Source organism: Vidua macroura, chromosome 22 (genome assembly GCF_024509145.1).
Source record: "Vidua macroura isolate BioBank_ID:100142 chromosome 22, ASM2450914v1, whole genome shotgun sequence".
Classification (NCBI taxonomy): Eukaryota; Metazoa; Chordata; class Aves; order Passeriformes; family Viduidae; genus Vidua; species Vidua macroura.
Genome location: NC_071592.1, coordinates 3,695,503 through 3,836,842, shown reverse-complemented (window position 1 = coordinate 3,836,842; position 141,340 = coordinate 3,695,503). Strand labels below are relative to the sequence as shown.

Below are 141,340 nucleotides of genomic sequence, written 5' to 3'. Positions count from 1 at the left end.
AGCCCCGAGCTGGCTCATCTTTGACACAGTAATTCTATTTCTGGCACTGTTGAAGTGTTCCATTAACAGCTTTTATCTTTTACTCCACCTGCTTCTCTAATTCACTTTATAACCCCTGAGATAGCTCCTATCTTCACGTGATGGACCCTGGCCCAGCACTCACAGACCTGTTGATTCATCAGTCCTGCTGATTTGCTGTGCTGAGCACTCGGATATCTACCACAATTAGAAACGTGTGTAAAACTGTAAAACCCATAGATAAACCTTACTTCCTCAAGGCTTCTCCTGAAAAAATAAAACAGGCTATAAAACCTCATTATCAAGGGCAGAGATTTTCTCTCTGCACCACCCAGGGGCTCATTGATCTCAGAAATACTCACAAGCAATTTTAAAGTCGCAGCACTTGGTTTTATGCAGCTTTTTTTGTTGCTGTAAATATTCTGAATTGAACAAAAACATGACCAAAATGTATTTTTTCACTGTGGTACCCAAAGAAGCAAAGGGCTGTTGGGATTTCCCAGTAATACCCATGTGCTGGTGGTCACAGAGTGAGAATTCCCTGTGTTTATGTGAAAATTACGTGAGAATCTTGGAAGTTTTTAGCTGTTCATGTCCTGGGAAATTGGCGTCCATATTTTGTACAAGGAGAAGAAATTAAGCAGGACAAAATCTTGTCTTAAAATAAATCAGGTTTCCAGTCCAGTCATTAAAAGAACTGGAAGAAACACCAACTAAGGAAGAGGAAACTTGGTTTTCCTTGTTGCCTTGTGCTGTTTGGGAGCATTAGACCCTGAAAAAGAGAGACCTGGAAATTCCACTTTTATCCACCACAAGCAACAGGCCTCGACTCCCAATCTCCCCCTCAGCCATCTGCCAGGCAGTGCAAGTTCTGACAAATCAAAGCCCAAAAATACCTCCAAATCTGCCCTGCTCCCTGGGAGGAATCTGCTGCAGCCACAGAGCGAAGAGCCCTTCCTCCCATCCTTCCCAACCCACACCTGCGGGAGCCAGACGGGCAGAAAAGCTGCCCATAAAGCCATTTCTTGGCAAGGCAAACACAGATAAGGTGCAGAAGGTTCTCCCTGTGCCCAGCTCTTCCTGAATTCCCCTGGAGAGCCCAAAGTGTTGGGGCTGACCTTTGCCAGCGGCGCCAGCGAGGTGCGAGCTGATAACGGGGCTGTGGTCAACAAGGAAGTCAACGTGTGGTGTGTGGGTCAAAGGCCTCCAGGAGCCCAGGTCAGGCCCTTTGTTTTCCCAAATCCTGGAGCACCAAACTGTCCAGGATGGATTTCTTGGGTAGATTTTTTTGTAGGAGAAGCTGGTCCTTACCTGTCCTTAAGGAGGATGTACTCTGGTGGGATGTGGGGCTCCCCCAGGCTCCTCCATCGTGGCTTCCAGCTCTTCAGGGGGCTGATTTTGGGGCCAGCAGGCTGGAACACGATGGCCAGGGTGGTCAGCAGCAGCACGAGGAAGCCCAGGATGAAGAGGATCGCTGGGGAAGACAGGAGAAAGGGAGAGAAGTGAGAAACACAAAAAAAACATTCAGCACCTTTCCTGCTCAGTTCATTTCTGCTTCTGGGAGAAGCTGGGGCAGGTGGGTGAGGAGCAAAGTGTTTCCAGGACTGAAGGATCCAGTTTATCAATTTTATAATAAAATATATATTATTATATATTACTATTATATATTTTATAGATAAAATATATATTATTTTATATTACTATTATATATATTTTATAGATTAAATAAATAAAAATAGATATAAATACGTATTAAAAATATGTCCAGGATGCAGGTGTGAGGTGAAGGGCAGGAAGGGTGAGTGGCCACAGCCCTCGATAGCCTGGGCTGACAGAGGGGAATGTGCTCAGCAAAGATATCCAGGGAGGGATCACAGGGAAAAGGGGCAGGAGGTCGGAATTGGAGCTAAAAATAGACATGGCTCTCTCTTAGGGTTAGGTTTGGGTTAGGGTTAAGTTTGGTTTGGGGTTAAGTTTGGGTTAGAGTTAGGTTTGGTTTAGGGTTAGGGTTAGGTTTGCTTTATGGTTAGGGTTAGTTTCGGGTTAGGGTTAGGGTTAGTTTTGGGTTCGGGTTAAGTTTGGTTTGGGTTTAAGTTTGGGTTAGGGTTAGGTTTGGTTTACGGTTAGGGTTAGTTTCGGGTTAGGGTTAGGGTTAGGTTCGGGTTAGGGTTAAGTTTGGTTTGGTGTTAAGTTTGAGTTAGAGTTAGGTTTGGTTTAGGGTTAGGGTTAAGTTTGGTTTGGGGTTAAGTTTGGGTTAGGGTTAGGTTTGGTTTAGAGTTAGGGTTAGGTTTGGTTTAGGGTTAGGGTTAGGTTCGGGTTAGGGTTAGTTTCGGGTTAGGGTTAGGGTTAGGTTTGGGTTAGGGTTAAGTTTGGTTTGGGGTTACAGTTAGGGTTAGGGTTATATTTGGGTTAGGGTCAGGTTTGGGTTATGGTTAATGTTAGGTTTAAATGCCCAGGGAGGGATCACAGGGCAAAGTGGCAGAGTTTGGGAATTCAAGCTTAAAGTAGACATGGCTCTCCCTTAGGCTTAGGTTTATGTTCAGAAGTCCGTGTAGGGATCAGAGGCAAAAAGGACAGAATTTGTAAATTTGTACTAAAAACCATGGTTCTCTCTTATTTAGTGCTGCTGGGCAGTTGGGTTTGTTCCACGTTCATGAAACTTCTATACAATTTGTTATAAAGTTCCTGACCTGTTCGGGGTTTTCGGGTCCCTTCAGAGGAGGCAGAGTTTATTTTTTGTCCTGTAGCCAAAGGAGGGTTGCGTGCTCCTTAAACAGTCCTTGACCTCGTTCCTGGGCTAATAATTTGAAATTTAAGATGTAAATGTTATTTGCATCGAGATTTAGTCCATCAGCAAATGTCTCCCATCAATGATTTACCACCCTACAGAGTTTTCCTGCAGCGCATTTACCTGGGTTTTGTAGATCAGCAGTAAGTAAGAACAAGCAAGACTTTGTAGTGTCATAAATCCTTTGCTTACCTTGGCTTCTTCACCTGCTCTTAGCAAACTGCAGTTTCAAACCCCTTAGCCAAGCTCAGAAATAAAGTGTTTGGGCAGGGAATCCTCTCTTGTGTTTTATTCTTTTGTACTTTTTTTTTTTTTTTTCTTCCTGACACATTCACCTTCTGCACTGGGAGGAAATTTGAGGCTGGCTGGAGGAGATCCTGCACTCAAGGAGAAATTCACCTTGTGGAGGGATTTAATCTCAGAACAAGCTGGACCCAGCAGCTCCTTCCCCTCTGAGTTATTCTTCAACCTCCCTGGGTGGTGCTGGGGGGAAGGAAAGAGCACTGACAAGAAATCCCAGTTGCAGCTGGGCACTGGGAGGTTGGTCTTGGGAATGTTCTGTGTGCTCAGGGGGGAATGAACTTTCCTCCAAAGCAGCTCAGACCTGACAGAAACACGGGGTAATTTAAACCTAACCTGGAAGAGCTGGTTTGGACCCTTGGGAATTTAGTGCAAAATTCCTTTCAGCCACGATGAAGGGACTGGTTCTGGCCAGGGCTGTGCTGCTCCCAGCTTGGCAAAGATTTAAAGCACAGAGAGCTCCCCAACTTTCCTGGAATGATTGAGCTGGACACCTGAAATTAAATAATATTTTAACAACATTGCACTTCTGACCTCACCCCTGCACCTGAGCAGAGGGAAGCTGCTCCAAGCTGCTGCTCTCCCTGGTTCTGCTGCTCGAGCTGTCCATGTTTGTGCTATGGGACCCTCTGGAACTGGTGAAAATTGGTGATGCCTAAAAACAGAGCCTAGACAAAATTAGGAGAATAAAAAATATTTATTGAAGGGCCTTCAAGGGCATTTAGGGCAGACAAAACCCACCCAAAAATGAAAAACTGGTCACAGGTTTCACACTTCTATAAGTTTGGTCCATTTGCATATTGGGGGTGAATCTGCCAATTACAGCTTCAGCTAATGAAGTCATTTACCCCAAGTTTGCTCCCCCAACTCACTTTTGTTTCCATCTCTGGCCTGAGGCAGTGAGGTGTCCTTGATTGCCAGGCCTGGAGAGGAATTGTTGTGTCTGCCCCAAGTGGGGAAGCAGCAGCTCACACTGGGTGTGGAGTTTGGAGTTCTACACTAAAGAACTGCAGGTTACAAATAGATGGAAAACAGAAAATCTGAAATCCTAAGGCACCAGCCTCACTGCAGGACCTGCACCTGGGGGCAGGGAAGCTGCTCCTGGCAGCTGCTCTCTCTGGTTCTGCTGCTAAAGCTGTCCATGTTCGTGCTGTGGAAGCATCTGGAGCTGGTGGGAAATTGGAGCTGAGGTTGCTTGGGCTGTTGGCACAGGTTCACACCTGGTTTTGAGGTGAATGGAGCCAGGTTTACAGCATTACGTCACTGTGGCTCCAAGCCTGGACTGGGCAGGGATGCAGCTGGAGCTGCTCAGATGAAAGGCTCTGTGCAGTGGATCCCTCAGTCATCACCATCTCTGCCAGCACACCCAGTGAACTCTGTCTTTGTGTGACAGCACTGGAACTCATAAAAAAAAGCTGTTTTAGCCCTTCAGGTCACAGGCACCTCCTTTATCTACCAGGCAGACACACATCAATTTTCCTGCTATAAAATCCCAGTCTGGAATTCAGTTATCACCTGTTCCAATCCCATAGGAAATGACACTTAAAGTGTACTTTGCTCTTAAGTCACTCGTTCGGGATGACTTCATTTGTGGGGGAAAAATAAAACACTGCATGGGGGAAAAGATGGTTTTACTGGAAAGATTTGGGTTGCTAGGGGCAGTGAAAATGGTGGAAATGATCAATTTAGATCTATGGGAAGCTCCTAAATGGCTGCAATTTAGGAATTGGCAGTTTTAGACTTGAATAATCTGAAAGGATTCCACTGCACTGTCATTTTTGTGCTTAGTGTTTTTTGGTTAAAGCAATGACCCGGCTCTCGTGCTCCTTGTGACCAGGGGAGTCTGCAAAAGCTTTTGCCATCTCCAATTTGCTTTTGCAAGGTTTTGATGTGATCTCTGCATTCTGGTGCCCTGCTCCTCCTGGCCCAGCCTGCTTTGGCTTTACCCTGGTCAGTGTTGTGTTCACATTTCTCATCTCACACACTGAAATTCTCACGGAGCAGCCTCTTCTGTAAAAAAAAAAAAAAAACAAAAAAAAAAAAAAAAAAAAAAAAAAAAAAAAAAAAAAAAAAACAAAGGAGAAGGCTGCAGGGATCCAGTGCTGCAGGCATCTTCAAAAATAGCTCTCTGTGTGGTTTTGTTCCTCGTTCTGCCACAGAAGCAGAGCTGCTGCCAGCCCTCCCTGCAGGCAGAGCAGAACCCAACTCAGGCCAAGCTGCAAAGCTCTGCTGGGAGTTTAACTCAGCTTTAACTCTCCTCTCCCCTCCTCTCTGGCTGCACTTTTTCCCTGCAGGAGAAGGAAGGGCAGCTCCTGGAGGCCATTGGGTTTTCTGCTTTGGGGGAATTCCCTGCTGTGGATCTGAGTTACTCCCTCAAAATATTCTGGTTTTGATTTGTGCAGCACTTCTGCTGAGCTGCTCCACAAACATTTGCTCCCATCCCTCTGGAATCCTCCCTCTGTCCCCCTTTCTCCCATCCCTACAGCTGCCAGGACCCTGCTAAATCAATTTTAGACTTTATGTAGGATTCACACTTCAGGACTGTTGCTGTGTAAGTGCTCACTCTGATTTACAAACCTCTCAGAAAACCATTGAGATTTTGAGTTTACACCTGGGTAAGTTTCACTGCTCCACCAGAAATCCTGCTCTGGGAGAGGGGAGCAGCCTCACAGGGCTTCAGGCCTGGCCAGGGTAGGAATTTCTGCTTTAGAAGCAAGACTTGCACAGAACAATGTGGTTTTTCCTGTCATTTCTCAGTTGCACAGCCCCAAAAGTTGTCCCTTTTTTCCAGTTTTACAAGAGTGGTGGCTGGAGAAGCATGGAGAATATGCAGGGTTGGAATGGCTGAAGAAATCAGAGCTTGGAAAAATAAATAATGCAACCATTTCCAATATTTTTATTGTCAAGATAAGGAGGTTAGGACATTTCTTGCCTGCTGGCAGCAGGTGACTGATAAAATACTTTTTATTTTATCCCCCTGAGCCTGGAATGAGACTGGCTTATTGTTGTACCAGAGGGGTTCCACCATAATGTACAAAAGGGCAGTTACAGGGTTTGTTGGGGTGAAATTTTCAGGGAAAGGCCCTGCTATTTCTCTCAGAGCTATTTCCAAATCTGTTTTTTTTGGTGCTATAAAAGGCCCAGTTCAGCTGGACTGACCCCAGGTGTGGTGCCAGCGCCTGGGTTTGGTGCCTGGCAGGGCAGAGATTTCACAGCTGCCCAAGCCACTTCCTTTGGCAGAGAAATCTGGTACCATTTTTAGAATTTTTTTATTTTTTCTGCTCATTTTGCACCTCACTACACATTCCTTGTCCTGAAGACTATTTATTCCATTCCCCTTGGCATCAGGAAAAACTTCTCCTTTAGGGCTGGTGAGTCTTGCTGGTGCAAGAATTCTGATTTTGGCCTTGCAGGCAGCTCCGGGGAGCCGTGTTCTTGCAGGGAGTTAAAGAGAATTAGAGGTGAATTTGCTCATTGCCCATCTCCCTGCTGCTCTTTGGGAATGGCTCTGGTGTCCTGCCCCCTCCTCCGGGGAGGTTTTTGTGTCTTTTATAAAATTCCCAGTTAACCTGGAAGGTTTAGGAGGATAAATACTGAAATATATCTGCTCCAAAGGGTGTTTATTTAGGGAAACGGGGCACAGGAGCCTTTCAGAGTGAGGGGATGGAAGACACAGGCATGTCCAGGCTGGGATGGGCAGGACAGGCCACTCAAACTGGGCACAGCCTCTTAAACCTGCAGCAGTTGTGCTCCTAAAGTCCCTCTCATAGATACCTGGCTGTTTTTCAAGATCCTTCTGGGTTTTTTTCAGGAAAAAAAAAAAAAAAAAGAAATAAGAAAAATTATTTTTCTTATTCATTTTAGATTTTTGCTTAGAGTTTTCATGAAACCGAAGAAATCAGTCTTCCAAATCTTTGCCAAAAAAAAAAAAAAAAAAAAAAAAAAAAAAGTCATCACCTGCTGCAATTCATTTTCCAGTGAAAAGGGTGTTAGTTCAAAACCACAGTGGTGTTTTAGAGTAGCTTGTTAAATAAAAGACACAGTTCTAGACTGGTTTTTTCTATGGGTCTTCTAGAAAAAAAATCATCTTTGTCCTTAAGTGCAACTTATTGTATTGCTCTCCTGGGCATTCTCCTTGAAATTCCTAGGAAAACATCCCAAGGGTTTTTAGCAGCACCAAACCAGCTGAAGTTGATTCCAGCTGAGCTCTATTTCCTAAACAGCATTTGAGAAATGTGAGCATTTAAATGAGCCTTGAAGATAGCATCTCTCAGCTTACAGAAGGAAACTGCTGCTGTGGGGACTGGGGCTCATCCAGGGCATCTGCTGGGGGTCAATATCTGCAATTTCTGTGTTCTTTTGGGTTTCATTCATACTTTGCACCTTCAGAGTGAAATTCATTTTCGAGCTGGAAGAAGATTTTTCTGTTGAGGAGTTGAAGGCAGCTCAGTGGTGCTGTGAGCAAGGAATTGAGTGTTATTACAAATGCAAACTTGCTGCTGCCTGGAATTCGATGGCTTGGGTGATTAGGGGGTGTGCAGAGCTGCCAGAAAATACCTGTTCCCAGGGAGGTCCTTCCTGCTGGTGGGTCTGGGCCAGTTTTTCACTAATTGCAAAAGAATATTTTGGGAAAAGTTCATGAACAAACCTAGCTTGAACAGGTGAAAGGACTTCTTAATTATAAACAACGACAGCAACAGAATTTTGAGATTTTCAGTCCTTCCAGCTGTTGTTTCAGTAAACCGTAACAAAGAGCAGTAATTTTAACTCTTACATTCAGTATTCCTATAGTAATTCAACCAAAACCTATCTAGGCCAAGCCTAAAACTCAAGCTGTTGCTTCACGTCCTTGCTTGCTGGTTTTTGTAACTTTTTCTACCTTCAGACTTTGCAGCTGATTCTAATTTCTCTGCTCTTTCTGTTTCTAAGGCCTGCTTTCCCAGCTTTCTGAAAATCTGCTTACCTTTATTTCCCACAGCACAGGGCATGACTGAGGAGGGGTTTTCCCTCGGAGAAAGGCTCTGGAATCAGGAGAAATTAGTGGAGCCAGTTTGGGGGGAGCTGTCAGAGGACAGGGCTGGAGCAGCTCAGTGGGGTCTCTGTAATGCAGGATGTAATGCTAAAGAAATTCCTGACAAGACGTGAAGGCCCTAGAGTGGCAAAATAATCCTGTTTTTTCCGTGGAATATTGTCTCTCTCCTCACAGTTTGGTGTGAGTTGACTTTGCTGCACCATGGCCCCTCAGGAGTGGCCATCCCAGTGACCTCTGGAATTGCAGGAATAAATCCAGGCTGGGAGCTGGGTGTGACTTTTCAGCATCCCCATGACCAGTTCTATTTCCAGTGGCTGTTGACACCGTAGTGAGAACAGCTGTCTGCAAATGTTTGCATGACAATGTGAATTTCTGTGTTTTCCTTCCTCTCCTGGCAGAGATAAACACGGGCCAGGAGTGGCCTGGTGTCTGCCAAAGAGATTTCTTGCACTGGAGGTGATGCATCAGGAAAAAAAAGAAGAGTTTTCCATGTGTAATTTGGCTGCAGTTTTTCTTTGGAAAGGTGAACTCCTCCCCACAGGTTCATGATGCTGAAGACACTCTCACTTTACAGAACACAAATCCTCGCTGTGCTCCTGTAGCCCTTGCTGAAGTCTCAACATCACAAATTCTCCCAGTCCTTCATCTCTTGAATCCTACCCCGTGGTTAAAAGTGCAACCCAGGGAATTCCCAGTTTCCAGGCATTTTCAGTGTCCCACAGGAGGATGATTTCCAGGGAAGGGAATGTGCTCTGCAGATGCCACTGGGAAGTCTCCACACCACACTGAGACACCTCACATGGCTCTGCTGCTGCTGCTGCCAAAATCAGCCTGGGGTTTGATCACAGGGGAAATGCAGCCCTGGCACACACAGGAATTCACCCCTCACACAGCTCTGACAGAACAGGAATTACTCTCTTGGAGCTTACCTCACTCAGGATAAACAGCTCTGCCTCGTTCAGAATCCCTGTGTTAGGAGGAGGATCTAAATTCCCACTAACTCCAGCATGAAGTCTTGCTATCAATGGGTTCCTGAGGGTCAAGAGACAGAGCAGCCAGCACAATTCACCACCCTACACAGAATTTTACAGCTGCACTGCACAAAGCTTTGGCCTCAAATTCTCCCTGTCCCTGTTGTAGTTGAGATGGAGACAACACAAAGCAACACTCCATTTTCAGAAGACTTCAAACCTGTTTTTTTTACAGCATGCACACTTTTTATACATTCTTACAAAACTCTTCAGTTTACTCATTGGTCAGGAGAGACAAACAAAGCGCTCATTGGAACAGGCAGTTGCAGGTTTCTCTTATTTATCTCTTATTTATCCTTCTTTTGTTCTTGGTTTCTGTGTCAACTTTCTATTCTTGGTAGAGAATTCTTTCAGGGCTAAACGTGGATCCTCTTCTCAAACTTCTCTCTGGCTCACAGAAGTGGCTGTAAAACCTCTCCCACATTTCCCCTTTTATCTAAGCCAGCTCTCCCTTTTCCCCTGGCTGCAGGGATTGTCAGTGACACCCAGGTGAAAGGGGAAAGTGCTGGGATTTTTTTGGAGCTGGGAGGGGGAGAGGGTGAGAGCTGGTTCAGACTGGAGGAAACTGTGCCAGGAAAATGTTGTTCAGCAAAAGGAGGTGAAGGGAAGCTGTGAAGCTCAGGGCAATCAGCAGGGACATCAGACCTGCCCAGTCTGGCTGAGGCTGGAGCAAGAAAGGGTTTTGTGCTCAGCAGAGATTTCTCAGTTTATGAGGTAGGGAGTTAACTCTTGGTTTGCTTGGAGTGCAATTGTAGCAGAAAAAAAAAACAAAAAACAAAAAACAAACAAACAAAAAAAAACACCTCCACTCTGCTTAAAGGGTTCAAAATCTGCTGCACTTCATTGTACTTCTTAAAAGTAAATTCTTGCTTTTACCTGGCTGAGAGCAATGTCTGCTCCTGCTGAGGCTGCAGAACTGATCTGAGGAATTTACAAGTGAGAGATGAGTGGAGGAATTGCATTTCCTGTTTGTTATTTAGCACAGAAGTATTCCTCATGATTCATGTGTTCATATAAGTTTTCCCATCCTTCAAATTATGATGATAATAATAGTAATAAAAATAATAATAAAATGTATCTAGTAGTAAAAAAAAATAACTCATCTAAGGTTGAATGTTCTGTGTGAGGCTGAATGAAAAAGCCAAACATAAATCTGACCTGGAAAACAAATTCTCTTCCTTCCCAGCTATCATATAAGGACCTTGCCAGCTCAGTTATTCAGAATTTGGATTATAATGTGTTTATTCTGCCCAGATTTGGAATTTAACTAAACCTCTCTAAGATTTCTGACCTGGGAGCCACCAGGATGTGAAGATGCCACGGTGAGCATCTTTAACCTGCTCACAAATGGGAGGCAAAGAGGATTAAAGGGAATAAATGATGCAGCACTAAGTGTGAGAATTGATTTGTGATTCTGCTACTTAAAATCCCCTTCCTGGGGGGAAGGTGCCTTTGTACCCTCCCTTGTTCTTTGTATTTGAGTTTGCAGCTGGATTTTATCATCTCTGCACTTCTCCTCATTTAACCTGAACGTTGCAGCGCTCCCTGAGTTTATGGGGTTAAAATTGGGTTCTTGCATCAGGTCCCACAACCTCCTGCCCTAATCAGGTGTCAACACTGGGCAGGGAGGTCCTGCTGCTGCTCCCTGTTTGTGCTCTCATGCAATGACCTGTCCTGTCCTGGCCTGTAATTCCCAGCCCTGCTGGTTCCAGCAAGCCCATGGGCAAGTGCAGGGTTCATTCTTCCCCTGCCTCTGCTCTGGTTTCCTTCTGGAAAGTTCCTTTCTTTCCATTTTCCCTCTGTAACTCTGGAAAGTTCCTTTCTGTCCATTTTCCTTCTGTAACTCTGGAAAGTTCCTTTCTGTCCATTTTCCCTCTGTAACTCTGGAAAGTTCCTTTCTGTCCATTTTCCCTCTGTAACTCTGGGAAGTTCCTTTCTGTCCAGCCTCCTTTCGTAACTCTGGAAAGTCTCAGATTTAGAAACAGCCAATCTGTCTTTAGGCGTTCACGGGCTCTGCCCTTGTTGAAAATGATGTAAATATTCTGATTTCTTTGCAAACCTCTGATCTGGGCTTTCTGCTCAGGTGTGGATAGGGTAAAACAGATGGCAAAGAACATTTTGTCATCTCGGGGAGATATGGGTGTGATTGAGCCACAGGCACAGAGCTCTGGAGCTCTCGGGGAGCATTCAGAGCTCTCAGGGTGAACAAAGATCTCTCTCAGCCTTTGAAGAGAGCTGTGACAAAGAAACGTTTGAAACACAAAGGAGCATCTGTTGTCAATCCTTGTTAAAAACAAAACTGACCCTAAGCTACAAACTATTCCAGGAGCATTTGCTGGGTTGGAGGTGTTTGCTCCAGATAATAAGCTGCCTTTGGTTCCTATTTTTGTTTTTTGTTTTTTGTTTTTTAGCTGTTACTGATCTTCTAAGTGGCTTTTCCCCCTGGAATGGTTACAGGTGTGGGAAATGTGAGTTCCTCCCCATCACCCTTGCACAGAGGGGACATGGACACCCTCATTTGGCAGCTCCCAGTTGCCATGACAGGAGGCAGAATTCCTTTGCTCTCCTCTCAGGAGCATATGTTGGTCTTTAAATGGATTGATCCCATCTGGCTTTTAAGTTTTCCTCTCAAAATTTCCTTTTTTTTCCCCCCTCTTCTGCTGCTGTGTTTTTTTCCAGCTTGCATTGCTTTGTTTCTTCCTGTTTCTTTATTTGATTTTTCTTCAAGCCCAGAGCAGCCAAATTTCCCTCTGATGTTGCATTTCCCAGGGACTGAATGGTTTGTGGCATTTAAAAGAATATTCCTGGAAACACAACCATGAAGCCAGATTATTTCCAGAGTTACAGCTGCAGCTCTGTCCCTTGGCCCTGAAATCCTGGGAAATCCCTTTCCTGTGGCTTTGTGGTTTTCTCCTGCCGTGTTGGGAGATCCTGAGGACAGAACCTTCTGAATATTTTGGGTATTTTTTTTTTAGTTTTGGCAGCAAAATCTGTTGGCTGTTGGTGCAGCCAGCAGTGCTGAGGTTTTATCCAGGTGACAACAGGAATAAACCAGGAGCCAAAACCCTCCTGTCCTTGCCCAGGGATGTGTTTATGAGGTGGTAGCTGCCAGCTAGCTCTATGAGATAGAGCACTACACCAAAAAGTCCTTTTTGTACAAATTCTTTGTAGATTTGGTCTTCAGCCAGCAGGAAAAAAACCAGATTTTTACTCTAGAAATGATTTTGCAGAGAAGCCACTGTGCTTTTAATCTTGGATATTCCACAAAACCTTTCCAAGGGTATTCCACAAAACCTCTCCAGGCACCTTTCCCACGGGTTATTTCAAGGAAACATGGGGGTTTTTTTGTTTTGTTTTAGAAATAAATAATATAAATAAATAATATATAAAATATAATAATATATAATAAAAATTTAAAATACTATATATTATCATATATTCTTGTTGTTCTTGTTGTTCTTGTTGTTCTTGTTGTTCTTGTTGTTCTTGTTGTTGTTCTTCTTCTTTTTCTTCTTGTTCTTCTTCTTCTTGTTCTTCTTCTTCTTCTTGTTCTTCTTCTTCTTCTTGTTCTTCTTATTATTATTTATTATATTTGGTTTTAAAAATAAACCAAAAGCAGCTGCATTCTCTCCTGGCTCTGAGCAGCAAATTCTCCCCTCACACCGAATTTCCTCTTCTCCTTTCCTCTTCCTGCCTCTGTTGGGGCAGGAATTTTGGCCAAGCCACAAGTGCTGGGAATCAGCTGGTGTCGCAGCTTCTCTCCTATCTCTGCTATCATTCAAACAAGATAAAATAAATCAGTGCTGGCTGCTGGCGGGTGCCAAGGTGTGAAATGAGTCAGGCTGGCACCTGTGCCCTGCTGCTGCTGCTGCCCCAGGGTTGCATCACCAGCGATAAAAGCACATTTACCTGGAATTTGGGCCCGCCCCGTGTTTACCGCTTCATTTTCTGCCGCTCTTCCTCCTCCCTTGGCAATTCCTCTTCCTCGTGTCTCTCTGGGAAAAGCGCTGATCCCCGGGATAATTAATACTCGGAGTAATTAACGCCCAGCCAGGCGCTATGCGGGGGAAAGAAGGTCACAAAATGCAAAGTGGCTCCTAGCAGGGAAGGGAACAGCTTTAGATTGGAAATTTAAATTCAAAATTTCCATTTTATCTAAGCTTGAATTTATTAAATTTTAGATTTTATTTTAAGCGCCGTAAATGTAAATTTAGATTGATGGGGACAGCTTTAGATTGGAAAACATTCCTCATTTTCCCCTCCCTCAGCTCTTCCCTTGTTTTTTCTCTCTCTTTGCTGCAACAGGAGCTCTCCTTCTGCCCCGTTTCTTCTGTAAAACTTGTCTAAACTTGTATTTAAAAGTGAAAAAGCAACACAACTTTTTTGTTTGTTTTTGCTTTAAAATTGGGAAATCGTTTGTCTAAACAAGAACCTACAGGTTCTTGCTGAAGTGACCTTTTGAAAAGCACTTTACCTGTACATAACTAATCCTAAAATCAACTCTAATATCTATTTTGCCCTGGAGATTGCCACCTTTGGGAAGTGAGCATTGAATTTGGGGTCTCAAAGTGTTCAAATCTGGTTGTGGCTCGATTTTCAAGACACCTCTATCAGAATGGGGTCAAGTGTTTGGTCTGTTAATGGGGGTAAAAAATGGGAGTTAATGGGGTTTTTTCCTCTGTGATCCACTCGGTTTCTCTCAGTCTTTATGAAAAAAAATAAGGCAGAGAACAGTTTTCTGGAAAAAAAAAAATGTTTTATTATCAAATTATTCCTATACAGCACAATTACCCGTGGCAAGGTAAAACAGATCTAGGTGTGCACTCCCTTGGAATTCAGTTCCACCAGCACAAAAATCAACAAACAACTCCTTCAGTGCAAATTAATGCCTTGGATTGTGTGGAATTCCTGTCTTTGGGTTGTTTTCCTCTCACACTTCTCTCCAACTCCATCTTTGAAGGAGGGAAAATCGTAGCAGTTACAAAAATAGGTAGTATTTCAATTTCTAGGCTTTACAGTACAGTGGGAGGTAATTTCTCAGCCTCTAAAGTCCTTATTTCTTCATAGAATTCATGAAATCTCTTCACCCCAGCACGGGATGGATCCATGCTCGATATTGCACAGACAGGACTCGAAAGCAGCAGAGGCTGGGCCAGGTGGGGAAGGAGCTCTCCTGTGTCAGACTCTTCAGTAATACATGTTCTTGTCCCACCAACCTGCAGGAGAAGGGAGGGGGTAATAATTTTTTATTTAAAACAAATTGGTTATTTTTCCTCAAAAAGGAAAAGTGATCATTGGAGAAAAATGGTTCATTTTTCAGCAGTCACCTGCGAGTGGCAGCTGAGGTGGGGGCGGGAGTGAAAGGGTGGGAAAAGACACGTGAAATCAAAATATTCCATTAAAATTCAATTAGAACAGTGCACTCACTTCCTGGGTGTCTCCTGATGAGCAGCTTTCGGACCTCGTCGTAGACCCAAATCAGGATGGCAAAAGGAACAGCCACAAACCAGTACTGGAACCTGGGAGTGGGGGCAAAAGGTCTCACTCAGAAACTCCTGAAAACATCTCAGCTGCAGTTCTGGGGTCCCTGTGCTGTTCCATGCCACTAAAACAAATCTGCCCCCTTGGGCCTCTCCTTTTTCCTAATTAATCTCACAAATTGATGATGAGCGTGTAAAGCCTCGCAGTTTTAAGTTGTCACTGGATTAATTAATTCCAGGTCCTATTCAGAAGGAAATTTTGCCTGGTGTTATCACAGCAATAAATCACCTGACTGATCTATTTAAAAGAAAAGTTAAATGCTGGCTGTGCTCATCAAAACCTTGGAGATGCTGGAAGAAATATTTAAATGTTGAAACCTACACAAGTAGGTTTTTGGATGCTCAGTAGGAAATCCAGTAGGAGAATGTGGAAATTATGGCAATAATGGCCTTTTTGGCCAAGAAATGGTGATGAATATAATGAATTTTTAAAAATATTTATCCTGCAGTGGTGCTGCACAGGCTCCTGCTCCCATTTTGTGCCCATGAGGAGGGCAGGGGAGCTCAGTGGCACCAGAGCTCACCTGAGTGGAGTGAAGTTCAGGGCTGTAACGTGTCCAAGGCCATAGGTGAGAATCAAAGCAATTCCTATCTGGGAAAATATCCCCACCCAGATGACTTTGTTCCTGCAGGAAAAGCAGAGAGGAAGAGTTAAACTCCTGTGAGAGAGCTGAGTTAACCCCAGAGTTAAACCCCTGTGAGAGTTAAGTTAACCCCAGGGTTAAACCCCTGTGAGAGTTAAATTAACCCCAGAGTTAAACCCCTGTGAGAGTTAAGTTAACCCCAGAGTTAAACCCCTCTGACAAAGTGACAAAGCAGAGTTAAGCCCCTGTGAGAGAGTTGAAGTAACCTCAGAGTTAAACTCCTGTGAGAGTTTAATTTAACCCCAGAGTTAACCCCCTGTGAGAGGGTTAAATTATAAATAATATTATATAATAATAAATTAAACCCGTGTAAGAGAGTTAATCCCAGAGTTAAACTCCTGTGGCAGAGCTGAGTTAACCCCCTGTGAGAGAGTTGAATTAACCCCAGAGTTAAACCCCTGAACCCCTGTGGGAGAGTTGACGTAACCCCTGTGAGAGTTAAATTAACCCCAGAGTTAACCCCCTGTGTGCCTGCAGGAACCTTCTGGATCCCTGCAATCCCTGCTCCGGGTGAGCTCTGCAGGCCCAGGGCTGGGCTGGGCACCTCTGTCCTGTACCCCAGGTGCTGCTGCCTCTCCTGGCAGCATTCCCAGCCCAAATCCAGCTGTGGGAGACACCCAGAGCAGCTCCTCAAGGCTCGTGCTGCTCTGGGACTGCGCTCAGGGTGACTCAGGTGTTAATGCAAGGAGGAAGCACACATAGGTGTAGGCTGCAGATAAAGGATGGAAAATAAATTGCTCTGCTATCAGAAACCCCGGGAGGCAATGCCAGCTCTGCTGCTGGCCTCTGTCCCAGCTGATATTTGGAATTCTCCTGGGACTGGAGGTTTGCAGAGGGCGGCCAGCACTGTCTGGGGGAGTTTGGCCAGCTGGTATCTCCCTTCCCAGAGCCTAAAGTTATCTCAGGGAGTCCAGACTTGCTATCTCTTGATAAGGAGTTCAGAAAGTAATCTGGAAGAGAAACTCCCATTTTCTTCCAGTAAACATTTTAATGAATGGAAAGTTGGTTTTAAGCTGGTGCATTTTCAGAATAACCAGCACAATGTCTTTAAAGAAAATCCCTACCCTGAAGTAGAAAAGGGGCTGAGGGGAGGTGTAATAAAATATTTGTCTGAGATTTGTGATTGTTTAAGGCCAAGCTTAATCTTTGGCAAAGACTGAAAGTGAGAGGGCCAAATCACTGAGCTCACCTGCTTCTGAAGGGAGCAGGAGGCTAACTTGAACTGCAGGTTTAGATTAGATAGGAAAAAATCCTTCCCTCAGAGGGAATTCTCCCCAGGTGAGGCCCTGGCACAGGTTCCCTGAGAAGCTGTGGCTGCCCCTGGATCCCTGGCAGTGCCCAAGGCCAGGCTGGAGCAGCCTGGGTTGGTGGAAGGTGTCCCTGCCCATGGCAGGGCTGGGATGAGATGAGCCGAGCTTTAAGGTCTCTTCCAACCCAAACCATCCTGGGACTGTGCCTCTGCAAAACCCACCTGAAGAGGCCCTGGCGGAAAATGGAATTCCTGCGAGTTTTCCTGATGATCAGATCAGCCACCTGCTGGATGGTGATGCTGACAAAGAAGGCTGTGTAGCCAGTCCACTGCAGGTACATGCGCTGGTAATGGGTCTGCAGAGCCAAGGAAACACCAAAACCTTTTAAAATCAGACCCTCCCACCTCCCCCAGGCTGCTGCAAACCTCCGTGGGAGGCTTCATTTCAGTGCCCAAGGTGTGAGTGCGGGGTTACTCCAGATTTAGAGACAGAATGATCAGATTTGGGCCCGGCTTTATTCCGGGACTGAGTCACGAGGCTGCAGCACGAGCTGGGGGTGAGGGGTGTTTGTATGGATTTATCAACGCCTCCTGCGCCTTGTGATTCTGCAGGGGAGGGAGGGGGAGGCTGCACAGGACCTGGCAGAGGTGCTGCTCACCAGCAGGGCTGGGAGAGGATGGTGAGGACTGATTTTTAACCATCACAACCAGAGAGGAAGGTGCATCTGCAGAGGCTGTGAGTGAGTGAGAAGGTGGCAAATTGTGGAAGAATGAATGAAAGAGAAGAGGCTGAATGAAAGAGCTGTGTGGCAGGAAGCCCTAAAGAGTCTCTCCTGCAGGAACACGAGATGAAAAACTAATTCTATTTGCATTTAAGCCTGATTTGCATTTCCTATGCCTTTATTTTGGGGGAATTTTTAAGCAAGCAGGTGGGCAGGGAAATTTTCAGGGCTGCTTTACCCATTGCTGCCCGTAGGAATCCTCAAAGTCGTTGATGGCATTGCTCTCCCAGTTCACTCTCACTCCCAGCAGCGTGAAGGGGAGGAACCCTTGCTCAGCATAGACGGTGAAATAGGTGACAAAGGCCCCCACCGACTGCATGATTCCTGCAGAAACAAAGGGGCAGGAATGAGGAAAAACCAAAATTAAGGAGCACTGGGGGATGTGCTGGATGCCTGAAACATGCTAAAGGTAATTTGAGAGTTTTGGTGCTGTGAATTTCTTGCCCTCTCTAGATAAAACCTCATTTTATTGCTGAATAACGAGCAACAGGAGGGGGCTGGTGAGTTTGCAGAGGAAGGGGTTGAGTTTCATCTCCTAAATTTAGAGGTTTTTTTAAATGAATCAGCCCGAGTCTTGCTTTGGTGACACAAGAGAGTGTTTGGGAGGCCAACCCACCAATCTGCAGGTAGGAGTACACAGCCAGCTGCTGGTTCACCAGCCGGTCTTTCCTCTTGTTCCGAGGTCTCCTGTTCATGATGTCACTCTCAGCTTTCTCGTAAGCCAATGCCACCGAGGGGATCTGCAAGAGAAACAAACCCTCAGGGGCTGGGGGGCCGCATTTCCCTGATTCCCGGGGGTTTAGCAGCAATTTGCAGCTCCCAAGTTCTGCTGAATGTTGGCAGGACTGGAGGAAAGGAGAGGAGGATCTGTGTGGATTCCTAATAATTAATTCATTCCTATTCATTCATTCATTCATTCCTATTAATGTGTAAAGGGTTTGGGGGAAGTCTGAAACTTGCATGGATCTGGTGATCAATACAAAAGGCTGGAGGAGGTTAACAATAATTGAATATTAAAATTAAAGGGTGTTCCAGGTCCCTTGGGCTGGGCTGGATGCAATGTGAGGCGTAACTGCAGAAATCCCTCTGATCTCTTGATTAAAACACAATATTTATATTGTATTTATATTGTATTTATATTGTATTTATAATATTTATATTGTATTTATAATATATGTTATATATTATATTGTATTGTAATTTATATTATATTATATTGTTATTATAATTATATATATAATTATATTATTGTATTAACATTATATATAATTGTTCACTGCTGATTTTAGCCTGCATCAGATGTCTTTGCTTTCTGCTCCCCCCTCGCAGGTTGTTCTTGTTTTCTACTCTTCTTTCCCTCTGCCTGGCTGCTTTTAATCCCTTTTTTCCGCTGCCTTTCTCAGCTGTAGGATAAAGCCACAAAATCCCCTGGATTTCGTCCTGGATGTGCCTCCACGCCCAGCCCCTCTCCCTGGCAGGATATTCCAGCAGGAAATGACTTTGAAGCTCCCAACTCACGATGTCCGTGCCCAGGTCGATGAAGAGGATGGTGATGGTGCCAATGGGCATTGGGATGCTGGCAATGATGTAGATGAGGAAGGGGCAGAGCTCAGCAATGTTCTTGGTCAGGGTGTAGGCAATGGTTTTCTTCAGGTTGTCAAAGATCAGGCGGCCTGGGGGAAGAGAAAATTCTTCTGTCAAAGGGAATTTTTATCAGGGAAGAAAAAGTTCAAATTTAACTAAATGAGGCGGAAACATTTACTGCTTATTTCTACTTTCCTCATGTGCTTCCTCATGCATTTTGTAATTTGGTTTTGTTGGGTTTTTTCAAGCTCCCCTCCCTTAGAGCCTTCTGAAAACTCAAGTGTAATAAAACATTTCTTTTGATGAGGCAGTTTGAGGGGGACAGTCCCATTGACCAAAACGCTGTGGTTGTGATGGAAACCACAAGCTCTTCACAGTGTGGGATGAGTGCTCCTGTCTTAGGTGGAGAACAGTGAAGGTGATGCGTGAGAAAATAATAGAGGGAAAATATGGAGAAAATAATTTATAACTTTGTGAAGCTTGAGACTGCATTGGAACGAGTCAGGAAGTGCTTTTATCTGAAGCTTGATCAAATAGAGACAGCAAATCTTTATTATGTGTGAGACAAGGAGATAATTTCCTTATTCTCTGATTGTCATGAGTAGAAATAGAATTCATTCCCAGCTTTCCCAAATATCAAATCCACAAATCCAGAAAGAGAAGAGAGGAGGGAAGGATCAGGGAGCCCTGCCAGCAGCTTCCAGCTCAACAAGTGGGAAACAACATTATCTTTACCTTCCTCCACTCCTGTGACAATGGAAGCAAAGTTATCATCCAGCAGGACCATATCAGCTGCATTTTTGGCTGCATCGGAGCCAGCAATCCCCATAGCAATCCCAATATCTGCTTTTTTTAGGGCAGGGGAGTCATTGACTCCATCTCCAGTCACGGCAACCACAGCTCCCTGGAACACACAAAAGCATCCACGTGTGGGTTTGGGAGGAGAGGTGAGTCCTGCCATCATCAATCCTTACATTTCTAACAGGAAAATGCTGATAGGAAGTTGTGAATCCTCCCTGTGCCAAACACAGCCAGGGATCAGGAGGGTGGTGGGCAGGGCTAGGAGAGAAACCTCAGAGTTTTGTGTGCTTCCCTTTACAGTAGAGACCTGGAAAATTCAGGGATGTCCTGAAGAGTGGACATCTCAATTAGATGCATTTCAAATGCAATTAATCTGATGGTTTGGTATAAAGAGGATTTAAGATTTGGATGTCTGCTCTATGTACGTGTTCCATCCCTGTCTGAGCAGAGCCAGGTTCTCCTCTGACATCTGGGGGAGGTTTGATTAACACAAAATGTCCTGTTTTTTTTTTTTTTAATGAAGTGCTACAGAAACAGCCAGGCTTCATCTGATTCACAAATTATGTAACTGTTGAGTTAGAGCCCATCCTCATCCTATCCCCACAGCTTCTGGCCAGCCTCAGTCTGTGCTAGAATTTCTCTACTAATCCAAAAGATGGAAAGCTCTGATTATCCAACTCAGCTTCTTTGTTCTCTTTCTGAACATCTCCTGCAGCTCCAGGCTCTGCTCTGGCTGATGCAGAAGTTTCTGGCTTGGTTCAAGGCAGGGTGTTCAGAGTGGGGGCAAAGCCTGGCAAACTGATGAATAAAATGCTGAATTTCCTGTCCCTGGGGGGATTGAGCACAGTGTCACTACCTATAAATAATGCCATGTACAGAAAGGCTTATAAGCTCTAAGTACTAAACATAGCTGGAGACTGGCTGGGGGAGGGTGTTCCTTTTCATCCCTGAAGAGCCAAATCTGCCAGGAGTGTGGGAGTCTGAGCAGTGCAGAACACGTTTACCCACCGTGTGCCTAACAGAGACCATTCAAAAAATAAAAAACGCATCAAATTGAAAAGTTTTATCTCTTTTTTACTCTCTGGAGAGCCCTCCAGGCTTAAACCCAAAGAGCTGATAATGCTGATTGGGAAGCTCAGTGCTGGCACGACTGCAAAAATAAAATAATATCTTGTGACACATCTTTTTCTCTACAAAGTCCAGGCACAGCACTAGTGTGGCTTTAATTCACAAAATCTACTTGGAAGATGTCATTTTTGAGTGGAGAGTCTTTTGATGGCAATTTTCATCTTTTCTAGAGCTCTGTAATTTTTTTTTTTTTTTTTTTTTTTTTTCTCCTGTGCTGGCTGCACTCCAGGCTGCTTTACATAATATTGCCCATGGATGGGACAAACTCTCTTTAAGTCCTGCTGCCTGATTTACAGCCCTGGGAAGTAACACAGATAAGACTTGGTGGTACATAAATCATGCTCTGGAGTTCTGTGGAGTTCATACCTCAGAATCACAAATAATCTAGGCTGGAAAAGAGCTGTGAGTTCACCTGTTCAGCCAGCACTGCCAATAACCTGTTCCACTCCCAAACATTCCTGTGGGCAGGAGGACATGGCTCTGAGTGGCCACAAGAGATAAGAGGAGAGGATGTGGCAGCAGCATTGCTTTTATCTGGGTTTAAAGAATTCCTGAGGGAATTCACCTTCCCAGACAGGGCACAGGAGGCTTTTTGTGCTTCTCAGAGTGACGGGGACAATCCATGCTCTGGCTACAGCTCCAAACCCAGGGAAAGCTCATTTTGTCACCAGGAGCTGTGTCTGCAGCAGGAATTTGAGCGCCTTGGATTGAGTCCAGGCAGCGTTTGTGGCAATCTGTTAGATAATGTTCTGGCACGGGGGAAAAGAGCATAAACAGAGCTTAGGGAGCACTGGGAATTGGCTCCCAGCCTCTCAGCCCTGGGCTGGTGTCTGTGTGGGACCTTTGCCACGCCTGCCTCACCTGCCTCTGACAGCCCTCCACGATGATCAGCTTCTGCTGGGGCGAGGTGCGCGCGAAGACGATCTCGGAGTGCTCGCGCAGGATCGCGTCCAGCTGCTCCGAGCTCATGTCCTTCAGCTCCATCCCGTTCACCACGGCTGCCGTGGCTTCCCTGCAAGAGCCACGGGCAAGGCGGAGGGGGGGGTTCAGACTGGAAGGTTGAAAATGGATGGGCGTGCAGCTGGATGGCAGGAAAGCGGCACACTGAGTTAATTGCAGAGGCGTTTGTTGTTAATCAGCAGGAGCTGAATGAAAGGCAGAAATCCAGAGTGGATCACAGTCGCCTCTGGATACAGAGGGGTCTCATTAAAGCTTCAGAAAATGGATTTTGAAGAGGCCTCTCACTGGGAGGAGCAGGGGAAGACATCACTTCTGCAAAGAGCTTTTATCCTTCCCTTGTGATGTTATTTTTTCCCCATTTAAAGAGTGAAGCAGGAATTTGGGCTGATGGTCCAAACTGGGTCGTGTGGTGCTGAATTTTGCTCTGTGTGTGTGTGTGTTTAGTCAAACAGGCAGTGACAGTGACTTCCACATGATCTGCACAGTATAATTCGCCAGATTTTCTTCACGGGCAACAAAGATGAAAACCACTGAGTGGACACATTTAGGTGGAGATGACTCAAGAGTGGGAATGTGTCACAAAAAAAGCAGAAAGCAGCGGGGATGTAGAATAAAAACACTGAGGAGGGAGCAGGGAAATGAAGCCCTGGGTGCTGCCAGGCTCTGCTGGCTCTCACCTCCTGTTGACCTGCTCCACGGGGATGTTGAGGCGCTTGGCAATGTCCTCCACGGTCTCGCTGGTGGCTGAAATGATGCCCACGCTCTTGGCGATGGCCTTGGCCGTGATGGGATGGTCGCCAGTGACCATAATGACCTGAGCAAGGGACAAGTGAGTGCCAAATGGCCAAACGGTGGCGGGAGGTAAGGGGCAATGTCCGGTTTTGAGGAGCAGGAAGCACTTTGGGATCAGAGCAGCGCTGTGTACACAGCAAGGGCAGATTAGGGGCGGTAATTGCCCAGCTCTGTATCAACATCTGGGCTCTGCCTCTCTTTCTGAGCTGCTTTATCAGGGCTCTGAAGGAAGAACTCGTCACAAGCAGCCAGATTAGAATAATGCAGAATAAAGAAGCCCTTATATAAGGATCTATATTAGGTATGTTCAGTGGGGAGGGTTTGTTAGAATATTGCATCTTAAAATGGATCCTTGTGACTGAGGTGTCCTGACAGATAAGGCACAGCCTTTTCTTGCTTTTCTTGAAGAAAATTTGCCAGATCTGTCTTCAGGCTATGGAAAAATTCATCAGGGTTGGGGTTTGGGATTCATCTCATCTGGGATCTGTAATTTCAAATATTATTTTCCTTGATTTAGATAGATTTCACCTCTGCTTAGGGCTGAAAGTTTACTTGTGGGTCCCCAGGGAGTGAAATGAGGGGAATTACTGCTTCAGGTTCCACTTGAATAATGTTGAGATTAGTGATTCCTTTGGAAAAATGTTCACAGCAGTATCCTGATGCCTTCTCTAGAATTGTTTCTATCACCTTACTCTGTTTCCCAGCAAGTAATTCCAGCTGGTGTGGGTTCTGTATTCTAGGAATGGATCTGATGAGAGAGTCTCTGAGCTTTTGCAAATTTGGATTTCCAGGTTTGAGGGTTTTGTGCAGTTCCCATAGTCCGATTCCCACTTAAATGAAAATGTTTTGTCTCTGGGGACTTTCTAAATTGAAATTATAGGGCGGTCTTAACTAAAGTTAATATTTTTTGGTAGTTGTTGCTAGAAAGATAATTAGCGACGATGTGGCAGAAGATCTTAAATTTTAAATACTTTAAATAATACCTAAAATAATCATAATGAATCTTTCTGTAGTGGACCCACTGTGGTTTTTCTCTGTAAAATCCTTACCTTGATGCCAGCACTGCGGCACTTGGAGACAGCGTCAGGCACCGTGGAACGAGGTGGGTCAATCATGGACAGGAGCCCCACAAAGCACAGGTTGGAGCTCGGGAAGTTCATGGAATCTGTGTCAAACTGGAAGGTCTCCGGAAACTCCTTCTCAGGCAGGTACAAGTGGCAGAAACCTGAAAAGATTTTTAGGTTGGTGTGATGGGCAGGACAATGTGGGAGAAAGAGGAGAGGCTTTGCTCTTGCCCATGGAACTTCGGGATTTAACCATTTCTCCAGGCATGCTGGATGTGCCAAGACTTTAAACACCATTTCACAGGTTTTAAGCTGGATTTTACCCCATTTTCATTTTTTACCCTGTTTTCCCAGGCACTCACCCAGCACTCTCTCCCCCATGCCCCCCAGCTCCATGTAGGCTGTCTGGAAAGCTTCTGCCTTCTCGCTGTCCAGAGGCTCTTCCTTGCCGTTGATCATGATGGTGCTGCACCTCTCCAAAATCCTCTCCGGGGCACCTTTCATCACCAGCAGGAAGCGTTTGTCCTGGGGGTCGTCGGTCTCGTGGATGGAGAGCTGTGCCACAAACAGGAGATGGGTTGGAAGAGCTCAAATTGTGCTCATTTGCTTCTAGTTTTCCATGGGATTAATGTTCTTTTCCATGAAGAAATCATGATTTCCATCAAATGGAATGAACTGTATCTATTATAACTTGAATTTCCTCTGTTCTTACCCCATTAAGGCTTCCATTAATTTCCAGAATTTCCTCTGTTGTTACCCCATTAAGGCTTCCATTAATTTCCAGATTTTCCTCTGTTGTTACCCCATTAAGGCTTCCATTAATTTCCAGAATTTCCTCAGTTGTTACCCCATTAAGGCTTCCAGGTCACCCATTGTTGCATCAGGCCCAGTGATAGAAACAATCTGGCACGATTTCCAAAAAAAAAAAAAAAATTAAACACACCTGGAATTTGTTGGTAGAGTTGAAAGGGATTTCAGCCACTTTCTTGTTCTGTGCTCTAATGCTCATCACGTCCCCCAGAATGACCTCAGAGAATTTCAGCAGAGCTGTCTCAGAGGCATCTCCAGCCACGACCCTCTGTGGGCACAAAGGAAGAAAACATTTTACTTTTCTGTTTCCACAATTCCATGACTTGCCGCACACTTCAATAACAAGGAATCTACATTTTTATGTTCAAGTGATCCTGGAAAAATATTAAAATAGAATTTGGGGATGTCTGCTTTACTCTTAGAGTTAGAGCTGAGCCACAGCAAACACAGGCAAAGAGCATTTGCTGCTGTTTGGGGTCACACTCAGGTCACTACAGGTGAGCTGAGGCACAAACCCAAATTAATTTGGAGATGGTGTTGATGAGTAAACAGCAGGTTTGTCCTGGTAGTCCAGTCAGTAGAATTTACTACCTCCAAGCAGTCATGTGGAAAAGCATCAATTAAGGTATGTTTACCTTTGCTGTAATAAATTAACAGTGCAGTAATTGCTGTTCCTGCTAGTTGTCTTGCCCTTGTCCTGGCAGGCACAGGGTTTGGACAATGCACAGGGGTTTTTGGGGCTGTCCTGTGCAGGGCCAGGAGCTGGGATTGTGGATCTCCTCCAATTCAGGATAATCTGCATTTCTATGCTCTTGACTATGTGGGGTTTTTATCCTGTGTTAAATTTTGTGAGTGTGCAGCAGTAAAACCACTGTCAGTAGGAACTTAGGAGGCTGGCACGGTAAAATGGAGATTGCTAAAGCCAAACAGAGAAAATGGCTTTTTCAGAGGAAGGGAAAGAAGCTGGTGTGAAGTCAGCAGTACCTTCATGATGGGGAGATTTTCCTGTCCTGGCCGGAATTCCGCCCGGTTGCAGAGGGTGACAATTTTTGATAATGCTGTCCATGAGGGGGAACTTTGATCAAAGGGCTGGGCTGAGAGAAGCAAAGCACACATTGCATCCTTTAGCACGTTGCATGACACAAGTAAAATCTTAACAGTGAAAAAACAGAACTGACTTATTTGCAGAAAAAAATTCTTCTTTTGACTGCTCCCTTTATGGAAAAAAAAATGATATAACTTTTCCCTCTAGCAGTGCTGGCAAAGGGGTTTGGATGATTTGTGTTTGCTTAATTCCCTGCTAAATGTACTCTTGGCAAAAGGTTCTGGAGTAGAATCTCCTTCAGGTTTACTTCCTGTGAGTGGAATTCAATATTAATTCTTCTTTTCACATCTCCACATGGCTAGGGAGGGATTTCCATGTGTAGAAGGAAGATTTGTCTGATTGAGCCACCAAAAGTGAGCATCCTAGGATGGATCCCGGTATCTGCCCCTTCCCACACCCCCATTTTCCCATTTACTTGTTTGATCTTCACTGGTGTCGGCCGAGTAGATCTGGTTGTCAAACCAGAGGTGGGCAACAGTCATCCTGTTCTGGGTGAGGGTGCCTGTCTTGTCGGAGCAGATGATGGAGGTGGAGCCGAGGGTTTCCACGGCCTCCAGGTTCTTCACCAAGCAGTTCTTCTTGGCCATGCGCTTGGCCGTGAGGGACAGGCTCACCTGGCAGGAGGGGAGGGGTCCAGCTGTCACCAAGGTGTGGTGACACACAGGTGTAGCGAGATTGCGTTCTCCTGGTAGATCTTTTGTGGGGTTTGTTGTGTGTTTGGTTGGGGTTTTTAAGGGAATATTTAAAAATTTGTCGTTTTTGTTGGCTGCAGTGCATTTTTTTTTCTCCCTTTTTAAATTTAGAATCTGAGATTTGGCTGTAACAAGCACAGGTAGATTTGCTGCTGATAGGAACCTGCTGCCTGTCCCTAGAGATAAGGATGTCTTATCAGTTAAGAGGTTATTTGAGACTGAAGAACCTGCAATGGGAAGGGAGCTGCTGGTCACCAGCTCCATGAGTCCTGCAATGATTCCCTTCATTGTTTGCTGCTGGGGTGCTTTGGAGCCAGCAGGGCTTATCAGGTGTGCTGCTCCTCAGGCAGGGATTTTAGTGCTGGACAATTGGTAATAAGTGGAGTTTTCATGTGACTTTCAGGGTACAATGTCCCCACTACCAAGTGGGAGCGGGTGGTGGGGAAATGAGTCACGTCATTGTACTCGGCAGCCGTCGAGGCAGAGCAGCACTTGAACTTAAACCCCAGCTGGGTTTAAGATGAATGACTCAGTTACACCAGAATTCCCAATGAAGGGTTTATCCCTGGAATAAAAACCCCCACCCCTCTTCAAACTCAACCCAGCCCAGAGCTGGAGAGGCAAGCAGAGAACCCCAGCACAGACTCACCGTCACCGTGGCCAGCAGCCCCTCGGGCACGTTCGCCACGATGATGCCGATGAGGAAGATGATGGAGTCCAGGATCTTGTAGTGCATGGAAACGGAGATGATGAAGAAGAGGACCCCGATGGAGATGGCCACTCCTGCCACCAGGTACACGAAGTGCTCGATCTCGATGGCGATGGGCGTCTTCTCGTTGCCCACGCCCGAGGCGAGGGAGGCGATGCGGCCAATGATGGTGCGGTCCCCGGTGTTGATGACAATGCCGGTGGCAGTGCCTGCAGGGACAAAAACTGTCACCTCCAGGGCACACAAACACTCAGAGGCAGTTGCAGCCTGACATTCCAACAGGTATTGATGGAAAAACTGGAAGGAAACCACCGCCAAATCAATCCATCGATTGGTGCAGCCATAACCACGCTGCGTGTTGGAACAAACGCTAAGTGTGACCACCTCCAAGGTCACGCTTTAATCTGCTCAGGTCAAAATTCATGTGGGCAATTAAACCTCTCTGAAGTTCCTCAAAGCAGAATGGCTCAAATGGGTTAGCAGGACCAAGCAGCACCTCTGCAGGTGCCTTTTTGGGGGCCCTTCTCTCTGTACACTGATAAATAATAAAAATTAGAAATGTTCGGTTCACCTGAAGTTGCTGAATAGAGGTCAAAGACTAACTAGAAAAAAAGAGAACAGGATGTAAAGGTGTGCACACAGGATGATAAACGTGGCTGGAGCCAGTGGAGAAACAGATAAAGAGGATGAAATGGGATTTCCGTGCCCAGTTTCAGGACCAGCTCACCTTCCACACAGGTGGTGGAGTAGAAAGCAATGTTCCTGGTCTCCAGGGGGTTCTCGTGGGTGAAGTCACAGGAGCGGGACTGCGGCTCTGACTCCCCTGTGAGTGAAGAATTGTCCACCTTTAATGAAACGGAGACATGCCCAGATTAAAGTCAGCAGTACACAGCGGTGTCCAGCCCAGGAGGTGAGGTGGCAGCTTCATTCATAATCAGTGGCATCAACATCTCCCAGTGCTTCTTCTGTGAGCTGCTGCTGTCCCTGACAGAACCTATTTCTGTGGGAATTCAGGCCAGCCAATGCTGTGTGTCTGCCAGCAGGACTTTAACAGCAGCCTGAGAAAACCCCACAATTTTGAGGCTCTGCCTCCAGTGGAAACTCTCAGTCGTGTATTGATGCATCTGGCAAAGAGCAGAGCCAGAACATGGCATGGACTTCTTGGATGTCCAGGGAGGGAGATGTCAGTCCTAGAGGAGCTCAGCATCACATTCAGGCTTCTGCTCTCTGACTTCATTAATTATGTCCAATCAAAGCTCTAATAACCCATATTGGCTGTGTAGAAATTCTTCCTATGTAATAAACCTCTCCAAACTCTGTTTTCCCTCTTTCCTTTGCTCTTCCAAGCCCTGTTTACCTTGCAACCCTGAGTGAAGATGAGGCGAATGTCTGCAGGGATCCTGTCCCCACCCTTGATCTCCACGATGTCCCCAACCACCAGCTGGTCTGCTGGCAGCTCCTTCTTCTCAGCATCCCTGAGGACAACAGCTTGCTGGAAGAGAGAAATGGGACAAAAATTAGGTTTGTGCCACTTTCTACACTGAGATCCTCCCCTCTGTTCTGGGAAAGAGCCAGAGCAGGGTGATGGAGAGGAAATGGGAGCGTATTTGACATCCAGCTGGACTGCTCAGGCTGGAATTTGGGGGATCCGAGATGGGAAGTGGCCTTGGAGATGGGGGATTGCCTTCCAGGGAAGTGCTCACATGACATCAGGTCTGTGGGTAAAAGCAGTGAGCTGCAAAATGTGGAACCCAGCACATTTCACCCTTTGACAGGTTTTAACTGGGCACGGAGATCTCTAACCCAGTGCTAGAGGGAAAACAAGGATGTGCATCCTACAATTCACAGGTCCAGGGAAGCAACCACCGTGTGCTTTTTAGCAATGGTTTGTGATTCAGGACATTTATCTGGGTCATTTGCTGAGAGATAAATTCAGGATGGACTCGCTGGGCTTCCCTCATGCTTTATTTGGATTAATTTTTGCCTCAGTTGAAAGGCAGTGGTGGTTCTCACCTGTGGGATCATCTTGCTGAAGCTGGCCATGATGTTTGTGCTTTTGGCTTCTTGATAATAAGCAAAGATGCCAGTGAGGATGACAACCAGAGCCAGGACAACTCCGAGGTAGAGCTGATCAACAAAAGATATAATTGGGTTAATTTAAGACAAGCCTTCAGCAGTTCCTCTGTTAGAATGAATCAGTTCTGTGTTGTTTCAAAATGAGGTGTTGGCCAGGTTAAAAGACAGGTTAAGAAAAGTACTTCAAGTGTTGGCCTGTAAATGTTCAATTAAAGCTTTTTTTTTGTGTGTGTATAAAGAAAGGTTTTAATAGCTTTAATAATCTAAAATCCTTCTCTAAAGTGACACAATCCTGAGCAAATTACAGTGTAAGAAACAAATTTTAAAAAAAAGCAGAGTATCACTCAAAGGGGAATTAGTCAGAGACTCTTTAGTCCCTGACTGAAGTCAGAGTCTAAAGTCTTTAGACTTTTTTACTGCTCTCAGAATTCTCAAGAATTGTGATTATGCCCAGAGGTTATCAAACCTTTGCCCAGGCACTCTTGAAGCGAGTGGTGTGCGTGGTGTTTGAGTTTTTATCAGAAGTGGCTGGCAGCGGGACAGTCTGGAGAGAACAAGAGGGCTCCTTGCAGTTACTGAGTAACTGTGCAGCATTTAGATCAGCCCGAGCGCGGCGGGATCCAGCGCTCGCGGGGTGGGCACTCATCCACTCACGTTGTCAAAGGCTGAATCCACCCCCTGCGCCAGCTGGATGCCGAAGGAGATCCAGGAGAAGCCAGCCCCGATCCACAGGAGGATGGAGAAGCCCCCGATCATCTGCTTGAGGAACTTCACGATTTCGGGGGTGGCTTTGGGAGGAGTGAGCGCGTTGGGGCCGTCCCGAGCCAAAATCTCCGCTGCTCTTGCACTCGAGAGACCCTGCAGAAGGAGGTGACACGTTTACAATGACATCACACACAGATTTTTACCCCAGCTCGGAACAAAATGCCCCTGCTGCTGCTTCTTTCAGGGTTGTTTGTGTCACAAACCAGCTGCAACTCTGATTTCCAAATCTCCTGATTTCAGAGCAGCTGCTATTAATTATCTGCTATGGAGGAACAGCTACTTCTTTCTTCTGGAGCACTGAATTTGGGGCCACATCCATCAGGAGTTTCCATTCCGTTGGTTATCAATCAAATAAACCTGGACTAATTGTTTGGAAAGCCAGGGGAAAACTGACATTCTTTTGCTGCTGTTTCTGCATTTCCACAAGGTGTTTGTAGCTCAGGAGGTTCTTGAAATTCTTGTCTGGGCTCTGGCCACGTTCAGTGCTTTGATATTCAAATGTCAGGTGTCAAAGGTGTAGTTTTTCAAATCTAGATTCTCCTTCAAAATCAGCTCAATCCATGCAGTGTTTGGCAAAAAAATTGAAAAGTGAATTGTGGTGAAATCAAAAGATAACAGCTTTAGAAAAAATGAGGTCCTGCTGCAAAACCCTGAGGTCCCATTTTTGATTTCAAAGCAGCAGCTTTCTTCAGACTCGAGAGGAACTCCACTTGAAATCCAGGGCAGTGCTCGTTGGCTTGCTGGTTTAGGCTTTAGTGGGAGCATCAATGCAGGCACCCACACACATCTAATAACGAAATTCCTGCTCCTGGGGAGCTCGGGGGAGGCCAGAGGCACTGAGTGAGGCAGCTCCTTAAGGAAGCCCTATGCACTTACTTTGTCAATGCTGGTACCGTACTTCATCTCCAGCTCCGAGGTGCTGAGCCTGTGGTCATCCTGCATCCCAAGAGAGACAGAAAATTACAGCGAGCAGGGCATCAGACTGCTGGAATTTTTAGTTCCAAACTGCCTGGATCTGGGAACATGGATGAGGTTGCTTGTATGACACCTCACTTTCATTAATCAGACAAATCTGCATATTGATAAGCAAAATATCTTCCACTGGAAGATGAGATTTTTTTTCCTTTTGATTTGCAGAGTGTTTTTGTAAATAGCTCCCTCCTCCAGCAAATCTGTCACAAGAACAGGGTGGTGTGTTCATGTTTCTGCTGCTTGCCACGAGGGGCTGTGCTTCTTTTGGATAAATCATTTCTGACTGCATGCTGCAGGGCTCAGAGTGTGTGTGACAACAACCTCTGCCCTTGATTGCCAGGGCAGGGAATGTGAATTATCCTCCTCAGTCTGGTGGAAAGAGGCAACAGGTTCTAAGCACAGTTAAAAAGGGTGTGGGAGAGGGAAATCTCAAAGCTCTTCTCCTTGGCCTGCAGTGACACCTCTGTGGTATCATTGGCCTAATTATATCTTGTGCTGAACTGGGATTTAGAAGCCAAGAATTTGAGAGATCTCCCAATTGTTTTCTCAGAGTGATTCATGGGTACTTGGGTGAGTCAATTCTCCTGTCTGTGCTTTGGTTTCTCTTTAGAAACACGGGAGTGGAGTTACATCCCCCGGTGGCAAAGACAACACAGACAGAAATATTTACCTTTACCTGCTGCTGGGCAGATCTTGGAAACGTGCTGGGTGAATGGATGAGAGAATCATGGAATCAATATCGTATTTTGGTGTTCTTTGAGCTTTGAAATGCCATCCAGCCCGTAAATAGCCTCTCCTCTGAGCTGCTCTCACAGCAATCCCAAAAAGAGGTCAGCATAATTACCCTCATGTTCCAGATTGGGAAACTGGAATGCACGGAGAGGAAGCAACATTTCCAAGAGCAGCCAGCAGGTCAGTGGAGAGCCAGGAGGAAAACCCAGATTTCTTGAAGGCCAGAGCAGTTGGTTTGGGTAAAAACCCTCTGTGTTTCAGGCTGAGACTTGCTCTCAGCTCTGGAATCTCTGGAGCACAATGCCGTGGTTCTGCCTCTCCCTCTGACTCCTGGCTGGCTGTGCAAGTTGTCAGGAATTACTGATGGCAGTGATTCCATCTGGGGAATGGCTCCTTTTTGGGCAGATAATGCTCTGTACCATTGGTGGCTTAATTATACCAGATCCATCCTCTCATTTTAGGTATTAATCTTGCACAGGGCTTTGCTGGCACACTCCAGGAGTGTGAGGAAGCAAATCCTTCCCTGTGCCAGGATTTTCAGTGCAGGACAATCCCTGGCTTTCACAGAACGTGTAATGGAAGCTCAGCAACACTCACCAGGTCCAGTTCTTTCTTAAGATCTTCTGCCTTCTTTTTCCTCTTGTTGCCTTTTTGGTCTTTGTGCTTCTCCTCTTCATCTTCAATCTCTGTTTTATGCAGATCTTTTGTCCCATAGATCTCAACCGAGTAGACATCAGACCTTTTCTGTAAAAGACCACAAAAAAGTCAAAATTTTGCAGATCTACTTTTTTAGACAACTTATAAATTTCTACTCTCACTTTCTCCTGGCTACTTAAGGTGTTTTTTCCTGTCTTATCCAGAGATGCATGACGTTTGTGTTACTGGGATTGTGGTCAGGACTTCATCAGGTGCAAATTACAGGGATTGCTTTAGAGATGTGCAACACTTCCAGCAGTTCATTATCTGCCCAGTACCTCAGCAGTGAAAATTATTAATTCATTTATCAGCTCCAGAAGAGATCAGTGGAAAAGCAAAATATTCGTGAAAGGAAAGGGGAGGGGAAAATTATCCATTGAGAACTTGCTTGTTCCTGGAGCTTTTCAGATCCATAACTTCACAATTCAAATTTTAATTACAATCAACACTTACAAATATGTATTTGCACTGAATCAAAGTGAGGAATGGAGGCAAACACCAGACTGAATGCCAAGGAGGAGCCGCTCTGTTTCTGCTCACACGGAGCTCAGACCTGGCAGGGATTTAGCCAACAATTCACGTATTTTTGGCAGGGAATATTGGGCACAGGGAGCTGTTGACCCAGGGAGGCTGCTGCACCTCAGGGAATGTTTTGCTTTCAGTGATAACTCTGGAGTTGTGCTGTTTCCAAAGCCTGGGTTAACTCTGCAGTGTGCAGGGCAAACTTCCCTCCCGTGCCACTGATTAATCATAACGTTCCAGCTCCCAGGTTATCCTGGAAACTGCATGCCAGGCCTTGGGAGAGCCATTGGGTGACCCCATTCCAGAGGTTTCCTTATGGATTAAACCCCAGAAGTTCAGGAGAGCCCCCCTGGATGTTCCCTGATGGGACAAAGCACAAAGGGGCTCTGCCAGTGCTTGGCTTCCTGAGAGATCTCACAGCAATGAAGGAAGATCCCTCCATAACACAACGAAAGCTCAAATAATGGAAGCAAAAAGAAAAAACAATCATAATTGGGGTGTCTTATTATTTAACACTGTTCTGAACTCAAAACTGGCATCTTATCCTGAGCTGTCCCATTACTAAAGGAGTATTTAAATCTTGACATTGTCTCTTGATAAGGGGAAAGCAAAGAGCTGCTGAGCAGTTTGAGGACTTTAAAGACTGAAATATTATTCCTAAACACTTGATTTTGCTTGGTGATGCACATCCCAGAGACAGGGCATGCCTGTTATAAGTTCTGATTTTTTTCTGCCATGCTGAAGATTCACGATCTGTTTTATCTATTGGGATTTTTTTCTCTTCACCTTCCTCCTCCTCCTCCTCCTCTCTTTAACTCTCCAGCCCAAAAAAATCTGTTCAGCTTTTCAAATCCCCATAGAGCACAGAAACCAGGAGAGAAAGGCAACAGCTCTCTGCTGGGAGAATTTAGCAGATGGAAGAGAAAAATAAAGAAAAGGGATGAAGTTAATAAAATCTATTGCTCACTTCTAAACATGACCTATGTTAACCTTTAACCTTCAGAGTTTCATAAAATCTCGGATTTTGGCTCAGATTTTCGGCTCAGCCAGTCCAAGAATTCTTCCCAAAAATGCAAACCATTAATGCCCAAGAGTGTCTGGTATTGATTCAATTTCTCACTTAGCCTGTACTTAAAGTATAGATTCACAAAATAAAACTTAAGAAGAAACCCAAGGGGCAGTTCCTTGGGCACTGTACCCACCTTGACCATCCTGGTGAGTTTATTCCTTTCCTGATGGAGGGAAGCAGCCAAGCCAAAGCCTCTGGATCAAAAGCCAAAATTTCTGGATGAAAAGCCCAAGCCCAGCTGGGGAGTGTGGTGGCTCAGAGCAGTCCTGGAGTGCAGAAGCTCCCCGAGGTGGTGGGTCCCTCTCCTGTGGCCAGCAGGTGTTAGCTGGAATGCTGCTCCCACCTCGGCATCCTTCAGGCAGGACCAGCTCCCTGTCCCAAGGCTGTGGAGAAAGAGCTCTGCTTGCTGCTGCTTTATAAATCAGCATCTTGGGCTGCCACTCCACCCCTCCCCTTCCAGGTCCAGCCCATCTTCTGTTTCACCTGGAGTAGGTGGAAAAATACCACAGTAATGGGCATGTGGGTTTCAGGTCAGATAGGTTCTAATTATTCCTTTGTAGTGTTTGCTCACAAGTAGGGAACAGGTGTATTATTCATCTTGCTGGAAGCAAAGAGTTTCCTCCAGAGACTTTCCAGCTCCGGGCTCCCCTCAGGATCCTGGGCTAAAGGAGGGCTCTGCACATTCTGTCTCACCTGCCCAGGTGATGTTCTCTTTGCCTGAGGCCCCTCCAAGTTGAATTTCTTCTTCATTTGGCTGCTGGCAGGGATTTAGTGGAGTGGTGCCCTTTGAAGCTTCATAGCTTGGACTTCACTCTGAATCCTTGCCTTGTATTTCATGTGTTTTCCACCTTCATGCTGAGCTGGGAGAAGTGAACTTCCTGGTGCTTGTCCAGCAGGGCACTGACCCGAACAGTTCTTGGTTTGTCTTGCACCAATTACCAGCTTCCAGGTAGGAGTGACAATGACATTTGGGACACTTTTGGAACCTGCCTGGTCTCATCACTTAGGAGTAAAGCTGCTTCTTCATCTCTGAGGCTGAACTGATGAAAAGCTGAGTGAAACACGGGGAATGCTCTTCTGTAGTTTAACATTATTTGGGGAAAACTTTTCTGTCATCCCTCTAAACGTGCTGATCAACAGTATTTGGTCTTTAATATTATAATGTTTACTCTTCACTGTTATAGTCTTTAATTCTATGTAATCCATAAACTTTAAATCCACTGGAGATACTGTGTGGTGCCACTGGTGAATGACTCAAATTGTGGTCAGAGATATGACGTGTTGATGGAGATAATCAATGCCAACTTTATCAAATCACAGATAGAGGTGATGGGGAAAATCCAAAGGACTAATTTATACTCAAATGAAGTTCACAGGAAATTGAGTTCACAGACCTCCTCAAGCTACTCCCACTTCACAGCTGATGTGTGTTTGTGTTGGTCTTTTTCCACGGAATTCCTTAAGCCTGGAGCTTGCGCAAGGTGCAGGAGTGGGTCTGGAAAGGTTTCGTGTTCAGTTTCTGCTGCTTGATGTACTCAGAGCTGGGTTTTGTCCTGGAATATCAACCTTTCCCTAGGTCTGAGAGTGCTGGAGGTTTCCCAATGTGAGCAAGAGCAGGGATGAATTGGCTGTATCCAAGGAATGTGTGTTGTGTGATACCCAGCACTGAGATCCTCCCCTCTGTTCTGGGAAAGAGCCAGAGCAGGGTGATGGAGAGGAAATGGGAGCGTATTTGACATCCAGCTGGACTGCTCAGGCTGGAATTTGGGGGATCCGAGATGGGAAGTGGCCTTGGAGATGGGGAATTGCCTTCCAGGGAAGTGCTCACATGACATCAGGTCTGTGGGTAAAAGCAGCGGGCTGCAAAATGTGGAACCCAGCACATTTCACCCTTTGACAGGTTTTAACTGGGCACGGAGATCTCTAACCCAGTGCTAGAGGGAAAACAAGGATGTGCATCCTACAATTCACAGGTCCAGGGAAGCAACCACCGTGTGCTTTTTAGCAATGGTTTGTGATTCAGGACATTTATCTGGGTCATTTGGGCAGTTTTTGCATTTGCCTTCTATAAACCGTGAAGGCTTTTGCCCGGGGGCGAACGTTAGGAATGCAAATGAGAGAAGGGTTTGGCAACAGAGCACGGGGTAACGCTGCTCCTCACGGGTACTTACCCTGACACATCTGCCTGCCAAGGATGTGCTCTGAGGCCAAGCAGCTGAGCTGGGAAAGTCTCTGTGGGCACTTCTGTGGCTCAGGATTTGCAGAGGGTTTGCTGCTGGCAAAGCACCTGAGTGGAGCTGCCAAGTTCAAAGGGCAAATTTGAAGTGCTGTGGCCAAAATTCTATTAAGTCTGTCAGCTGTAGGGCTTTTTCTTGGCCAGTTACAAAGCAAGGATGAGGAGCACTGTAAAAAAGACAAATCTCTTGTTTTTCATGAGCCAACATAAGGTGGTTGGATAGCTGGAATCTTCCTTGTTAGCTGGGGTCACTTGTCATGACAGAATTTGTGTTTTGTCACTTGGCTGTGCTGAAAAGATCCCAGGAACAGAGCCCAGATGTGAACCCAGGCTGAATTTCTGAGCAAGGGCTGCTCCAAAACCAAATCCTGCTCCGTGCCCTGCAAGACGTGGCATGTCCTGAGAGGAACATACCTGAGGGCTGGGATTGTCACGTGTGCTCCTGGTGTGTCACAACAATCACAGCTGGGCCCTGCTCAGGGGGGAAACGAGTGAGTGTTGTGCTGGTTCCTAAAGATCAGTCCAGAAAAAAAACGTGGCCTTTCTGGATTATTATGTCTCATATTTATTCACTGGAATTAAGACCTATTTGGACCCTATGTGAAAAAAGACAGCCAGGAGAATGGTTGGATGTTATTTAGCACAGAGAGGCCACATTTCTTAACTCGTAGGGGCTGATCCCAGTGCTCAGATTGTCAAATTCCTTCGGGTTTCGAAGCAAAAGTGTGAATGCTTGCAAAGCATTTTGGGGTAAGGAGAATGCACTGCCTCTGCCTGATGAGCTTTACTGTGTTGTTTACGTCTTGGATGAAGCAGGACGAGCATGAGCGGTGGAAGAACCTGAAGCCGCAGAGAGGGAGGTAAATCGATGCCAAATTTTGCTAAAGTTTGCTTAAATTCGCTCAAGTTTGTTTAAATTTGCTTTAATTTGCTTTTCTCGGGGGTGGTGCGCGCTGGGTGCACTTCCCGGGCAGGCCGGCAGAGGGCGCACGACTCTCTGCGCTCAGCGCTTCCCTGGCTAATTCGTGAAAAAATTCCCCAAATTCCCCAGAAATGAGCCCGGATCTGCCTCGGTGTCCCGGCACATCCCTGCCACCTCCCCTGCAGTGTCTCCCCAGCACGGGAGGCACGTGGAGCTGTGGCAGCGAGGCCACAGGAGGCTGCAAGATGATGAGAAATTGAAGATTATTCAGCCTTTTCCTGCAGGGGTGACCTCATTGTGACCTTCCCCGTGCATGAAGTGAGCCAGCGAGAGAATCTCTGCAATGGTCTGGAGTGACAGGACAAGGGGGAGTGGCTTCAAACTGATACAGAGAAGGTTTAGATGGGATATTGGGAAGAAATTCTTCCCTGGGAGGGTGACACAGAGAAGCCGTGGCTGCCCCTGGATCCCTGGAAGTGTCCAAGGTTGGGTGGGTTTTGGAGCACCCTGGCACGGTGTCCCTGCCATGGCAGGGTGGGACTGGATGGGATTTAAGGTTCCTTCCAACCCAAACCATCCTGGGGTTCTGTGATTCTACACAGAAAGGAATTGTTGGGTTTGTTTGGGGTTGGTTTGTTTGTTTGTTTTCCCTCCCTCAAGGCCAAGGGTAAAACTGACCCTGAACTCTCCAGAGTCAGACAAGTGGAAGGGGCTGAGAATTTATTCTGGGTCCATCCACTACCCAGGAAAGAATTTCTGAGAGTTCCCTGTTTTTCTGGAGAGCAGAAACCCCCTTCCTTCTAAGTGCCAAGTGCTAAATCTTCCCTGTTTTTTCTCCTTAATTTAAACCAATGATGTTAAACCGCAACTCAGAGGCCACAAGTAATGAGCCAAGCACCCGTAAAAAACCTCCCAGGAGCCAAATTAAGACAAAGCTTAAGTGGTATTTGGACAGTGGTAATTTGGGCATTGGCTGTAAACCGCTCCTTGTCTGAGCATTCACCTCCCGACAGGGGGAATTGCACATTCTGCTTTACGTGGTGCCCATGAAAACCTCAATTTCTCTGCTTTTTTCCCCTCCTCATTTCTCCATTCTTGTTAATCAAAGATGAGCAGGAAATGCTGAGAAGCGAAGGGTTTAACTCCCAGCTTTCAGGCTGGCATTTTAAATGCTGAACTATGCTATAAGCTCTCTGCAAATGCCAGGGTGACTTGGTGTCCCTGCAGACCTGGCACAGCCACCACAGCTTTCGGTCATTTCGGGGCAAGGTTTGGATTTCCCAGAAGGATTTGCCTTTTCCCTCATCCTTTTGAAGCTGAGCTGGGTTCTGAACACCCACAAAGAGATGGCACGGGTGGAATTCAGCGTTTCATGTCTTTATTTCTTCCCACCCCCTGAAGAAGAGCTGGTGAATCCCGGGGAAAGTGACTGGATTTTCACCTCTAGCCCTTGTTTGCTCAGGGTTTTTGAGTTTCTACAGCGATATTTCCACTTTTTGACGTTGAAAGCTGCTCATTTCAAACATTTCCATCAAAAATTCACGGCTGTCTTTAATTTCTAGATCAGAGCGTGCTGAGCTCGCTGCTGCCTGCCCAAAGAGAGTGCAAAAATCAGAATTTGCACATTTGTTGTTGGAGGGAATATCACTGAAAATCAATTTTCCGTCGATGTTTTCTGTCTGTGAGGAAGAAAAAAAAATCACAAGCGAGTCACAGCATCCAGGACTATTTTACTCCTCTTAATATTTTCTCTTCCTGCTTCCTCATGCTCCTAAATATGAACCATTACTGGATTCATATTACTTTAAAAAACAGTAAAGAAAATTGATTTTCCTCCTTGTGACTTCCTGGAGCTGTCCGGAGCAGCCAGGACTGGAAATTGGTGCAAAACCACAGAACTTTTCTTTAAACATGGTGATAGTCCCAACATTTCATGATTTATAGGAATTTGTAAATTTATTATAAAATATATATGATTAAAAATATATATGTACATTTATATAATATTATATATTTTATAATTATATATAATGTTATATATTATAATATATGTATTTAAATTTTATATATATGTAAATTATTAAATAAATATATTATATATAATATATATTTATCTATTAAAATATATACAAAATGTAAAATTCATATAATAGGTAATATGGATAATGTAACATATAATATATTATCTATTATCTATTATATAATATATAATATAAATATATATTATGTAATGTAAAATAGATAATGTATAATGTAAAATATATAATATAATGTATATAGAATATAGAATATAGAATATAGAATATAGAATATATAACATATAATATATAATATATAATATAATACATAATACATTATATACAATATTATATATATTATATTATATATTCTATATTTATATTCTATATTCTATATTCTATGTTATATATAATATATAATATATAATTATATATTATATATTATATATTATATATTATATATTATATATTATATATTATATTTTTTTTTCCCCTTTTAAATATCATCTGATGTGCAGGATAAGGAACTGCCAGAGCCAGCCCATGGTTTGCAGTCAGAATCTGCTGCTCCAGAACCAACCCTGCCTCATTCCTGCCAGGCACCTCAGCCTGGAATTCTTTGGGATGCCATCAGCCAAATGGGCTGGTTAAAAGAGGGCTGTGAGTTTGCTGTGCAGCTGAAGCTGCACACACAGGAAGAGAAAATGGGTTTTTTTCAGGGGTGTGTTGACCCCAAAGCACCTCTGCAAATCCAGGGGAGGAAGTGGCAGGCTTGTAAAAGGCCTGGTATGTGTGATGTGTCCTGAGCCTCCCGGAATCCCGCACTCCTCGGGGCCAAAGGCACCTTACAGCTGATCCCATTCCCCCCTGCCCTGTGCAGGGCACCTCCCCTGTCCCAGGCTGCTCCCAGCCCCTGCTGCTGGCTAGAAACAGCCAGCAGATTTCCCATCTCCAGCCTCTGGAAGAGACACGTCCATTTCTCACCAAAAAATCACTTTGAGTGGGCAAGAATTGCTTCCTGATTTCATGTGGAACCAAACCGAGTATTACTTGGCGAAGATTTGCTTAGAAAATCTCGGTTCTGTCGCATTTTGGGAGTGTTTTTGGGATGGAAACAAACCAGTGCAGCAGTGTGACTGCACAAACAAATCACAAAACAATCTAAGCAAACCAAGCATTATTTGGCAAAGATTTGTTAGAAAATCTCAGTTCTGTGGCTCTTTGGGGGTGTTTTTGGGATGGAAAGAAAACTGTTGCAGCAATGTGACTGCAAAATTTCCAAAACAATTGAATCAAACCAAGCATTATTTGGCAAAGATTTGTTAGAAAATCTCAGTTCTGTGGTTTTTTGGGGGTGTTTTTGCATGGAAAGCAAATCAGTGCAACAATGTGACTGCACAATTGCCAAAACAATTTAACCAAACCAGGCATTGTTGGGCAAAGATTTGCTATAAAATCTCAGTTCTGTGGCTTTTTGGGGGTGTTTTTAGGATGGAAAGCAAATCAGTGCAACAATATGACCGCACAAACAATTTCCAAAATAATCTCACCAAACCAAGCATTATTTGGCAAAGATTTGCTAGAAAATCTCGGTTCTGTGGCTTTTTGGGGGTGTTTTTGGGATGGGAAGCAGGTCAGTGTATCAATGTGACTGCACAAACAATTTCCAGCTGCTTCAGCAGGACGAGACTGGCAGGATAATTCCCGCTGGAAGGTGGCTGAGGTGCCACAGCCAGATGTTTACCAGCTGCATGACCTGGAAAGGGATTAAACCTGACTCAGTTGGATGTGGGTCACCCCAGCCCCGTCCCCTTCCATGTCCTGCCGTGTCACCCCGCTGAACTTGTCACTTTGTCAGGCCACAGGTGCCCAGGGTTTCAGCTGGGAATGCCAAAATCCTGGCTCACAGCTTGCAACAGCTGCTGGCAGAGCCAGGCAGGGCTTTAGTCACGGCTTGCAGAGGCTGGGACTGGCCCAGGGGTGGCTCGTGGCTCTCAGGAGCTGCCAGTGCTGGCACAGCCTCACCTCTGCCACCCCCAGCCCTGGCACTGCCAGGTTTGCAGCAGGAAGCAAAGTGAAAATGCCAGGAATTGAGAAAGGTGTTGAGAAGTGGGAGAAGGAAGTGAGCCACGTTGAGGAATGACGGGCTTAAAGCTATTTTTGTGGTTTTGCATTCCCAGAAATGTCTGTGGATTCTGTGGAGCTGCTCCCGGAGCAGGCAGAGTGGAAAGCATCTATGGAAACATTTCAAGAGAAGGCTGTTTCCCCTTTTTCCTTCATTTTCCTTTTTTTAAATTTTATTTTTCTCATTTCCATGCATTAACATCACAGTGGAATTCTGTTGGCTGCTTCCAAGGAAAGGAGGAAAACATTCTCTCTCTCTCCTCATACATTCTGAGAAGGTATTTCAGACAATGTGTATTTTATTTTTCATTTGTATTTCCTCCTGAAATCCCACCCTCTAGAAATTCTATCCTCTAGAAATTACATTATCACTGCAATGGTCACGTTTTGCTCTTGAGCAAAATTCAGAGAAGGCTCCTGGGGTCAAAGATAATGGCCTTGAAATAGTTCGAGGTGTTGCACAACTGGGCTGTGATCTGAGCTTGCAAACAGCACTTTCCCCGTGGAATTTGAGGATCACATGGGTTTGTTGCACAGCCCGGTGTGAAATCCTACCTGCACTTGCACTTGGCCTGCTGCAGAAAATACTTGGGGTCAAGAAAATACTTGGGGTCAAGAAAAGCATCCTTGCCAAAGCCATGGAGGGGCTGGGGCTGCCAGGGCACCCAGAGGTGCCACAGCATCCTTCCAGCCAGTGCCTCGCTCAGGTGCCACACTCTGGGGTGGGACATCAGCAGCTGAAGGTAAAATGAGGATGTGCAGAAAGGGCTGGTGCCATGAGAGTGAGAAAGTCACAGGGAAAATCCTCCCCTGCCTCTGGAAGGCCAAACATTTTCACCATGGAACAGCTCCCTGGAGGTTTTGGGTGCTGTGGGTGTCTACAGGCAGAGCTGAAGCCATCCACGCTGCCATTCCCTCGGAATGCCATTCCCTTGGAGTGCCAGCCCCCTCCAGCGCCCTGGGAGGTGGCAGAGGTGCCCCAGGCAGGTGTTTGCCGTGGCTGTGAAGAGAGGAAGAGCCTCCAGCTGTGCCCGGCAGTGCCAACCTGAGCTGGCCCCATCCTTGGGCCGTTTGCACCTCCCAATTTCAACCCTGAGGCCCCTCGTGCTGCAGGAAAATCCAAGCTCACCTTTGCCCTCCTTTCCTCCTGGGAAAATGGCCTGGACTGTGCTTTACGCCGGGCATTGCTTGAGTGCTGCTGAGAACCAGTCCAACCACCCAAATAAAGTCACTTCAGTAGGAAATACATAAAGCTGAAGGCCTGGGGCTTGGCTAGCAATGAATTCCCTGATTTTCAGTCTGCCTGGCTTTGGAAATGGCTCGGGATAGCGTGGATAATGTTTTGTAAAGCTCTTCTACCCACAAAGAATGCAACATTTTTAGCTGCAGGATGTGCCTCAGTGTTTCCTAGCCTTGTTTTAGTGAAGCATTTGGTGTTGGGCAGCCCTGAAATGTTAAATAGAAAAGGTTAGCTGGGTTTAGATTTTCTCCCTGCAGCTCTTGTTTTATACATCTCGTCTGTGGGATCTGATTTTACTGTGCTCAGCTGGGGAAGGTCACAGGTCTTTATTATCATGGTTAACAAAAAAGCGCATTTTAAAATGCCCTTAGTGAGCAAGAAGTTACATCTGTGTTAGGATTGGGGTTCTCTTCATCAGTAAAGCGAAGAGGAATTGGCAGAGGAAGTTGGGAGCATCATCTCCACTCTGCAGACAGAGAAAGGGGTCCTGCAGAGGCAGTGACCTGTGCAGGATCAGCCAGGAAATCTGGTTGGGAATTGTGTCCTCTCCCTGTGTGACCCTCAGCCAAGGTCCCAGTGAAAGGAGGAGCCCTGACTCTCCTCCCTGCCTGATTTCTGTCTCCTTTTCCAGCTTAATTTGCTAAAGAGCTGCAGAACACAGGTACAGAACTGCCTGGGATGGGACGCAGCTCATCTAATTTGACTCTGCACTCATCACTCAGGTTGCCTTTGTAGCCAAGAGGAAGAAAGCAGCACCTCCAGCCAGCAGTTCCTGAGCAGGGCAGGCAGAGAGGAGATGACAATTACCCCATGGAGCATCCTGTCCTCTGCCTGGATGAGGGGAGAACGCTGCAATGAAAGAGCTGCTCTAGGACAGGCAGACAACTCCTGTCCTCAGGAGCAAATGCATAGGGATGAGTCCAGATGACATGGTTTCAATATTAAAACGAGCTCTGATTTGGTTGTTGTGTTCAGACGTGTCTGAGCCAGCCCCTGCCTGCTCCTTGGCCTTCCTGGGTCTCGCAGTCTGTGTGTCTCTGGGTGTTGGGATGACCCCAAGAGTGTAAAAATCCTTGTTATCCCAGCCCCACAGCCAAAGGAGGAGTCTGAAATGCTCAGGGTCGGCTTCTCAAGGTTGTTCACTTTCCCTTCTCTAGAACATTCTCTCTCTGTCCTGCTGAGCTCTGTCCAGCAGCTCGGCCATGGCATTCTGTCTGCCCTCAGGGCAGTGTTCACATTTTATACCAAAAACTCCGTGTGCCATGGTTACAATAACGTGCCAATGTCTGTCATTGATGTTGGACAGTGTTTCTGTGCCTTAAACCAACAGAAAAGTGTCACCAGCACAGCGAGACATGGAGGACGAGAAGGAGGTCAGGACATGCCCAAACCCCTCCATCTTGTGCCCCTGAACTTCATTCTAAAAAGCCCCAAAATTCCACTTTTTCACCCTGTATTAATTCAACTACCACACTACTCAAACCCTTGTGGTTTGTAATTCCTCACACAGAGTTGGCAGCTTTTCCCACGGGCTAAAATCAAAGCCACAGGTGTTTTTGACTTCATGCCAAGGTCTCCAAACCCCCTCCAGGGTCTGGAGCCAGCCAGGGCAGCCAGAGGGATGTCCTGGACTCCCACACCTGGGAACATTTTTCTGGGGATTGAGCTTGTGCTGGTCACACGGCTTTGCTGCAGGAATACTTGTAGTTAATGCTGACTTTTACTGGAAGAGGATCTGGCAAATCCCATCAAGTTTTGCTCCAAGAGTCAAATATTTTGAGTGCATCTGGGCTGAGATGATTTGTGAAAAAGCTAAGGATGAATGAAAAGCTCTCTGTGTGTCACCAAATCCATCTCGTGTGTGAAGTTTTGTGATGAGTAAGTGACTTTGTTGGGAGCTGTCAGCCAAAATAGAATCCCAGGCTGGTTTGGGATGGAAGGGACCTTAAAAATAATCTCATCCCACCCCCTTCCACTATCCCAGGCTGCTCCAACCTGGGCTTGGACACTTCCAGGGATGGAGCAGCCACAGCTTCTGTGGCCTCACCACCCTCACAGGGAGGAATTTCTGTTGAATATCCAACCTAAGCCTGCCCTCTTTTGCCAAGAGGGAAAACAAAGAGAGTCCTTTTGGTGGTGGGTCTGACCCGAGTGGTTCCCAGTGTGCAGGAGGCTGTTCCTCCCCTGGGACAAACTGCTCCATGGCTCTGGAGGTGGAAGAGAGGAGTCAAAAGAGAACCAGATTACACAAGATTCTCTGAGCTTAATAAGGTGAAGGACTATGAGGTGCAAAAGATGTTTATGTTGTTGATAACCCTGGGAAAATATGGAAAAAGCGGGGGGTAACTGAGTTATCCTGTCAAATGAGCTTTGTTGTGTTTCCCTTGCTGTGTCCTGCAGAGCTCCACGCAGCACTGGGGTGCTGCAAAGTGTCCAACCTGGATGAATTTTGGGTGCCAATGTGGATGATTATTGAGAGTCTCTGCCTGCAGACCCTTCCCAGGGCAGTGTGAGGGTGCTGGGGGGGTCACAGGGCAGGGATGGAGCTGCAGCTGCTTCGGGATCTGGAAGCAGCAGGGTCCCAGCAGCCGTGCCGGGGTTAATCAGCCCCGCTGCCTCCAGCAGTAATTGGTGTTTGCACAGCACTCTGCAAATGTGAAAGCAGTGCTGAAATGCAAATGATGAATAAGCTGGCTCCCAGCCTGCCTCTGGAGCTTGCCCTCTCTGCTAATGAGGCAGGCAGGCCTTTGGGATGAGTGGAAAATACGGGATTGGATCAAATATGTGACAGCGGGGTCTGTCTGGATGGGCTCGTCCCCTTCAAAAGCAGCTGAGCTCAGAAAACTCTGAGGAGAGGAAGGTGCAGCATTCTGGGATCCTGATTGCACAGAGTGCCCTAAAAGCCATGGAAACAGCCGTGCCCGTGGTTAATTCTGTGTGAGCTCTTGTGCCACGAGGGTTGCAGTGTTTGAGTTTTCACCCTTGGTGCCGACATCCATTTAATTCTGGGGACGTGCACAGCTCAGTTACTGACCCAGGGATTTATTGGGCATGAGCCATGCTCTTCTCAGCAATAATAAACTCCATCTTTAGCTCCTTGCGATTGTTTGAAATTGCAGAGCAGCACAGAGAGTGCGGTGGGATGACTAAAAAAGATCTGAATTGTGTATTATTATTATTATAATTTCTCTCTCCTATGAAAACTGTAATCACAGCAAATTAAAATACATGAGGTGGTGCTCTCCTCCTTGGAAAGGAAGTCAGATACTTTGATATTTCATGTGCACAGAATAATATTTTCAATTTAGCTGTTGCAGAACCCTGAAAATTTACACTGCTTGGCACTGGCTTCCCAACATGTAGGAGTTTAGGCTGCTGCATCATTTGGAAGCAGATTACTCTTTACCATAATGTATTTTAAAATTAATAATTTCAGAAGTTTCTGGGCATCCATTCAAGAGAACAGCTCCTTGGAACAATGTCTGGTTTTATTAGGTTATTGCACAAAATCAGCATTGCATTCAGATATTGCTGTCTTGCAGTATCACCCTGAAGGATTTTATTCAGCTACTGAAGTGATACTACAAAATGAGCATAATTTTGCCACCATGTGAAACCAACCAGCAGAAAGGAGGAATTATATGCAATGCTAGCAGGAAACAAAGGCTGGAACACAGCAGTGAAACAGTTTTGCAAAGTTCAGAAAAGGAAAACTGCATCATAAAGAAAATCAGGCTTAATTAATTACCAATCCTGTGGGAATTGTGTTGTACTCTGAGAAGTAATTCTGGGTATTTCTGCTCATCAGGATGATGAATGGGCTGGTTCTGCCTAAGGGAGCGTGTTTAAGCACAAGGTAAGCACTAAAAATGAAAGCTCCATCTTTCTGCTGCTGCCCTTTGTGAAATTGGCTTCTCTGAGGAAGAAGCAGAAATGAGGGTGGTTCCAAAGGAAGCTGAGCCACTGAAATACAGCAGTTTCATTTTGTTCCATCAGAGAGAGATTATCCCTGGAGAAGTCCCTGGCTTATGCCAAATCATCTCAGCTACCTCAGGCGCTTGATTGTGGGTTCAAATTAGGAGCCAGGAGCTTTCCAGCTCTCCAGAACGTGGCAGCAGCAGCTTTTGGGTTCACACAAACCCCTTAGCCAGGGAGAATGAGATGGAAACCAGTTCCTGGCAACCCTTAAATTGAGGAGTCCCTTTTCTGTGGCAGCAGGTGGCTCCTGAAGCTCTGTCAGGTCCAGGGTTCTGGATCAGCAGGTGATTTACGCCTGCTTGGCTTCCTCTGAGGGTGAGTCAGAGGCTGAAGAGTTTCAGTCCAGTTTCTATTTTAAGTTGCTACACCTTGTTGGTTCCTCCTGAGAGGGGCTGGATCTCATAGCTGATATCACTGACATCTCCAGTGATAATCTGTGGGGTGCAGGGGGTCAGCAGGGTACAAATCCCCAGCTTGGGCTGCAGCAAATGGATAAAGGCTGGGCAGGGAGACAATGACTCCATTTCCCCAATTCCCACCTTTTTTGGGGGGTGTTCTCATGCTGCACTCCTGACATCATTTCTCTTTTTCAATTTTAAAGAGTTAAAATTGTTCCATTTTAACTGGACTGTTAACACTTTTCAGCTGGAAGAGAAATCACATGCAGGTGCTGTGACCCTACGAATGCTGCTGCGAGTTCAGAGATACATTTGCAGCCACTGCTAGCCTGAACATGGATTTAATTTTGTGCATTTTCCCTGGATTTTTGCTCCAGCAAAAGCCTGGCTGTGGCACTGGGTGTGCTGTGCAGGAGAGGGAGCTTTCACTTTTGGATGTCACATCCCTGGTTGTGATGGATTCCTTTGGTTTTGTGAGCGTGTGGGGTTTGTTGCATTACGGAGCTTGTTTAGGGAGATAATCCACTTATCAGGCCAAGAACACCTTCTCTCCCTACCAGACAACAAATTAGTTCTTCCCTTTCTGAGGGAGATATAAAAGGATATCCTAACCCAGAGGAACAGGGCCATGGCATGGGGCTGACAGGACCAGAAACAAAAGGAGAGGAAGAAAAAAAGAAAACCACATTTATTGAAGAATGGCTGCAAAATCTGAGTGATTTACTGCAGCAACTCATTCATCAGGGGAATTTGGCCTTGCCTCACTCTAATCTAAATTGAATCTAATTTAGATTCCAAGCAAGGGATGGGAATCCTTTCCTGAACCAAAACAAGCCTTGCCACCTCCTACCTATTCATTACTCATTCCTTAATTTGTTTGGGTTTGTTATGTAGGACACTCAGGAAGAATAGCTTAAAGCTGTGAGTGCTGGGCTGGGCCTGGTGCTATAATCTCTACTTTGCTGCACATGGGGTTGATTTTTGATTCAGTTTTGATGCAGGGTTAGTTCCATGTCTCTGCCTGGGGCCCCCAGGAATTGGGGTGTGAACATCTTTTTTTTTCCTGAGTGCTGAATTGCCTGGAGAGAACACTGCAGCCTGGGGCTCAAACAGTTTCTGGTTTTTCATTAAAAACCAGCTCTGCTCATGCAGAACCATCCACCAGAGCCATCAGGCAGAGCCCTCCTGGAAGGAGGGGCTGGAGGATGGTTCTCTCCACCTTTGGGGTGTCCTGCCTTCTGACCTACTTTCAGTTCTTGCCTTATAAGTCAATAAACAGCAAAACTTGGCCTCCCAGTCCGTGCATGTCTGGGAATGGCATCATCCCTTCCCCACGGCTTGCCAGGGCTGCCAGCACCTGCACTGGGGCTCAGGGCAGTGAACAGTCCTCATCTGGGACTCTCTTGCTGCTTCAAATGTGTGCCACAGTTTGTTCTGAGCCTGTTTCCTGGGGAGAGATGAGATTTGGGCATTTTTTGGGCATTGATTCCAGCAGAGGCTTCTGTAACCTGGAGCAGGTCAGGGCTGCCTTGGAGCATGGCACAGACCACGGTGCTGCCTCCTAATTTTTGAAATCCAGGCCTGATCCTTTGCTTCTCTGTGTCTTCCCTCCCTCCTTCCTGGAAATTCATCTCAGTTCTGAGGTGTTTGCCTCCCTGGGAATACTCTGCTGCCTGCAGGGATCTCCTGTGACCCTGTGGGGATGTGCTCCGTGGTCTGGTCACTGTCTCAGTGCCATAAATCCTGTCACACCCACAGACATCATTCCCATTAGACTAATTTGTCTCCTGCTGACTCTGAGCAGAACCTTGGGCTGTGCAGGTTGTTAAACCCCAAGGATAAAGGTGTGGATTGCAAATTCAAGACCTGGGAAAAACCCTGCCTGCAAGCAGTGAGGAAGTGGGAAAATGGGAAAAAAATGAGCAGCTCAGCAGGGGTGTGAGAGTGGCTTGGATTTGGGGGCATCAGGAGAATTTGCTGGAAGAAAAAGCAAATTATCAATTTCCGTGCAGGAACTGATAGAAAGGGTTGGAAACCCCCAGTGGAGCAGAGCATGTTCTGTGTGTGCAGCCCTGGCTGGCAGTGGGGTTTGTGCCCTCTCTGCCCTGCTGCTCCTCTCTGTGCCCTATTCCAGAGCTGTTTGCCAGCCGCCTCCTCAGGGACAGCATTGCCAGGCATGTGAGGCGGGTGGGTGCTACAGCCCAGCCAGCTGGTGATGGGATCGTGGGAATGCTGCTTCCTCCCCACTTCCTACATCTCCAAAACAAGAACCTCCAGCACACGTGAGCAGCTCCAGGCAAAGGCTGGGGAGCTCTGCTGGGGTTGCAGGAGGAAATTCCAGTGGAAGCCAAGGCTGGCTTGACCTCATTAGAGGCAACCAAACACCTCCTTTCCCAAGAAGCCTTTCTTGCTGCCGAGGTGAGTGCTGGGGTCTGCTGTTGCACGCCTCCAGGCACTTCTCCTGAGCAGGAACTCTGTCTTCTCCCACAGCCTGCTTTAGTCACGTCTCTCTCTCCTGCTTTTTCCCCTTCTGAAGTTTCCTCCCAGCAGCTGCTCAGCTCTTGGATGCAGTTTGGCACATCCAATCTGGTGGCACTGTCATTTGGAGCTGAAAGGAATTTGCATTTTGGTGTTCAGGGAGATTTTTCAGGCATGTAGAGCCACCCCGTGAAATATGAGTTGGTGGAATCGAAACTGAATTATGTTTTTCAAATTCTTAATAATTACATGGAGGGGATCAGCATAAATTATTATTATTTTAAGAAAGTGGTTTTAAATTAGCTCTAAACCAGCTGGAGCTAAGGAATCATGAACTAGAAATGTTATCCTGCAGCTGGGGAGTTTTCCTGCTCTGATTAATGACAGGTACTTCCCATGGTTCAATCTGAGACCTGCTGGGCCAGGCAGGGCTGGGGTTTGGGTTGGACCCTTCCAAGTGAGCTGAGCTCTGTTTTTTTCCTGGGACTGAGTTTCCATTGGATCAGGAAATGCTGCCACAGCCAGAGTGAGCAGATCCCTTTGGGGGCAATGTCAATACTTGGAGCAAAACCAGGACAGGACAAGGAGGCAGCTCCTCCTCACAGCTTTGTCCTGTACGAACCTCCTGAGGCAGCATTTTGGCTTTGAGACTAAAATAACCCACAGGAGGATCTATATTCTGCTGGAAATGCTCCTGGCTGCAGTAGGTCTTCCTGAAAAACCTCAGCCTGTGATTGGAATCATTCCATGGATTCCCAGATCTCCCTGAAATCCTCAGCCTGTGGAATCATTCCATGGATTCCCAGATCTCCCTGAAAATCCTCAGCCTGTGAAATCATTCCATGGATTCACAGATCTCCCTGAGAATCTTCAGCCTGTGTTTGGAATCATTCCATGGATTCCCAGATCTCCCTGAAATCCTCAGCCTGTGTTTGGGATCATGCCATGGATTCCCAGGTTTGGGGTCAGCCTTGCTCTGTTCCGTGCTGAGTCTGAGTCACAGGAGGTCTTTCAAGCTGCCTGATGAGCATTTTTTGCTGGAAAACACTGAATTAGCAGGACATGGAGCCAGCTTATAGAGAATTGTGGCTATTTGTATATTTAATAATTTGCCAATCATGAAATGCAGGTGATTTGATGCCTCAAGAAGGAAAAATGCATGGGAAGAGAACAAAAACCACAATGAAACATACTGCCAAGAGGAAAGCTGATTTTAGTGCTGGAACCCAGTCGGTCAAGGACTCTCTGAAGTTGAAAAGACAAAAGTTTTCAGTGCTCTAAAGCACTAAAGTGCTCCCTGTTCTGTGCTGGCTCCTGTCTGCCCCAGGAGTGTGTTACGAGGTGGGGAAGAGCCCATAAAGCTCTGCCTAGAAAGGGAAATGAGGTGAGGAGGTTTTGCTGAGCAAGATGAATGGTGAAGGGGAAAGACTGACGTTGCTAAAGCAGCCCTGGCGTGGTCATGGGGCAGCAATGAAGGAATGGGGGTCACTGTGGGGGTGGAGGTGCCATAAACTGGTCATTACAGCAGGAAACGGGAAGTGCAGGGCCCTCACCCCAAGCCCAGGTTTAATGTGTGGCCTTGAGCAAATCACCTCACCTTGATTTACCCCTGCTCCCACTGCTCCTGCTGGGAGGGAGGGTTTGACACTCTGTGGGGTCAGGAGGTAAAGGACTTTATTATTTTATGCATGGATGTGCACCCAGTGCCCACAGGAGCCAGAAGGAGGTGCAGCATTGACCCTCCTTGTGTGGATTGTCTCTGTAACTCAAATTGAATATTTATAGACCCCAGAGTAGCTGGGAAAGGAAAAATGTCGCCCTGTTATTTTAAAAGTTTTAAAGTTCTTCTAAAAGTTTTCTCTACCTTCTGATGTTTACATATTTCTACTGGAGTTTCTCATGCACTGTTGTGTAAATAATGATTGTTTTACATTCTTCTTTGTGGGAAGAGGAAATGAATAAACTGTTAAGTTAACCAGTGTGGTTGAAAAAGTAACAATTTCTTCCTCCAATCCGCTGTCACTTTTAGAATTCTATATATTACGAGGTCAGAAATAAACTTCCTCTCTTTTCCCTCTTTTACTTCTAGTGTGAATGTGTGAGTTATTTCGTGTGGTAGTGAGAGAGAAAATCATCCTTAATACTCTTAATGCTTAATACTCTTTATTCCAGCTGAGGAGCTCTCTGGCTTTTTAGAGGAAGCACATTTCTCTGTAAATTGAGATGAGCTTCCAGCTTTTCTTGAGGATGTGTGAAGCTTTCTTGCTGCTGCCTCAGCAATGGCTTCATCCTTGTGCCTTCAGAGCGTGCACTAATGTGCTTTATTGCCTGAGTTCTCACAGAAACAGCCAGTGGTGATATTTATTTGTGTGCTGTTGCCCTGAGGTGCTGGGAAAGGGTGGTGCAGAAGAAAAAGGCTTTTTTTAGAACACCTCATTTCTTGGAAAGTGATGTGTCCATTCCTTGTCTGATTTGCATCAGGATGGGAGGGAGGAGGAGGAAGGACTTTTGTCCAGGGGCAGGGAGTTGCCCTCTGTGGTGGAGCACCTGGACAAGGGTTCCATGCAGGAGATGACAACCTGATCCTTGCCAGACAAACAGATCACACTCAGCTGGCTGAGCACGTCTGTGAGGGCTCTCTTTATGGTTCATTGCTTGGCTCTCTTTGGAATGAAATTTCTGGCATAAAGCTTATGTATTTTATAAAAATGTTGGGTTTTTTTCTCTCCCTTCCAAAGGCTTTGCTCAAACACATTTGTGACATGGAGTGGACACCCCTCCATGGTTTTCTCACCACCCCTGAGGGTTCTGAGCTCTGCCTCAGCCTCTCTGTGCAGATCCTGTGCAGAAAAGCCTGATAACACAGAATATTATATTTTATGGGGTTTTCCAGTGAAAACTGTTCTTCCAGACATCTTTGTCATCGAGGATTGTTTGCACTGAGTGAAGAAAGGTGAATTAGGTGCTGTGGATGTGCTGTGAGCATCCTGAGTGCAGGAATGGCCAGAATTCAATAAATATCTCCTGTCCTGCTGTGTGGAAGAGATTTTACAGCCACTTCTGTGAGCCAGAGAGAAGTTTGGTAAGAGGATCCACGTTTAGCCCTGAAAGAATTCTCTACCAAGGCCCTTGACATAGAAACAAAGGAAGAAAGAAGGATAAATAAGAGATAAATAAGAGAAACCTGCAACTGCCTGTTCCAATGAGCGCTTTGTTTGTCTCTCCTGACCAATGAGTAAAGTGCAAACTGAAGAGTTTTGTAAGAATGTATAAAAAGCATGCAAGCTGTAATAAAAACAGTTTTGAAACCTTCTGAAAGTGGAGTGTTGCTTTGTGTTGTCTCCATCTCAGCTACGACGCTGCTGGGCTGTGTGTGTAGTGCCATTGGAATGGGAATGGCTGTGCTTAGTGGGTCACACCAGTGACCTGTCACCTCCTTTCCTGGGCTTTTGTGACCCTCTGGATGCTCCCAAGTTACCCATTTGTATATAAAAGCTTTTATCAGTGTGAGTAGATTTCATTGTGCTCCTGGCATCATCAGTGTGGCTCCCTGTCACGGCTCAGCTGTTATCACTGGCTGATTGTACCTGCACAAGGATCCGTTGGTGCTGAATAAAAGAAATAAGGAAACGGGGAAATAATTTGAATAAAACAAATAAGGAAGAAAAAGAGATTAGAGCCCAAATGGTTTCCATTTTGATAATTCACAGAATGAAAGGAGCACTAGGATGGAAGAGACCTTTAAGGTTCAAATGTATGCGTTAGAATAAAGAAAATAGGAAAGAAGCAGATAAAATTTTACTATTCTCTCAGGACAGCAAAAACAAAACTTATTTTTTTCCCCATTAGGAGGAATTTTTGCTCATGATAAAATCCTTCTGAGAGCATGGTGCTGATATTCTGCATTTCTCTGTGTGTGAGGGTGATCAGGTGTGAACCTCATGGTGTCCCTTTGTCCTGGAGCACCTCCAGCACCAGAAGAAAACTTTGTTTTTCCAAAGTACCACCCAAAAAGGTGCTTTTAATGTTGTTAATTTTGGTGCAGGGCAGGCAATCACGGCACCATTAGGGCGAGGAACACTCCTGGATCCCTTGATTCATCCCCCACACGTGGCTGGCAGCTGGCACCAATTTTTAGTCCTGGCCTGAAGAGAGGCTGGAGCTGCTGACCCGGTTCCAGCTGCCCTTGGAGCAGCAGCCTCGGTGCCCTGCAGAGTTCTGTGGCTCTGTGTGCTGCCTCTGCTCTGGGGATGCTCTGCTGGAGGGAATTGAGTTATTCCCGAGAAAACCATTCCTGCGGGAGGCAGAGGAGGAGCAAGGAGCAAGGCAAGCACGTGGAGCGGGGCAGGGTTGGTACTGGATGCCAGGGTTCAGCTGGAGAGGGATTTCTGCATCCCTCATGCTTTTATTGTGCCATAGAAATCTAATCCTGGAGGTTGCTCAGAGATGATGATGCATCACTCAAGTCCTTTATGGCCAGATGCTTTTAGAATGTGTCAGAGCTGTTCTGTCGCAGACATTTCTTGCCTTTGCTAAAGCAAGAGCTCAGATCTTTGACCCGAAAGGGGACAATTTGCATTTGCTCACCGCATATTAATTACTGCAGCTGATTAGTTGCCATGTGATGCTTTAATGTCGATTTGCACCCCCAATTTGGGTCTTTTTTTTTGAGAGAGAATTGATGTATTTCTGTAGCTTCTCACAGCAGCTGGGGAAAAGGTGTGATGCAGGCACCTCAGCTGCTTGCAGATAAATAAAAGAGAGTTTTCCTAGAGAAGAGATTTCCAGCTGAGGATCTAAATCCTGGGATTTAGGAAAGCTGCGCATTTAGCCCGGGGTTTATAAAGTTTCTGTGGCTGCTGGGGACTCTCTGGGGTGAATAAGGAGCGCAGTGAGGCCGGCGGGAGGCAGGGACGGCTGCGGCCGTGTGCGGGCGGGGAGCGCAGCGCGGGCGGCCCCGGGGGCACAGCGCTATCTGCCGGGAATGCGGGAACGCTGCCGGCCTGCTCGGCATCCCCGCGGCGGCTCAGCTCCTTTCCTGACCCGCGCGGCACCTGAGAGGCGTTTGGAAAACTTTTATTCCATTTTCAGTCTCGTGAGGAGGGTGAGACAATACAGATGTCATAATTCACGCCATCACAATCAGAAGCCGACTATTTCCTAATTCCAATACACAACATTGTGTTTTAATTACTCTATAAGCGTTTCTTGGCCTATCAGCTTTGGCTATACCATGCTGAAAATGCCTTAAAGCCAATCTGCCCCACCAGCCCTGGCAGCTCTCAGAGCTGCAGCAGGAATCTCTCCGGGCAGCCTGAGGAGAATTTCACCTCTCCTGCACGGATCAGGCCGGCACTGGGGCTCCTGCCCGTTGGATTGAGTTTTTTTTTAAGTGGGGCACCAATTTGTTGGATTAAACCCTTTCCTGGCCCAGGGATGGGGCAACTGAGAGACGTTTGAAAAACTTTTATTCCATTTTCAGTCTCATGAGAAGGGTGAGATGATACAGCTGTCATAATTCACATTATCACAATCAGAAGCCGACTATTTCCTAATTCCAATACACAATATTGTGTTTTAATTACACTATAAGTGTTTCTTGGCCTATCAGCTTTGGCTATACCATGCTGAAAATGCCTGAAAGCCAATAATCTAAAATTACCCCTCATGGGTCCTACCACAATGCATCTTTCGTAGTTCTATTTCTCCAAAGTATCCAGTCTTATTTATAAAACCAGCCTTTAAAACTTGTTTCCAGCTCCATTTCTCTCTCAGCAATGTCTGTCCTATTCCGTGGCATTTCTAAGGCAGCCTTTCTTATCTCAAAGTTTGCACACAAACACGTACTATGTGAGCCTTCTGTCAGACTTTAAGAGTTCTCTACAAATTCATCTCCCACAGCATAGCTCCAGGAACACCTTCCCCCTGCCTGGAACACGGGCATGGATGTGCAAACACACACACGTGTGCTCCTTCCCTTCCCCGAGCCCCCACACTGGCATTTCTCCCTCAAATCTCTTCCCTAAGAGTATTTGGGCTCGGGATGGACACCTACAATTGTCTAAATTCCATTTTTTCCCCCTAATTGTTTCTTGAAGTTAATAAAACAACCACTAAAATAAACAGACTCTAGCAGAACACCCAGCCAGGAGGAGGTGCCTGCTTAGATGTCAAAGTGTCAGCAAGGAAAATTGGAAAATTGGTGTTTTGGGGAAAGAAAATGAGATTTTACAGATTCAAACTTCTGGGTAGCTTCTGCTGTTTTACACAGCAGCTTTAAGTATGACCAGGGAGATGTTCTTCACTGACAGAAAACAAAAGAACTTTCAATTCTCTAGTATTTAAGCTGGAAAACTGTTACCTCCTTCCTCCTCCTTCCTCCTTCTTTCTCGTCCTCCTTCCTCCTTCTCTTCTCGGGTGTCTAATTTATTACAAGTGTATTTGTCATTTTAGGTGAAAGAAGCTGACAATGTGCTACGAGGAGGACAAAGCTGGGAACCCCCAGATGGAGGGTGCAAAACACAGCCAAAATCCCCAAAAGTTTCTGTTTCACAACGGGGAACTTGATTGTGCAAAGCAATAAGGGGCATCCTACCAAAAATCTCCATTGCAAAGTCTCCTGTCTTTTAAGGGATGTGGGAATGATTTATGTCCATGTTGACTGACAGCTGGGAGCAGATTCAGCTTTATTTCCTTTATTTAAGGAAAAGCAGCAGCCAAGGTAAGACAGCAACATTTGCTGAACATTTCCTCCACAAAAACACAATCCTCACACGGAGCTGAAATAATTGATGCACTTGTGTGTTTTACAAGCAGTGAGAATCCCGAAATTAAATGAGCAGATGTGAATGAATATGTGTGGCATCCTGAGACACTAATGGCTTTCCATCCAGGGCTGAGGAGAGGCCTAAAAGCAGATCTGAAAGTGCCACCTCATTAGGCTGGGATGGGTAAAGCAGCCCTGCAGTTCCAGCACACAAAGGCTTCCCTCTGTGCCTGATTTTCTTGGCATCCAGTCCCAGAAAACAATGCCCAAAAGCACCTGGAGCAACACCAGGACTTAGAATTTCCAGCATGTATACATTAACACACCTCTAAATATGGCCTGGGTTAAAGATCTGGGGGGTAAAAAAAAAAAAAAAAAAAAAAATTGTTGATTGAATTTCTGACCACAACGTGCTAGCAACGTGCAGGAATGTGCTCCGTGCTTGTGCACAGGGAGGGGGGAATTGTCAGCCCAGCCTTCAGAGCGTGGCTGCTGTTCCAAGGAATCCCTGACCCTGCCAGGCCTCTGTGCATGCGCAGCTCTGCCTGGCGTGAGGCTGCTCCTCATTTCAGAAAGCGTTTCCCTGGCTCTGGAAGGCAGGGAGTGCTCTGGGAATGCTCTGGGAATGCTCTGGGAATGCTCACAGACAGGGCAGGCTGCTGGCAGGGGCAGCCACTTCTTGCTGGCGGAGGGGAGGGCTCGCTGAAATCCAGCCCTTCTGGTTCTGAGTGCTGATGGAAAAGCAGCCCTCGGAGCCAAGGGTAAAGAGAGGAGGTTGAACACACCAGGGTTGTGTCTGGGAGAGGAGGATGGCAGAGGAACTGTGACTTGTGGGCCCTGGGGGGAAGCAGGAAGAGCAGTAAATCAAGGACAAGCTCGATCTGTATCTAACAGAGAGAGGTCCTGCAGGGTGTGTGTGACAGAAACCACGGATTTGCTCAGGATGGAGCAGAGTTTTTGGGAATAGTGGGGATATTCACACTCTGTTGCACTCCATGGGGAGGTACATTGGCAAAAAAAAAAAAAAAGGTGCAATGCTGGTTTTTGGCTTTTTCTGCCTCTGTCAAGGTTGGGATGGAAGTGCTCAAGACGGTATTTCGTGTTCAGACTCAGGTGTTGATTATTTCTTATCTCTATCACAGTCTTACCAGTCCTGAGTTCTGCAGCATTCTACTAACAAGCTACAAAATGGCTCACTACCCTTCTCTACAAAGCCTTTTAAGGCCAACTGTCCAATTAAGAAGTGACACCTAAATTATTTTCACTTTTAACCCAAAACTCTCAGTATCCAGGGTTCCAACAGAGCAACAAAATGCAGGTGTGATTTTTGTATGGATAGAGAGCTCGCTGGGCAGCAGAGGCACTCTGGGGACCTGCATCTAAAGGCAGCAATGAGGATCCACCCTCTGGAATATTGGCTGGGAAGGGGCTGGGTGCACCTGGAAATGGCAGATGAAGTCCTCAGCATGGGATCTGTGCACCAGCTGGAAATGAAGGTGCAGAGGTGTGTGAAGAGCAAAGCTGGAGCTGCCTCCAGTTCAGAGGATCCAGGTGTTGGCAGGTACGCGGGGAACTCGTTTTAAACCTCGAGTGTGAAAAGAGAAAACTGAATGAGCCTTTCTAAGCCCCCAGGCACCCTGTGAAAGCAACCAGAGAGAGAGAGAGAGCAGCGCTCCCTCGCCTGGGATTTGTGCAGCACGGGTGTTGGAGTGCGTGGGAAGGGTGCCTACATCTATTCAATCCAACAGCTCTGAACTGGCGTGCATCACCCTGTGGGGCTCCTCTGCACAGCCCTGCTCGCTCCATCCTGGCTGGAGGCTGCTCGGGGGGAGCAGGGTGAGGAGCACAAAGGGGGTCCCTCCATTTGGAGGCTCGGGGGTTGCAGGGCTGGCTGTGGCAGCGCTGCAGGGCTGGGCCGGCGCTCTGGGAGCAGCTGATGCCGGCGGTGGCTCTGCTGTGTCCCCTGGCAGCCAGGAGGGGCCGGGCTGATGTGATGGGGATGGCAGAGGAAGCTGCCGACGTGGCCAGACACGCAGGGCTCTGTTCCCACTGCCCTGTCCCAGCCTCAGGGACCATGACAGTGAGGGATTAGTGGGGGCAGGGTGCTGAAATTATTTTTATCTCCTCGTCTTGTTGTGCCTGTGCACAAGTGCCAGCCTTTTCAGCCTTTTTTTCTCTTTTTTTTCTCCTCCTGTGAAGCATTAACTGGGTGGGTTGCCATAGCAACCCCCGCATGATAAGTTGGGCTGCTTTTGCAGAGATTTCTCCCTCAGCAGTCAAGATTTCTCTCTCTCTCAGCATTGCACCCCCTTCCCCATGTCCCCTGGAGTGCAAGTGCCCTCTGTGGTGCCTAAAGGCCACCCCTGCCCTCCAGCCAGCTCACGGGAGGCACCAGGGCTGGGGCAGGGCAGGAAGGAGCAGCTTGTGCATCGTCCTGGCGTGGGATGGGGCTGGGAGGATCTCTGCTCTCCATCCCTTGTGCAGGGCTCAAAACTGAAACAGGCTTCGAGTGTGACATCCCGATTCTTTGCAAGTTTCCCTGAAGAGGGCAGGGAGGTGTTTGCTGCTTGTCCTGAGCAGGCACGGGGTGACACTGGAGTGGTTCCCAGCTAAACCGAGATTGTAGCAAGAGTGAAACGATCTTGTCCTTTCATTCAGCCTCTCTGAGCGAGCCCAGAGAGGTTTGCTTTGAAAACAAAGCCCAAGACAGCTTGTGGTGGGTTAGGAATCTGGGTGGACTAGAGGTGTTTACTGCAAATCACCTTGGATCTTGTCTGTGGTAGGCTCGAGGTGAAGAATAAACTTCTCCAGAGCTGGGGAAGAGGGTGTGACCTCCCTGAAACGTAATTTTTCATCTCGAAATCCACCCAAACCCAAGGCCAGTTTCACCAGAGGTTTTCTGCACCTCAGGGCCCCATTTCCCTTCTTTAAATAGCAGCTACAACGCTGGTCTGGAAAGAAGTAATTGAGGTTGGTACATGAGTGATTCTGAGGGAAAACTCATTACTTTTTCAGGATGTTTGTTTGCCAATATAATTTGAATTGTTTGGCAGGCGGGCTCTGGGGTGCCTGGGGTTAGAGCAGAAAAGGCTTCTCTTTCTGCCTGAGGAGCAGCAGGCAGGAGCAGAAGGGGCTGGGGGTCAGTCAGTGACTCTGACTGAGTCTGTGTGGTCGAGCTGCTGCTTCCTCTTAATCCTCTTGGCCCCTGAGTCTCATCCCTGGCAGGATTCTCTGTAATAGATGTAATTAGAGTGGCAGCAGCACAAACAGTGCAGCCCTGCTGATCCCTGCTCTGCGTCCTGCCAGGGCACCTGGCTGCCTGGGAATAGCTCTGATTTCCATGGTGCTTTGTGGAACAGGTGGTTGTCAAAGGAGACAGCCAGGGACGTTTTCCAGCAGCTCCTGGGGCTATAAAAAACCCACCCCAGCACTCGTCTGCTGTGCATGGGATGGATTGTTCCAGAAGGGTTAGGAGCAAATCCTTGTGGCTTAACCTGCCCTTCCCTTTGTGTTGTTGTGATGATAACAAGGGGCAATGGGACAAAAGAAATGGCTCGATGTCCTTCATGCAGCTCTGGGTATCACATTTGCTGTTCTGTCTTCCCAGGGAGGAAATCAGATTTTAAGGTTTGTATATCCATGCTGGATAACTTCTAAGTGGGGGATGGAATGCTGGCATCAGCAACCTGCAAGCTGCTGGTCTCCCTGGTCACAGCTGGTGCCTGCAGGTACATTAAATGGGTTTATTTTCTTCTGGTGGGCTGCTGGAAGAGTGCACAGGAACCCAAAAAGCCTGAGAGCAGAGGGAACAGTGAGGACAACCTGACAGCCAGCGTGTGGCTTTGGCCAGTCCCTGCTGGAATACTTCTGGCTGCAAAGATTTAGGGAATCCCAGTCAGCTGTGGGCTGGGCCAGGGCAGAGCAACCTGTGCAGTCAGCACAGTGAGGCAGAACGAGGCACCAGGAGGGTGTCCTTAGCTGGGAATTGCTTGGAGCAGCCACTGGAGCCTGGGCAGGCTGACGTGCAGGCAGCTGATGAATGCAGCCTGCTGACACAAACACAATTAGGTGATGTCTAGGAAAAGTGGTGGCTTTGTTCTGTGCCTGCTTCACTCCAGCAGTGCAGGGACCTGATCTCACGTGTGTGCCCCTGTGTCCACCCCCAGGAGGCCACAGGGCTGTGGCAGTGGCCACCCCCAGCGGTGTGTGCCCAGCTGAGAGCCCGAGTACAGCTGGAGCTGATTTTTCTGCTGCCTGCAAACATTTCTGGGTGGATCTGGCCACCTGCACGCTGAGTTTTGGCACTGCCAGTCACTCCTGTGTCATTCTCTGGTGAGGCTGGTCAGGTTTAATTCAATAGATTGTGCTGTGTGTGCAGCTGCAGGGGCTTTAAAAGGAGCACATGTAACAAATGTTTCATTTCCCCCTCTCTGTCCACTGTGACCTTCAAAGCTGGAGGAACCCTCCAGGGCACGGTGGCTCCCATCCAAGGAGAGAAAGCCCAGCCTGCTGCTGGCATTAAATTCCCTGGAATCAGGCAGGAACATGAGGCGAGAGGATTTCCCAGTATTTCCCACTGTGACCTTCAGAGCCGTGCAAATGTTAGTATTAAACTTATTAGCAGCACAGGCCTTTCTGTGACCCCGCAGGGATAACTGGCCCCATTTCCCCCCCCGCCCCTTGGCTTTTTTTGGAGACAGGACAGTGATGCTGATCTGTAGAGACCAGACGAGGAGCGAGGGGTATAAATGGAAAGAGGAGAAATTCAGATTTTGGGAAGAAATTCTTTGCTGTGAGGGCAGTGACAGGGCATCCGGGGAGGTCGTGGCTGCCCTGGACGTGCTCAAAGGTTGGATGTGGCTTGGTGGGAGTTGTCCCCACACATGGCAGGGGGTGGGACTGGCTGAGATTTAAGGTCCATTCCAACGCCTTAACACTCCGCGATTATGTGATATCCTCTGTGTGATGTCTCCAGCCAGGCTGGGCGCTGCCCGCGGGACCACCGGAGCCCCAGGCTGCTTGCGCTGAGCCGGGAGGAGCCCGGCGCGGCCGGGGCCGGGGGAGGCGGCCGCGCATGTGCCGGCCGTGCCCCCCGCCCGGGCTCCTCCAGCATCCTCGGCATCCTGCTCGGCATCCTCCCCTCCGAGCGCTGCGCCCCGCAGCCCGCGCAACCAAAGCGCCGCGGCCGCGCCCCGCGGAGCCGCTCCCGGCGCGGGGCACCTGCTGCTGCTGCTGCTGCTGCTGCTCCAACGCTGCTACTGCTCCACCGCTGCTGCTCCACCGCTGCTGCTGATCCACCGCTGCTGCTGATCCACCGCTGCTGATCCACCGCTGCTGCTGATCCACCGCTGCTGCTGATCCAGCGCTGCTCCCGCTCCGCTCCGCCCGCGCCCTGCGCAGCGCCGGCCGCGCCCGCGGAGCCGCGGAGCTGTCCGGGCTGGGGCTCCGTGCGGGCTCCGGGCTCGGGCTCTGTCCGTGGTGCTGCCGCCCCCGCGGCCGAGCGCAGCCCCCGGACCGCGCCCGCCCGGCCGCTCCCCGCCCGGCATCCTGTTGCGCCGGGAGCGCGGCGAGCGGGGGAAGAGCATCCTGCCGAGGAGCCTGAGCGCCGGCCCGCCTCGGAACAATGGCTGCGCTGCCGCGGCTGCTCTGCGCGGCCGCGCTCGCCCTGCTGCTCTGGGGTAGGTGCTGCCTTTCCCTCTCCCACCCGGCGCCGCTGGGGCTTGCCGCTGGCAGGGCGCTGCTGGAAAGAAGGGAGGATGCTCCCCTCGCGCCTGCCCTCCGAGTGGGGCTTTTGTTGTCGGGAGAAGGGAATTACGCTCGTGCGGAGTTGGTGTGGCTGTGAGGGAGTGAAAACACAAAAAGCATGTGCCGGTCCCTTACTGTTTGCTGTTGGTCTGGGGTTTGCAGTGTAATTTGACATCGAGCTGCCTCGGGGAGGGTGTGCAGCCCATTAAGAGGTGTTTTAGTGCCGGTTTCCCGTGCAGTCTGTGTAAACTGGAGTTAATCAATCGATTGCAGCTGCAGTTTGATTCCAGCCACGAGAAGAGGTTGGGTGGTTTTGCCACATTCGATGTTCGTGTGCCTTCAGCCCTGTCTGTGTGTACAGATCTCGTTTCTCAGAGTAAAGCAGGATCCAGGAGCTTTCTCTTATTCCTCCCTGGAAGCTGCTGCTGTCCATGGAGCTGGTTGTACGGGAGAATTGGAACCAGGCTGCTTCCAGGAATAGTCCCAGGATAATATGTTGCTTGAGAGAGTGGGTTAATGGTGCCTCAGAGGCTGGGGAGGAGGGAGCAGCCAGCAAAGTCAGCGTCTGAGCTCTGGAGACAGCCTTGGACAGACAGAGCCCGGGATTGTTCAGCCCAGGGGACAAATGTCAGCAGGGATTTGGTCGGAGATGTGGTGCTGAAACGATCCCTTTCTGCTCCAGCGTGTGGCTTCACATGCAATGATTTCTGTCCTCTTTGCAAGAGCAGTATTTGAGAGTTGCCAGCCTTAGCACAGCTCTGATTGGAAGCGTTTTGAGCAGGAATGCCTGGGAAATCAATAACTCCTCCTGCTGCCAAATTCACTCCCGTCCAAGCCCCTTGGTTCCCAGTAGTGCCCATGGAGCCCAGGGACAGGAAGGGTGCTGGACCCTCCCAGTTTTGCTGAATTAAAGCATCCAGACCTTCCAACTTGGCACAATGAGCGAGCTGTTCCTCCACTCTGGAATTCTGGGCTTCCCCTCATCCCAGACTGTAATTGCTGCTCTAACAGGAGCATGCCCAGCACACATGGGAGGCAATGAACAATGCCTTTAAAGTGGCATTAATTACCAGGGAAAGATGAAAGTTGTGGCAAAGCAGATGCTGGAGAGGTGAATCTGTGTGAAGTGATCACCCTCTGTTAATTATTATGAATTATTAATATCTCAGGAGAAGGAAGCTTGGTAAAATTTGACATTTGAAACTTAATCTGTTATCAGACAGTGCTAGTAGTAAATCAAGCCATTTTCCATTAGGGACATTAATGCCAAGATGTGAATAACTGATGCTTCTCTAATTCTGTCTTAACGCTTCTTTCTCTGCTGCTCCTCTCCCCCAGCGGGATTTTGTTCCTCCGTGTGTGTGGAAGTCCCATCTGAGACAGAGGCTGTCCAAGGGACGGACATGAAGCTGCTCTGCATCTCCTGCATGAAGAGGGAAGAGGTGACGGCCAGCACGGTGGTGGAATGGTTCTACAGGCCCAACGGGGGAAAGGATGAGCCTGTATGTATGACTGGGATCTGAGTCCTTTCTGTTTCTTTCCTTGCTTATCCCATTTGCACAGCACAAACTCCTGGCAGGAAAAGCTGGAATCAGTTGTTGAATTCAAACATTTGGACTGTAGATTAATCAATGCCAATTTCCAGTCCCATTCCCTCAATACCTCCAGCCCAGTATCTGAGGATGTCAAATATGACTGAGACTTGGTACCCTTGTCTGAATCAGTTCTGAATCCCAAAGCTGTTCTTTTGGAGGTGAAATTGGCCTCCAATAAATCTGCAGGGCAGGATTTACTTCTTTTTGCCTCAGAGAAAGCAGTGTTATCCCCGCTGTGGGACATCTCTGCGAGCTGCTTTGGATCCCTATCAGGAAAAGGTAAAATTGATTTTCAGAGTGAATCAAAATGGAAATTGGACAGATGAGGAGCAGCTGGAATTCAAGAGAGAATGGTGAAATGGAGAACTAGATGAAGGCTGAGTGCACATTTCTTTCTAGCTATTTTATCTGAGTCTGAAGCATTAAATCAATGCTATGATTGAGCAGGGCCACGCAGGATGACAAATATTCTCCTTCTGTCTGAGAACTAAAGGGACAAGGCTAAGGAATGAGAGGGGAATTCACTTCCAGTGTCCCAGGGCATCCATTTGCCAGTGGCAACCCAAAGAACACCAAGCAAAGTGAGCTGGGGCGGGCAGGGTCATGATGGGGACTGTGGTCAGCCAGAATGTCACACTGTCATATTTGCCCTGCAGCACTTCCATCTCAGCTGAATACCCCAGGGCTTCCCAAAAAGGGCTGTTGGTCTTCCCTGTGGATATTCTGTGATTCTTTCCTGAGGTGATCTCACATGCACTGACTGACAGGCACATTGCTAGGCATGAAGAATCCCAGTTTTCTGTTCCACTGCTGATTTTTTTGTGTCCACGTGCATCTGTGTTTTGCTGTGCCTTAGTTTTTCTCCCTCTCTGGTGGAGATACTGGATGCCTGATCACTCATTTTCCTGTCTTTTGTAAAGTCACCTGATACTTTAAGGCAAGGGATGATGGAACATGAATAGCTGCTGTTACCAAGGGAGCCCAGAACATCCCTGAGTGTAGCTGGAGGGGGATGCTGCCCCTGGCTCGTGCCGTGGTGCTGTCCGAGGCAGAGATTAACCAGCACATCCCTTTCTATTTCCTCACAGATCTATCTATCTATCTATCTATCTATCTATCTATCTATCTATCTTCCTCACAGATCTATATATCTATTTCTATTTATTTCCTCACAGATCTACGAGTACAGGAAAACAAACCACGAATTCCCAAGCCGCTTCAGCGGGCGGATACAGTGGAACGGGAGCAAAGACATGCAGGACGTGTCCATCACCGTGCTGAACGTGACCCTGAACGATTCGGGCATCTACACCTGCAACATCACCCGCGAGTTCGAGTTCGAGATCCACCGGCCCCTCTTCCAGAGCTCCAGGGTGATCCACCTCACCGTGGTGGAGGAGGGTAGGAGGGCATTTTGTGCTGTCACTGGCCGTGGGTGTTGTCACCCGGGGATGGAGTTTGTCACTGCGACCCAGGAGAGGGCTCTGAGTTTGGCAGTGACAGACGCGGCTCAGGAGGAAAAACCTGTGGCTTGTTTGATGGCAGGAGGCTCTTTCTGGGCACGGGCTGGTTGTGTGTGAGTGTGGGAAGGCCCGGTGAGCCGGGCACAGCTGGGTACAGCTGGGCAGAGGTTTCCAGCTCCTCCCGTGGCGGCTCTGGATGTTACAGCAACGCCTTTCCCAGGGAGCCACAGCGCTTCCTTGCTGCCGCCCCCTCCCTCCTGGAACAACTACTCATTCTCCATTTTGATACCCGTCTCCTGCTTCTCCTCCTTCCCTTCGTGGTGCTCCTGAGTCCTTCTGTTCTGTTCTTGGTGTTGCTGGGTTCAGTGCTGCAATCCCGGCATGTTCCAGACAGTACAGGGGATTCTGCTGCTCTCTCCAGAGCGGGCCGGGAGCTTTCAGCCCTTTTGTCTGCCCTTTCCCCTCCCTCTCCCCCACGAGCACCTCGGGGTTTTGATCCTTTACAAATCACCGGCGGCACAACAGAGCCGAGTAACACCAGCGAGTGAGACACGGGGAGGAAACAGCGTGAGGATGAGATAGGCGAGCAATCGTGAGCATGTGGGGGTGGCACAGGCTGCGAGGCACAGACAGGGCTGTGCGTGTTGGATCCCTCTGGGATCCCTGCCTGTTGCAGGTCCCTCTCTTTTGCTCCCTCACAGCCTAAAGGCACCTGGAGATTCTGGCGGGGGGGGGTTAGGAAGGATGACACAAGGGTGGAAAGAGTCCATGGAGCTGCATGGAAATGATCAGGGGTTATTTCATTTTATTCGCAGCTGGAGAAGACTTCACCTCTGTCATCTCAGAAATTATGATGTATATTCTGCTGGTCTTCCTCACGCTGTGGCTGCTGATTGAGATGATCTATTGCTACAGGAAGGTCTCCAAGGCAGAGGAAGCTGCCCAGGAAAATGCGTAAGTGTGGAACCCCTGGAGGTGAGATCTGTACACGTGTCCCAGAGCTCTCCAATGTGTATAGACCCGTGCTAGATAATCAGGTCTAAAACTGGTGTTTCTTTCTTCCTGATGATTGAATAAATCATGTAATACTAATTCCTTTTGCCTCACCTCACATACTGTAGAACCCAAGGAACTGGTTCTGTACCAGCAGCAACCTGTGCCTGTAGGGTGTCCACAACATGGGACATACCCTGTGTAGCTGGCCAGAAATCCTCAATAAGGTTGAAAAAGTGAGTAGTGATTAAAATACACTGGAAGACTGCAGGAAGACTGAACTTTGCGATGGCATGGGCTGGTTGGTGTTTCACACAGAATCCCAGAATAATGAGGTTGGAAGAGACCTCTAAGATCATCAAGTCCAACCCATGCCCTGACACCTCAGCTAGACTGTAGCACCAAGTGCCACGTCCAGTCTTTTTTTAAACACATCCAGAGATGGTGATTCCACCACCTCCCTGGGAAGACAATTCCAGTGCTTTATTATTCTTCCGGTGAATTTTTTTTTTTTCCTAATATCCAACCTGTACCTTCCCTGACGTAGCCTGAGACTGTGTCCTCTTGTTCTGACAGTTTGCTCTGTCCAAAGTCCTTGCACTGTTTAGGAGCACCAAGAGTGCTTGCACCACACACCAGGTAGGGAGTGAACGGTATTCCAGGTTTGGGCCATGTGGAGATGCTCTCCTGGAAGGTCTGGTTTCATCCTGCCCCGTTCCCATCTTTCCACACACTTGGCTCGGATCAGAGCACTCTTTGTCCGTGGGAAGGCTGGGCTGGCTCTGTAGGATTTTGGAGCAGGGAAGACTCAGTGTTTGCTCCTGCCTATGCCAAGGAGTTTCCCTCTGTGAGCATCCACAGGTGACGTTTGTTACCTCAGAGATGCTTCCAGGCATTCAGCAAAGGCGAGTTTACCCAAACTGGGCTTTACACTGTGTGCTTTCCTCCCCTCCAACTACAGGACAGACTATCTTGCAATTCCATCGGAAAACAAGGAGAACTGTGCTGTGCCTGTGGAGGAGTAGCAGAGAGGAGGCAGCGGAGTGAACGGCACCAAGGTGGGTCATGAAGAAGTGGTCACTCCTTGTGTCTGTCCACCCCTCAGCTTCTTTGTGCTGGGGCTGGAGACTCCTGGAGCGTGGCTGTGCTCCTCTGGAGCTTCCCCAGCAACCTTAGAAGCCATACAGGTGTCTTTAGGTGTGGGGTGTACTGGTATTGTTAGAACCCCCAAACCAACATGGTGTATTTACGCCTCCTTTACCTATTGCTGTGGAGTTGGGAATCTTCACTCCCCTGCACAAGAGCAGCTGTGCCCGTGCCATGAGGACTGTAAGGGCTCTATCTCCAAAGGAAACACGTTCTAGGAAGGAGTTTGTGAGATCTTTTAATCTCAGTTCACCTCCCGTCAGTTCCCGTGCTAACTCTGCTGCCATCCTCACTCCTGTGAGCTCCAAGAGGAATTGTCTCCCTTGCAGGGGCTCTGAAGACAGAAGGACCACGCCACACCAGCCAGCTTTGAGGGGGAGCTCTGCGCCGTCGGGAGGAACACGGGGAAGTGTAAATTCTCTTCCATTGGCCTTGGACTCTGTACAGCCTTGACTTTGGTCCTGTGACCCCACCTGAGCTGCCAGCCCGGTGCTGAAGGACTCCTCTGTTGGAAGCATGCTGAGCAAACGGCACAGGGGTGTGGGCAGCACAGCTCCTTCCCGAATTTCAGTTCCACCATCACCTCAATGGCTTTGTAAATGTTTCCTGTCACTTTTTAGCTGCTCTCACCACCACCTTTATTTGCTAAATATGCTACTTCTCCACTGCAAAGGTTAAGGGTATGTATGGCACGTTGCTCTGAGCTGCAGGACTGTGAACAAGGATCTCTTAGGGGGTTATTCCACCACGTACTGTGGCCCAAGTGGTTTTCTTGGTGTTAAAACAGGAAGAATTTATTTAATTAATGAAATCACTCTGAATTTTAGGCTGTCCATGCACAAGCAGAGTAGGGTGAGGACTGTAATGCACTAAAATTAGATATGTATAGTAGGAAGGACAGGTCCCTGTGCCATGGTCACACTTCCTTCTGGAGGGAATTGAGAATACAGATCCTGAAGTATTCCTGCTTTGGGAAGCAGGATGATGTAAGTATAAGAATCCCCTGTATCCCTCTCATTTATCAAGTGTCAAACCCCTCATCCCCTTCCACCTGCCTGGCACAGCAGCTTTGCTCCTGGAGTACACAGTGGAGGAGGAACCTGCAACAGCTGGCAAGGCAGCAGGACAAGGTAGGGATCCACCTTTTCCTGGGAAACCCCAAAAAGGAAGGCAGCCTCATGCTGGTAGGCAGGAGAAATAAATAGGATGCAAAGCCCTCACAGCTTAGTAAAATGGTTGTAGCTTTATAACTGTGATGGTTCTGTGGTGCTGTAGCAGCACCATCTAGAGGGATAGACAGAAACCACCCACTTTTCCCAGTTAATCCTAATTCTCTCTTGAGGTAATTAATCACCAGTATAAATAGTCTGGATTCATCCTAAATGATCTTCTGGTGCCAAGGAATCACCCTGGAAATTCCATCTTTCCTATGCAAACATACCTTTTCTGATGGTTAAGCAGAATAAAAATTGTTTTCTGCCCTAGTGCAGATCACTTGAGCTCAACAGCTGGGATTGGAAGGGGGGAAAGGCAGAACCATTGGCCAGGGTGGAATTGTGCTGTAAAACCAGCTGGGGAAGGGTTGGGTTTGCTGCATGGCAGAGTTGTGACATCCCTGCTGCAATGGAGCCCGTGCTGCTTTGCCAGAGTTGACAAATTCTGCCCCACTTGTAAGTAGTTTCAACGTGCTCGTGACTCCAGGCATGCTTCCCACCCACGGAATCCCCTCTGCTTTGTTCTGCTGCTTTTTATGTGTTCGCTAAAATCATGGAAATTACCCCAATTGTAAGTCAGGCTCAGGCCAGATTTCCAACTGGCACTTGTTCAAAACCCTTTTTTAGAGCGGGTGTCAACTTTAGTAAACGACTCCAGTGCAGTCTTGGTAGTAGGACTGCTCCCAAACCCAGAGCCAAGCCTGGCAAGGGGAGCACGTTTTCCAGATGAATCTGGGCACCAGTTCCCAAAAACATGATGTCCAAAAGGGATTTCCAAATGAATATCCAAGCAGCTCCTCTTTGAATTCAGCTGGATGTCATCTTTTTCCCTATGCCAGTTTGCCTGGCAGAATCCTGAACTCAACAGAGGAGGGACTGGGTTGTAACTCTGGGGTTTCCAGCACTGCCCACGGCACTGAGCCCATGGTGAATTTTAGGACACCTCTCTCCCCTCCAGCTCTGCTCCTTAGTCCCTGTGAACCACAGACAACCCTCTGGTGTCATACTGTGAAATTGAAACAGGAGTGAACCCAAGAACTTCTTGAGAGCTACCTCAGGTGGTAAAGAAGGGCCGTCCCCTTGTCCTGCACCTCCCTGAATCCCACAGGCATCTTCTGGATGCTCTTTTTTTTGGGATAAACCTTTCATTTTTCCAGTTCCTGCAGACAGAGGTGACCATTGCCACGTGGTGTTCCATGTAGGAGGAAACGGGGTGTAAAGTTCTGCTCAAGAATCTCACAGGGAAAAAAGTATAATAATTTAAAAATTGGTGATTTTTCAAGACCTGGAAGAGATGGTCCTGGCAAAGACTCTGTGTGTTTGGAATGAGAGAGAAGACTCTGGAACAGGCAGGATAATAAAAAGAACAAAGAGCCACGCTGGTTGTTGGATAGATTTTTTAATTGATACCGTACTTCCATGGTACTAACTACTTACACGGAGTTTGGCTGCAGAGCCTGTACAATTCCTACATTCCAGCACGTACGTTCCAGTATCATTTTGAACCGTGGGTTGGTTTTTTTTTTGTGGTTTTTTTTTTTTTTTTTTGCGCACAGCGCAAAGTTTCTGACAGTCGGGACAACTCCTAAAACAAACCCACAATCCTTCCCCCACCCACCCCAGAGTCACCTCAGCCATCAGCCCCCTGCTTCCCGGGCTCTGGAGGGGATTCCAGCAGGGAAGCACGTGCCTCTGGTGGTTGTAGGACCCGTTCCTGTGCCGGGCTGAGCAGAGCAGACCCTCGTTCATCATCACTTGTGCACAGGAATTGCAGGACCCGGGTGGGGACAACACACCCCAGGGTTTTAGCAGCTTTCTCCAGCCCTGGAGCAGGTGGTGGGAGATGAAATCCCACTGGAATGGTGATGCCCCAGAGGTGCCACGGCCACGCCAGGCTGCTTGTGGGAGGCTGTGATGCTGCTGCTGCTCTGCTGCTCTTCCCTCCCTCCGCGTCCAGCCCAGAGCCAGGTCGGTGCTTCCACCCCTGCTCTCCAAGGGCCATTCCCCAGGAGGTGGGAATGTGGAGACAGGGATGACGTGCATGGCGCAGGCTCCACCTCCCTGCTGGATGGAGCTGTAACAGCTGCTCTCCCACATCCTAATTCCACTGGGCAGCTCCAGGACCTGAGCTGCACATCGGGGTTCGTTCCCTCCCTACTCTCGGGGTTGGGGTCAGGGAAGGTGGCCTTTAACATTAGCAATGGAATTGGCCTAAATGAGTGAGGTAACAGAAACGGCCAGAGGAGGAACCTCCTCGAGCCATGTGCAAATATAATTCCTTCAGCAGAAGGAAGTCCTTTTCCCTACTGAAAAAAACAAAATAAAATAAAACACATTCACTTGAAGAGCATACAGACTGCAGGAGGGGAAGGCAGGCAGGGACAGCACCAGGTCAGACCATCTATGACACAGGTAATGATTGTCCAGCAGCAGAGGTGGGAGGGGACAGGGAAAAGCCATAGCAAGCACTGCAAAACGTGTGGGAGAGGAGGAGGGCGTGGCACGCCACGGATCCATGCTAAGAGAAGCCCATGCTGTCTGCCTAGACCAGGGAATGGCCTTGAGCACAGTCACCCAAGACACGAGAGTATTTGGCCAGTGTGCACGTCCAGAAAAAGAGGTTTTATGGCACAGAGAGCCTCGTGCTGAAAAGACTGAAAAGCCCAGAGATCAGAGCGTGTCCAGTGGGGAACAGGCTGGAAAATCAGCACAGGAACCACTCTGGCACAGGTGTTCTGTGAGCCACAGAGATCAGACAGCACAGGAACCACCCTGGCACAGGTGTTCTGTGAGCCACAGAGATCAGGCAGCACAGGAACCACCCTGGCACAGGTGTTCCATGAGCCACTTCCCTCTGGGGCTTTGGTTCCAGAGTCTCTGTTCTGAGCTGTGTTTTAAGCAAGCCCTGCCAGGTATTTTTGGTGGTGCTGAGACTGAAAAGACGAAGCCAGAGTCCAGGGGGCTGTGCCATGGACCAGTGGCAGCCTGGCAGAGATCCGTGGGGAGAGCCCCTCGGAGCTGAGCAGGCAGTGCAGAAAGCACTGATCTGTCAAGAGCTGGGGGTGGCAGCAGCTGCCAGGGCAGACAGGACAGAGCTGCCCCCCCGAGCCAGGCACTGCTGCTTTAAACAGTGATTTTAAGACTGATTTTCTGTGAAAGGTGGAACCAGACAGCTCCAGCTGTAAATCAGGAGTTTGTTGCTCTGCTCATGGGGAAGGTGCTGCCTGACAGTGCTCCTGGGGAGAGCAGCTGCTGCAGCACGCCAGAGCAGATCCAAAAGGTCTCAAGTACCCTGACCAAAAGTGTCTCCAGCCACTCTCTGGAAAAGAAACTTCTTGCATAAAGGTAAGAATAAGCTCCTATGTGACTACCAGGACAGTGCTGAGGAGCCAAGGAGGCTAAAATGCCTGTCCTTATCTACACCCAGGTGAGCTGCTCAAGCTGTCTGACAAGGACATGGATTAGCATTCCAGGATTAGCATTCCTAGAGGGGATCTCCCAGTGCATGCCCTGTTATCTCAGAGGCAGTTTTGTGCCTTCAGGGCTCCAAATCCAGCAAAGCCTTGTGCTTTGAAACCTTTCCTCTCCCAGCCCAGGGTCATACTGCACTAGAGACATTTCCTGTGCCTAAGGTTTCTGTTTTTAAGATCAGAAGCATCCAAGCAGGGTCAGGTGTCAGCCAGCAGACAGGGACAGGTGTAAACACAGCCTGTGTGTCACACAGGCAGCTCAGGGGACATCAAAGCCATGTGCCTCTCTTTTCTTCTCTTCTCCCAAAGCACTCAGGGAGGCAGGAAGGGTTCACACAGACGTTAGTACGAGTTCATGGCACAGTTTTGTGACTGAAGAGAGCCTGGAGTGCAGAGCACCCAAAAAGCTCATTATCCTGTTAACCACAGCTAACTCCTCCCCACTGCAAGTGCCTCTCTAGCTCCATTTCCCCCTGTTTACCATCTGGAGTGTGCAGGGCCAGCAGTGCCCCTGCCTTGGGCAGCTCACCACCTGCAATAACCTGGTTTTTGGTCCTTCAGAGACTTCACAGGCAGGTGCTGCTGTAGAAAGCTCTGGTCTCTGCTCAGGGAATGCCTGCTTGCACAGCAGTTATCCAGAACTCAAATCCTCTCATCCCAGCTGCCAGAACTCTAAGATAAGCTAAGCTAAGGTGTGTATTCATCAGGGCTGAGGTTGTGCCAAGGTAAGATCAGTGAGGATGTCACAAACTGGTGGATCAGAGCCTCCTGCTCCCCCTTCTCCCTCCTCCCAATAGGAAGCATCTTCCTTGGCAGGAATTAGGCTACAAGCTGTTGGCATTACTTTTGCATGCTTGGCTGGAGAAATGCCTTTTAAAAAAATAAAAATAATTTTTAAAATTCCTGCTTTTGTGGTTGTTGAGATCCTGCAAATCAAACCCCTCCAGATGTGTAGGTGGAAGGGTCAGACTGGGAGGGGAAATGCACCTGTGGAAATAATCTGGTGAGTGAGCAAGGGGAGAAGCAAAACCCTGCTGGTGGAAGCCAGGCTTGGCTGTGAGTGCTGTTCCCTCTGTAACATTATTCAGGCCTCTCATTCCTAGAAAGTGTTACTGATCCCTCCAGGAAATGTAATCCAAAATTGTCTCTGGCTCCAGAAGGAATTAACCTGTCAGCTGGGACTGCTCAGGGGCAGCTGGTTCCTATCCCAGCTCTCCAGAGGAAGTGAAAACCCTCCAAGGTTTTCTTTTAACCATCCAGGGTTTTCTTTAAACCCTTAGTGCCTTAAGACCTTGATTTTCCCCTTTTTATTACTACTGTGAGAGATTAAGAGGCAAAACAAGATTGTGAATCCCATCCAACTCCAAGCCAGACTGGCTGCCAAGTGGGAAAAAGAAATAACTAGGAAAAAAAAAACAAAAAACAAAGGCCTCAAAGAGAAACCTCCCTCAGTGTGAAGGACACTGCAGCACCAGGTTCTGCCCTTGTGCTCCTCCTGAGGGATTTCACATTGCTGAGTGCCAGGATATGTGTCAAACAGGTTAAAACCCCGCTTTAATGTGCAGGTAGGACAAATTTCAGTGTTGAGATTGCTGCAGCTGCCTGGCCTCACACTGATTTAACAGAGCTTGGGCAGTTCTGTCTCTGGGGCCCAGCCTGAGGGAACATCCCGAGGCTGCAGCTGGAAATCTGCACAGGAGAAAGGATTCAGGGTGAGAAAAAGGGTTCCTTGCCTCCCTAACAGAGAGAATGTGAGCAGCAAACACTGATCAGCAGCATTGATCTGTGACCCTCTCTGATTTCTCAGTCTCCAGGTGGAGGAGACCCCACATCCCAGGCTCCTCTTTCCTGGCAGGGTGGATCCCAGGGCTTCCTCTGGGTCGTCCTGCTTGGTGCTTGAAATTAAATTCTAGAAGAGGGAAATTCCAGCAGCAGGGGAATTCTATGTGCTTAGTAATTGTGGGAGTAACTAAGAGGGGAAAGGGGACTCTGGGACAGTCTGGCAAGTCACAGTGGGGAAAATGAGCCCCAGGAAGGCCTTCCCAGGCCCTAGCACCTCAATTTCATGGTACAGCAGCCATTCCAGCAGCCTCCGTGGAAGAAAGTCAGGGAGCAGTACAGTAGTCAGCAGCATTAAATTAAATAAATAGTCATAAATAGCCTTTACTCTCTGGTTTTCCCCAACTGGACTTTTCTTTCACAGTCTGAAATGTCCTTTTGATAGCCTGCCTCCATCCATGCTCCTGTACATGTGAGGCATGTGGAGAAATCAGCAAGTTATTCCTGCATCCATTGCCTTTCCCTGGTTGGAAAGTGGGAGCTTAGAGGGTTTTCCTCAGGCTGCACTGAGGATATTCTGTGCTACAGAATGGTGTGAGACCAATTATTCATCCAGGAGGAGCTACAGCTGCACCATTTCCAAACTGGGAATGTGCAGCTGCCTCCCTCCTGCCAGTCAGAAGGTGGGAAAATCCCAGTGTTGGACAAGGTGGGACTCACATTCCCCTAACCTACCTGGCTGGGAAGAGGCCAAAGCCTTTATTAAACACTTCAAGAAGCAGCCTGCTTCCCCATTCCAGTCCCCGTGGAGTTTGTGCATTGCACAGCACAAGCTGCCCCTCTTCCCCATCTGGCTGCTAATGGAGTCTGGAATTATCCCCAGAACAACTGAAAATGCACACTGGCTTTTTTTTAGTGCAGCTCTACCACCTGGCTGCCTCCCAGGGCTGCGCTAGCCAGCTGATGGAGACACCCCTCAGGTGCCTCACAGCCAGCTCTGCCCAGCCACCCTTGGAGGGGCCCTTTTTCCTTTCCTCCCTGTGACCCTTCCTGACCTCTCCTGGATTTTTGGAAGCCTTTTTGTTCCACAGATGCAGTCATGTAAATATCCACAGTGATGGCTGTTGCTGCATAGATACAATTATGGAAATTTATCCCAGGCAAGGACAGGAAGCTGTTGCTTTTCCCCCTGTTTTCCCCCAGATTTTACAAGACAAGGGCTGGGTGAACAAACAGGAGAGCGATTTGCTGAGCTGGGTAGTGGGAGTGCTTGCAAATCAATCTTAATTTTGGTTTTCTGTTTAAATTTGGGTCCTCCCACCGTGGTGATTCCAGCACCGATGCAGACCTGCAGCACAGGGGTGGCTCAGCAGCAGGGGCCCAAGCACAGAGAAAGCAGAGAACAGGTAAAGGGGACACTGTCACAGGTGTGGCTCTCCCCTCCCCACTCACCTGGGAGGCAGACACTGCCCTGGCTCTCACTGCAGCACGCAGGGCAGGAGGCAGCCCACGGGGCTTTGTGGAAGGGACTGCAGCTCGGTCACCTCTGTCACCTCTGTCACAGGTCACCTCTGTGCTTTGCTCTCTGAGCCAGCCTGGCCGCCCTGACAGCAAACTCCTGCTCCCAGGAGGGGCCAGCCAGGGGGATCTGCCCTCCACAGAGCCACAGCAGCTCCCCCTCCTCTCCAAAGCAGTTTTGCAAGGGATTGACTGTGATTGCCAAACCTCTGTGCCCCGAAGGCAGCACGGTGAGGGAGGTGACAGTGTCCCCTTTGGGAGATCAGTAGAGTGAAGCAGGGACCTCCATGCAGGGAGGGGATGGGGACGGGCAGGGGGGGCACTCACGCTGATGCTTCCCTTTGAGACAACAGAAACAGACCAGACAGACAGACAGACAGGAATATTACAGAGGAGCAGTGCACGAGCCCAGGGAGCAGAGCTGGGCACGGCCCTGAGCACACCTCAGTGCTGGGAGAGCACAGCCCTCCCACACACACACACCCCCCACACTCCCAGAGACCCTCCAGTTCAGCCAGTGTTGGAGGTCACTCCTTCCCCTCTTTAGGCTTTTTTTCTTTTTTTTTTTTTTCTCTTAAAATCTGTATATAATATATATATTTATATCTGTATATATATATATATTTATATATATATTTATATATCCTATTTACACATATTGCACACCGTCCTCTGGCCTCCTGCATTCCTGCCTGTTAATGGAAACGTTTCCTTTTCTCCTCTGGATCTGACCCGAAGTCCCGGGACCCGATGCCATTCTGGAGATTTATTAGAGAATCCTTCATCTGCAAGACAAGAGATTTCTCCACTGTGCTGCTACCCTAGAGGAGAGAACTTGGGGATTTCCTTTTTCCTTGCATAAATACATAACTGTATATTGATACCATAATTGTGGTTTTGGGCATGGGGAGTCAGGGCTGGGATGCACAAATGGGGACTGGGAATGTGGGGCAGGAGAAGGGGTGAGCAGAGTACAGGGTAAGAATAAACACCTGTGTGACTAGCAGGACAGTGCTGAGGAGCCAAGGAGGCTGAAGTTTGTCCTTATCTACACGCAGGTGACCTGCTGGAAGTGTCTGATAAGGACATGGATTAGCATTCCCTAAGTTCTCTCTCCTGAGGGGAAAGCAGCTCACATTTAGGGACTTACGAGGGAGCAGCTCTCATTTCTGGCCTGTGCTCTCAGCAGCCCTGTGTGCTTTTTAGGGAGCACACCCTGAAATTCCTGGACTTATGAGGGAGCAGCTCTCATTTCTGGCCTGTGCTCTCAGCAGCCCTGTGTGCTTTTAGGGAGCACATCCTGAAGTTCCTGGCTTTGTGCTACGAGAGCGTGCCCCCTTCCTCCCTGAAAGCTGCATGTAAATCCAGGGTTCAGCTCAAACCAGTTTGCTCTCCAAACTGGGATGACAGATTAGATACCAAATGTGCCAGTATCAGGTTTTTGGCCCTGTAGGGTTCTCTCCTTGACGTGCATGGACCCCTCTGACAGGAGAGAGCAGCCGTGGCCCCCTGTGACAGCCCTTGTGGTACCCACCAGCAGCAGGAGATGGATCTAAAGGAGCTGGCACACCTGAGGGGCTGTGGTGGAAGCAGGAGATGCTGAAGGAGGGGGAGCAGGACTGGGAGGACACCCTGGTCACAGCCCTGCCTGCAGCTGTGCAGTCTCACCTGGTCCAGGAGCATCACGGAGGATTTGATGATCTCGCGCCATTTCTGCAGCTCTGAGTCGTGGTACTTCTGCTGGGACTCCAGCAACTGGGCCCACTCTGTCTGAGACTGGGGTAACCTGCCACAAAAACACAGGCAGGGATCATAAAATTACAGTTTGTAAAGAGATTTCCCTTTCACAGAATCCCCAGGTTGGAAGAGACCTTCAAGGTCATCAAGTCCAACCCAGCTCCAACACCTGAACTCAACCCTGGCACCCAGTGCCACATCCAGGCTTTGTTAAACACACCCAGGGATGGTGACTGCACCACCTCCCTGGGCAGCCATTCCAGAACTTTATCACCCTTTCTGTAAAAAACCTGTAAAAAAACCCAACCTGTATTTCCCTTGGTGCAGCTTAAGGCTGTGTCCTCTGGTTCTGTCAGTTCCTGGAGAAAGAGCCCAGCCCCAGCTGAGCACAGCCACCTTTCAGGGAGTTTAGAGAGTGACAAGGTCACCCCTGAGTCTCCTTTTCTCCAGGCTGAGCACCCCCAGCTCCCTCAGCCGTTCCTCACAGGGTTTGTGTTCCAGCCCCTCTCCAGCCTCGTTGCCTCCTCTGGATGTTCTCGAGTGTCCCAAGGTCCTTCCCAAACTGAGGGCCCAGTGCTGGGCACGGCACTCGAGGTGTGCCCTCAGCAGTGCCCAGCACTGGGGCAGAATGAGCTCCCTGCTCCTGCTGGCCACACCACTCCTGATCCAGGCCAGGAGCCATTGGCCTTCTTGGCCAGCAGGGCACACTGCTGGCTCACGTTCAGCCGGCTGTCAGTGCCCCCAGGTCCCTTTCTGCCTTTATTGTGAGCAATTGCTACTCTGGCTCTGTTTTCCAAGCCTTTCCCTTCAGGCCCATTTAAACCCCCAAAGCAGAACTGAGGGGAGGGGAATCAGGACAGATGGAAGCATTCCAGGTGCTTGGATGGGTTCAGGTGCTTCCACGGCAATCGTGGCTGCAACACAAAAATTACCCACGTGGAGCCACCCACATAATTCCAGCACTTGCACATCACACTGTGCAACCAGGATGTAAGTTCTGTATTTAAATACTATGGTAGTAGTCTAAAAAAAAGATAAAATCACCTAAAGTACCTATAATCACTTAAAGTATCTATCTGAGGAGTAGTAGCAGGGCCGGTATGGGGAAGATAATAATTCTCTTTCCTAATGAGGAAAAATGATACAAATAGGGCAAAAAATTCCAACACAGTGGTAGCACATGGCTATGAACGCTTGAAGTGCAGCAAGGGAGCAACTGGGACTCCAAAAAAAGGACACAAGGGGACAAAAACACCTCAGAAAAGTGGATGCAGGATGTTCTCAGCCTCTAAAAATAGACCAGAGATCATTCAGGCAGGACATCTGCATCCACACCTTCCAAAACACAAACCTGACAGACTGTGTGTCCCAGGCCCAAATTCTCCTCTGATACAAAGGGATCATTCTAAGATGCTGCTTCCCATACAGAGGGAAGTGTGGCCATCAAAGGAGGGGAAGTGACCTCCTCAGCCCAAAATTGCTGAACATTTATTCACAGAGCATCCTCTGTGGCCTTAACTCTGCTCTTCAGCTGCAGGGGAGATGCACAAAGCCCTTCAGCTTCACCTGTTTTACCCAAAAGTGAGAGCCCGGAGCTCTGGTGTGACAGGAAAGCCTCTGACACCCAGGAAAACCAAGGAGAGCCCCAGCAGGTGTGGCTGTACCTCTCCTGCAGCCTCAGGCCCTGCCACGCCGTCAGCGTCTGCGTGGTGTACTCCAACATCCAGAGTTTGTAGAACAGCATCATGTTGAGAATGACCAGCAGCACCAGACTGCAAGGAAAGCAAGAAAACAGCCACTTCAGGAGCATCCCACAGCTCACTGCTCGCCAGGAGCACCTGGGACAACACCCAGCCTTCAGGAAGGTGTCTGAGGCCCAGTCCATGCTGTGAGTGGGGATTTAATCTGAGTGAGCACCCAAAACTTCACCTCGTGGAGGAAATGTGTGAGCCAGGAGGACAGACAGACAGACAGAACAGGCTGGGTGAGTGGATGCGCTGAATGCAGAGAAAGGGAGGGAAATGGGAGAGTAAAGAGATAAAAAAAAGAGAGAGACAGTACCTGAAACAGATCCTAATGGGAGCAGGGAAGAGAAAAGACGGAGCAGCTGCAGGTTAGAAACGGACTGACACAAACTGGGCTGGGAGGGGGAGGCTCAGACAGTGCAGGAGGTACGGGGGGAAAGGAGCAGAGGGAAGAGAGGCAGGAAGGACAGACAGGGATCCGTGAGCCTGCACTGCTGGTGAAGTGCCCTCAGCACAGCTGAGCTCCTGGGGACAGCAGGTGGCTGTGCAGGCACTGACACACACACACAGTGTTCATACACACACACAGTGCTCACATCCTCCCTTCCCCATCCCAGAGAGGCACTGACACACACACAGTGTTCATACTGTGTTCATACATGAACACTGTGTGTGTTCATACACACACACACAGTGCTCACACACACACACACAGTGTTCATACACACACACACAGTGCTCACACACACACACAGTGCTCACACACACACACAGTGCTCACACACACACAGTGCTCACACACACACACAGTGTTCACACACACACACAGTGCTCACACACACACAGTGCTCACACACACACATACAGTGCTCACACACACACACAGTGCTCACACACACACACAGTGCTCACACACACACAGTGCTCACACACACACAGTGCTCACACACACACACAGTGCTCACACACACACAGTGCTCACACACACACAGTGCTCACACACACACACAGTGCTCACACACACACAGTGCTCACACACACACAGTGCTCACACACACACACAGTGCTCACACACACACACAGTGTTCACACACACACAGTGCTCACACACACACACAGTGCTCACACACACACAGTGCTCACACACACACACAGTGCTCACACACACACATACAGTGCTCACACACACACACAGTGCTCACACACACACAGTGCTCACACACACACAGTGCTCACACACACACAGTGCTCACACACACACACAGTGCTCACACACACACAGTGCTCACACACACACAGTGCTCACACACACACAGTGTTCATACACACACACAGTGTTCATACACACACACAGTGCTCACACACACACACAGTGCTCACACACACACACAGTGTTCATACACACACACAGTGCTCACACACACACAGTGCTCACACACACACATACAGTGCTCACACACACACATACAGTGCTCACACACACACACAGTGTTCACACACACACACACAGTGCTCACACACACACACATACAGTGCTCACACACACACATACAGTGCTCACACACACACAGTGCTCACACACACACACACAGTGCTCACACACACACAGTGCTCACACACACACACACAGTGCTCACACACACACACAGTGCTCACAACCTCCCTTCCCCACTCCCAGCGAGGCACTCACACACACACACACTGTTCACATCCAGCCTGCCCCATTCCCACCCCAGCACTGGGAACACACCCCAGCCAGGCCCTGCCCAGCTCCTCTCACCCCCACCATGCAGGGGGGCATTTCTGCTCCTCCCCAGGAAGAGATTCCAAAATGCCAGGCTGGTGCCTGGCTCTGAATAGTGCAGTTATTTTGCTGGAAGAATGGCCCACTATGACCAGATCAGTCAGGCGGATGGCAACTGGCCAGAGGAATATTCTGGCAACATCACAGAGGGTTCTGTGACCCAAGTGAAGCTGTCAGGAGACGTTGGCACAAAGCTTTGGTACCTTTGTGCTATGTTCTCATCATGACAGAACCTTACACCACCTCATTCATCACTGGCTGGGTGCTGCTGCAAATCTCAGCATCTGTGCCCCCTCTGGGACCAGGGAACACACAAAGGAGCTCACCTTGAGCTGTCATTTCAGCCCTGAAATCCCAGCTTCTCCCCACCTCTCTGAAAGCCAGGTGGAGATTAAGGAAAAGCTGAGCCCAAGTCAGAAAAGCCTGGATTACTGCTTTAGACTGCTCTGCTCCACAGCACTGCCCAATGAGCACTGCAGCACTAAAGGAAGTCTGCTGTCAGCCCAAGGGCAGAGGAACAGTAAAAACACTGAGTTTGGGTATTAAACTGAGCCACAGGGACGTGAGGGGCCCATTCCCAGCTCACTTGGAGAGCACATCCCACCAGTCCTGAAAGGTGTGGCAGGAAAGACCCAAACCAAACAGATCCTGCTGCTGAGCTGATGAAATCACTCCAATCCCTCGTGCTTCAGCTGTTTCTTTACTTATTGTGCAGAAATCTCATCTCTCAAGGGTCCAGCTGCTTTCTGGCTGTACCTCTTATCAAAATCACTGCCCAGCACCAGACATGGAAAGGTTTTGCCTGACCAGATGTGACAGAATCCTCACAGACACTGAGCCCTGTTGGGGTAGCCCAGTGACTCCCAGAGAGCTTTGCACAGTCACTGTCTGTGACAGCAGCTGGTGTGTCAGCAATTAAATCACTTGTTTTAAATTAGCCACACACACACAGCTTCTATGTGTTATTAAAAATCTGTAAACTGCATCCCTGAAGTAAAAGAAAAAAAAAATAAAATGCTTATACTAGTTGGATTTTTTCTCTTGTAGGTATTGAGTCCTCTCTTCTTGCACAGCTGCCTCTGTCCTGATTGTCACTGTCCCAGACAGGTCCCAGACCTGCCTTTAGGACACCCAGAACAGACCCATACTTGGCTAAAACAAGGGCAAAACCGAGGGGAAAGGAGAGAAGGGAGCACAGAACTCCAGGAGCACAGATAAACCAAAGGTGTTTAATGCTGGCTGGGAAGGAAAGCAGAAAAAAATCATCACTTACACAAAGCTGATGACAAGGAGCAGCTTGGAGACACTCTGCAGGTGGAAGCCACTGGGGCTCTCCTCAGGGATGTGCCGTGTCTGAGTGGAACCTGAGGAGATGGGATGCATTTGGGATGAGAAACAGGGAAGGGCAACCCTGACGCTGTTGAGCCAGGGACAGGCGAAATGACTCGCACGATTTCAGAAGGCAAAATGAGCCTTTATTCAAAAGCACTTCTCTCTTTTATAGAGAACATCGTGAACATTCATTCCATTGGTCTTAGAGTAAAAACATTTCACCTGATTGTTACACTGGACTTAGGTCAGTGTGGTAGAACAGATCTATGAACAATGTGAATGGAAAGCAAGATAATAGATTGTTTATAGATTGTTAATAGATAAAAAATAATAGATTGTTTACATTCCTCTCGGACTTCTTCCCAGGCTTAGCCTGGCAGAATCTTTCTCTTTTTCTCTCTGACTGAACTGAGAATTTCCACACAACCCCTGCTCCTCTACCCACCCCTCCACCTCACCCAAACAACCCCAACACTGCCCCTCTGTGACAACACCCCTGTTTGTCCCCATGCCCAAGGCCCTGCAGCTGCTCACCTGCCACGTGCTTGATTCGATGGGCAACCTCCTCATCCGTGGGGGTGGTCACGGGGCTGAGCACCTCCTCCAGGTGTGGCACCCTCAGGTGGGCGTGGGCGCGTTTCCGCCGCCGCACCGTGGATTGCTTGCTCACCTTCTCTTTGGGGGATTGTCTGTGCACCTCAGCCAGGTACGTGCTCTCTGTTTTGGTCAGCTCGCTCTCTGCAGCACCAAGGGGGAGCATTAGAAGTGTGGCTTTGCAGAGAGAGAAAGGTTTAAGCCCTCTGCTGTGATGCCTTAGTTTATTTTAGTCAATATTTTCGGTATTATTTATGTTAGTTAATGTTTTAGTTATTATTTATTTTATATTTTCCATCTATTTGTAACCCTGCAGTTCTTTAGTGTAGAACTCCAAACTCCACACCCAGTGTGAGCTGCTGCTTCCCCATTTGGGGCAGACACAACAATTCCTCTCCAGGCCTGGCAATCAAGGACCCCTCACTGCCTCAGGCCTGAGAGATGGAAACAAAAGTGAGCTGGGGGAGCAAACTTGGGGTAAATGACTTCATTAGCTGAAGCTGTAATTGGCAGATTCACCCCCAAAATGCAAATGGACCAAACTTATAAAAGTGTGAAACCCATGACCCATCATCCATTTTTGGGTGTAGCCCCTGGGGGGCTTCATCTGCCCTAAATGTACCTGAAGACCCTTCAATAAATAGAACTGCTTTTTATTCTCTTGATTTTGTCTGGCCTCTGTTTTTAGGCAGCCCCAAAAAGGGCATCAGCTGGCAGAGTCTGAGAGATTTGTGCTCCACATTCCTCGCCCCTTTTACCAAAATTTGACCCCAAACTGCTGGACAGGGAGCAGGATTTGATGCCCTGATTAATTCCAGCAGGTAATTTATTCCAGCTGTGGTAGCCCCTTTTGTAAGCCACCCCAAGGCTGGATCACTCTGCCCACTCGCAGGGAAACACGAGTGCCACCCTCATTGCCCACTCTCATTGCCACTCTTACCCAAGTGACGGAAATAATCTTCCAGGCCGCTCCAGAAATTCTTCTCAATGAAGGATTTCACCAGCCCCCAGGGCTGTTTCCTGTAGCGTAATTCTGTGGAAACCCTGTGAGGAGGAAAAGGTCAGTCATTCCCCTGGTTTTGCTTCCTGGGGGTGATGTCAATTCACCATCTTTGTCAGTGTAAATCCAGGAAATAATCATGTACACTGCTATTTCTGGAATGCTCTCAGCCCTTCACGTTTCCAGAGGAGAAGCACTGCTGGAAAAGTCATTCCAAAGGCAGGAAGAGCCTCTCCCAAGAGTACTGCAGGGCCACACAGCAGACATTTGGATTATTGAAGTCACACAGATATAGCTTTGCCCAGTGCCCAATTCCTCTGTTTAGTCCCAGGAAGTTCATCCTGTGCTTATCACAGTCTGCAGTGATAACAGGCTCTGCAAACCCCTGCATCCAAGAGAGAGGCAAGAAAAACCTGTAAATCCTCTCCCTGATGCAGCTGTAACTCCTCTGCACTGATGTCAACCCAGCAGGTGAAAATCCTGCCCCGACTCTTGGTGACAGGAATGTCCCAGCAACAGGACAAAGAAATAACCCCCTCAACCCCTCCTGACACATCCCAAACAGCAAAAAACCCTTCCCAAAGGTGCCTTTTGCCCATCATTCACTCCCCAGGAGAGGTACCTGAGTCGGCTTTTGTTTCTGGCGACACGAGTCAGCGTGTAGCGGTTAATGGTGTAGAAATAATCGTGGTAGGGGACGTCGTGAGTTAGCACCTCTGCATCTATGACATAGCACTCGCTCTCCTGGCTGGCTTTGTACATTGTCTGCAGGAAAAACAGCGTGCAAGGCAGCTCTGAGTGTGGTCAGGATGCTGCTGGGAGAGACTGGCACCTCCAGCAGCACTTTGCAAACAGGAGACACCCCCACGCCCCAGCCCCGCCTCTGCAGCTCTGCTGTGAGCAGCTCACCCCGAAGGGAAGGCAGAGGAAAACAAGGGTTTCACCCAGGTGCTTCTCATGGGCACATTTTAACAGGGGCATTCAGCTCCTGCCTCCAGGATTTTGTAACAGAGGTGTTACACACAGTGCCATGTGGGGACCTCTCCAAGTAGAGCCTCTCTTCTGGTGTCTGCCTTGTCAGGGACCCACCTGAGGTTTTAGCGTAAGTTCTAGCTAATACATTTTCTGGCATACATGATTCTGTGATTCTAAACACCATAAAAGCACATTGCTTTCTTCTTTTAAGTGCTTCTGATGTGCTTTTCCCTTTGCTCCAGAGCAAAGCTCGCCCAGAGGACAGACAGACAGTTCAGCACAGATCCCTGGACAAAGCACGGCTTTCCTGCAGACTATTCCCACTCAGCTCTGCAGTGGGGGACACACAGGGGGTGCCTTGGTGCTTGGGCCAAACTCAGAATTAAATTTGTTTATCTGAGAGTGGGCTGTTCCCTTTGTTCATCCCATTGCTCTCCCTTTTCCTTTCTGTTCCCTTCACCTTTCCTGCCCTCCAGCACCTCCCCTCACAAGTCCCACCTTGCTGCTGGCATCCTCCTCTCTGAAATGTGCTGCTCAGACCCCTTTTCCTGGCTCCCTCTTAGCAATCCCTGAAGCTCACTCTCAGTATTTACCCTTGGCCACTTGAACACATCTCTGGACATGGAAAGATGCTTTTCCTCCCTGCTAGATACAGCCAGCCTGCCTCCTCCCAGTGCATTGCAGATTTTCCCTTTTTTACCTTTTGAAAGAGATCGTCTCACTGTCCTCACCACAATAAAAAATCCACAACACCCTGCAGGGCTGTGAGAAGGACTGGTCAGGCAGTATCTGACTTCCTTGAGTAATATCTGCTGGGCTGAGCACAGCTCAAAAAACACCAGTTTGGGTGAGAAAAACACTGCCTTGTTCACCAACTCAGCTGCTTTTGGGAGGAAATTTGTGCTGCTTTCACTGCAACCCAAATGTCACTGTAAGATTAACTATTCACGGCTGCAGTGATACTGGGCAGCAAGTTAAATCAAGGAAATGTGAACAGGAAAATGGACAGGGATAATGAAAACATGCTCAGGACAAGAAGATAACTCTCAGAGAAGTTCCTACCAAGCATCCCAGCCCTGCTCCACTGTCACCTACCTGGGTCTCAGTGACTGTGGCAGTTTTGGGGGCCAGAGGGTTGGTGAGGGTGATGGTGTACAGGATCACTCTGGTCTGATTGCCATTTTCCTCCTTCTTCCAGGGGTGAAAGATAATATCTGAGAGGACAAAACAACACTGCAGTCAAGTAACTGGGGAGGGACTGGTCAGTCCCCTGGGGAAAGGCATAGCCATATAACCAAGCTGGGGATGGGATTTCCTTCCCCTTGGGGAGCCTGGCTGCTCTAGAGCTCAGCTGAGTGTGAAACAAAGGGCTCCTGTGCTAAAAGTGAATATTTTCCCCTCTTTCAAGTGCAGGGAAAGGGGGAGAGCCTGGGGATTTACCTCCTTTAGCAAACCTACAGTTACAGGGAAGGGACTATGACATGCCAAGGGATTCTCTCTGCAGCTCTGTCCGTGTCAGGTGTGGAGCTTTTCCCTCACTCTGTTAAGCCTTGAACAGAAGATCAGGCCTTAAGTGATGATAAAAAATAAGAAAAACAGCTTTTTCCATAAAAAAGCTGTTCCAGCTGTTAGAAGATGAAAACAAATGGGCACACAGGTCCTGCTGCTTTTGGCTACCGCCAGCCAACGTTATCCCAAAATCTGCTCAGAATGTCACCCAAGCAGGTGACACTGTACCTCCAAGGCAGAGCCCTTCCCCCTGCAGGCCTGGGCAGCTCCAGCAGCAGCAGCAGCTCACCAGAGAAGCGGCGCTGCTCCATGAAGTCCCTCTGGAACTGGGAGTCCGTGAAGAGCAGGTCGTAGAGCTTGTCCACGCTGAAGTTGAACACCTCGTTCACGTACTGGCGGCCGTTCAGGTCCTCGTAAAAGGCTTGGACTTCCCCTGTGGGGAAAGAGAGCCTCAAGGTCCAGCCAGGACCCTCCAGGGCAATCAAAAATGTGCTTCCACAGCACCAGGACTGCAATATTTCAGAAGGAACCAAAAGGAAGGACTTCAACTGATGCCTCACATTTAGCTTTTCTATTTTTCACATTCTGAGCTGCTTCAGTGTGTGGGTCTGGGCTTCACATGAGGGGATGCTGAGCTCTGTGCACAGAGCAGGGAGACAAAACAATTCCTGCTCCAGCTGGGCACCAAGGACAAATGATCCAAACCTCAGGCCCAGGAGCACAAACAGCGTGGGCTGGAGAGAGAAAAACAAGCAGGATGGGAGTGCATGGGCTAAAGCTGGAATGGGACAATGAACTGCAAGGTGCAAATGGAGCAGAGCTGATCCCAGTGAGAGCCCCCGGGAGCGCTCGTGCATTTTGGGACCATTTTGGTTCATTTGGGTGCAGCCCTGGCTGGGCTCTGGTGCTGCCCAAGGTGGATCCATGGAGGAGATCCTTTGAATAAATCCCTGCTTTATTCTGTAGCTCTGCCCAGCTCTGCTCTAGGCCAGCCTGCACAAGGCAACAAAACCCTTTTCCTGCACTGACCCCAGGGCAAGAAGTTGGGACATCAGAAGGGATAATTAATTACACAGCTTATTTTAGGGACACCCTAAAATTTTTAGGCACATCCTGAAATGTAAACACATTCACTTTCTGCAGCCCACAACGGGAATTCTTTGCATCTGCAGGGTCCAGAAAAGGCTTTCTGTAGTCACCACTCCATTCCCTCATGGGGAAGGAAGGGACAAGGCTGGAAGTAGCCCTGATGGAGTGGCCTTTCCCCACGTACCTTCATCGTGGGTGTCTGAGGAGTCACTGAGCTCTGTGGGAATGTCTTCGTTGTCATTGAAGTCCAGGGAGGGGGAGTTCACAGGGCCAATGATGTCAATCTTCTCTCCCATGATGTTGGCAATGCCAAGGTCTTTCTCCACAGGACTCTCTGCCACTGCCTCCTCCTCTTCTGGGAGCACTCCATCGAACTGCAGCAAGGACAGGGCACAACAAGGGCAAGATCAGCACCTGGAAATGGCCTTTATTTCAAAATACCTCACATCTGTGAGCCGATTTCTGAATATCTGGCCTTGACATATCTGGAAATTAAATAGAGAGAGGAGGACATTTGCCATACATTGTTTGTAAAACCTCCTCTCAAAAAATCAGTGTCCAAGCTCTGGACACCACCAGGATTTTCATTTAGACAAACACAATATTGTCCAATACTGGTTTTGCTCCTGAACAAGCTGAAAGAACCTGAGGCAATATCTAAACAAGGTCTGCTCTGCCATAATACCAGGAGGGTACACAGTGTTTTCCAGGGAATAACTGAAGGCAGGGAAGAAATTATAACCCTTTTATATTCAAAACTTTTCATCCAGAAGTATAGAAAGGAAACCGCTCTTGCTGCTGAGAGTCCCAGTGACAAAATCCCTGAGCAAGGACTGAAATCAGCAGCAGTGGAAGAGGAGTTGGAGGATGAACAAACCTCATACAACCCACAGGGTGCTGGATTTCAGGGGAAAAAAAAATCCTGCTGCCAGAAGAGGGAGAAAACTCACCGAGGCTGGGGCTTCACTGCTGCCTGTGGAGGTCAGGGTGCTGGCAGTGACAGATTTCTTTGGCAGCTGAGGGCTGGCTTCTGGCTTGGCCTCCATGCTGCTCTTGGAGGAGCTGTCGTTGACTTCATTCTCCTCCACGGGGATTTCTTCGCAGTAGCTGGGACGCCACAGAGAACACAGGTTTTTATGGTTACCCCTCTCACAACAGCTACAGCTGCACACACAGAGCAAGTGAGAATGTTTCTATGAGGTTTCCAGGCTGTCCAGAAGCAGGAATGGCTCAGTGCAGAAGAGAGCGAGCCCCAGTTTTTAGGGTGTTTATACAGGGACTGAAAAGCATCAGCATTTTCTGGCCATGCAACACTGCCTGGCCTTGTGACCAGTGGGGTGCTTTGGCATTTCTAGAATTGCTCAGCTGGCTCAGCAGGCATTTCAGTCCCTCCCAGTGGTGCCTTAAGTTTTAGCTTTTCTATTTTTCAGATTCTGTTTTAGTGTGTAGGTCTGGGCTTCACATGAGGGGATGCTGAGCTCTGTGCACAGAGCAGGGAGACAAAACAATTCCTGCTCCAGCTGGGCACCAAGGACAAATGATCCAAACCTCAGGCCCAGGGGCACAAACAGCGTGGGCTGGAGAGAGAAAAACAAGCAGGATGGGACTGCATGGGCTGGAGCTGGGATGGGACAATGAACTGCAAGGTGCAAATGGAGCAGAGCTGATCCCAGTGAGAGCCCCCGGGAGCGCTCGTGCATTTTGGGACCATTTTGGTTCATTTGGGTGCAGCCCTGGCTGGGCTCTGGTGCTGCCCAAGGTGGATCCATGGAGGAGATCCTTTGAATAAATCCCTGCTTTATTCTTTAGCTCTGCCCAGCTCTGCTCAAGGCCAGCCTGCACAAGGCACCACCAGCTTCCATGAGGAAATGCTCCACTTCCAGTTTTTTAGGCATCACACACTCCAGAGCCCCAACTTTGCCAGGTCCCAGATCTGTCAGCACAGGCAGCATTTGGGGCATGAGCACACCCTGCTGTGGCAGCAGCCCTCTGGCACAGAGAGCAGGCACAGACTTCCCCAGGCATTTTCCCAGGGAAGGCTGTGAGGAGATCAGAGAAAAGAATGAGAAACAATTCCTCTCCACTTGCTGCACCTGCTGTGGTGCACGTGTGGAATGTGTCGTGGGGAGTTGTTTACCAAAGGGTGATTTCTTAACTGGACACTGGATGGTGTTGGGATGGATTGACCAATTAGGTCAAAGCTGGATCGGACTGGCTGTAAGGGCTACTGAGTTTCTTAATAAATATAGAATAATATAATATAAAATGGTATTATAAAGCAATTATCAGGCTGCTCTGGAGCAGATTAGATTAGCAGATTAGATTCCTTCTAATCATGGAGTCAGTGCTAATTATTACCCAGCCGGGGGCCTGTGGTGACACCCTGCTCTCCTGGCAGAGGGCTCAGCCCCCCACACTCACCCCATGGTGTTGAAGTCATCGTCAGGAGGCACGTAGTCTTCATCATCGCTGGTCAGCCCCAGCTCGTTCCCGTAACACTGGTGGACAAAGTGCCAGAGCTCCTTCGGACACAGAGGCTGCAACGGGGGGACAGAAGGTCACATCTGTGCAGCCAAGGATACCAAAACCCACTGAAAAACGCAATTAGCACTGCCAGGAGCACAGGCCTTGCCCTGAAAGGAGAACTGAGATTCTCATACTTGAGGTGAGAGCCCTGCTCTGGGCTCTGCTCTGTGAAATTCCATTTTATGGACTTTGCTAATATTTAATTTTAGCACTTATTTTATTTATTTATTTATTTAATAGTTCTATATTTATATTTTTGTATAATTTTATATTTACATTTATATATGTATATGTAGATATGTGCAATATGTAAAATATTAGAAACACAATAACTATCATATTTATATAATTATAAATATGTCATATATATTTATATATTTATATGTTATATTTATATATAAAAATATAAATATATATCATATATTACTATATATTATGATATATTAATTATATATTATATATTATATACTATATGTTATATATTATATATTTTATATTTTATATATTATATATTATATATTATATATTATATGTTATATGTTATATGTTATATGTAATATGTTATACATATTTAGATATTTTATATATAAATATATTTATAGTGGTATTTGTATTAATATAAATATGTAATTTATATGTTTTATAGTGATATTTTAATGTTTTAAACATTAATTTCAAAATAATATATTCTCAATACATTTTATAAAAATGGATCATTTCATTATAAATATACTCAAATATAATAAATGTTATAAGACATAAATTAAATGTAATGGATTATGTATATAATTTTACACATTATATGTAGGATAAAATATATACATGTATATTATATACTATATATATATAATATATAATCATATATATGTTAAAATATAATTATATATAATATATGCCATTATATGCATATATATGGAAGCACTAAACTGCATTTCCCTCCACAGCTGCTCTTCCCACCTCTTCTGCTGTGCCTCTATTTAATGTCTGCAGCTCCACTAAACCCCAAGATTTATTTAAGAGTTTTTTTTTCCCTCTCCCCTTCAATTTTTGAAATTAAAGCTGCCTGAAGGATCCCAGCTGCAGGAAAAACTGTCTAAACCAGCAATGAATAAAAACATTTCCTGCTGCAGTTTGGAATCAAAAGGAGTTTGTGTCATCAGACACCCCTGTGAAAAGTAAAAGAAAAAAAAGTAAAAAAGAGAAAATTAATTATCCAGAGCATTGAAAAAAGCCCAGATTTTAGGGATGCAGGTCAGTGATCAGCACATGACTGTGACATGAGGCTCTGAAAAATGGGGCAGGAAAACTTGTGATTTAAAGATGTGGTACAGGGATGAAAGGGGATTTTTACCCCGAAGAAACTTATGACCAACGACAAAGATTTCTTGGTAATGAGGGGAAACAAACCCAGTGAACTTTTTCTGAGTTGCTGGCTTGAATTTCTTCCCACAGTAACTGCATGGGATAAGGCAGGAATTTTTTAATCTAGCTCCTCACAGCAGCAACAAAAGCATGGGAGGAAAAAAAGCCTCTGATGAGGAACTTTGATCCAGAGAAATCTTGACTGTTCCACCTCCTTCCCACACACATCAACTCACATCCACGTCTTATCAGGAAAACTGCACTCAGCTCTTTCTCTCTCCCCTTTTCCTGCCAGCCACGGATCCCACATTTGGAAAAAAGAGCTCTGGAAGTGCTTCCTGTGTTTATCACCCTCTGTCTCAGCTCCCATTTGCCCTGACCTTGAGAGCAAGGGCTCTGAATTTCCTTGGCTGCTCAGGTTACAAACACAGGCTGCCCAAGGCAAGGTGATCCTTTCTCCTCCTAAACCCTAGCCCAGTTTTTGGGACAGGGTATTCCGAGTGCCTCATTCCTCCAGCAGGGTCTGAATTCCAGCCAGGACACCCCGAAATGTTGGGAGCACTGTAACATCAGGGTTAGTGCTGCAGGAGGCCAGAAATCCCCTCCCCACTGTGGAACAGACACTCGGATCAAATCCAGGATTTACAGGGCCTCTGGCACAGCAGGAGCAGATTTATTAGATTTATTTTAAAATCTAAATTTTATAGATTTATTTTAAAATCCAGCCCTCACCCAGGGCACCCTGCACCCACAGCTGCTCTCCCTTGGATTTGGGATGCCCTGAGCACTCATTTTCCATCCTGTCTGGACCTCCACACTCCTGGAGCACTACTGAGAGCTCTGCCTGCACAGTGAGTTATTCCTGCTGCTTTTTGAACTGCTTGCTTGAGGGCTCCTCCACTGTGGAATTACAGACTTCCAAAAAAAAAAAAAAAATTCCCTCCTGAGACCCTGATTCCTCAGCAGAGGCAGAGTGGCACCTACTGTGTGTGATTTACCCCAGGAAATCGGTGATTTCCCCCAGAAAATTGGTGATTAACCCCAAAAAACAGGTGATTTACCCCAGAAAAGGGGTGATTAACACCAGAAAAAAAAAATCCCTGCAAAAAGAGGGAATTGCATCTGCAGCCATGAATCTGCTCTGCCTAAATACTTGTGTTTGCTGTCCCTGCTGCCCAAAGCCACCTGTGTTTGCTGCCCCTAGGTGTTTGTTCAGTCAGAAGTGATGCTCCTGCCCACATCCATCCCAGCCCAGCTCTGAGCTTTCTCTCTGTACCTTGTCAAGCAGAGCATTCTGCCAGAGTCTGAACATCATCATGTACGTCCTGTCTCGAGCCCCAAAGGAAGTAAAAAAGTGCTGGATGGGGAGAGAGGGAGAGAAAAGTCAGCTCAGAAAATGCCAAAAAACAGGAGAAGACCACACCAAGGCTGTTTGGGGTGACGCTCCAGCTGGAGTGAGCCGTGCATACAGCACAGAGTGGAGCTCATGGAGAGGCTCTCACCAGGGAGTGAGCACTGAAACAGCTCTGATAGAGACGTGCTGCTGCAAAACCTGGATATTTCACCTGGCCCCACACCCCCCATCTGAGCTCCAGCCTCAGCCCAGCTCAGCACAAGCCTTTTTCCCATTTTGGAAGAATCCCCCACACTCCCAAGTGCCCTGCCAGCCACACAGGGGTGGCCTCAGCCGTGTGGGATGTACCTTTTCAGTGTCAGTGCAAACTTGGATGGCATTGGGAATGAGCCGTGCTGTCTTCTCCTTGGTCATGGAGCAGATGTCCTTCAAGCGAACTGTCAGCTGCACCAGGCAGGGAAAAACACCAGGAAAGGCAGAAATTGATGAGAAAGAAAGCAGAAGATCCTTTCCTAAGCCACTGTGAGCACAGCCCCAGGGCCAGCAGCACAGGGAGAGCCTCACCAGTGTCTCCCAGGCAGGGAAAAACACCAGGAAAGGCAGAAATTGATGAGAAAGGCAGCAGAAGAGCCTTTCCAAAGGCACTGTGAGCACAGCCCCAGGGCCAGCAGCACAGGCAGAGCCTCACCAGTGTCTCCCAGCGGAAGATGTTGCTGTAGAAGCAGATCCAGTTCTCGGAGAGGTAGAGGCGGCCCTGCAGGAGAATGTCTCGCTGGAGAGCACATGAGTAATCTGTGGGAGGACAGCACGTGGTCAGTGAGGGGCAGAAAAGCCACAGATGCCACCGATGCCTTAAGATTTTTGTGTTTTTCAAATCCTGTGCTGCATTAGTGCATGACTCTATGCTCCATATAAAGTGTAGTTAACTCTTCACGTTTTAGTCAGACAAAATAATTCCTCTGGGCCTGAAACTCAAGGACACCCTACAGCCTCAGGCCTCAAAAGTATAAAGTGGAGTTTAGTTTATAAAGTGGAGTGGAGTTTATAAAGTGGAGTGAGTTTAGTTTACAAAGTATAAACTGGGGTTTAGTGGAGCAGCAGACATTAAATAGAGGCACAGCAGAAGAAAAAAGAATTGGGAAGGGAAGAAAACTGGGGGAATATGACTTCATTACCTGAAGCTGTAATTGGACAATTAACCCCTGATATGCAAATGGACCAAACTTATAATTGTCTGAAAAACTCGTGACCATTTTGGGTGCAGCCCCCTGGGGAGGCTTTGACTGCCCTTAATGTACCTCAAGGCCCTTCATTAAGTAGAACCACTTATGAAGAAATAGAACCAATATATGCTTTAAACTTTGTCTGGCCTCTGTTTCTAGGCAAGCCCAAAATAAGGCATCAGGAGAGCCTAAAGGTGAGGATGAGCATCAGGAGAAATCAACCCAGCAAGGCAAAGGCAGGGCCAGCAGGAGCTGAGCCCCAGCTGCTGCCTGTCCACTGGGCTGTTTCCTCCCAGGGCTTGTCACAGGCAATCTCTGTCCCTGACTGATGATCCTGCCTTATCAGCTGCTCACTCTGCAGCATCCCACGTGCTGTTTCCAGATTTCATCTGTCTCTTCCTTTCTGCCTCCCGCTGTCACTGTGCATTTCCCCCCCAGTTCCAGCAGTGTGGGGCACAGGAGGGGATCACCACTCATGTAAGGCACAGGAGCTGCGAGGTGAGGTTTGGGAAGGGCAGTCATGTGTGAGCAGGGATGTTGGGAAAAAGGGGAGGAAAAAGGGAGGAAAAGATCACAAAATCCCCCACCAAATGAGGAAAACCCATCAGAAAATGCAAAACCCATTGGAAATGGGGCTCTGCCTGTGCTCCAGGCTTGTCAGTGGCAATGTCTGGAGATGAAAGGAGTGAGGGATTTCTCTTTCCACAGGAACTGTGGGTCTGCTGGGAGATAAACCCAGCACTGAGAGATAAAATAAACAAAGGGAAGGATCCCATTGATGAATGGATGAAAAGAATGAGAGAGATTTGTCTTTCCAAACAAACTGTGAGTCTGCTGATAAAATTGGACACTGAGAGATGAAAGAAACAATGGGAAGAATCATAAATTCCATAGGAATTCCACTGATTAACAAAAAGAAAACACAAAAAAAAAAGGGGGGGGGTACACATTAGAAGGGTGTTTGTAGTAGGGAAGTCTGAACCTCTCAAGTACCTCAGCCACTGGGGAAGAGAAAGGGAAATGTGCTTGGGAAATTGGGATAAAAAGGAGGCTGCATCCCCTAAAAATTGGAGAGACCCCAAGGGAAATGCCCCATGGCCTCTCCCTTTATTGGAATAAAGTTACAGGACTCCTCTGTCTCGTTTTTGGTGTTAGTGGATGAATTTCTCTGCCAAGAACTAAAACCTGGCTGGATATGTGCTGCTCTCCTCCCCAAAGCTCCACAGGGGCTGCCCTTACCTGTCACTATTGGACATAAAATGAGCACACACAGAAGTTTGGTAAGTTTAAAAGAGAAAAAGACCCAGTTTTATTCAAACATTTGGTATTTATAGAATTCTAAAGGTGACCACGGATTGGAGGATGGAATTACCACTTCTCTAACTACACTTGTCTAAAGATCAATCATTTCTCTCCACCCACAGAGAGAGAAATATGTAAACTATTCTATGAATATGAGAATATGTAAATATGTGAATATGTGAATCTGTAAACTATTCACATGAAATTGTGTGGGAACTCTGACTCTCAGATATGTTAACATTATCAGAAGGTTAAAAAACGTTTTATGAGCACTTTAAAACTTTCAAAAGAACTATAAAAGAAAACTTAACACTTTTAAAAACCAGGGCTGCCCTTACCTACGATGAGGCGCTCCGTGTCCGGGAGCTGCTTGAAGAGCTTCCTGAAATCCTCGTTCCGCTGCTTGTACGTGGGGCTCAGCACCTGCAAACAAAAAGGGCTGGTGAGCAGAGGGGCAGCCAGGGCAGCTGGGACACCGAGTGGGGAAAACAGGGACACCTCGGGGACACCAGGAGAAGGGGGGGCAAAGCATTTAGGAGCTCCCAGCCCAGCCCAGCCATGGGAGGGTTTGGGCTTTAGGGCAGGGAGTGGGAGGAAGAGGAGAACCTGGCTTGGGAGAGCAAGTCCAGGCTGGAAAGGCTGCAGCAGAGAGGAATTCTCTCTGCCTGCACGCTGTCCAAGGTAGGATGTGTGCTCAGGCACCTGCCTAATGCCAGCCACCGTGCAGCTACCCCAGGAAATGGGGGATTCACCCCAGGAAATGAGGGATTTACCCCAGGAAATGGGGGATTCACCCCAGGAAATGAGGGATTTACCCCAGAAAATGGGGGATTCACCCCAGGAAATGAGGGATTTACCCCAGGAAATGAGGGATTTACCCCAGAAAATGGGGGATTCACCCCAGGAAATGAGGGATTTACCCCAGAAAATGGGGGATTCACCCCAGGAAATGAGGGATTTACCCCAGGAAATGAGGGATTTACCCCAGAAAATGGGGGATTTAGCACAGAAAACAAGTGATTCAGCACAGAAAATGGGGGATTCACCCTAGGAAATGGGGGATTCAGCACAGGAAACAAGTGATTCAGCACAGAAAATGGGGGATTTATCCCCGAAAATGGGGGATTCAGCACAGAAAATGGGGGATTTATCCCCAAAAATGGGGGATTCAGCACAGAAAATGGAGGATTCAGCACAGAAAACAAGTGATTCAGCACAGAAAATGGGGGATTTATCCCCGAAAATGGGGGATTCAGCACAGAAAATGGGGGATTTACCCCAGAAAATGGGGGATTCAGCACAGAAAAGGGATGATGTACCCCAGAAAATGGGGGATTTACCCCAGAAAAGGGGTGATTCAGCACAGAAAACAGGATTCAGTACAGAAAATAGATTTACCCCAGGAAACAGGGGATTCACCCCAGAAAACAGGATTTGGCAGAGAAAATGGGGGATTTACCCCAGGAAACAGGTGGTTCAGCCCAGAAAATGAGGGATTCACCCTAGAAAATGGGGGGTTTGCCCCACAAAATGGGTTGTTTGGCCCTGCCAGAGGAGCTTGAGCAACCACTGTCACCGAGAGCTCAGGATTCCCCTGCCCACCCCTCTCCCCAGCGAGACCACTTCACTTCTCAAAAGACTTCTCAGTTCTCAAAATCCTCCAAAAAGGTTCTCCCAGGGCCTGAACCGTGTCCTGCCCTTGTTTTGTGCCCTGGCCTCAGGGAACTCGGGGCTGGAGGGACATCAGGCTCCTCTCTGGGGTTTGTGGTGACAGCCCACACCTCCACACCCTGTGCCAGCTGCTCCCCACAGCCACAACTCCTTCTGCAGGCTTCAGAAGAGAGGCAGCTGCAAATCCACGTCTGCCAGAGAATCTGCAATGTTCTTTCTCCCACAAATGCAGAGAAGAAGCCACCTGGGGTACAACATTTTCCCTCTTTATCCAACAATCCAGAGGCACTGATCTCCTAGGGCAGAAATGTGGGAGTGTTCCAGCAAGGGCCCCAAAAATCTGAGATTAGAAAAGGCAGTTTCTGCTTAAGAATGGTGGTGGAGCCACAGGGGTGGGAGGAATACAGAGTTTATTTAGAATCAGCCTCACAGCGCTGCCAAAAGCTGTCAGATCACAGCAGATTTGATGTTGGTTGTCAAATCACAGACAACCCCTCGCCCCCAAAAGCATTCCCTGTTCCTCACAGCAGCTTAGTGGACTAGAAACAGAATATTCCAACACTTGCTCCAGCCCCCTGGGCCCAGAGGAAGGGATCTCACTCTGAGTAAAACCTGCCAACCAGCTGATGACAGAAATATGAATTGTACTTACCAAACTCCCAGCCTGAACATCTGGAAAAGATCTTGGTCTGAGATGGGCTCCAGCAAGAGCCCAAGCCCAAGATTTCCAGGAACAAGCAGACAGGATGGGGACGGAGTGGGGAAAAGGGATTATAATCCCTGCAGGGCTGAGCCTTGGGCTCAGCCCTAAAGCCTGTCCTACCAGAGGCTCTGCTCAGCCCCGGCAGCTCTGCCAGGGTGCAAACAGGTCAGTTTAGAGACACTCACAGCTGGGATTTCATCAGGTCCAGGGCTGGCATTTCCTCGAGAGAAGTTCACAAGTCCCTCTGGGTCCCACTGCAGCCATGGCAGATCTTGATCCAGGAAAAGATCCCAGAGGGAGCCACACTCCAGCAGGGAATCCATCTCCTTCCCTCGGCCCTGCACAGCTCCCCAGCTCCACTCCTGACTGCTCTTCCTGCTCCCACTGCTCCCTGTTTATGTCCAAAGGCGAGAGGGGTGCAGCTTGGCAGGAGTTTGGGTGAGTTTAGGTGCCTTCCCCTGCTTTCCTGCCCACATCCAGCTCGTCCGAGGCAGCCCCGAGGATCTCAGCGAGGATTTGCCCTCCAGAGGACTTTTCCCAGAGAGGCTCATCGGGGTGACTGTGCTGCCGGGCACCCTCTGTGCTCTCCTGCTGCAGCCTCAGCAGCTTCTTGCTGTGGGCATCCCCTGCAGGAGCCCTGGCAGGTGAGAGCAGGGCAACACAAGCTCCCAAATGTCCAGATCTGAGCCCAAACAGCTCCGGCCGCCGGCCCCGCTGCGACACACGCGGCTCCCAGGACCCGGCAGGAGGCAAACAGCTCCGAGCTCAGCTGTCCCCTCTTTGGGAGCACAAAATCAGCGATTCTGCCTGCTCAGGCTCTCCCCTGCAGTCCCCCTCTGCTCTCAAAGGCAGGCTCAGTCTCTGTGTTTCTCATGGAAGGGGCGGGCGGGGAAGATCCCAAAATGACTCGCACATGCTTGGAGTCACTGGAGCTGGGGAACTCTGGCGGCCAATGCCCTGCAGTAACCCAGCCCTGCCTCCCAGCAGATGTTTCCTGTCATGGAAAGTTGCTGCACAGAGTGTGCTGGGGAGGCTGAGGGGAGCCTGGGACTTGGGCTCCTGTCCCACTCCCTGCAATCCCCAGCGCCGACTTTGCTCTCCCAAACACAGGTGGGCTCCTATTGATCTGCCCACGCTGACTGGGACAGCAAATATTTCTGATATTGTAGTATTTAGGAATACCTGAAAGAGACAATTGGCTGGTGAGGGGCTGGGAACACAAACCCTGTGAGGAACGGCTGAGGGAGCTGGGGGTGCTCAGCCTGGAGAAAAGGAGACTCAGGGGTGACCTCAGCACTCTCTAAACTCCCTGAAAGGTGGCTGTGCTCAGCTGGGGCTGGGCTCTTTCTCCAGGAACTGACAGAACCAGAGGACACAGCCTTAAGCTGCACCAAGGGAAATACAGGTTGGATATCAGGAAAAGGTTTTTTACAGAAAGGGTGATAAAGTTCTGGAATGTTCTACCCGGGGAGGTGGTGCAGTCACCATCCCTGGGTGTGTTTAACAAAGCCTGGATGTGGCACTGGGTGCCAGGGTTGAGTTGAGGTGCTGGGGCTGGGTTGGACTCGATGATCCTGGAGGTCTCTTCCAACCTGGTCATTTTGTGATTCTGTGTCTTTTCACTGCTCAGGTCAGTTAAAGGAAGAAGAAAAATATTCAGGCATGTGATTGATAAAAATAAAGGCTGTGGCTGGGAGGAACCAGCCATGGGAGGCCCACAGAGGCAGAAATCTGAGGGGCTGCACCACTCCTGGGTGCATCTCTGAGCCCACTCTTCTCCCCCAAAAAACAGGATTCTCTAGGATTCATTCATTAGTCAGGTCACTTTGCAAATGAAGGGCTGAATGAACTCCCTGCAGGTCCAGGGGATTGCCTGGGGTGCTGGCACTCCCTGTGCCCCTCTGCCCTGCGTCCCAGCCTCTCTGCTCCCTGCCCAGGTGCAGAAGTGCCCGGGCAAGTGCCCACAGCAGGGCACCAGATCTGCTCAGCTGCGAGCAAACTCTGAAATAAACCCCTCACTCTTCCAGAACTGAGCACACAGATCTCAAAAAGCACCAAGCAGCCAACCCAGCCCCTGCAGAGGCTCTGCTCTGCTCCAGGCCAGGGCAGCAGTTTGCCCATTGACAAGATCTGTCTGCTCAGCTGCACCCCAAAATCATTGGGGCACAGAGGTGTCTCCATTCAGCACTGCAGCAGTCTGCACCCCAAGATGAGGGATTGATCTAAAAAAAAAACCATTCTGTAGCCTGTGAAAGACAAAGAATTGGCATTACAGCCACCTGCACTGCTTTACTGAATGGCCCTCTTGGCTGGAAACTCCAAATGGGATTGAATTAAAAAAAAACAAACACCCAGGCACCTGTGCTTGCCGAGGTGGTGCCAGCAGTGATGGGAAGAGCTGACCTGGAGCTGGAGGCAGCAAACATTAACTCCACTGCAAACACGGGGACGGGACAGGATGGCACTGCCAAGGTGAGGGAGCAGCTCCCTGGGGAAATGGGGACACAGGAGTCACTCCCCGTGGTGGCATCTCCCTGTGGTGACATCCCCGTTCCACACAAACAAATCCTCCACGGGAAACTTCCAGCAAACACTGCTGGGGGAAGGGACAGGACAGAGAACACAAAACCTGAGGAATGCTGAGTCTTGGAGAGCACAGAAAACAGGGAGCAGAGATGGCACGAGGCACAGAGGAGAGGGGGAAGGAAAAGCTCGTCCAGTTTTCATGACTGATGGGCTTCTGTGATTTACACTGCCTCTGGGAAACTACTGGAATAAACAGAACACGTTTCCTGCTTGTGTGGGAGGGTTTAGACCCCACTGACAGCAGGCCTGGTGTGAAAAAACAGCAAAGAAAGTGGCCACCTGTCCAACAGCACCTCCTCTAAACCCACTCTGGTTGCTCAGATTTTTCCATCTTTTTCCTTTTTCTCCTTTTAAAAGTGAATGAAAAGCAGAGAAAGGCGCTTCAAAGTAATCACTGGGATCTGGGCTGGAAAATGGGTCTGAGTTCATCACACAGGCTTGCACTAAATGTTTACTGCTAATTTAGTGCCTCTACAACCCAGCAACTGGTAATCCACACGCTGAAAGTCATGGAAAACCTGACAGGGTGAAAAGTACTTGAAAGGCAGGGAGTTAAACACTGCTCCAGAAATAATCTGATGAAATGGTTACTGGGAGTTAAAAGATGATTGTGCTGATTTACAGAGAAAAGGGGAAAATGTGACAGGATGAGAAGCACCTGAAAGGCAGGGAGCTAAACATCGCTCCAGAAATAATTTGATGAAGTTATTACTGGGAGTTAACCATTATGAAATGGTTACTGGGAGTTAAAAGATGGTTGTGCTGATTTACAGAGAAAAGGGCTCTTCAACACCTTGCTCACTCATCAGGCCTGGGTTTTTGCATCAAACTCATTCCCTTGATTGCTGCTGCTGAGGGAGGCTCACCTGCCACCCCTGGAAAGGTGTTCCTGATGCTCTCCCCAAAATGAGGCACAATTCCCCTCTGCCTTTATAGGGAACGTTTTACTCTTTCAGCAGCTGAGTTTCCCCTCCTCTGTGGCATCCAAGAGCAGACACAGCACTCTGAGACCAGCCAGGGCTGATTTCTCATCAGTCTTGTGATGTCTGGGTATTCTTCAGAAGCTCGAGAGCTGCTCAGAGTCCCCCACAAAGGCCCTTTGCAGCATCACAATCCACGACAGATCCTCAGCCAGCTCCTCCTGCACACGCTTCCCCTGCATTTCCCCAGAGGAAAACTCTGGCCTCTCCCCTTTACCTGCCTCCCCACTGGCATTTTGGGTTTATTTCTGAGACTCTGAGCTCCTGCCAGGCTGAGGGCTGCCCTGTGTGCACAAATTTGTTGGCAGAGCTGCAGGAGCAGGGCTCCTGTGCCACTCCCTGCAATCCTCAGTGCAGACTTTGCTCTCCCAAACACAGGTGGGAAGGACTGGGCTCCTATTGACCTGCTCACACTGACTGGGACAGCAAATATTTCTGATTTGCTAATATTTAGGAACAGCTGAAAGAGACAATTGGTGTCTTTTCACTGCTCAGGTCAGTTAAAGGAAGAAGAAAAATATTCAGGTGTGTGATAGATAAAAATAAAGGAATACAGAGCAAGGCAGACCTTGGGATGTAAATGCTGAAGTGAAAACATCATGGATTTAAATCTCACCTCTTCCCTGGTGCCAACTGTGTTTTCTCTAACTTTTCAAGTTCATCTTACTCATTCTCTTTTCCAGAGCATCCTCTGGATTCTCCTGATGCCTGGTGCTGAATTTAAGAAGCAAGCCTTGCTGCAGAGCAGCAGAAATGCTGCAGAACAATGAGACACACGCCCCAATTTGGGAACAGGGAAGTAGAAGGATTCACAGCCCAAGTGAGGCAGAATGGGGCAGGAAAACCATGGCAGATTTGCCAGGCTCAGGGACACAGAAATGAGAGCTCTCCATGGTCAGAATGGGGCCCTTTGCCCAAAAACCAGAGAAAAAAAAGAGAGAAGGAGAGAGATTTTATCCCTGGCAGCAAAATATCTCCAGTTTGTCTCTCATTTTAATGGCATCTGCTGGGTGACAAGTGTCTTCTCCCAAGTGTGGAGTTACTGACACCCCCACAGACAGAGCAGCTCCTCCTCGGGGTCCTCAGGGAAGCAAAACACCAATTTCCCACCTCTCAGAGCACCTTGGTGTGCAGAGTAAGGCACATCTCTGTTTCAGCAAACAAAACTACAAAGGAAGCTTAGCTTTAAGGCCTGAGGTCTATTTTTATGAATTCTTTTTAAAATAATAAATGAATTAACAATAATTCACCATGCAGACACACAACCCAAAGCAGACACTACTGATTGTTAAACCACAAGCGACCAACAGATTTTATCCCCCTACAAACCACAATATTTCCAAACCAAAGTCTCCATGTACACAATTCCTCACTAAAGGCATGAGAAGCACCTCAGGGACTTTTCCTTTCCTTCTGCTCTTCCACCACGAGGACAAGAAGTCAAAGCAAACCCCAAAACTCTGGGTTTTATTCCCAAACTAGGGTTCCCTCCTCAATCTCACCGTGCACCTGCACCAGTTTGCATTTGTCCTCTGCAAAGCCAAGCAGAGAAAGCACAACCAGAGAGAGGGGCAGCTCTGCCAAACCAACCCATGACCTCACTTCACCCCTCTCCTCCCACTTCTCCACGGGGCAGGGATGGCAATCCCAAAAAAGCACTGGTGGGATCGATAGGAGGACACACAAGGCAGGAGAAGTTGGTGGCATCTTAAGGAAAAAAAAAAAAATAGAGAAAAAGGAAATCCAGGAGAGGGGAAAGGGAGGGTTCCAACTGGCAAAGAGGAATGCAGTGTTCCAGAGACAAAAAGACCAGTTAAAAGCAGCAAAAAAATGAAGAAGACTGGTGATGCCCTGCAGATCTTTGAGGCCCATGTGCTCTTTTAGGGATTATTTTTTGGGTTGGGTTTGCACAGTGCCTGGCACCCAGGGCTGCTGAGCTGGCACACAGAACAGTGTGGAGGGTGTTTGCTCTGGGCACGGAGGGGTTTGTGTAAAATGAGAGCAGGGGAAAGTGAGCAGAGGAAATGGTGAGGTTTCATGAAGAGGCAGATTCCACTGATCCATTTCTAGAGCTGCCCTCAGAGGGGAGAGGAATGGAGGAACCAGAATGGTCCAAATGGCAGAAAAATCCTGCCTGGAAGGAGCTGGCAGAGAAGGGAAAGTCTATCAAGGAGATGCATTAGCAAATTTTTAATGGAAATAACACTGCCAAGTAGGACTGACTGACTTCCTGGAGTCGGTGGCTCATCCATATTTTCACACTGCTGCTTTTATCTGGCCAGAATGTCTCTGCTAACTAGAAAATGGGTTTGGTTTGTTTTGTTTACAAAGGAAAATAATGGGGTGGAGTGGGGAAAACCACAAAAAAATGCAGCCAGTGCTTACTCTCCGGATGTACTGTCTCTCATGCTGAAAATATATGGAGGAAAAACAAGAGAACAGAAAGATAAGATAGAGAGGACATGAAAACACAAGAGACCCACAGAAGCAGAGCACAGCAAAGCATCATGCAGCAGGGAATGGAGCTCAGCAGCTACAGGCAGAAGCAGTAAGAGCCAAAGTCACCTCTAGCCTGGTGACAGCCAGGGTTTGGCAGCAGCCAGGTCAGACTGGGGCATCTGCTCACAGTCCTTATCTGCCACTTCTCCACCAGTTTGGCCCTCCTTGGTTTGTATTTTATTCTTAAAAGAAAACATTCTTATTCTTTTATTCACTGCCTCTGTCCCTCTCTGCCTCTGGGGTCTCTTCCTGCCCATGCTGCTCACACCCAGCAGGTTCCTAACGCTGCCTCTCCCCTCTGTCCAACCTCACCTCGCTGTTTCAGCCAAAATCCCACATTCTGCTGGCCCCCATCCTGCAGGAGGGCAGGAATTGTGGCTGACCATGGATGGCTGCTGCATTTGCCTATGGCTACTTCAGAGCCTCGAGGGTGGGGGCCCGACTGTGCAAAGGTGACACCGACTTTGTGCCCAGAGCAGGGCCCCTCGTGCTGGCAGAACGAAAAAACACCAAGGCAGAAGCAAAGGGTGCTTGGTGTTTCTCTGGGGTTGGTAGAAAATAATTCCTCTGTGGTCCCCGCACCGCCCTGAGAGATACAAAGGGTTTGCAGGGTGGCAGCTCTGTTTGTCACCACGTGTCACCCACCACGTGTCACCACATCCCGGCCCCTGTGCTGAGACACCAGAGGTGCAGGATGTGGGGAGCATCACAAGAGTGACCAAAAGGACAAAGCTTCTGCTCTCTGTCTCTGGCATCCCCTTCCTCAGGATGCCAGCCCTCCTTTGCCAGTGCTGAGCCATTTCCAGCTCCTCCTTCTGGAAATGGTCAGAGTGCCCCAGTGCCACTGCAAAGCCCCTTTGCACCTTCCCCCCACCCAGCCCGCAGCCACCCAGGGACAAGAGAAACAGGAGTACTTACATTATACCAACTCTGGCTTTTCTGTAAGGACAAAATAAAAGAGAAGCATTAGTTAGCACAGAGATCTTAGGATCAAAAAGAAAGAGGGACAGAGAAAGCAGGTCCAATCTGGTTTGGATCATTAGTGAAGTGAAAGTGGGATTAAACAGAAGATTTCAATGGGTTTCACAGTGTGGTCTAGCACAGTTATCCCCAGGTACAGGAGCAAGGGGCAAATCCAGCAGCAGGAGTCTGGAACAGGAAACAGGTCAGGCCAAGGTGTGCATGTCCACATGCACACACACACAGACATGCTGCCACCTTGTCTGCAGACCAGCAGTGCCAGCCAGCAACACAGGAGCTCATCATCACCACCACCACCATCATCATCATCACATCATCATTATCATCACTGCCAGCCACCTCTTTAGGGGCTTCATTCTTCCAGGTGGTAACACCCCCATTGCCCTGAACAGCCCTCGAAGCAGGGACACAGCTTTGCTCACAAAAGGCAAATGTTCCAAGGGGATTTTGAATTTTAAAAGGGAGACACAGGCACACACACAGAGAGCCAGGAACAGTGCTGTAGAAAATCGCTAGAGAAGCTAGGCAAGGAAAAAAAAAAGGCTGGGATTTTTTTTTTCAGCATTTCAGCGCACAGTGTTTTGCATCATCTGCACATGTGATTTTTTTTTTTTTCCATCCTTATCATGGCATTTCAGATGGCTGGAGAGGACAGGCCACACGTCACATTGGAGCACACAAAAGAGCTGGCTCAGCTTGGAAAGTCACGCTCGGCAATTTTCAGCTGGAGGTGAGATTTATCTGCAGGGAGAGGAAGAAATGAGCTTCCCACTGCAGCCAGGCTGGCTTTCCAAGGGCAGGACACTGAGCTCCTCTATCCAGAGCTGCCAGCACACACAGGAATCCCCCTTTTTGGGGGGGATTTCCCTCATGGCAGTGAAGCCTGGGAGTGCCAGAGCCCTTCCCACCGAGGGTGGGCAGCTCCAGCTGTGCTGTCCCCTCTCCCAAACACTTCCGTGGGAGCTGAGGATAACACACAAGGACAGAAGCAAAATTTCACTGCCTTTCCTCCTCTGAAGCCATCTTGCTTCTGACCTTGGAGAATTTTCCAGGCTTTGCAGGCAGTTTGGAATAGGAAGGGAAACATTCTGTGCTGTGCCTCGCCACAGAGGCTGCAGGAATTTCACTGGGAATTCCCTGGAATATTCACAGGGACACAGACACTGCCTGCCCACCAAGGGCACACGGGGTGTGCTGCCACAGGGAAGGAGAATTAATGAGGTCAGATTGGAACAGATTTCTGTGAAGACACAGGGGCTGCTCTGCTCCCACCCCTGGATCTTCCTGCTCCAAGTTCCCTGCGAGCCATTCCAGCCACAAAACCTCACTGGATCCCACTCTTGGAGCCAACATTTCTGAAGGATCCATTGCAGAGCTCCCAGTCTCTCGTGAAAAGCCCCACAGTAATACAGTACACAGGCTAAAATACAAAAATTCGACTTTAAAAACTGGAACACCCCCTTTTTCCCCAAATCCTGGGGCAAGGAGATCAGCTGGGGACTGACACAGAGCATGGCTCATATCCCATACTCGTTCCTCCAACCAGAGGAATTTCCTCTTACTTCCCACTCTTTTCCACACTTGGCCATACCTGATCCATTCATAAAAGACTGGGTGGAAGTCAATCCCTCTCTGCAAGTAGGACGTGGAAAAAAGCCTTATGCAACCCAGACTAGACTAAAAAAAGAACCAGGGTAATTAATCTGAGCCATGCACACAGCACCTTGTCCTCAGGAGCACAGGGCCTGAGATGGAGTGATTTTCCTGCAGATTTGTTTTGCCACCTGTCTGCCTTAATGAGCAAAAGGCGTAACTCAGAAATTCCTGGGGAAAAAAGCTCATAATCAAACCATAATTGGCACACACACAACAGAGGCACTGCTGTCACTCTGCCTTCTAAATCAAAGTGCCTGTGCCGTGGTGTCAGCACAGCCCAACAGGATTTCAGTCCCCCCTCCTGCATTCATTGCAGGAACTACTTTTTTTTCCCCTCCTCACATGTGAATTTCCCTGAATCAAGGGCCCTCTATAAAAGAGCTCTGCAGGTTCTTCTTTAAGCTCTTCCACGCAAAAAAATTATTCTGACATCCATAATTATATTGAGGTCCATCATTTTACCAACATCCTTAATTATACCAACATTCAAACCTCAGCTTTTGCCTCCAACAAGTTCAACAGACTTGTCCAAAATCCAAACAACCTCAGCCCTTAAATCTCCTTGTAATTTATCTTTTTTTTTTTTTTTAAGCTCACTGAGAGGGAGATGCAAACTGTGAAAATCAAGAGACAGTAAAATGGAGAGGGGGAGGAAAAAAGAAAGAAAAAGGAAAAACATATTCTTACTTTGAGCAGGTTAAGTCTGTCATACTGGAAAAAGAAACCATAAGCATTAGAACTGAAAAGAGAAAATAAATAAGTAACAGAAGGAGGGGGTTGCACACAGACAGGGAGAAGATGGGACAGGTTTGCAGAGATGATGCTACAGGAGCACAGAGTTCGTGGTTACAAGGGGGCTGTAACCAGGAAGAGCTTTGGAGGAATGTGAAAAACGGAATATTTTTCCTAAGCCTTGAATTGTTGCCTCTAAATAGTCACGGTTTAGTGCCCTGATGTCTCCATGCACTGCTGGGAAAGGCTGCAGCTCTGCAGGGCACACAGGTCACACACCAAACCTCACCCTGACAGAGCTTCTACCTCTGAGCATCACTGCCAGCAGCATCACAGCTCACCCCCTGCTGCTCCCGGGGGAACAGAACCCTTCTGCCAAGTGAATGGCACACCACAGAGCTCGAGGAGCATCCCTAAATCCCTTTCACACCTGGGCAAGCAGAGGCACAGAACCAGAGCTCAGGACACATTCCGGAGCCCTCTCTCCTCATCTGTGCACTTGCAAAAGCTACGCTGCCCCCCCGGCTTCCAAATGGCCATAACTCCTGGATATTGATGGAATTTATCCCCCAAACCCCCAGCCCAGCCCCAATTTCATTCCCTACTACCTGAAGGGGCTTTGTCCCACCCAGTGGGAGGGGTGGATGAGAAGACACAGCCCAACTCTTCTCATCGTGGCACACTGGAAGGACAAGGTGCAACAGTCATAAGCTGCAGGAGGGGAAATTCTATTTGGAGAGGAGGAAAAGCCTGTTCACAAGAGTGGTTAAGCACTGGAGCAGGGGCCTGGCCAGGCTGGGGGATCTCCAGCCTTGGAGGGCTGCAAAATGTGGCTGGACAAGGGTTTAGACCAAGCTGGTTTAACCCTGCTTTGAGCAGGGCTTGGGTGAGAGATCTCCTGAGATCCCTCCCGACCTGAACTGTTCTACAGCCCCCAGGACTGCACCAAAATTCAGATTTTCCCCCTAACTTAGTATTAATTCTCAGCATTCACCATTAGCTACAGGCATTGGGAAGGATCTGAAGGAAACCACTTTTATCCTTGGGCAAGAGCAAAATAGTCAAAAAATACATATTTCATTGCTGGTTACCAGCAGAAAGATTGGCTTTTCTGAGTTTGGAAAGCTGTCCCAGAAAAGCCTAAGGCTGAGTCAGACCTTGGTCTGTGGCACAGTGGTGGGGTCAGGGTGGCACAGAGCTCTGGGAAAGAATCCCTCGGGATGCAACTCCAGTGCTTAAAAAACTCTGCTGGAGCACTCCAGTGCTTAAAAACTCCTAGTGGAGCACTGCCTCCAACAATTCCAGTGCTTAAAAACCACTGGTGGAGCACTGCCTCTGACAATTCCAGTGCTTAAAACTCCTGCTGGAGCACTCCAGTGCTTAAAAATCCCTGGTGGAGCACTCTCCTGTGACAATTCCAGTGCTTAAAAACCACTGGTGGAGCACTCCCTGTGACAATTCCAGTGCTTAAAAACCACTGGTGGAGCACTCCCTGTGACAATTCCAGTGCTTAAAAGCCCTGGTGGAGCACTCAAGTGCCTAAAAATCCCTGTTTGAGCACTCCAGTGCTTAAAAACTCCTGGTGGAGCACTGCCTCCAACAATTCCAGTGCTTAAAACTCCTGCTGGAGCACTCCAATGTTTACAAACTCCTGGTGGAGCACTCCAATGTTTAAAAACTCCTGGTGGAGCACTCCAGTGTTTAAAAACTCCTGCTGGAGCACTCCAGTGTTTAAAACTAACTCCTGGTGGAGCACTCCCTCTGACGGCAGCGCTGCAGCACGACAGAACAGCACGGACAAAAGAGGGCAGGGAGCTGAAGCAGATCTGTCAGCAATTGTACCAACACAGCAGCAAACTCATGGGCTCAAGCTGTTCCACCTCATTAGCCAGACAGGTTGGGAAAGCAAACCATTCTTCCCGCAGGAGATGGGTGGGGAGAGGAGAAGAGGCTGAGAAAGGAGAGTTTAGAATCTTTGCCCTCGAGTTTTTTTGTTCCTGACCTCTCCCTGTATGAGCAGACAACAGAATCGTCTGTGTGGGGGGAAGCAGGGGGTTTAATGCCTGAAAATTCTGTGTTTGTGCCAGAGGAAACAGCTTGTGGAGCAAGGAACAGAGCTCCAGGCTGCACACTCGATGATCCTCGTGGATGCAACTCAGAATATCCTGTGTGAGCAGGGCAGGAGGCTCTGACAGGCTGCTGGGGGTCCTGCCTGGGATCCCCTTCCCTCTGAACTCATCTGGGCTCCACTTCCCTCCAGTTTCTCCAGCTGCCTCTCAGTGGTTGGGTTTTTCCCTCTCAGAGAAGCAGGGGATGGCTGCAGGTACCTCAGAGCAGCGCTGCACACACATTTTACACAGCCATCCCTCTGTCCCAGGCTTCTTCCCACCAATCCCTCTCCTCAAACCCTCTGCACCTCCAGCTCTCCACAGCCTGTCCTGGCCCACGCACCTCTACTCACCAGCAATCCTGTCAGGACCCTGCTACTCCAGACCTTCCACAGCACTCCTTTCACACCTCACCACAGTGCTCCCCTCGCTTATCCCAGCTACAGATACCAAGCACAAGACAAGCTGTCTAAAAAAAAAGACGTCAAGAAGCTCCCAGCAGACACCAGCAAATCATGCAAGGTCAGGCTGGTCACAAGGACCACGACCAAGGGAAGACAGTGAGCCAGCATTGCCCTCTGAGAACTTGCCTAGAAGGAAACCTGAGGCATCCACTGGGGAAAGGCCAAGACAAGGATTTTGTGGATTTTTGTGAAGCCATCCAAGCCATTCTGCTTTCATAAAGTGGAAATGCCAACAGCCTGGCACTTTCTCCAACAACATCCCACCTGCACTTCTGATTTTTTCCACTCTTCTGAGGGCAGCACAGAGGTGTGAGATCAAATCCCAAACGATCTTATCTCCAATTCAAGCACCCACAGAGGGATCTTCTGCTTATCAGCTCTCAGAGCGAGCCCATGAATTCTCACAATTCATTTGGGACAGGTCTGTTCTACCAGGTTCAAGCTGGGTTCACTTGAAATCACTGATCTTTGATATTTACGTCACACAGCAGAGCCTGCAAGGGCAGCAAGCTGAGATCACTGGCCACAAAAATGCTATTTATCATGAAAAGCAGGGAAGAAGTCATGGAGAACAACTCTCGTTTCTGAAATGGTGGAGGAAGAAGGAAAGAAAAGGGATCGTGGTTCTCCAGAGGATTTCTCCCTGGCAAAGACAGCAGCTCGCTTCAAGGGAGAGGGGAAAGCAGAACTTGAAGACTGAAATGATTTGGAAGCAGCTGCAGGGCTGTGATGAACAGGCCAGTTCTCAGGCTGTGTGAGCAAATACCAGCGAGATGCCAGTGATGTAAGTGAACCCAGCTTCCAGCTACAGGCACGGGGCTGAGCTCTTGCTGACATTCTCACAGCCACAGCAGGAGAATGCCTGACTGGGGTCAGCACTCAGCACCACAGGGAGGGTTCCTGAGTGGTGAGACAGCTCTACAGTGGGGGACAGGAGAGAAAAAAGAAGGCTTACTTTGGAGAGGCGCTTGTGTGACTTAATCGGAGAGAAAGCATGCAGGAATGAAAAGAGAATAATTAGGGAAAGAAGAAAAATTACCTCGCAGGTCAAGAGAAGGAAAACCCACACACCCAACAGAGAGCACTGTACCCCCTCTTCCCTGTGGAAAGCACCAGGAATCAAAGTTCAGCTTTAGCAGTCACTGTGCTGGTAAAAATCTCACCCCCATGACCTTAATTTTGAGGGCTAGGACGATGCAACTCCTCTCTGTGTTCCCCTTCCCAAGGAGCCCATTTCCCCGTGAGCACCCCCAGGGTGGCTCCGAGCACAGCGTGCCCTGATCCTCCTCCCATGCCACGGCTCCCTTTTGGGAACACGGTGCTGGCAACCCCGTGCTGAGGGTGTCACCCAGCGCTGGGACGGGGTTTGTAGGTCACTGCGTGCACAGGAAGCCAGGCTGACCTCAAGGGCAACCTCGGAACGCCAGTGATTCAGCTTGAAAAACCCTTTTCACCCCTCTTTTGAACTCACAGAGTCCCCCCACAGTGGTGAGAGATCAGAATGTGGGCCACTGAGTCCTGTTCCCTCTGCTGGCTGGCCACGGAGGGGAGGGGATGAAGATTTCTGGTCTGTGACACAATCCAGCAATAAATCAGGCAAAGATCTAACAATTCATTTTATACAAGCCATCAGAGTTCTGCCTGTGAAATTACTCAGGCTGAAACATCCCACTGCAAAACTCTGGGCAAACACAAGTGCTCCTGAGAGCTGACACATCACTGATACCAGGGTTATAATCAAAGGTTTGTTTGGTACCCCAGGCTCCTGTGTGTGTTTTACCAGGCACCACTGCTCACACAAAAACCTAGAGCCAAACCTGAAACCCTCTTCCCCTGCACAGCAAAGACAAGGCTGTTTCTAATCTGGTCCAAAGACACAAAAACTTCCTGGGGAAAATATCAGCTACCCTGGGCAAGCCAGCCATAACACTGCAGCCACGGAAGGAATGGGCAGGGGGTTGGAAAACTGACTCTGCAATTTGAACTGATCCCAGAGGGCTTGGATAGCACTGGGGAAATGCACAGGCCCGTCACAGGGGAAACCTTATTTATTTCATGATCCAGGTGACAAAAAGTAACTGCAACCAGCTGATTTTCAAGGTCTGTTGAAAACCCCTGGTGGAGGGGTTCTCCCACGGAGCCTCCCGAGGAACAGGACCTTGACTAGAGAAAGTTGCAGCCTCAGAGCTGTGCTGACATCTGAGCCGGGCGAAGGACCCCGAGTTAGGAGAACCTTCAGAAATCCGACGGGGGAGGAGGGAGGGGAATCAGCCAGAGAAGAAGAAGGCAGAGGACAGAGCCGGCACGGCGGCGGCCACAGCCCTCTGCTCGCCCCTCACCTTGGAGTTCTTGGCCCCGCTGCGGCCGGACTGGGAGGAGCAGCTCCGCTGGACGCCCTGCTCCGGCGTGGACGGGGACTTGTCCGAGGAGTGGTCGGAGCCCTTCTCCACCATGGCGTCCCCCGGGGCGTCCTGCGGCGTGGGCGAGCGCGAGCGTTTGCGCAGGATCGGGGAGCAGGCGGGCGTGCTGCGGTTGGAGTTACTGGCAGTACTGCAGGGCAGAGGAAGGGGAAAGAGAGCGGGGTCAGAGCATCTCCGAAGTGAAACAGCTGCACCCCGAGCTGCGCAGCACCCACAGCACAGAGCTGCTTCCTGAACGAACGCGCCCGGTGCCCCCCGTGCACTGAGGCAGTTCTCTTTTACCAGAGGCAGAGGAACTGCTGGCAGCGGCAGCTCCAACCACCCCTCAACCCCTCAGACCACAGAGCAATGCCCACGAGAGGGAACTCGTTGGCTCCCGTGGGCTCTCCGAGTTTCAAACGATGATCTGAGCTTAGAAAAATCAATGTAAGCTCAAGAACGACAGAGGTGTCAGCGTGTTCAACACAGCCTCGCTCTGCCCCTCCTTTATTAGTGCAGCTCTTCTCAGCAGGATGCACGAAAACGGGGTCACACCTTTCAGAAAACACCCCAGCAAAGAGCATCACAAACGCTGGGGCTCTGGGAGGGGAGTCACGGTGACGTTCAATGCAGCATTTCCTGTACAGAACCATCCTTTCCCACACCAGTTAGAGCTGGGCATGAAAATGGTTTGCTGTGACACAAAAGCCTTTGTGATTAAAAAAAAAAAAATCAAAAATTAAGTTCCTTTTTCACAATGGGAAAAGCAAGGCCTTTCAGAGTTTTACAAAAATTATGAGGGGAACGGAACTTCTCATTCTCTTTCCTCAGCAAATGCCCCAGCACCCAGATCAGCAAGCCAGTAATGTACAAACTAATACAGAACAGGAAAACTCAGATTTCCTCACTGTTCCTTCTCTTTTGATGCCTCTCCTTCCTGCCAGACTCTTCAAAATACCACACACTACACCCATTTTTCCCTCCGTCACTCATTTCCTTCAGGAGTCAAATCTATTTCTGACCAGACATCCTCGAGGCTTTTCCAGCTGGTCACAGAGGGGCCTGATGCAAGCACTGGATCTGTGCTAACTTCTTCAGGAGCCTGTTATCTCATGAGCAACACCAAACAGGCCACATCTGACAGCACAGGCAGCAGGGAAAGGATGGAGGAATTACAACTGCAAGGGATTGAATTACAGAAATTGTTACAATCAGGCTCTTATGGGCTATGATTTCAGCCAAATTGCACACAGCAATCACAACGATGCACAGCAAGGCACTCCAAATGGATCATCTCCTCCTTGAAAATCCAGAGGAGCTGAACACGTGCCTGAGGTTTCATTAATTCCCAGATAAAAACCATATCCATCCCTTCTTACCTCTGAAGATGCCAAAACCATTTTGCAAGCATTAGTTAGATACGAGCAGCCAGTGTAACACGCTCCCCCAGCAGTTCCCAGGTTTGGAGCGGTTTGGTTTTGGATGAACTGGTCTTGTAAATTCTCCTTTATTTGCTCACTGCTTGTGTCAATGCACAAGTGATGAAACTTTCCCTGAAGAGCCTGCAGGAAGCACACAGCCAAGCTGCTTATGCAAACAGGGCCAGAATCAGATTTCCTAGGAGCTGGCACCAGGAACAGCAGCGTGGAGCTTCCCAGGAGCCCCTGAGAAGATGCCTTCACCCCTATAAAGTGTGGGATTTCATCCAGATCATGGACAGGCTTGGGAAAATGGGTGTGCAAAATGTTCTCTAGGCAGGAAGGTGGATTAAGTTAAACTCTGCTCTGTCACCTATTTCTACCCAGTAGGATGAGAAATATAAGATTTAGAGCAATAAAAACCTGTTCAAATGTCACTCAAACCCCAAGGCAGCTCCAGTGCAGAGCAATCCCCCCTTGGCTTGGGGCTCTTCACAAGGGGCAATGGCACATCCCCAAGGGAAATATTGTCACATCCTCTTGTCCTGTGCCCTCCCTTTCCCTGGACAAGGCACAGGAATATTGAATGCTAAACCAGTGCAGCAATAACTGCTGCAATATTCAACATTGAATCCCCCCAAATAATAATTGAAGCAAAAGGAAAATAAAAAAAAAAATTATCTGGACCATTCTCCCAGAAGCAGTGCCTGCCACAGTTTAGGTGTAACATGAAGTAAAATTATCAGGGATGTCTTAGTTTATTGAAGTATTAAAAAGCATCAGGTTCCTTCACAGATTTTCAGCTGATCCAGTCAAAATGGGTGTCTGTGCTCCTGCAGCTCCTTCTCCTGCTAAACTCAATTTTAGCAGCCCTGCAGAGCTATCTTGGTGACTCCGAGTTCATCATCAGCAGCCCCAGAGATGGAAATGGTTCTGAATTGCCATTTTTACTGTAGAAAAAGGAGACTTCTAGTTAAAACCTCTAAATTCTGAGGTCCTGCTTGCCCCCAGTGTGTTTGAGGCAACATAAGCTGGTTTACGTGAGAGGTGCCCAAAGACACAAGGCAAGAATTTGAAGCCATTGTCCCTGACTAGCACATGTGTGAACACATGTACTAATTTCTCCTCTACAGCTCTACAAAACCTGAGTTTACCACACACAGCCTCCGTCTCATTTTCGGTTTGTGTGAGTTCACAGTTTCACTTTGAGCTTAAGTTTAGAGCAGCTCTGTAAAGACCAAGCCAAATTCAGTCCAGGCTCTGTTTGCTTTCAGTTTGCAGTTGTGAGATTTTGCTGCTGCTCAATTAAAGCTCAGAATGAGCAGCTCAAAACCAGGGTAGAGCTGGCATCACATTAGGTGAAACTCAAGATGAAAAATGCTGGAAAGTTTGGTGCTATTTTAGTCTCTTTATGGTCTTACAGAGCTCCTCGAGGTGGGTTTTTAGCCACAGCCCAGCATGCCCTAGCACTGCAGCTGCACAGGAGCAGCATCACCTTAGATGTTTTAGATCATTTAGATGCATTTAGATCATTGCTTACAGCTGGCAATTTTATTTTTGCCCAGCTCACACTGCCAGAGCCACAATTTTTGGTGCCAGCTGTGCCAAGCACAACCTTGGGCAGATTCTGTCTTCCAAGCTCATTTTTTAGTTTAAAAAATGAAATCCATCCGCATCTATCATGTTAGGCATGGGTGGATCCTCACCTTTGCAGAAATAAGGGGGGAAAAACAACATCAAGGGCTCCTTCTTTGGCTCTCCCCGAAGTCAGTGGCACAAATCTCAAACCCAGGAGGGCTGAATTCCCCTCCTACTCTCTGATGACTGGGAAAAGCTGAATATTTCTGCGTGAAGGACTCCACAGACAGAGAAAACGAGGAATCTGTTAACTGAGCTCCGTGACAGCGAGGATGGGCACAGAAAGCACAGAAAGGGCTGCCCCTGCCCCGAGCCCCTCCAAGCTCTCCCTGCTCCTGCTCCTTCCCTGGATTTGAATCCAGCCCAAGGCACAGCCATGACGAACGCTTTCTGCAGTTGCCATGGCGACCACGGCCCGCAATTGAACCAGGAATCGACGCCTGAAATGCCAAAACGGCTTGACCCACTTTGAAAAAAAAAAAAAATATAATTGTAATAAATAACGCCTTAGAGACCTAATTGCCCAGAGTGCATTCAGGGCCTCACATCCCCCTGCAGAGCAGCCTTCAGCACATGAGACAGGCTAAGTGAGGGACAGAACACAAACAAGCCCACCTAAGCAGCAGCCCCTTTGCTCTGAGGTGAAAACCCCTGCACGGAGCATTTGAAAGCACAGAAGGCTGGGTTTGTCTCCTTGGTTTATGTCCTTGCTGTCCCTAAAGGGAAAACCTCATCAAAATACCATCAGCAAGCGTGGAGTGGATGGGAAGGGGCCGAACTCTGCTCAGACGTGGAGGAAAAGCATCAATACCTGCAGCAGTGTAGTAAAGAATCTGTAGCCTGCCAGTATCTTGGAGCTGGAGAGGGGTTTTTTAGCAGAAATTGTAGTGATAGGACAAGGAGTAATAGATTCAGACTGAAAGAGGGGAAATTTAGGTTGGATAAATGGAAGAAGTTCTTCCCCATGAGGGTGGGGACGCCCTGGCAGATGGGGCCCAGAGAAGCTGTGGCTGCTCCATCCCTGGAATTCCAAGGATGGGGCTTGGAACAGCCTGGGATAGTGGAAGGTGTCCCTCCCATGGGACAGATGATGTTTAATGGCCTTTCCAACCCAAACCATTCTGGGATTCTACAAGCTTTCCTTCAGCTGATGAAAAGGAATGTTTGGCAATGCATGGACCAGCCCCTGAGACACCAGGCAGACACAGAAAAGCCAAATTTCTCCTCCAACACAATATTCCCTGTAAGGGTCTGAACCAGGTGATGGACAGAACTTCGCCAAGCAGTCACTTCTGGGAAAGATATTCCACAAGTTGAGCTTGGTGTCCTTAAAACCATAAAGGAACTCTTTACAATGTTTCATGGAGAACTCCACAAGAAACCTGACTTTGTGCAGTCTGTTAAATGAATTCTGCATGAATGACACCCAAGCATCCTGAAGTGACACAAAATTCTGTCCATCCCACCAGCTCTGAAGCCACAGCCATCCCTGGGACTGACACAAGCAGCTTTTCCCCAAATCACAGGTGCCCCAAGAGCCAGCAGCCAGCTCCAGAAGGGCATTGTCACAGCACCTGTGACACAGGTTAGCACAGCAAATTCCTTTGGGTCTGCCACTTGCAGGATGTGAATAAGAATTCAGCCAGAAGTAGGAAAAGGACCAAAGAATTTTGCAACTGGAGCAGCTCAGCTGAACAAGGAGCAGCCTCAGGTACACAGCTGTGACCACCACCAGCTTCTCAGGGGCAGAAAAACACCACCCACACCATTCCCTGCAGTGCATTTCTCAACCCCTTGGATTTCCTCATGCAAGTCCTGATCTGGAAAGCTTAAAGGCCTCCAAGTCTCCTCTCAGCACTCAAAAGAATTCCAAGAGTCATCCTGCAATTACTCACTCCTCCCTGCAGCACCGAGCTGGTAACGAGCTCTTCCAGGCCAGAACTGGGGTTTGTTCTGCAGTTTGAGCTGAATTCTGCTGAGCAATATGTCCCCAGAGCAGCAGAGATGTGCATATTGAAGCACATATTGAACTCTCCCTGTCTGAAATCCATGGGCTGTGCAAAGTCAAGCCTGTGCCTACACTTTCCTGAGCAAGACCAGAGGAGATCCTGGAGGACAACACAGAACTTGTGCTGATAGTCTGGAAAAGAGCAGAAAGGTCAAGAAGGCACCTCAGGCCTGGCTCTAGCACTGAAAAGAGTTAATTCTCCTCTGAAACAGCTATTAGAGGGGTTAATTAGACGCCTACAAAGATACTTTTCTGCCATCCAGTCTGACATCAGTGGAAAAGAGGAGATTCAGAAGCTCATTATGCAGTCTCCCAAACGGCAAGCAGATGGTAACAACTTTTGATCACCAACCTACACTCCCTTCAAATTGATAATCCAAGAATGAAAACCTGCACAGATCCTGGAGCAATTCCCTGGGCCCGCCATTGCTCTACAAGCAATAACAAAATGTTCTATTTCTATTACATCTCCCAGCAAGAGAGACAAAAGAGAAAGCAATAAGTCAAAAAAGCAATGACACCTGCAGGGCTGTGCAGAAACCAAGGAGTGCTTCATGACAAGTGCTTTGAAAAGAATCATAAATAGTCTGCCTTCTGCATGTTTTTTAGCAGCAAAGTCCAGCTTTGTTTAAGATTTACTCTATTTTGACATTTCGCAGAACGCTGTCCTCCCATGACATCCAATCACATGTTTACATATTCATGAAATAAAATTAATGCAATTATTATGCCTCAGAGGATTAGCAAATCACTGCAAGCATTAGGAAGGAATTTGCCTTCTGCCCACAGCCAGCAGTGCGAGGATGGGCAGATGCATTATTAACCATGTCATTGTCCCCGTGGATCACCCGATCCTGGTTACCACTGGAGACAGACCCATGGACAAACGGCCTCATCTCTCACTGAAACTCCCCCTCAGCCAGCTTGGAAGCAACCTCTCCCTTCCTGCTTGGAGTGACTGCAAAAATCCCGAGGAGAAGTTGGAAAATGTTTCTGAAATGCAACAAGAGAGATCTTAATAATAAATCAAACAACGCACCAGTCACAACTTGGAAAGGGTCATTAATGTGCAGGGAACCACCATGGGTTATAAATCACACCCTAAACCCCTCCCTCAGTCACAAATTATTATCATTCCATTTGCTCCAAAGGAAGGCAAGCCACATAAAACGAAGTATGGTGGATAATACAAAGAAATCTGGAAGCAGTGAAGGGGAAACAGCAGCAAGTAAGAATTTCACATCCCTCTGAAGGTGACAGACACAGCCCCACCACAGCCACCTGCAGGGCACCCACTCTGCAGCTGTACTTCCCAAGGAGGAACAGATCCAGGCTTTGTTTTCCTCCCCTCCCCACCACAAAGTCAACAGCTCTTGTAATTAACAGCGAGACCTGCAATGTCTGATGCTTCCATCAACATCTCCAAGCCTGGAACTTGGGGCAGGACACAGCTCACAAGCCTTGTTTAAAAAATAAACAAAACCACAACAGACACTGTTCAACCATCTTTGATGTGAGGGAAGTTCTGAAAACCTGACAGCTCAAAGGATAAAAATAAAAATTAAAATAAATCCAAGCCGTTTATTTTAATCCTTGTCATTTCCAAGCTAACATCAGAATCTTTCAGTGCTTTGGGGATGCAATGCTGCTGTCCTATGTGCTTCATTTCAAGGGAGAGTGAGATAAAGCAACAAAGCTGGTGATAAACAGCCAGGCCCACTTTTGGGTGGGGATGTAGCTGTGATACGACTCCCAGCTTCCCTCCAGAAGAGCTCAGGCACTTTTCCCTGCTGTAACTCCAGCAAGGCTTCACGGACTTTATGCCCAGCACAGCACTGTCCCCCTGAGCACATCCCAGCCTTGTGGCAGGGGTTCACAAAGCCCTGACGGAAGTGAGCCTGAGGAAGGCTCCGAGGAAGGCTGGGAGCAGCCCCGCAGCCCGCGGGGGCGGACAGGGACATTGTGCAGCAGGAGCAGGAGACAAAGCTGGAGCTCTGCATCGTCCCACTCACTCCCACGGCTCGTCAGCACAGCCGTCACAAGTTAATGGAAGATGTTGTGATCCTCAAAGCTGGGATCAAACAAATTCCCTTTGTTCAGCCCTTGATGTTTCCTCCCTTCACCTTTCCGAAAATAACAACGCAACAATTTGTGATCGATCCCCTCCGTGCACCCCCCCTGCTCTGCTCCAGCCTTGCAGCAGCACTGGGCAGCTCCGGGATAGAACCAGAGAGGGTCAGAACCCCTGAGTGCAAGAGCCACAAATGCCCTTTGTCCTGAGGACCCGCCTCAACCTTGTCCCCCACTTTAACAGAGTTTCTCCTGCTTCATCCAGCTGTTTATCAGATGGGGGTTCCATCCAGCTGTTTATCAGTTGGGGGTTCCATCCAGCTGTTTATCAGATGGGGGTTTCATCCAGCTGTTTATCAGATGAGGGCTTCCCCAAGAGAATGCTGGAGAAGAATGTTGGTGGTTCCAAGTTATTGCACTGCTGTAAAATACATCCCGAAGATTTGACCTGAAGTTTCCATCCTACTGAGTCAAAATCACAAGCTGCATCCTAAATCTACCAGCTTCTCCTGCAGATGCATGTGATTTCATGGAGCAAGGGAACAGGAATATATTCTCTTTTCTGAACCAGCATTTCCATGATGCACAGGACAATGTCAGCCACCAGTAATCTAAGAAAATGCTATTTTTTAGGGCACTCAGCAGATTCTCCCTGTCTGTGAACACACACAGTGCAATGAATCCTCACTTCCTACTGCTCTCCCTTGCCAAAAAAATATTTAAAAAAAACCAAAAAGCCACCTGTATAGACTCTGGAGCAGAGCCTGAAAAAGCGGCACAAACCAAATCCTGCCTCTCCCCATCAGTGCAAATACACAAACACCGGGAGAGGAAGGCAGAGCGGAACCACGAGCCCTTGTAGAGGCAGGAGAGCACATGGGCAAACAAATCCAACCATATTCCTGCAGCAGCTCCATGACGCATCCAGCTTCGACCCCCTCCTGCCTCTCTCTTCCCCTGGACCCAGATGTTATGGCAGGAATAACTGTCCCCGAGGGAATGGGGGGATGGGGGACAGTGGGAATGGGGGATGGGGGACACAGCAGGGCGTGAAGGGGAAATGAGGAGGGGTGAGGGGAATGAAAGCTGGAGGAAAAAAAAGGAAAGAAAGAAAAAAAAAGAAAGAAAGAAAAAAAAAGAAGCCAAACAATCAGATTTGCCCATTGTTTGGAACAATCGAAAAGGCTGTTTTAGCAATTCCGCCCTGCAGGAGAGGCAGGGCACGTGCGTGGGGGACAGAACAAGGAGAGGAAAAAATAAATAAAATAAAATGGAAAAATGAAAAGGGATCAGCCCGCGGAAAGGAAGAGAAACGAAGCATCTCTGCACCATGATGGCACTCCGCCTGCTTTCCAGTCCCCCGAACGGAGAGCAGCAGCAGCAACCAACATGGACTCCAGCTTTAATCTGCCCGGAGAGCGCCTGTGTGCGATGGAGGAGCCGCAAGAGCCGAGCCCTGCGTGTGACACATGTGTGACAGCGACAGCACTAACCTGGCAGCCATTCGGGAGCGTGGAGCGGCGCGGCAGCGGCAGCAGCAGCTAGGCGGAATTCACTCGGGATCGCTCGGCATTCATGGGGGTTCATTCATTCATGCACTGTGCGGCCAGCCGGGAGGGTACTCACCTCCTGCAGCATGGCACGGCCCTTCCCCGGGGCTCTCAGGGCCGCCGCGGCGCTGCGGGCAGTGCCGGACACGCCGCCCCGGCCCCGGCCGTGCCCATGCCCGTCCCCCCGCTGATGCTGCCCGGTGCGGCCGCACACGCTCCGCGCACACGCGTGCGCAGCGCTTTACATAATGCGCCCACCCCTGCCCGCCCCGCTCGCGTCTCCCCCGCCAAAGAGACCCCCAAGCGCTTTACAAAGGCTTGAAAAGAGGCTACGAGTTATAAACCCGACAGGTTGGAAACGTTGTGTTTGTCCTCCCCGTTTTACATTATGCGCCCACCGCGCTCGCATCTCCCCCGCCAAAGAGACCCCCAAGCGTTTTACAAAGGCTTGCAATGACCCTACGAGTTATAAACCCGACAGGTTGGAAACGTTGTGTTTGTCCTCCCCGTTTTACATTATGCGCCCAGCCCTGCCCGCCCCGCTCGCGTCTCCCCCGCCAAAGAGACCCCCAAAGGCTTTACAAAGGCTTGGACAAACGCTGCGAGTTATAAATCCGACAGGTTGAAAGTGTTGTGTTTGTCCTCCCCGTTTTACATAATGTGCCCAACCCGCTTGCATCTCCCCCGCCAAAGAGACCCCCAAGCACTTTTTCGAGGATTTAAACACTACGAGTTAAAATCCGACAGGTTGGAAATGTGTTTGTCCTCCCCGTCTCCCTCCTGTACACCCTGCTCACATCTCCCCCGAGGAACCCCCAAAAAAGCGACCCTAAATGCTTTTCAAGGGAATCAACACACCCACAATTTCAAGGGAATCAACACACCCACAATTTCAAGGGAATTAACACGGAGTTAAAATCCGACAGGTTGGAAACATTGTGTTTTGTCCTCCCCGCCGCACACGCGCTGCTGGGAGAAAGTTTCAAAGCCTGAAAGCAGGAACAGGCAGGAAAATTAAACCCTAATTAAGTGGCCGCGTGGATTATCTGAGCTGAATTAAACAACGCTCATTCAGAGTTAAGGTGACCTCAACTCAATTTAGCCGGCTCCGTCTAGGAAGCTAATTTGGTTTCTTTTTTGTTTTGTTTTGTTTCTTTTGCCATGCTTATCCATCTGTAAACAGGCCTGGGATTTTTAAAGAAACATTATCAAGCAAAGTTTAAAGCTTTTTCAGCATCAGTAGGTGGTGTTTCTTTTGAGGACACTGTATCCCTCCAAACCTCCGTGGGGACATCTTTGTTCCAGAACAAGGAGATGAACTTCAGTCCCTCTCAATACAATAAATAAGGGACAGTAAGTCCCTCTTATACAATAAAAATTAAGCTGAAGGATTATAAGAGAGAAAAACAATCACCCAGCCTGCATTTTGCCTCCCAGCCTATGAAATTAGGCCTTGGGTGTGCAAGGAAATCGTGTAGAACTGAGCTGGAACTGCACTAACACCCCTGACTGGAGCACAAGTGTCCACGTGTGGAATTACACTGAATTATTGGACTCGGGGTGCTGTGAATGACCCCCACTGACAGCACGAGGAGCTGTTCCTTGAACGCTGTAAATGCTGATTACTCTGCCCTTTGCTGCTCTTGTTGCATTTTGCCCCTTCCACACCCAGGGTTGAGCATTTTCTCTTCTCTTGACAATCAGTCCCAGCTTTGAGTGCTAATTCCCAGAAGAGCATCTTCCCAAAAGGCTGATTCTCCATCATTCCACTGCAATCAACATCAGTGGGAGCAGGAGGTGCTCCAGCAGGCTCAGACCAGAGCGATTCAAAGGCTGCACAGGATTTTAAACTGAAAACTCCACCACCATACACACCTTGGTCTGGATACCACAACACTGCCATCACCTTCATGTTACTCAGAGATTACACCTAGGTGCATGTGAATTCACTGTTTATGTGCCACTGTTCTCATAAGTTTGTTGCATCCATCAGCCTGAGCTCAGTTTTGTTGTTCCAAATGCTTCCCAGAGTTTGCCAGCTGGAGAATTGGAAATATATTTCGAGGAAATGACATTTTAAATTCAAATTTTCCCACTCCCTGTGCCCAGGGCAGAGCCAAGGATGGTGTGACCCCCACTGAAACACCATGGCCAGGACTGTAGCCAGGTTCAGTGAGTTTATCCAGATCTGGATACACTCAGAGAAGAGCAACCAGCACTAAAGGCAGTGGCACTGAATCCTTTCAGCACAGCCTGGAGGCCAAGGAATGGCAAGATTTAAATGCTCACCTGGAATCCAGGTTTGTTCCCACTGGGTATCAGCTGGAAGTGCTGAAAGCTGAAGCTGGATGAATCCTGACCAGACAAGAGAAACCTATTTTGGGAAGCCAACAAAACTAACCACTGTAACTAATTCAAGGCTCAATTACCCATCTGTGGCAGACATTATTATGCAAGGGTTTGTGTTCTCCCAAACACTGTTCTGTACCTCCAACCAGAATCAATTCAAGCCTCACACTTTGCATTCCACAGCACTTGGAATGAGATATCTGAATGGTCCCATTTTGTTTAGCAGCCTATAGATGTTTCAGTGTTTTTTTTTCTCTTCCAGAAAGTGAGAAAATAGTTAAAAACATAATTCTTAGCCTCCACAAATTTTGATATGTTTAGTCTGGATGAATTTTAAGGTTTGAACAGATGCTATTTTTCAATAGTCACATGAGTTACACTGACCCAAATGCTGTGATAAATTCAATATAATGGCTACCTCAGATCTGGAACACACAAAGGCTCAAAGCAGGTCCTGGAGTGGCAGGACAGACATGAGGTTAGGTCTAACCCACCCTTCACACTGTCAGGAGATAAGATGAACCAAACAAAAGTCCTGCTCCCAAAAGCATAGTTAGAGCAGTAGTAAAAATACAATATTTATTTCGAGAAAAGCTTCTTAGGCTTCTCTGGCATGGTGTGCAAGGGGCAAAGTTCTGGGGAATTTGGAAAACCACACAGCACCTCAAAAGCTTTACAAACTTTGTCACATCTGCAAAGTTTCACTCAAAACTCTTGGAAGGACAAACAGTTTCTACATTTCTGCAGCACCATCTCTGGCACTGAAGACAGCTCATTTCATGGTGATAAAAGTTAGATAAAACTGCACTGAGAGAGGACCTTTAGGAGCCTTTAAGGAAGCTCTTCTGGACATAAAGCTGCAAGTTCCTGTCTTGTTCAAGAGCTGTAAGAATGCATTTTATGTCAGCTGGGTTTGCTTGCATGGGTCTGCTGTTCAAGGCCCAAGACAAGGACTTTATTTCATGTGTGAAGGACAATGTGAGCATCTGCCTGCTGAGCATGACACGGTCACAGCCCTCAGCCTGGACACCACAGCTCTACCAAGCCCTACAGGAGGACCAGAGCCACATCTGGAGATCCCTCCCTTGGAGGATGCTCCAATTTCAGGCACACCTGTGTCAGGTTCTTCGGTGTCCCGGCAGGCAGCACCTTCTCCTTGCCCAAACTGCAGTGCCTGCAGGGCTGCTCTGCTGCTGTAACACAAGCACTCTCATGCATATTGCATCTCCCAGCCCCGAGGAAATGAGGCACTGGCCGAGTAATTAAAGCCCGGGGCTGGTGACAGATCCGTGGGACACAGAGGATGTCCAGGCCTGCAGAGCATCAGGTGGGGCTGGGATCAACTCTCCAGGCAGCCAGAGCAATCCTACCCTCCCTGTAAGGCACACCAGCGGTGCAGAACAAAAAGAAGCCTTTAAAATCTGTCTGCACAACGTCAGGCAGCAATGAGCACCTGCATGTAGGGTTTCTCATTTCCCCCCATAATTCTTTGCCCACCTTTAACATGATCTGGTTTGAAAACTTAAAGCCACTGGGAGAGCTATTCCCCAACATCTCTGCCTGTCAGCTGAGTTCAGAACAGAGCCAGGGGGACACACTTGCTTTGTATTTCCAGCCTTGCCTTTGAAAAAGACACATCAGAAATGTCAAGAAACATTGAAGGAAACTGAGGGAAAACTCAGTGCAACAACTTCAAGATGTGCAAGCAGGATTAGCACTAGTGGGTAACTGGGTGGTAATTAGCATTTTGCACATGTTTAATTTGTTTTTTTTTGCTTGTTCCACAGCTGCTTTTCTGCCATTCACCCTCTTTAGGAATGAATGGGTGGGCTCCTGACTGCACAGCATGGGACAGGGGGATTCTCTGGCTGGGGTGTTGGTCCTGTTTGATAACTCCTGCTCAGCCCACGGGTGCTACTCCTCAAACCCCACAGGATTCCTACCCTGTCACGCAACAAGAAGCACTCTCCCTTTTCCCTTGGGGAAAACGGGCTCCCAGACAGGTGCCAGACCAAGCAAAACTGTTTCTGAGCTGGCAGTGGCATTTTCACAGAGTCCATGGATTCCTTCAGCAGTGGGGGCTGGAGGAGGCAGGGAATCATGTGCTCACAGGCATGGGGAGGAAGAGGGGGAGGAGGAGAACAAGGGGAGAGAGAGAACAAAGTGTCAACATCTTAACTGGGACACACAAAGAGCCAGTTCTTAGTAAGAACTTAATCCAGGATTAACAAGAGGTCAGCTACCTCTGCAAGGAGACTGCACTAAAAGGAGCTAATTAGCTCTCCTTAATTGCACAAAAGGAACCACACAGAATTAGAGACATTCACCAGCAGCAGGTCCCACCTCACCCAGGAAACACAGCCCTACCTGCTGACCCCAACACCAGGCTCAGACAGTCAGCACGTGCAGAGCCAGGAGCAGCAGAGGCGCAGGGATGGATGGAAGGGCAAAGGCTGTGGGGAGGTTCAGCATCAACAAATGCTGGAGCCTCCACCAGCCAGGACAAGCATTTGTAGCACAGCCAGAATCTGTCCAGGCAGTTTCCTCATCAGCCACTGCCATGGTCTGCCCCAAATCCCTGAGGAAAGCAGAGCTCTCAGTTCACAAACAGGGATGCCCATGAGGGTGTTTAGTGCAGTTCTGGCCTTCTTTAAATCAGTGTGATCTCTGAAAATGAGGAGGAAGAGTAGCACAAGGCAAACCAGTTTTTCCCTGTTGGCTGAGGCCAAGAGAATCCCATCCCAACATGGAGAGGCACTGGAGGATAGATGTCAGGAGAAATGGAGAGCACACAGCACCACAGACAGGCAGCAGATCCCACCTGGAAGCCGCCAGTTTGGAATGATGCAGTGGGAAAGGCTGCCTGAGCTGCCCACCCACAAATCCCCTCTCTGGAATTTCTAACCATGTACCACTGACACACCTGGAGTTCCCTGTCAGCCTCTGCTTGGCACTAAATCCATCTGTTTTCTCCTGTGCATTGCATGTTCTGTTCTCCTGCACTGGGGTGTTGCCCTGTTCCTTTAAAAGTTTTGAAGTTCTTTTAAAAGTTTCCTATACCTTCTGATGTTGACATATTTCTACTGGAGTTTCTCACGCACTGTCATGTAAATAATGATTGTTTTACATTCTTCTTTGTGGGAAGAGAAAATTGATGAACTGTTGGCTTGACCAGCGTGGTTGGAGAGGTGGCAATTCCATCCTCCAATCCGCTGTCACTTTTAGAATTCTATATATTGCGAGGTCAGAAATAAAGTTTCCTCTTTTCCCTCTTTTGCATCTAGCGTGAACGTGTGAGTTATTTCATGTCATCTTTTACCCCACAAGCCCTTGCTCTGCACTGACAGATAATGGATCCAGCAGTCAGTGCGCTTGAAAATGAAGATTAACAGGCACATCAATAATGCCAGCAGATGTCTCTGAGATGGAGCACTGATAAAAGGAGCTCCTGCATTTATTTGGGTTATAGCACCGTGCTGAGGGCTGGGGAGATCAGGCAGCCACGGGCCTGAGTGCATCTCAGCAGGATCAGCTCCCCTTTTGGGAGGATGAAGGGAAAAGCAAAACAGCTTTTCAGAGAAGGCAGCCCTACAAGGAAAATAACAGAAACAGGAGCTAACCCTAATTACAGGTCCCTGTGAAATCATCACAGCAGTGCCTCCACTATTTATCCCTCTTTTCTTCCCTCAGCACAGAGTTAAATGTTTTGCCACTGTACTTCCAGTGTCACTGCAGGGGCAGCCAGAAGGGACAAACAGCACCAAAATTTCATCTCAAACCCAACACAAACAAACGAGCTCTTGGGATGCCACTGGGAATATGAGACAGCCACCCCTTCTCTGCTCCCAGGAACTGAGCAGCAACCCTCAGTGGTGCTGCTCCTGTGCAGGCTCAGCACAAAGGGAGAGCTCCCTGACATCTGCTAAAGCTTCAATAGCTGCCATTGGGCAGAGCAGAATGAGCATCAACGGAGCTGTGCCAGGGGCTGGGCTGCAGCAGCCTCCTGGTACAGACAGGCCCCATCCAGCACCCACCCAGCACCCCTCTGCTCTCTCTTCCCTGCTGCACTGGGCTGGAGTAGCTCACAGCTCATTCGTAAAGAGAAGGAAAATTGTCCTAATTGTCCTAAAAAGCTCCATGGTCCAATGTCTTTCTCCAGCACTGGCTGGTGCAGTGAGTGCTTCTGCGCTGTGTTATTCTGTTATGGATATTCCAGCTTCTCCGTTCCTCCCAGCTGTTCCAACCTGGTTATCCAAACAGATACCAGCCTCCTGCAGCCTCCTACCCCAGTCTCTACCTTCAGACCTGCCCTGTGCCACCTCTGATTTGCAGCCCCAGTCCAACTGGATTCATCCCCTCTCCCACTGACTTCCTTAACTTCGCCTGGCCCTTTCTTCCAGATCCCTGAAATCTGCTGGGCTCACCCCAAAACTGACCAAAACCCCTACAGAGCTGCTCAGTGCAGCCCCTGCCCCCTGACCACAGAATAAGGTGGGGAATAAGGCTGCCCTACCCACAAAGAAAAAGACCAGAAACAGGAGCTCACCCTAATTCCAGGTCCCTGTGAAATCATCACAGCAGTGCCTCCATTATTTGTCCCTCTTTTCTTCCCTCAGCACAGAGTTAAATGTTTTGCCACTGTACTTCCAGCGTCCCTGCAGGGAAGCCAGAAGGGACAAACAGCACCAAAATTTCACCTCAAACCCAACACAAACAAACGAGTTCTTGGGATGCCACTGGGAATATTCTCCACCTTAAGTTTTCCCCAGCTTTCCCCCCACATTGCTTCCACCCCGACTGACATTCCCCCATCCAGCCGCATCTCCATCCCAGCCCCGCATCCTTTTTCCCCAGGAACTGCCCGACCTCCCAGCACACACACACACACACAAAAGAAGGATTCCCCCGCCTGCCTGGGAGATGAAAAACGAGGATTTAAAGGATTCCACGGCCACCTGTTAGCGCATCGCCCTTCCCGGGAGGCGCCTGCGGCTCTTCCCCGCTCCTGTGCGAGCTCCCCGCAGCCCGCAGCGATCCTGCCGGGGCGGACACCATGGAACCGCCCGGGAACCTCGCTGCTGCTGCTCCGAGGCATCTCACGGCCGCCAAAGCAGTTGACAAAAAGATTCTCCGCTCTGATAACGGCTTGGCATGGCTGGAACAAAGCCGCCTTTGCAATGCGCTGCCCGGCTCTGGCATCCGAGCTGGCTGCTGCCCACTGGGGAGAAAAGCTCCCGCTGTCGCTTTAAGGATGTCCCGCATCACCCGGTTAACCCTGGCTGCTCCTCGCTGCCCTCACCGCGGAGGAATTGCAGGATTTCTGCTCTTCTCGTGCCCTTACCCATCGGTTCTGCCGCCCTGGCACAGCCCTGGCACCCCGAGCAGAGCCTCATTAAATATCCGCTGCTGCCGCACGGCCCTGGCATCCCGAGCAGAGCTTTATTAAATATCCCCGTCCTCCCCGCGGTGCAAACCACCAGGGAGCACTTCTGTGACGACAAAGGAGCAGAGCAGTCAGCGTGGACATAAACATCCCAATTACCTCGAAATTCCACTTCCTCGCTCCCACAAAGCTCGGGCTTCTCACCCTGAGGGGCTGCACACCCTCTTAAACCTTCTCAGGCAACACAAACCATCGATTTCCCCGCTAGGGAAATCAGGCAGCAACAGGAAATATTTAGAATAAATAGAAATATTTGCCTTCAACACTCGGGCATTTCCAAATACAAGCTCTGGGAAAGGCCATCTTCTGCACGGAGGTTCTACAATGCAGAAGGTAACAATGTGACTCATCTTGAAAGTGTATATAAACACACTTTAAAAACCTGTCTGGGGAAAAATAAACAGAGGCTGTGCCTGATTCCCGTCTGGGAAAAGCAGGAACGCAGCCCTGCTGCTGTCCTTGGCTTTGGACCTACTCCAGGCAGGTGCAACAGAGGAAACAAAGCCACAGCCAGCAATTTAAAGAATTTAGAAAGCAAGAAAGCAGCACAGATGGACAGGGGAAGAGCAGAAAGCAAAGGAAAAACATCCCTGTGAAAAGATGTAGGAGCAGGGGAGGACTGATGTGACTTGGAGCTGATCAATCACCCCTCATGGAATGATGAAATATTTGCTCTGTATGATCAGTTAATCCCAACCAGGAACACGTTTAGAAGGGTGGCAAAGAACCAGACAGATTTTTCTTACGGAGCAATGACTTCAAAGGAGAGCAACAAAAACATCACGGCACTCATGAGGCTCATTTGTGAAAACAAACTTGAAGGGTAAACAAAGTGGAGTGGTCAACAAATATTTGAAGAATGTAAATATTGAAGAGAAAGAGAAGCTGTACTAAAAGCTTTGGGGCTGTTTTCTTTTTGAACAATGAGCAATGGGATTATATGAAATTGTGGGAAAGAAACAAGGCTGAAGTCAAATCCTCACAGCCAGGAGCAGGAGAGAAGTGGGATAAACTTGTTCATGTGTCATGTTCATAAACAGCAATAGGTAACTGTTAATAAAGAGAAACCAGACCCACAGAACCACAGAATATCCTGAGCTGGAAGGAACCCACAAGGATTACTGAAGTGCAGCTCCTGGCCCTGTACAGGACACTCCATTGGCAGGAGCATGGGACAATACCTCAATAATATCACGCTTCTTTCAGCCTCCAGTTCTGCTTTCCATTATTTCCATTTTTTTAAAGAGGCAGCGGCCCAGTTTGCAGCAATGCAGAACTCCAAAGGTTTGCGATGATTGCAAACCTAATTGATTACAAACATGTGATTGCAAAATTAGGGCTGGTTGAGTGTTACAGTTTCAAGGATTGATTTGACTTGCTGCATTTTTGTCCCCAAAACTTCCAAGACACAGACACAGACATCCATGGGATTTGGAGTTCCAGGTGGGAAATCTTGCAAAGTGACATCCAAATCATCCCAAATTCTTAATCTGGGCCGTGATCCTTGGAAGAACAGATGTCCACGGGAAAACTGTGGTATCTCCAAATACGAGCAAGGCAGAGGTTGTTTTGGGACAATCATAAGGATTCAGGCTGTTTTGGGACAGTTATAAGGATTCAGGCTGTTTTGGGACAGTTACAAGGATTCAGGTTGTTTTGGGACAATCATAAGGATTCAGGCTGTTTTGGGACAGTTATAAGGACTCAGGTTGTTTTGGAACAGTTACAAGGATTCAGGCTGTTTTGGGACAATCATAAGGATTCAGGTTGTTTTGGGACAATCATAAGGATTCAGGTTGTTTTGGGACAATTACAAGGATTCAGGTTGTTTTGGGACAATCATAAGGATTCAGGCTGTTTTGGGACAGTTACAAGGATTCAGGTTGTTTTGGGACAATTATAAGGATTCACCCCACAGGCTTTGGACAAGTCCCCTGTGAGAAGTGCAGGGATAGGGATGGATGTTTGCATTTCTCATCCTGGCTCTTGCTTCAGTAGAGTTTGTTCTCTTTAGAGAATTGTTTTAGCTATAACAATTTTTTGCTCTCTTAAGCCAAGCTTCCAGTAAAGAATTAATACACAGTTATTCATAAACAATTAAAAGGAAAAACACCTTTAATCTCCATGAGCCTCATCTGCAAACCAGGACAAATTCCACTTCCTTTCTTCTACCCTTTGTCCATCTTGACACTATTTGGGATGGAATTTCTTCCACCAAACTGGAGGTGGAGCATGAAAATCTCCCAGCACAGCAAATCTCTGTTTTGAAGAGCCTCTTTTGCTGTAAAACAACACAATTTTAGAAACAGTTCTATTTCCCAGATCAGTTGTGCTATCAGCTGCTTTTAAAACAGAAAAGAATCCATGGGGAACTTGTTCTTCCTGCTGGAAAAATAATACAGCAGGTATTTGCAGCTTTAGTGCCCTGGGGCAGGCACTGAATGTTGCTCAGGTTCTGTGAGCCCTGGCCTCCAGACACATCCTTCTTTCATGGCCTACAGCTAAGCACAGGTTTGCCTCCCAAACCTCATTCCCAAAATGTGCATCAGGTTGTGCATCACACTTCTCTAACAGCTGGCAGCTCTGAAAAAAAAAACCAAATTCCAGCTCTGAGGGCTGCACAGCCACAAGCCGATCTCCTCATGAGCAAAGGGCACTTCTTCCACATCTCCAGCGCTGCTTTATTTCTGGTCCTGCGGGGTCAGAAATACACCAAAATTACAGCTCTGCCTCTCCAGCAGCTCTCTAAATCTCCTGTGTCTCCATGCAGACCTTTTAACTCACAGCATCTCGTGGTCCTCACTGCAGCAGGGCTGAGACCTTGAAATTGAGCTCTGCAATGCTCAGGCCTGGCCACCTCCTTCTGTCCCTTAAGCACAGCCTGATTTGCTCAGCATCTCATTAAGGGAATGACTCTAATTAGAGGGAGCTGCTCTTGAACTAAACATTAGTTGTGTGTTCACCCCCCCAGCTAATTTGTTCTAATTTTATGTGCATATCTGGACATTTCTTCTGTTACCAAATCTTTGCTACTCCTCAAAATACACCTAATTTTCCCCCAAAGTCCTTTTCATTCCCCTCATTTTCTCCTCCATTTTTCTCCTTCCAATTCCAAGGCCTGAAATTAGCTGTGGTCCAAACCACATTCTACCAAACCTGGTATTCTGAGTGGTTTGAAGATTATTCAAAATATATATCCCAAATATATGAATCTCCAAAAAAGAAATCCACAAATTCCTTTTTCTCTGCTCCTCTGCCACATGCATGGGGTGGCTGTGACATTGTCAAAGGAGAGTGGCAGCATTTTGCATCTTTTTTTAGTTGGGAAAAAAGCAGAGCATCTGCCCTCAGATCACTTGGCTGTGACCACAGAGAGCGTTCTGTCCTGGAAAAATGGTTACAGGGGAATAAACCGCTGGAAAATGTAAAATATAATCAACAGCACAGGCCTAAATCTGGCCAAAAGAAAAGCTTTAGGAAAGGAGGAGCTCAGAGAACATTCCAGCATCTTGTATTCAGCACGTGGCTCTGCAAGGACACCCAGAAGGAAAATGAATTCTGTGCAGCATTTTGGGTTTGGTGTCTCCATTTCCTGAGCTTGGATATTCTATCATTGGATGTATTATTGCAACTTCTACGACTTACTTCAAACAGGCTCAAAATGCTGAAATTAGCACTCACCAGTCCTAATAAGCATCAATTAAAATAATAATGCATTAAGATGCACTTTCTAACCAGGGCCTGAACTCAGAGGAGTTCTGGGGAAGGTTCAAGCAAAAACACAGCAGCTGCTCAATCAACCAAAGGAACACCATGAACTGGTTAAAACAGAGAGAAATCTGGAAATTTCAGCTGCAAAAAGCAGAAGAGGCCTTGACCAGGACACAATGATTTGTCAGGGAGCACCACAAGGGTTTTGATGGCAATTTTTGCCTCTCCCAGGCCTTGCCCCTGCCCACTTGCTGAAGCAGAAATTCCAGCTATGCGAGTGCTTCAGTCCAACACAACTATCAACACACACAGGGTGAATCAGACACTTCAAAACGTGGGACACTGTCCAGCAGCTCCTTCCAGCACTTGTCCCATGAAAATCTCTGCCCCAGGGATGGCGAGAAGGAAAGGGAGACTGATTTCTGTCCAACACCTCCTTCCAGCACTTGTCCCATGAAAATCTCTGCTCCAGGACTGGGGAGAAGGAAGGGGAGAGTGCTTTGCCTCATTTTGCAGGCAGGGAAAGTGGGGCAGAGGCAACATCAGGATGAAAATGGTCAATGACAGATCCAGGCACAATCAGGGCCTCTCGTGATCCCCAGCTCCCCCAGGCAGCACCTTCCTTCCCTTTGGAAGGGACTGAGCACTCAAACAGCACCCAGCAGCCTCAGCTCCACGTTTTATCTCTTCCTGACTGAATTTTCCATGTTTTCAGGCTTTTCAGTGAGGAAAAGAATCTCTGGAACAGCCCCACTGCTGCCTCATTCGCCTCAACTCCAGGCCCTGAGTGAGCAAAGGCTGCAGAACTCCTGAGCTGTTCCAGTTTGCCCTTCACTTGACATTTCTGAGGAATGGAGACAGAGAGCAAGGTGATCTTGCTATCTGATAAGAGGGGAAGGCAATTTCCCAGCAAAACAAATGATTTGGATTCAATTAGCCAAAATAATCCGCAGCCCAAGGAGAGATCTGGGGAAGAGATTCTGGGTGCTGCAGCAAACTCTGCAAAGTGCAGCTTCTTCATGGCCTAAGTCAAAGAACTGCTCTGTCTGCCTGTCCTCAGAGAGGTCTCAATCTGCACATACATATTAGAGGGCAAAATTATGGATGTTTATCCAAATTTAAATCAAAACTTGATGCCAAGAATGAACCACATAAGAAACAAAGATACTAAAGGGATGCTTTTGCCAGTCTATTATCACACAGCAAACCCAGTCTCAGATCATGGGTTTGAAAATGCCTTGGTTTTATTTCAAAAGGTCTCCTTCCACTGTAATTTCATACTTTTACTAGAATAAAAGTTGTACTTCCCAGCCTGTTGCCAGTGCAGGTATTAATCCAGCGTGGCACTGTGCAGCCAGGACAAAAACCAGTGCTGGGCTGATCCTGCTTCTATTTCTGCCCCTCTTGGTGCCCATGAGCACAGCCTGGCCAAGGGAATTGTGTGCAAAGCTTTTCCTTGGCTTTAGTGCACTGGGATTAGGCTCCTCACTGCTTCCGAGGGCTTTCCACTATGGAAAAGCAAAGAAAAAATAACACCAAGGCCAGAGAAATGAGCGCAAAACCTGCTCATTACCCCTCAGTGACTGCGTGCACAGAACCATCGACAGAATAAACCTGCCACGGCTGCTCCAAGCTGCTCTTCCAGGCACCTGGCACGACATCTTCTTGCTGGAAAAGGATAAAAACCTTACTTTATGGACAGCCAGAACGTTCAGGACGTATGGCCAGGTCAGAATGTTCTGGATGCAGGCGAAGATGAGCGACCTGTTAATGAGGTTTGCTCTTCCTGCCGCAGCGCCAGCCAAGAGGAACATTCTGATTCCTCAGCTCCATTTGCAGAATTCATAAGGAGCTACGGCCTCTCCTTTCCCAAATACCATATTTATATGTATGTGGGTCAGCCCTGGCGGTTTTTAGCCAAGGATTATCAGCACCTATTTCTTCCCCCTGAATAGAAGGCACAAAGGAAGATGTAGGCGCAGAAGAATCAATGAAGACAGGAAAGACTGAAAATGCAACATTTGAACCTGTAATGTGAAGGTCGAACAGCACAGTGGGCACAGCAGCACAATTACGTAACTTTAACAGAACTATTTTGCGAAGCTTCTCCAAAAATTGAGGAAGAATTGATTTGGAAATCCAATTTAATTTGGGATCATTTGCGGTGCCACAGGATGAAGTTCATCGTCGCTGCACGCAGACGTTCTCTAAGGCTCTGCAGCTTCAACATGAAATTAGAAGTGATTTAAGCAGCTTCATCATTTCCTGGGTAATCAAGGAGCCACGAATCCCAAACACCCACGTTTGTCACCCCTGTGTGTCACAGCGAGGCCTCGATGCCTGGAAGTGAGGACAGAGCCATCCCTCCTGTCCCTGTCTCACCAACCTGTTATCTCACATCTCAAAGAAGCGGCAAGGCTGGGAGAGCAGAGCTGGGTGGGACGGGTGTGACAGCTCAGGAACCCCTCCCTCCCCTCTTCCACACCCGGAGACATCGATTTCCAGAGGTGGGGAAGGGCAGGGCCAGCCTGGTGGAGGTACAAAGGGTCCCTGCAGCCGCAGCCTCCAGAATGCAGAACTGAAACTGCCTGAAGTCAATCTTCACTGCTCCCTGACATCAAACAACTTCTAATTTTAGCTCTGCTGTTCTGTAACCCTACCTAGTTCCCATCCCACCCCCACAACTACATAATAGATCCTTCCCTCACATAAGTAGGGTGTTGGAACATTGAGAGTTTTTTGTGGTTTTTTTTCCTCACCCACAGGCACTAGCAGAAAAATGAATTACAGATTTATTTTTAGTGGAGCCTTTGGCCCTTCTTTTCTCTGTAGGTTCCAGATCACAGGTTCTGCAGCTCAGAACTCTTCCAACCATCACAGCAGCACAAGCAATGCAGAAGGAACCACAAAAGAAGGAAAATCAGACGAGCAGAGTTTTACTCAGTATCCCATTTATGGGACATCAAGTTCAGCTACCAGCTTGTTTTTGTCCCTGCAATGCTCTTCTGGCATTAGATTTCTATTTTTCATCAAAGATCTAAATTAGTTTCCATCTCTGCTGGATCATGAGTTCCCCAAACTCCTAAGAAGGAAGAGCAGGGCAAGCAGCACAGCCTGGATGGAAGGGGAAGGAAAGGCTGCTGTGGTTTTTGGCTTTCTGAGATTTAAAGCTCGAGGCCTGGCTGATTACAGTCCCTGAAGAGCTGTGAGATAACAGCGATGTCAGCCTGGCTCTCTCTCACAACACCAGGTCACAATATAAAGACGGAAACAGCATTAAAACACAAAAATGACCAATTAAGCCAAGTCACCAGGCTCTGATGAGGCAAATCGCTGTTGTCATCTGTCCTACCAGCACCCTCGGGGGCTGCAGCATCACTGCTGCCACCAGGACGCTGTGCTGGAGCAGCGTGGCAGGTCCCTGCATGTGCCACTGCCACACCGCGATGTCACCCAGCCCCTCTGGCTGTCCCCAGCTGTGCTGCAGAGCCCCGGGGGTGGCGTGCTGCAAGAAATGCAGGGCATGGTGTGAGGGAGCAGCACGCTGGCCTGGGCCAGGACAGGCCCAGAGGTTCCCTGATGTCACACACAGTGGGATTTGGTGTCATCAGACAGCACGGGATGGACGTGGGGCCTGAAAACTGGGAAAGGCAAGTCCTGTTCCTAAGGGTCAGAGCAGGCTGCTGCTGCTGCTGACAGCTTTGTGTCCCTCCCTGGTACAGACAGAAATCATGTGTCTCTCTGAGCATGGCTCTGGGAGGAAATCTGGGTTAACCCCAGCAGTGCTGTCCTGCACCAAGGACCAGAGGATTTGTTTGCAGCCCATGCACTGCATGTTTTTTCTTTATACAAACACTAACCCTATAAGCCCATTTTGTACCAAGGCTGTCCAGCCCACATTAAATACCCCAAGCAGGTTCAGAGAGCCCTGCATCCGTTCTGTCCTTAAATCTGTGCTCCTCCAATCCATCCAGCAGGGACAAACACACGGGTTTGGGCAAAGCAGGACCTGAAATAACATCCCTAACTCACCCTCCTGTGCTGGATACTGCAGCACAACCAAGCAAACAAAATATCCTAGGGGGAACAGAGTGACAGCTGCAGAGATCCAGAATGCTGTATAATTAAATAAGGGAAGCAATGAGAATATTTGATTTTGGGACTGGGATGAAGGGAGATGCTGAAGAGGCAGGGCTTGGGCAGCACCTGTCAAATGATTCCAGGAGAGCCGGGGGGACTGAGCGGGATCTTTATGGAGAACAAAGGGGCCCAGGACTGCCCAGAGCCGCCGGGGCCCTCCGGGAGCCCGAGGAACGGAGAGGGAAGAGCGTCACCTGCTGCAGCCCGGCCAGCACTTCCTCCAGCGCTGTAATCTGCTTATGTCCCCGCGCACCCCCAGCAGTCTCCCCGCTCGCTCCCAGCCCGCGCAAGCACCGCGATGCTCCAGCGTGAGCCGGCACAAACGCTGGCACGAACGGGGAACGCCGCAACTGCCCGGCCCCGCCACGGAGCGACCTCCCGGCCGCGTTTGCGGGGAGGCAGGGACGGGATGCAGCGGGGGCCATGTCACTGCAGAGCCGCTCCATCCCAGCGTTCCCAGCATTTCCAGCACATGCTTTGCTCTCCTGGTACTCCACTGAGCTATTATGCAACTCCTCAGCACAGAAGGCAGCGGATCACTGCGAGAGAGGGGCGCTTTTTTTTTTTTTTTTCTTCATTAAAAAAAAAAATCGTGTAATATTTTCAAATGCTAATATCTGTATCATTTGTACAGCCTGTGTGACACAGAGCCATGTACACACAGGGAAAATTCAAAGGCTCTCAGTGTAATTAAATAAAAGACGGAATTAGAGAAATTAGGAAAAGAGATGACCTATTGAGTCATGCCTGGCTCGGGTCTGTCCCCTGGGGCCCAGTACAAGATGCTTCCTAGTGCTATACTGTAGTGCTTTTATTTTTTACACAGAAAAAAAAAAAAAAAAAAAAAAGAAAAGAAGAGATAAAATTAAAATAGCAACAATAAGTAAAATAACAAATGCAAAATAACTTTGCTGTTTTCTCACACTTTACAGGCGAGGATCTCAAAGCACCACATTCATCCTGATGCAAACCAGCGCACTTGAGAAGGAGGCTGTTATTTCTATGATTACTTCCTTTTTCATTACAGAAAAAAAAAGGATTAAGGAAAGGATACAGGCCTTCCCATTGCCCTTGTCATCCAATTCAACCCAAATTACGAAGCCACATTCCACTGTTAACTGTGGAACCGTTCCCATCTGATAAAGTTCTGGTTAAATCAATTTCATCATCATAATTCAAAGCCTATTTATTCCAACTAAGTGGTTTTGACATATTGGAAATTTAGAATAGTTTTGATATAATCGGGATTCTATGTAAGTCCTGGATGGTCAAGTTTATATTATATCATATATATAGATTTATAATTGTATCCTCTATTACATATATATATATATTTACTACCCCTGTAAAATACAAACTTGACCAACAAAATATCTACGTGGGAACATTTCAGGCGCACACACACACAGAGCTTTGTCAATTGCCTTTCACCCACACAATGTTTTCTTTCACTGCCCACTTAGCCAAACCTGGTGAGTTTCCCCCCAGAACACCCAGGAACGATGAAAGAATTATCGAGCACTCGGGTACCTTGCTGGCAGCTCTGGGTTCCCTGGAACTCTGCTGTCTACGTCCTTACAGCACCACGCCAGTGAGGAGCATCCCCAAAAGCCGCTCTTTAAAGGACAAGCCGAGCAGGAGCCATTCCACGCACGCAGCATCCAAAACACTTTTTTATCCCCCCACCTTTCTTCGGCAAAAACTGCCCGTGCTTATTTTCCCGTGCGACCAGGCAGCCCCGAGCGCGGGTGACGCGGTTCATGCAGAGCCCGGCAGCGGAGCAGGGGAGGGGGATGCGGCCGGAGCGCGGATGCGGAGCTGCCCGGACAGCAGCGGCCCAGCGCCGCATCCACCGCCGGAGCCTCTCCCGGTGCCTCCTTCCCCGCACCCAGATCCCCCCGGCGATGCCGCAGCGGCCGCGCCGGCAACTTGGCGGAGCGCATCCCTTTTTCCCCATTTCGGGGAGGGAGGGGAGCCGCAGCATCCCCCCCCCCCACACACACACACCCCTTCTCCCCACCGCGCGCTTACCAGGCGAGCTTGAACCCTTTCATTAGTACAGCCACGAAAATCCGCTGCCCGTGTCCTTGTCTGCCCACTGACAGCTCCAGAGGTCCCAGCACATATTGGAGCAGCCCCGGCCGGCGAGCGTCCCGCGGGGAGCGCCGAGCCCCATGCGCCGAGCCGGGGCACGGCCGCCCCCCGCGCCCCCGGAGCCGCGGCGAGGCGCGCAGGGCTCCCCGCAGCAGCAGCAGCAGCGCCGGGGGCTGGGGCTGAGCCGCCCCGCTCTCTGCTGAGCATGTGCAGCAGCGGCGGGACCGCAGCATGCCATGGCACCCGCGCCGCTCGCCACGGCAGCGCCCGGCCCCGCGCCGGGAGCCCGCAGCCCCTCCCGGCCCCGCGGGGCTGCTCCCGGCTCTGGGGCTGCTCCTGGCTCCGGGGCTGCTCCCAGTTCTGGGTCTGCTCCCGGCTGTGGGGCTGCTCCCGGCTGTGGGGCTGCCCCCAGCTCTGGGGCTGCTCCCAGTTCTGGGGCTGCCCCCAACTCTGGGGCTGCCCCCAACTCTGGGGCTGCTCCCAGTTCTGGGGCTGCCCCCAACTCTGGGGCTGCTCCCGGCTGTGGGGCTGCTCCCAGTTCTGGGGCTGCTCCCGGCTCCGGGGCTGCTCCCGGCTCTGGGGCTGCTCCCGGCTCTGGGGCTGCCCCCAACTCTGGGGCTGCCCCCAACTCTGGGGCTGCTCCCAGCTGTGGGGCTGCCCCCGGCTCTGGGGCTGCCCCCGGCTCTGGGGCTGCCCTCGGCTCTGGGGCTGCCCCCAATTCTGGGGCTGCTCCCGGCTCCGGGGCTGCCGCGGGTGTGCGGATGGACAGCGAGGGTCGGCTGGTGCCAGCCCCGCGCCACGGCAGGGACAGCGCCTGCCAGAGCGTTTTGGCCAACCTTGGACACTTCAGGAATGGGGCATCCACAGCTTCTCTGTTACCCCTCTCACAGTAAAGAATATTTCCTATTATCCAATCTAACCCTCCTCTCTGTCACTGTGAAGCCATCCCCCCTGCCCTGTCACCCCATGCTCTCATAAAAGCCCTTCTCCATCTCCCTTGCGGACTCCCCTCAGCCCTGGCCATGCTTCCCCACTTGTGAAATCAGTTTCTGGGGCCAGCAGGAACAGATGGGAGTTTTGAAGGCCCCTCACACACGTGGGCTGTGTTCCCTCGGCCTTTTTCTGCAGCAAGAGGTTTGTTTGAATTTCTCTTCCAGCACAAGGTCCCCTCCATGCAGGGGAGCTGGAGGAAGAGGCAGAGCGAGCCCCGGTGCTCTCCTCCCTCTGCCAGTGCCGCAGTGTTTGGTGGTTGATGCTTCTGGGGGGATTTGCCAAAGCACCACCCCAATTCCCTGACTGTCCCAGAGCTCTGCAGAGAGCCCCAGGGCAGGTGGGGACATCCCAAATCCCTGCTTTGGGAATTTGCTCCAACAACAACAACTTTGCAGTGCATTTTTTGTTTATTTCTAGATGAGCTGATTGTTCAGGCCAAAAAAGAGAACTCCATCCCTGGTGATGCTCCCGAAGCTGGGACGTGTCACCTGAATTTCAATTGGCACCCATTTCTCCTGGTCCTATCACCACAGCTCCTGGCAAAAATCCCCTCTGCAGCTTCCTGAAGGGAAGAGAGTCAGCCCCAGGCACACCTGAGAGCCGTGAAAACTAATGGAAAACTGAATTTCCTAATGGAAAACTGATTTTCCTAATAGAAAACTGAATTTCCTAATGGAAAACCAGATTTCCTAATGGAAAACCAAATTTCTTAATGGAAAACCGAATTTCCTAATGGAAAACTGAATTTCCTAATGGAAAACCAAAATTTCTAATGGAAAACCGAATTTCCTAGTGGAAAACCAAACTTCCTAATGGAAAATCGAACTTCCTAATGGAAAACTGAATTTCCTAATGGAAACCAAAATCTTCAGCGAGGCAGGGGCCAAGTGCCGGGTGTGGAGTGAAGGGGGGGATCTTACCTGGCAGCTCTGGCACTCCAGAACAGCAGAGCCGTTGCTGCACATCTCTTATCAGGGCAGAAGCAGAGCTCTGCCCCCCAGAGCAGCCCCTGCCCCCCACACCCACAGGGCAAGGCCTGGCCTGAAGGGAAAAGTGCCAAATCTTGCATTACCACCCCCATTTCCTGCAATACACGTTGATTTTCCCTGGAATTCTTATTTATCTCATGGGATCCGTGCACACTGCAGGCAGCAGGAGGTGGGGAGTGGGGCAGTGTATCTCAAATGATTTATAATTTCAATATTTAGCCATAAAGTTCATCAAAAAGTGAAGGCTGGGAGTGTCCAGGGATGGACATCCACACTCTTACTCCACACAGCTCTGGAGGGGTTTGGTCCTGGGATAGGAACAGTCTGGACAATAAATCCTGCAGGAATTCAGCAGTTCTAGGGGTGGTAGAGGAAAGAGAGCAGGCAGCTGTGTGCAAATAAAGATTCTGCTCTCTTGAAGGGCTTTAATAGGTATTTTGTCAATTATTTTTTTGCACTCACACCCCCATCCCCATGGCTGCAGATGATTATGAGTGGACTGACACGAAAACCTCCATCTGTAAAATCACCACCCTTGCCCTGTTCACTGCTCAGGGGCCAGGGGGTGCTTGGGGCAGTTCCACAGCTCTGCCCTGCCTTGCAAAGCTTTCAGTGACATTTGTCTGAGGGAACACTGGGATTCCGCTGCCCACATCCCCTTTGGAAAGTGACAAATGTGGCTCTTTGCTCTCCTACTGTGCCCAATAACAACAAAGAGATTTTTTTTTTTTTTTTTCCTGGTTCTCCCAAACCCTGAGGAGATGAAGAGCAGCAAAGCTCCACTTCTGAATTCAGCAGAAAGTCACTTTTGGAGGGCTTGGATCATTTCAGGACAGGTGAAATGAAACAGCATCTTGGGGTGAAGTCTGAGAAATTGGGGGAGTAGCACTGAAAAGGGGAGCTCTGCAGGGAGCCTCAGGGCAGGTGGGGACACCCCAAATCCCTGCTTGGGGAATTTGCTCCAACAACAACTTTGCAGTGCATTTTAACCATAAAGTCTCGTTTAACCATAAAGTCAGGCACAGACCTCTCCCCATGACAAACAGCATGGAAAAAACACCTTCAAATCTCACCCCACATGATCCCAGACTCAGCCCTTCTTAGGTCCCACCTACAGCAGCTTGGGCCGGGCTTTGGGCCGGGCTTTTCTCCACCAGCAGCTTTGCAACTGTGGCCTGCAGGTTGTCAAGGAGGGAGGCAAATCACAAATGCTGTAAAATGGGTCAGGAGACCTGCAAGCTTGGCAAATCTAGGACAGACTAATGCTGCAGAGTCACATGTTTGGAAATCAAAGCTCAGGCAAGAAAGGTATTAAGAGATAAGCAGTCATGCACTTTTCCTTTTTCTTTTTTTTATGCAAATAACGTGAGGGGTGGGGAAATTACCCAAGGAAAGAGATGGCTGGGAAGGTGTTTGTTTAATTGGCTGGCTGGCCACCTCTGGAACGTGCTGGCCAAAAAATCCTCTCTCAGCAGGAGCCTTGGAGGGGCTGTGGGTCACCCCCACTCAGGTATTCCCAACCCCAAATTCTGGCTGATCCAGCTGTGCCAGCTGCATGGATAAATCCTTCACTTTCCCCCCAGTTCTCTGCACTTAACTATTCCAGTGGGAAAAGGAAATAAAAAGGTATTAAAGTTAAATTAAGGCAAGCCAAAAGCAGCT

General features: G+C 48.4%; 3 protein-coding genes and 1 long non-coding RNA gene across 5 annotated transcripts; 2 read left to right on the top strand and 2 right to left on the bottom strand.

Moving 5' to 3' along the window:
* Positions 1-13,909: 13,909 nt before the first annotated feature.
* Positions 13,910-32,324, bottom strand: ATP12A (ATPase H+/K+ transporting non-gastric alpha2 subunit; the record flags this gene model as incomplete). The annotated part of the gene is made up of 22 exons (XM_053996840.1): positions 13,910-14,385; positions 14,597-14,688; positions 15,234-15,335; positions 16,825-16,958; positions 17,563-17,708; positions 18,001-18,124; positions 18,903-19,057; positions 19,704-19,872; positions 21,759-21,909; positions 22,535-22,671; positions 23,699-23,874; positions 24,076-24,268; positions 24,657-24,791; positions 25,508-25,617; positions 26,044-26,242; positions 26,970-27,238; positions 27,757-27,874; positions 28,387-28,521; positions 29,043-29,156; positions 29,760-29,963; positions 30,747-30,806; positions 32,172-32,324. Coding segments are annotated over 22 exons (3,105 nt in total), but the record flags the coding sequence as incomplete, so codon positions are not given.
* A 29,053-nt stretch (positions 32,325-61,377) lies between these two features.
* SCN3B (sodium voltage-gated channel beta subunit 3) lies at positions 61,378-69,555 on the top strand. Its single transcript, XM_053996821.1, has 6 exons — positions 61,378-61,699; positions 63,105-63,268; positions 64,537-64,762; positions 65,640-65,778; positions 66,779-66,875; positions 67,293-69,555. Exons 1-5 carry the CDS (start codon positions 61,645-61,647, stop codon positions 66,840-66,842), a joined length of 648 nt encoding a protein of 215 aa, XP_053852796.1. The 5' UTR covers positions 61,378-61,644; the 3' UTR covers positions 66,843-66,875; positions 67,293-69,555.
* Position 69,556: 1 nt separating this feature from the next.
* Positions 69,557-120,003, bottom strand: GRAMD1B (GRAM domain containing 1B). Of its 2 annotated transcripts, XM_053996818.1 has the most exons (19): positions 119,903-120,003; positions 111,216-111,426; positions 103,854-103,874; positions 94,835-94,919; positions 92,660-92,763; positions 92,320-92,415; positions 91,894-91,974; positions 89,151-89,266; positions 87,680-87,836; positions 86,914-87,103; positions 85,930-86,073; positions 85,227-85,345; positions 83,779-83,921; positions 83,097-83,200; positions 82,097-82,300; positions 81,504-81,594; positions 78,346-78,453; positions 76,613-76,730; positions 69,557-75,729 (listed from the first exon to the last, which is right to left on the bottom strand). In XM_053996818.1, the coding sequence occupies exons 1-19, from the start codon at positions 119,911-119,913 to the stop codon at positions 75,640-75,642; spliced, it is 2,193 nt and encodes a 730-aa protein (XP_053852793.1). In that variant the 5' UTR covers positions 119,914-120,003; the 3' UTR covers positions 69,557-75,639. The 2 variants fall into 2 exon arrangements, with proteins under 2 accessions (XP_053852793.1, XP_053852794.1); XM_053996819.1 differs by lacking the exons at positions 103,854-103,874; positions 111,216-111,426; positions 119,903-120,003 and adding an exon at positions 97,056-97,312.
* Positions 82,192-82,819, top strand: LOC128817918 (uncharacterized). Its single transcript, XR_008440343.1, has 2 exons — positions 82,192-82,268; positions 82,473-82,819. It is a non-coding gene; the product is annotated as an uncharacterized LOC128817918 (long non-coding RNA).
* Positions 120,004-141,340: the final 21,337 nt, after the last annotated feature.

What these genes read in the sequence shown, in the direction of transcription:
- SCN3B (XM_053996821.1), top strand. Translation starts at nt 61,645, where the DNA reads ATGGCTGCGCTGCCGCGGCTGCTCTGCGCGGCCGCGCTCGCCCTGCTG. An exon ending in GCTCGCCCTGCTGCTCTGGG is followed by an intron (nt 61,700 to 63,104) that starts GTAGGTGCTGCC and finishes CCTCTCCCCCAG; the next exon opens with CGGGATTTTGTTCCTCCGTG. An exon ending in ACGGGGGAAAGGATGAGCCT is followed by an intron (nt 63,269 to 64,536) that starts GTATGTATGACT and finishes ATTTCCTCACAG; the next exon opens with ATCTACGAGTACAGGAAAAC.
- GRAMD1B (XM_053996818.1), bottom strand. An exon ending in GGAGCAGCGCCGCTTCTCTG is followed by an intron (nt 85,346 to 85,929) that starts GTGAGCTGCTGC and finishes TTGTCCTCTCAG; the next exon opens with ATATTATCTTTCACCCCTGG. An exon ending in CTCCTTGTCATCAGCTTTGT is followed by an intron (nt 78,454 to 81,503) that starts GTAAGTGATGAT and finishes CTTTCCTTGCAG; the next exon opens with TCTGGTGCTGCTGGTCATTC.